The sequence below is a fragment of the Panthera pardus genome, unplaced genomic scaffold (genome assembly GCF_024362965.1).
Source record: "Panthera pardus isolate Hobbes unplaced genomic scaffold, ASM2436296v1 HiC_scaffold_12, whole genome shotgun sequence".
NCBI classification, from domain to species: Eukaryota; Metazoa; Chordata; class Mammalia; order Carnivora; family Felidae; genus Panthera; species Panthera pardus.
The window spans coordinates 18,057,462-18,198,556 of record NW_026526677.1 but is presented as its reverse complement, the minus strand read 5'-3'; the positions used below and the strand labels follow the sequence as shown (position 1 = coordinate 18,198,556).

The following is a 141,095-nucleotide window of genomic DNA, read 5'->3' as shown; positions in this document are numbered from 1 at the left end:
GGCCTTCCTCATCCCCTGCTTGCAAGCCCCAGAAGCGTGGGAGCCCAGACTCCTCCCCGGTGGGCAGCCTCCGGGGGCGCGGCGCCCAGGGGAAGGGAGTTGACACACAGCTTCAACGGCCCCATTTTGAATTTAGAAACTGCGGGGACGTGTGAGCAAGTAGGCAGCTGGGGAGAAGAGAAGGCTCAGGCTCGGGCTTGCTCATCCAAACAAACCGACTCCGGGGCGCCGAATGAGGCGCAGACAATAACTGGGACTCCCGATACTGAGGGCCCCCCGTCCTGTGTCGCCCCTGGAGCACGGGCTTCTCCAACTTGAGTGTGCTGAACCCACCTGGGGGGCTTGCCACCGCGTGGGGTCCCGGGCCCCCAACCCCGCCCCCAGACTCGAAAGCAATAGGGCTCGTGCAACCCCACCCCCAAGTGATTCTGCTGCCGGTGGTCTCTGAACCATAGTTTGGGACCACTTCCTTGGGTCTCCTCCCACCAGCGTGGATCTGGAAGTTCTAATTTCCCTGTCTTTCCCAAGGCCCCTCAGACCCAGGTCATCTGGCTCCAGAGGATCTCTGAAGGCTGCTGGAATGTTCCCACCCAGAGCCCGGAGTGGGTCCCCCCGAGGGGTCACGAGATCTTCCCTGAGAAGCCCCAGACCCCAGGCTGGGGCTCGAGCTCCTGGGAAGGGCTGAAAGTAAAGGCCCAGGACAGCCTGGGGAGGAGCTCTGCAGCAGATTCCAGACGCATGTGTCCCAGGAGAAGGGAGACCGTGCTGGAGACGAGGGGGTATTGGCTGTTCCCCGTCCCCAGGGCTGACTCCCCTGGGCCAGCCCCAGGGGTGACGGTCACAGCCAGCAGAGCCAGGAGGGCCTGGAGATCAGCCAGCACTTTCACAGACGGGACCTAGGAGTTTCCATCTTGCTGCAAAGCAGCGAGCTCTGGGCTCCCACTCAGGGACCCGTGAACCCCAGCTCTGCTAAGTCACTGAGACCTTGAGAAGCACTTCCTGTCTCCTGCACTCACTTTCCCCATCTACAGCGAAGAGGGTGGGTTAAACCAGGTAAAGCAACCACCGATGGACAGTGGCTGCCTCGAGCACCATATGGAAAGACACTGGGGTGGGGGTGCAGGCTAGTGGGGGGTCGTGCCTGGTCCTAGCTCGCTTAACCCCACAACAACACCAGGATAGGTATTCGTATTATCTCCACTGTGGAGAAAGGTGAGCGGCCTCGTGCCAGGATTCACAGCGTCCGCTCCGGGCCCAGCACGGCAGGGACAGAAGAGCCTCACACATCTCAGTCCTTGCTGCCATGTTTCCGGTCTACGGTTCTGTCACCTGTAAAACAAACTCACACGGAGGGGAAGGGAACAGAACAAGGGCACAGAACATGTCAGGGAAGTTTGGAGCCCAGGCCTGGCACCAGGTGCTCCCATCCTGGTTCCCCGCACCGCTTCGTGCCTCCCCGGACTGGCCTGTGTTTGGGTCCAAAGCTGCTTACCCTTCTTTGAAAAATACTTCGCCTGTTCCCACCTCCGGGCCTTGGCACATGCTGATCTCTTCCTCGGCAACGTCGTTCCTTTTGCAGAGTGCATCTCGGTTTTCACCTTCTTCGAGAAGCTTTTTCAGTTTCTCCTCCAAGCAGCCCGAGCCTGCCCTTCCTCTGCAGCCCCAAGCCGGGGCCTGAATCCCATCCTGACTCTGGTATCCCACCGCGGGCCCCAATTTCCTGCCCGCCCGGTGCCGCCCAGATCCTGGTACACAACAGGTGCTCGATAAGAGACAGAGGCACGAAGTGAAATTCAAAGCCTTTGGAATTCTGGCTCATTTGGCATCTCATTTATTCTATCAAGTTTTTTTTTTTTTTTCCTGAAATCAAAAAAGCGAATTCTAGGCCTGTCTCTGAATACGGATTTAAAGTCATATTAGTCGCAGGAGCCTGATCTTTTCTCTCCCAGAGCCTGGCCTGCTGACCGGCTGCCTTTGCCAACCACGTCGGGTTTTTGGTCCACACTGGCTGAAGAATCTAAATTTCTTTTTTTTAATGTTTATTTATTATTGAGAGACTGAGAGAGACAGAGCATGAGCAGGGGAGGGGCATAGAGAGAGAGGGAGACACAGAATCGGAAACAGGCTCCAGGCTCCAAGCTGTCAGCACAGAGCCCGACGCGGGGCTCGAACTCACAAACTGCGAGATCACGACCTGAGCTGAAGTCGGACGCTCAACGGACTGAGCCACCCAGGCGCCCCCACACTGGCTGAAGAATTTGCAAGTCAGTGCAGCCTGACTGACCTTCCTGAACCTTCTGTGACCCCACACCTGCTGGGGAGTAGAGGCAGGTGGCGATCACGACAAACACTCCTTTGCCTTCCAGGAACTGCCAGGCTAACAACCAGGCTGGCCATGCACAAACAAGTCGACACCCGTGCGCCCACCGCTCCAGAGGCAGAGGGGACCCCGGGCTTAAGGGAGAAAGCTTCAGGAGCCTTCTCCATTTTCTTGTCCCTGGCGCCTTCTCACTTCTCCTTGGATAGAACAGTCCTCTTCTCTGCAGGGCCCTGCTGGGGAGAGTGGACAGAGGGAATGAGGCAAAGGTGGGGGTTTCAGCACAGGGAGGAGAGGCAGGGAGCCCTGCGTGGAGGCTCACGGCAGCCTCAGCCCGTCTGGCTGTGCAGGAAAGCCATCCCAGGCCAGATGATTGTCCTGGGGCTTGGCTGGGATGGCCCCTCCTCCGGGAAACTGCTCTGACCCCCAACCGCATTAGGGGTCCCTCCTTTGTGCTCCCGCACCCCCTGTCATAATGCTGATTGTGCACTTCTGTGACTGTAGATCGCGTGTCTCCCCCCAGGAGAATGGGTGCTCCGGGAGGGAGGAGACTTGTCAGATGCTGAGCAACCTGCACGGGCCCCGCGGAGTTAGCATGGGCACATCAGTGAGCGAGGAATGAATGAATGAATGGAGTTGACCCTGGGGATGGGCTCTGGAGAGCGCGTGGGGCTCTGTTGGGAATACCTGGGCATCCTCGCTCTTTGCACGTGGCATTTGACAACCACAACTGCTGTATTTTCTCCTCCCTCCTACTTCATCTTCTAAGCCCTGATGCAACACCACACCTACACACGCTCACACATCTAGGCACACACCTCCGCACAAACCACAGACACACAGACGCACGCAGACTTACCCGCAGACTCTAGACAAACAACCCGCACAATAATACGATGATCCCCATACACTCCACACCGCGATGTACCCATGCGCTCCCAAGTGGACCCGCACACACAGTCCCGCAAGTGACCCGCAGGTACACACATGCGGACGTAAGTTCACGGACAAGCAGACAGACCCACCCACCGCCTTAAGGACAGACGCTGAGTGATGTGTTCATCTTCTTTCCCATCTAGGGATTCGCTTCTTTGCCTTTCCTTTCCCTTAGATCTTGCTTTACAAACAGCAACGCACTCTCCTGTGTTCACCTACCTGCCAACCCCTGTTGAAGACCTCCTCTCTGCTAAGTCATCCGTACGAAGATGCACGGAACTCCGACCTGCCCTCGGGAGGCCCCCAGTCTAGTGGAGGAAACAGACGCAGAAAATGGCGACCGTAAGGCCGGTGTGACCATTGGATTCCAGAACTATTTCTTGAGTACTTCCTGGGGGTTGGACTGTGCCGGGCTTTGAGATTAGAGAGATAAGTAAGGTCTAGTCTCCCCGGCCTCAAGGAGGCTCCAGACTGGAGGAGCGGGGGAGGGGGCGGGGGGTGGGGGAGACACAGGCGAAGACATAAGTATAATATCTTGTTATAATATAATGGAACTGCGGCAGCCCAGAAAAGGGAGTGAGTGATTAATTCTGTCGGGAGTTAATCAGGGAGGGCTTCACAGAGAAGGTAGTATGGGGTTTTGTAGGACAAAGAGCCGCTCTCTCTGAAGACTTGCACCTGGAGAAGGTTGGCATTTAATGCAGAACGTAGGCAGAGACCTCAGAGAGGTCGGCCACCAGTGCTGAGGGTCTGGATGGAGTATCTGCGGTGGGGGTGGGGTGAGGGCAGGGGAGAGGTCCCAGATAGAAGGTGAGTCTTGAGCAGGCACACGGGGGGCAGAGAGCGACCTCTCCGTTTTATCGCTCAGGGAGGCGAACGTGGCTGGCTCCGACCTCTGTTGGGCTCTCCTGTTAGGGCCAGCCGCAAACCCCGTGGCCCATTCTCTCCAAATGAAACAAGGCTGCTTGCTCAGAGCTGAACACATGAAAAGCTCAGAGCGGGTGGGAGGCATTATTATTGGTCATGCTGATTATTCTCCAAAGTCCAGCTTGTCAGATGATCAGCATCTCAGTAGGCCCCAGTCTGGGGCGATCTGGGCCTTTGAGGCTGAGCGGCTCCCAGGCCCCCTGCCCAGCAGCTGGTTGGGGGCTATGGGTCAGCTGAATCCCTGAGCCTGAGCACGTCCCCCCCCCCCCCGCCCCCCCAGGGCCGCCTCATTGTCCCCCTGCTGGTTCTTAACAGGATGTGTCTATCCCACAATAGCCAGCGCTCGTCCAGCCCACCGCCCGCCCACCACCAATTAGTTTTCATCAGGCAATTAGCGGTTCCCTGCTCCTCCTGGGCTTCTCCTTCCCTCAGTCTGGGTGCTGGAAGGGGCTGAGTCATTTTCCTGAAGGGAATGCTGCCTGAGGAAGCGGCCTGCTCCCCTCCCCCCCACCGCTGTGTGGTCTCAGGCCAGCTACTTCACCTCTCTGAGACTCACTTTCGTCGCCTATGAAAGAAACGAGGGTGTTAACCCAAATGGATTATAACCCCAAGGGGCTCACGTGTGGACAAGTCCTTGGGCCCCAGTTTCCCCCTTGTGAAATGTGGGGGACGGGTGGAGTCAGAGGTCAGAACCTAGCGGTGACGGAAGGACCAATTTGGCCAGCCATTGCTTTTGACCAACATCTTACTTTCAACATAATTGCAATTCGGCAGACAATCTCTCCTTTGCTGTCCTGCCCTGTGGCTCCCTCACAGGGTATTCAGTAAACAAGAAAGAAAGAAAGAAGAAGAAAGAAAGAAAGAAAGAAAGAAAGAAAGAAAGAAAGAAAGAAAGAAAGAAAGAAAGAAGAAGAAAGAGAGGGGGGGAGGGAGGAAGGAAGGAAGGAAGGAAGGAAGGAAGGAAGGAAGAAATTGCAACTCGAGGGTGCACCCCAGTTTTTCCGGGTCCAACCATTTCCTACTGTCTCACCCCAGCTACCTCCCATGGCTCCTGAGGGCCCCTGAGTTTGAGACCCCTGGATGAGCAAGTCTCGGAGTTTCCGCAGAGTTCTTCTCTAAGTTTCTGTGCTCATGGGTTACGGGACGGGCCAGCAACAGGCAGCTGGTCTGGCACAAGAGGCCACATGGCCCAGGATGCCAGCCCAGCACAGGACGGCTCACCCATAGGCCTCCCTTCCCTGATCCAGAGCCCCCTTCTCTCCCTCGGACCTTTGTCACAGCCTCCTCCTGCCCTCCAGCCCCGGCCACCCCAGAAAGGAGGCTGGGCACGGTTAGCAAGTGGTCAGCAAAGGTTTGCTTCGGAAACCAACAACAAAGATGTGCGCGATGCATTGCCTGCTCCCACCGCGACTCATTTAAAGTGGAAGAGGGGAGACGTGGACGCCATGAAGTCCCCTGCCTCGGAATAATGATCCCTCCCTCCCCCCGCTTCGTAAGACTTTACCATTGACAAAGCCCTCGGACATCCTTGTCACCAATCTCCTGCAGAGAGGAGAATCTGTGATGTGTCATCTCCGCCCTGCACTTCGGCCCAGAAAAGCACGATGCTCGCTAGCGACCTCGATGCCCGGAGCCCCCACCTCCCTGGAGACACTGCTCCTGTCGCCTGCCCCGCCCCGCTGCCCCCCCCTCTGCTGGGGTGGCTGCCTGTCTCTTTCCCTTGTCGCTCAAATAGGAATAAAATCCATCTGTTTGCCTCTCTGCGTCTTTGTCTTTCTGTGCTTCCCTCACTCTTACCTCATTTATTTATTTCTGTCTTTCTTTCTGCAGGCCCCCACTCTTTTGTGTCGCTGATCCCTGCCTCTCTAGGTCTCTGGCCCTCTCTGCCTCTCTCTCTGTTTCCTTCCCCTTTTCCTTCTCCTGAGCTGTCTCTGTCCGTCTTTCTCTCCATAATTAGCCTCACTTCTAGCTTTTACTCTTAGGTCCCACGGGTGGTGGGGGTGGGCAGCAGGACAAGGAGGGAAACATCTTTCCAGCCTGCAGAAAATGGGCCAATTAAAGCCACAAGGCTGCTCAGGCAGCCGAACAAGGAGGAAGCAGAAATAGCCCCAGGCGGGTTTAGCTGGAAAGATAAATAGAGAAACAGGGAGAAAGGGCAAAATGAACGCACAGTCCAAAGTCACGGTCCTTCTTGGCCAATGACGTGAGGAGGTGGCTCCTTCCCGCCCAGGCCTGAGGGTTGGATTCTGGCTGCTGCTTGGAGGGGTGTCCTAGCCTCACCCTCTACCCCTGCTGGACCGGAGGCAGCCGCGAAGCCTGCCAGACCTCCCAGGGCCTCCACCCAAGTGCACCTGTCCCTCCTCACACCTTCCGGCTGGACCGTGATGCTGGCTGTCCCTCCTCACCACATGGCCTCCCCCAGACTGTGGGGACACAGGGAGCTGGGAGTCGGAGGGGGAGGCACCCCGCCCACCCCCATCTAAGGCCATCTATCTCCTGCCCCTAGAGCCCCAGGAATCTGGGGACTGCTCCACATTGGGCACCCCAGGGCTAGGGATGGGATGACCACAGAACAGCGAGCCCCGAAAACGGTCTCTCCTCCTGGGAGCTCACGGTCCAGTGGGGGAGTCAGCTAAATAACATGTGTGGTCATGTGGAAGGGGCCCTTAACACAGCCTGGGACGTGGGGAAAGGGTCCCTAAGGAATCGATATCTGTCCCTAACCTGCTGAGTCTGCAGAGGACCCGCACAGATTAGGACAGTGGGGGCCGAAGGCTGTTGCAAGCCGAGGAAAATGTAGGAGCCATTCAAGGAAATGAAAGCAGCCTCATGAAGCCTAGGAAGAGTGGAAGGAGTAAAGATGTGTGTGTGTGTGTGTGTGTGTGTGTGTGTGTGTGCGCACGCGCGGGGAGCTTGTAGTCCAAGACAAGGAGCTTGGAACTTATGCTCAGGACCGAGGGAGCCATGGAGAGCTATAGGCAAGGGAGGGGGCCATGATATGCTCCTTTATGGAGATTCTGCTGCCTACGGGGGAGGGGCCAGACAAAGCTGCAGGTGAAGCGAGCCCCGAAGACCATCAGGAAAAAGGCAATAGGCCCTAAAGAGGCCGTGTAAGTGGTAAAAAAACAAAACAGAACAAAAAAAACCTTGCAAGGTGAATCAGTTACCCAATCTGTTGTTTCTCAGCTGGCCTCCAAGGCAGGGGCTGTGATCTGGCCCAAGCCCCTTCCTTAACCTCCCCACCCACTCCCCCTCCTCTTCCCACTGCCTTCCCCCCAGACTGCTGGATTCCCTGGACCTGCCTGGGTTTATCCCACCCCTGGGCCCTTGCTCTTTTGATTTCTTCCTTCTAGAATACTCTCCCCTCTTACTCACGCATCTAAATCCTGCCCGTCCATCAAATGTCCCCTCCTCCATGCAGCCTCTCTCTTTCTCTCCTCCCTCCAGGTGCTCAGGAAACGTTATCTGGGCCTCTTTTATGGCACAGGCCACTTAGTGCCTTCTGTATCTTTTTGGTGTGTGTGTGTGTGTGTGTGTGTGTGTGTGTGTGTGTGCCTGTCCTAGTACTCCCTATCAGTTCAGAGCATCTTCAGGGCTAAAATCTGGGTCTGATTCAACAGTCCTCAGAATAGGGCATGACTCAGAAAGAGGTCTCCACGAAGGTTTGGGGAAGGAAGGAAGGAAGGAAGGAAGGAAGGAAGGAGGGAAGGAGGGAGGGAGGGAGGGAGGGAGGGAGGGAGGGAAGGAAGGAAGGAAGGAAGGAAGGAAGGAAGGAAGGAAGGAAGGGTAGATAATTGAGTGGGCAGATGGAATGAATGACCAAATTAAAAACTAAGGAAGAGGAAGAGAGAGAGAGGGAGAGCGAGAGGGAGAGCGAGAATGATAAGTTGTAAGGGCTGTGATACCAGCATTCAAATTCTGCCCATGTATTCATTCACTTACTTGGCACTCACTGAGCACCTGCCATGTGCCAAACATCGCGGAAGGCCCTAGGGATCCAGCTGTGAGCAAAAGACACGGCGCCTGTCCTCACAGAGCTTATAGTCTAGTGAAGGAGACAGACAAACTGAGCCATGCCAAGATACTATGGCAGGACAAGCATTATGATAGAGAACACGTGGGACTCTGTGGGAAGCTATCTGAGCAAAGAGGGGCAGCGTGCATCATTGACTCATTCGGGAGTGTCAGGGAGGGCTTCCTGGAAGAAGTGACCTTTAAGCTACAAAAGGGAAAGACTGGGTAGGGAGGGTGAGCAAGCCAGGCAGAGGGAACAGCATGTGCAAAGTGCTAGGCGGGAGAGGGCACAGGGCAGGTTTTGTTTGGGTAACCAGAGAAGTTGAAACAATAGGAACACCGTGCTGGGGTCAGCATGTGAGTAAAGAAGGATGATGGAAACCAGGCCTGTCAGGGTTTGTGGGCTCAGGTTTTATTCTAAGAGCACGGGGTCGGGGTGGAATCCCTTGAAAAGTTCAAGCAGGGAGAAATCTGACCAGGAATACAAGACTATTCACTGCGTGACGTCTTTCAAAATTCCTTCTGTTAATGCAGAAAGATGATTTTCCTCTGATGTTTTCCCATAAATAGTGTTGTTGCCAAATCTATAAATCATCTGGGAAATTAAAAAGCAAGAGACCTTGCACTGCTTTTCTTGGCGATGAAAACCCGAGGAAATGAAAAGAGAACTAACCTCATACTCCCAAATTTAAGTTTCTTACTGACCACGTTGACATTGTTCTATTTCTGTCTTACTGCTTCAAATGGGTAAAAAGGTTAAAAGTTTAAAGTTTAAAAGTCCCAAAGTTTAAAAGTTCAGACATCAAAACGAATGCCTGGTAAAATAATTCTAAGCTTTCCTGAAGAAGAAGAACCAGAAAGCCAAGGCTTAATTCTTTTGGTTAAACGGTACATCTTCTGGCTTGGTTACATTTCAGAAATCGTTCTCAAGTGTTCACGACGGCTAGGATTAAGCTATCTGAGTTCACATGCTAACCAAAGTGACTGCCTCAAATAGCTTGGGTAAATGCAATTTTAAAAGTACTATTGGATTTTCTGATGTCGCTGCAAAAGTAAACAGAAAACAGAAATTGCTATTTGAAGATACTAAATGCCTGTCAGGATGAAAGCTGTGCTGATCCACTCTGCAATCGGCATACCTCGTGGATTCGCCTGGACAGTGTGGGAAATAATAACCAGGGGCGTGGAGAGGGGGTGCCTCCTTTCGGCGGCCGTGAGTAAGGAAGGCTGTGTTCAGAAGGTGGTGTTCAGACCTGAAGAACGAATGAGGTCCAACATTAGAAGAACCAAAATAACCAAAAGGGTGGTCCTACGCAGGAGGCATATCAGAGGCAGGAAAATACTCAAGGGAGATAAAAACAGACAAGCAGGTTGGAATCCCCACAATGTCACGTGGATGCCACTGGGGTGCTCCCCACTGCTCCCTGTGTGCTCTGTGCCTCCTGCCTGTGTCTCGCCTCTTCCTTCTTGAAGTCGGGGCAGAGGTGGTCCCAAGGCTGTTCCAGACCTGCCTCCTTGGTCTTCTGGCCCAGCTGTTCTCCCCCACCTCCTGTCCAGACTGCCCTCTGGCTGCTGATGCCCAGGCCTTTGGAGACATGAAGTCAGCTTCAGGCACATACATTTTTTAATAAATCCAGCCATGTAAGGACATGATGTCTCTAAATAAACACTCAAAGCCCCCCTTCTTCTCCCCAAAGGATATGGAGCCAGGGCCTGGGTCAAAGATTCTGGGTGAGTGGGGTGGGTCCTGAATTGGGGGGAAGGGCAGTTTGCTGGACTGGGTCCCCTCCCTCCAGGGTCACGCCCCCAGGCCCCAGGAACCTGCCCCCAGGCCCTGAGAACCAGCCGCAGCTGTTCAAGACCTACGTTGCTCTGCTGGTCTCAGCCCAACTGCCACCCGCGAATAGGTCCAGGGTCAATCCCTGGGCATTAAGGAATTGGCTTCTGTTTTCTTTTTTGACTCTCCAATTTGTACTTTTTATTGTGAGACATATGATACGCATATAAAATAATGCATATAACATATGCACAGTTTAAAGAATAAAATGTTTACTTATTTAAAAATAAACTGGGGCGACTGGGTGGCTCAGTCAGTTAAGCGTTCGACTTCGGCTCCAGTCAGGTCGTGATCTCGTGGTTCATGAGTTCGAGCCCCGCATCGGGCTCTGCGCTGACAGCTCGGAGCCTGGAGCCTGCTTCGGATTCTGTGTCTCCCTCTCTCTCGGCCCCTCCCCTGCTCATGCTCTGTCTCTCTGTCTCTCTCAAAAATAAACATTAAAAAATAATAATCAATAAAAATAAAAATAAGCAAGTTAAGTCCTGATATTCAGTTTCAGTCCCAAGAAGCCACCTTTTGCCAGAGGCTTCCAAGCCCCCGCCCCGTGTGCCCTGCCCTGTGCACCCAATGGTCCTCCCCACCCTCCCACCCAAGTTAACCACTGGGCCGAATGCTGTGCTGAAGCCGACCCACCCAAGACCAGGAAGATGCTCGCGGTAGGAAAACGTTAGGTTTCTTAAGCTCGTAGCCACACGGGAGCACACGGCTGGGGAAACTCAGGGGCGCCTCTGTAAGGGGGATCTGAAAAAGCCCCCCCAGGGTCTGGGCTTGTGCTGGATGAACGCAAGGAGGATTAGAGAAGCGAGCCCAGGTCTCAACAGAGTGCTGCCCGAAGACTGGGCACCTAATCGCTCCGACCTAGGCGACCAGAGGGTGACATCAGGGACGGCATTGTCACCGCAGAAAGGCAGTGAGGAGGGAGTCGTATCGTACGAGGGTCCAGTGCAGCCTGGCGCCGGTCTCATCTGAGCACGTTTTAGAAACACCGTCTATTTGTCGGCAACCCACCGTCATCGTTCAGTGCTGTCTCTCAGCCTCTATGACAACTGAGGGGCTGGGACCCACAGAGGCTCAACAACGAGGCTCCGACCCACCTTGCTCTGGCTCTCGGCATTTACTGTGTGACTTCTAACAACCCTGCTCCTGTGAGCCTCGGTTTCCCCACCTGTAAAGTGGGACTAATCGTCACCAGCCTCAGCGATCTGTGGTGACGTGAGCAGGTTGAAGTGGCGAGCGGGGAGGTGGAGCTCAGTGAACAGAGGCCCTTGTTCCCGTCTGGGGGAGGGGGCTGGAGTCACAGGTCAGCCGGTGGCCACACAGTCCCTGGATGCAGGAGCCGGAGGGGGCCGGAGGCTTCTGGGAAGGCCCTGGGCCAATGTCACCTTCCATCCAGGCCGCTCCTGAATGCGCTAGGTCCCAGCCCCGCCCCAGCGGCAAGGGGGGCCCCCATAGAGTGGGGCACCCGGCAGGGGGTGGGCAGCCTAGAGGGAGGTAAAAGGCTGGAAGGAAGAAATGCTGGAAGAAGAAAGTAATGAAGGGGAGGAGGGGGGAAGGGAGAGGACAGAAAGACTCTGGTGAAAAGGAGCAAATGACAGAGCAAGGGAGAGGGGAAGGGAGGCCTGGAGGAGAAGTAGAGGCAGGGAGGCCGAGAGGGAGGCCAACGGAGGAAAATGTTCAGTGTGGGACAGAAGGAGGGAATCCCCCAGTGAGGACCACAGGCTAGTCCTGCCCCTGTCCAGACCTGGGGCGGGGGAGGGGGGGCACTACGTGGGGGTGAGGGTGGGGCAGGCTGCCCCTGTCCAGGACTGGCGCAGGGGTGGGGTGGACAGGCTGGCCTTGCCAGCTGCTTTTAACCACCTCCCTCCACCCCCCACCGGCTGCCACAGTGGGATCCCACCAACCCGTCACTCTGTCCACTGGGAACAATGGGGAGCTGTTGGGAGCTGTGTCACCAGCTGCCTCCCCAAAAGGAAGTGACAGCAAGGTCTCCCTGCCCTGGGCCTCAGGGCCCACTTCCAGCCCGGTGGAAAGCAACGGGGGAGGGACCCATCCCTCTGTGATGGCTCCTCCCCTGTGTCTCTCCTCCTCCCTCTACTTCCTCCAGGCCACTCTTCACAGAGGTTCCCCTACATCTGGCTGTGATTTGCTCCTCATGGTCCGGGGCAGGCTGGGGGAAAGGGCAGGGTACAGAACACGAGGGCGTCAGGACATGTGGGTGTTGGTCTCCCCTTAGTCACCGTGACAGAGATGGCCAGCTGTCTGTTCTCCCCTTCTTCCTGATGAATGGCAGCCCAAACTCCGGGCTGGGTACATAGCTGCCCCGAGTAAAGACTACAGGTGCAGCCTTCTCTGCTGTACGAGGTGTGGCCACAAGACTAAGTTCTGGCAGATGCAATATAATTGCAACACCCGGGGCACGTCCTTTCTGGGAAGGGCAGGTTCTTGTTCAACCCTTCTATTTTTCTGCTCTGGAATGTAGACAGGATGGCTGCACCTGGGGCAGCCATCTTGGGTCACAAGGTGAAGTCACATGTTGGGGATGGGAGAGCAAATTAGGAGCAGCCTGGTCCCTGGTGGTCATGGAGCTGCTATGCCAGCCTGGAATGCTTCCCTCTCCTTGTTTACTGGAGAGAGAAATGAAATTTTTGAAGCTACTGATTGGGGGGTTTTCTTGTTGGTTATAGAGGAATATAATCATAATTGGTAGAGTCTGTAACTTATGGTAAGACCTCAAGCAAGCCATTTTCTGCCATTGGGCCTCAGTTGATCCACTGGGACAAAAAGTTTTGAACTTGTAGAGTATCTCCAAGGACCTTTCTTATTCTTTTTTAAAAAAATGTTTAAAAAATGTTATTTATGTTTGAGAGACAGAGAGAGAGAGAGACAGAAGAGAACGTGAGCAGGGGAGGGGCAGAGAGAGAGGGAGACAAAGAACTTGAAGCAGGTTCCAGGCTCTGAGCCATCAGCACAGAACCCGATGCAGGGCTCGAACCCATGAACCGTGAGATCATGACCTGGGCAGAAGTCGGATGCCCAACCTACTGAGCCACCCAGGTGCCCCACTTGCTCTGTCTTTTAAGGTCAGAATCTAGGGCAGAGGTTCAATGCTAAGGTTAAAGTCCCTCTTAGTGAACTGACTTTATAGCCTAACAACAGACTGAAAAGTAGAAACGTTTCCAAGAGCTGAAGGGCCATCAAGACTGGGAGAAGCTTATAAGTCAGTGTCTCACCAGGGCCCACAAGGTCCTACCTGATCAGGACCCTGCCTGTCTTTCCTACCTCATTTTCTGTGACCCTCTGTCTTGCTGCCTACACTCCAGTCACACTGGCTTCCTTTTCAGGGCACCAAGCTTCTGCCCACCTCAGGACCTTTGCCCTGGCTGTTCTCTCTGCCTAGAATGCTCTCCCCTTCAGATCTTTATTCGGGCCTCAGCTCATTGCTATCTCCTCAGAAGGGCCCACCCCAACTCTCCTATCTAACATCACCACCTTCCACTCCCTATCAAAATAAAGCTCGATGTTCTTTACAGCACTTACCGAGAGCTAACGTCTCTTCCTTATCATTTGCTTCTTTTTTTTTTCTGACTTCTCTAGTGAAACATAAATTCCATGAGAACAGGCACCTAGCACATTAACTGCCAGGTCATCAGGATTCAGAATAGCACCTGGCGCATAGTAAGTGCTCAATAATAAACACTTGACGAATAAATACAGAATTGACAAGCCCATTGACATTTATTGAGCACCTGCTCTGTGCCAGGCACTGTGCTGCATGCTTTATGTGGGTCATCTCATTCACTCGTTCTCAACACGCTCACGTGTTTCAGATCTGGAACTGAGATTCTAAGATCACAGGGGACTCAAACTCCGATCCCAGAGCTCTGAGTCGTGGGGGCTGGGATTTGAGCCCAGGTGCGCTGGATCAAGTCCGGTGGGTTTTTGTTATTCTGGTCAGGCCTGGCCGCAGGCTCTCAGGAGATAAGAGGTATCCTCGGATGTCCTTAATGCCTCCCAGGCAGCCACTTCACCAGCTTTGATTTCCATCGACTTTCCCATTATCTTCCCAGGAGGATGTGCTTGGAGGCTGTGGAATCACAGAGGCGCTGGGTGGCGTGAACAGAGATGCTTCTTCCCACTCTGAAATGTGAGGGCTGTTTCCTTCAGGGGAGGAAAGAAAATGGTATGATTTCCAAGTACATCCTCTGCCAGGCCTGCTCCAGGAACTCCGCTCCTGCCTGCACGCCTCACACGATCTTCACGCCAACCCTGGCGGGGAGGCAGCTCACAGTTGGTCTCCTCGCCCCCAGGCCTCTGTTTTCTCATCTGGAAAATGGGGATAATGACAATACCATCCTTGAACAGGGTGATTGAGAGGTCAGTGGGATGACCAGGGCACTTGCTTTTAAGGCTTAAATCAAGGACATTTCCTTCAGCTAAATAGAAACACTCTGACCTCCATCCTGTGGGCGACCCCATACCTCTGACTACAGGTGTCATAACATATCAATAGCTCATGAATTTGAACATCCCCTCGATCCTGAGTTCTCTCCCTTCCTGGCCATGTGATTTTAAACAAATCCCTTCACCGGGCTGAGCCTCGGTTTCCTTGTATGTCAGCCCAAATTCTAAAACTTCTTTAGCGAAGAAAAGTCATGTTCCAGTCCCTTAAAACAGGTCTCCGGGTGATGCGCCCAAGTTTGGAGGTGCCCACAGCTGCGGGAGAGGATGGTGGGGAATATGACGGTTCTCCAAGGAATTTGGAAGGCAGGGGAAAGAGCCGCACAGGAAACATCACGTCACTGGCAAAGGTGCCAAGGAAATGTCAGAACAAAATGTGCTGGCTGAGATTTGGAGATGAAAAATCCATTCCTGGCTGCCCTGAAGCAAATCCCCTCCACTTCCCAGCATCCATCTCAGACAGAGGAATTAGTCACTTGTCAGTTCTCTTCAGCACCGTGGACAGCGCCCCCAGAGTTTCCCCCTCCAGGTTCCCACCCAGGCCCCCGTGTACCACGCACTGTGGCACCACCGCGAAAGGAAGGGACGGCCTTGCTCCCCCTTATCCCTGAGAACTTACTGTCTGGTTCAAGGGAGAAGAGTTACACGCAAGGAAAACTCCCTCACATGGTGCTGGGTGTTCACTTGGGCTGCGGAAGGACCCTCCCAGCCAACGTTGGACTCGATTTCCATTCATGCGTTTGGCTGCTATGGAGCAGCTGCTGTGTGCCTGGTTCTGCACCAGACATCGTGGAGGGAAAATACAGATGAATGAAGACCGTGCTGGCCTTGAAAAGCATGGGGTTAGAAGACGAGAAACCAACAATGATAAGACAGATCAGCAAAATGGCTCCCACTAATCGGGTGCCTACTGTGTGCCAAGCATGGCCCCAGGGGCTTCACACATGATGACGTAAACAAGCTAGCTACTGAGTGTAGTCCCGCTTGACAGGTGGCAACCAGGTCAGGTGACTTGCCCAAGGTCACATGGTGACGAAGAGCAGAGCTAGGATTTGAGCAGGTGGTCAGGCTCCAGAGTCCGTGATGTAAGCCGCTACCACAGTCTATGACGTGGTGTGTGGAGGCAAGTGGATAAACCCAGAGGGGGCAACGGAGGATTCCCAGAGGAGGTGAGACCTGGGCTGTATTTTCCCAGGTGAGGAAGCGGGGAAAGAGAAGACAGAACAACTAGCGTGAAGCCAGAGAAACACAGCACATTGGTTCCTTGTGGCTACAGCAAAGGGGGCGGGAACAGGCGAGTGGTAGAAGGAGAGGCTACGGGGTCCCCAGAGGTGGGCTCTTGAGAAAGGTACTAAGCTAGGGCGTTGGGCTTTCTCCTGAAAAGAGAAAGCAAAGGGTTTCAAGCCTTGAGAGGTGTTCACATTTGTCTTCTGGGAAGCGGCTGACAGTGCTTTGAGGGGTGGACCGGGCAGGACCTTTGGTAAGTGGGATGTCTAGCCAGGGGGCAGCTGAAGAACACCGGGTGAAGGAGGGCAAGGCTGGGAGGAGGCAATGGAGTGGAGAGTATGACCACAAGAGCCCTCGAGAAGGACATGACCTTGTGGGTAAGACCACAGGCCCTGGCTGCACGCCCCAGGGTGCATTCCAAGACCAGGAGCGAGGGAGCCACTGTCGACTTCAAAGCTCACGCACTTTGCCTCATAAGCCCCTCTTGCTCGAGACCTAGTTGCTTTTACTTCATATACAACTCAGACAGGGTGGAGGGTCTGATTCCCAAGCGCACAGCGGATTAGAGGTGGGAAGTTTTACAGGACGGGGAACTGTGAAGAGGTGGGCACACTGATAGCAATGAGGGATACTGGCTGACATGAAGAGACCAAAACTTTTTTTTAAAGCATAACAAAGTGGTCTCAGTAAATTTTAAAAGCATCACTACAACGTATCTTAAAGGATACTCTAAGAAAGGGAAATAGTTCATATTTTTTAAAAAAATATCACCATCCAAAGGCTAAAATATAATTTGAAAGCTTGAGTTTACTAAAAGAGCAAACCCTCAGGGGTGCCTGGGTGGCTCAGTCGGTTAAGCGATCGACTCTAGCTCAGGTCATGATCTCACGGTCTGTGAATTTGAGCCCCGTGTCAGGCTCTGTGCTGACTGCTCGGAGGCTGGAGCCTGCTTCGGATTCTGTGTCTCCCTCTCTCTCTGCCCCTCCCCCACCCACACTCTGTCTCTCAAAAATATGAATAAATGTTTAAAAAATTTTTTTTAAGAGAGCAAACCCTCAGCTCTATGGGTTGACCAGTTGTCCCTAGGATCCAGGGGACCAAGACTTTTTGTGCCTTGCCTTTTCGGAGCACCTTTCAGAATCCTGTCCTACCCATCAGCTCGCCTGATCCTCACACCCACTCCAGGAGGAAAATAGGTAGAGGGGACACCCTTATGTCACAGGTGAAGAAACTCATGCTCCTCTGTTCAGAACCTGTCCAAACAGTTCTTCATCCTCAGCCTCAGCCCGGAGCCCAGGTCTGCTGATCGGCAGCTGAAACGCCCAGTCCTCCCAGTCTGCCTCCCGGTTCATCCCTCCCTTCCGGGACAGGCCACACCCACCCACAGGTGCTCAAAACCTGCTGCTGCTCATTGGCTGGTGAGATGGCACAGACGTCATTTGCATACCCACCAGCCAATCAACACCCAGTCCTCCTGCAGACACTCCAGGTCTCTAGTCTCACTGGGACTGAGTTCTGACAACCGGGACAATTAACTAACTGCCTTCTAGGGGACACGTACCGTGGCCAGGTTGCTCCACGAGCTTTGCCTGAGTTCTCCCACGGAATGGGCACAGTTGGCTGAGGTGGGAACTGTTTTTATTCCCATTCCTCCGATTAAAGGACTTCCGAAGTTTAACTTCCTCGCCTTCCGTGAGGGTGATCTGGCTACGGTATCTGTCACCCTACAGATCACCAGCGTCGACCCGGCCAATCTGGCTGGCTAGGCAGTGTCCCCTTCCTCCCTCACTGCTCCACGTGCTTCCCTCCCCCCTCCCCCCACCCCAAGCTGCCCTCAGTTAAGACGACCTGACCAGAAAGAGGATCGTTTTTTTGGTCAAGGGTATACAAGTAACTGCGCTCTCTTGCTGGAACATCCAGCTCTCAAGGTCCATTTGTAGAAGAACGTAGAGTAGTCATGTTTCCAAGACTTCAGACACATCCAGATGACGCACTGCGTGTGGCAGTCTCTGGGAAGGGAAGAAGGAAGGAAGGGAGGAAGGAAGGGATGGCGGGAGGGAGGAAGGAAGGAAACTTCCAAAGTTTAAGGATTTGGCCAAGGTTACGCAGATAAGTGGTAGAGAAGAAATTTGAATCCAAGAGTGTCTGACTCCAAATACTGGGCTCTTAACAGCCCTGGTGTGTTCCAACAGGGGTACAAGGGGGCCCACAGGACTTTAGCCTGAGAAGGTAGCTTCTTCAGCCCCCTTTCCCCACTGCTCGCACATCCACTCGTACTTGCTGGCTAAGAGGAGCCCTGCTCTTCCCCCCCCCCCCAACCCCCCCCCCCCCCAGCCGTGTGTCTGCTCCATCAGGGAAGGGGACTGGCAAGGAACTTCCAGCCAGGGAGGGCAGGTGGGCAGGTCCTTAGACTTGGGAGGCCACCTGTAGAGTTTTCTGGGGAGCCCTGAGCTAAGGACCCGAGGTAGGACTGGGCCAGGGTCTTGAGCACCAAGGTGCTGGGTGACCTGGGCCACCGTGTGATTAATGAGCTCTGAAGGCTCTTCCTGACCTGTTTTCTTCGAGGAGGCTGACCTTCCAGGGGCTGGAGATGCACATGCCAGCTGGACACAGATGAGGGAAGACACAAGACCGTCCTCTCAGAGCCCCCCTCGCCTGCATAAGGTGAAGCACCCCAGCTGGGGCCCAGGCATATCCACGGCCCCCTTTAATCCAGCCGCTCCCGGGAAGACGGTTGGAAGACCACCAACAGCCTCAGGTTGAGTCCCCCTCTCGCTTAGTCATCGCACAGGGGACAGCTGAGGTCATCAATGCATCGGCTACGGGTCAGAGAAGCCTTCCTGCGGGGGAGGGGGAGAGGGTGGGGGAGGGGTGGCAATGAGCTGCTTAGCTGGCTGGCTGAATGGGCAGACAGGCTTGGAGAGTATGCCAAGAGAAGGGAGAACGAATGCAGAGGCAGAGGTGGGACCGAGCTGACCTTACAGGTGGGGGAGACCACCCACTGAGATAGGGCACACAGGTGACTCAGAGTCCGTGACAGAAATAGCACTAGAACCTGGGTTTCTTGGCTTCCAGCCCAGCGTTCACCTCAGTCTGAGCCCCAGCCTGCATTTCTATCCTTTTGTCTGCCTGGGTGTCAGTGGACTGGGGCGGGGTTGGGGTCACCTCGGCCATGTCCGCTGGCCAGGGCCAAGGACGACCACCAGCAACTTCCCTCCTGCCTCCCAACAAAAGCCCAGAAACCCTGACCACTCAGCAGGCCCAACACCTCCAGGTCCTTAGAGACCAGCCTCAATTCTGCATCTAGTCCTTTGGCTCCATCTGGTGGTAAATTTATGAAATGACCGTAGGTAGCCCTGAAGAGGAGGGAAAGTGGAAGAAAACGCGGAGGAAGACGGAGAGGACAGTGAGAGGGGGTGGAAGAGGAAGAAGAAATAACTGCCTTCTAGCTTATATGGATCACCATATGCTTTGGGAAGAGACAGACTAATCTCAGTCCTACCCATTAACAGCTGTGCGCAGCTCCTCCCTGTGCCCCCCGTTTACTCATCTGTGAAATGGGCATACGTAACCCCGACTTTACAGTTACTTTTTTTTAAAGTATTTTTTTTTTCAGCAATCTCTACATCCAACATGGGGTTCGAACTCACGACCCCGAGATCAAGAGTCGCGTGTTCTTCTGACTGAGCTGGCCAGGCGCCCCTATAGTGTTAACGTTTGGTGGGGTATTGACTGAGGGGCTTGAGGGGGCCTTCAATGGTGCTGGTTACACAGTTGTAGATAGACACTGAGCTGTATGCTTAAGGCTTGTGCACTTTGTATGTTTTATTGTATGTTCAGTAAAGAGGAAACAATAATAATACCGACCTTATAGGGCTTTTGTGAGGACCCTATAAAACCATGTAAGGAAGGGACTTAGCTCGGGGCCATTCCAGGAGCCACTGTGCCCAGCAAAGCCCCGGGTCATGGTGTTGGCCGCGGGTTCCCGGGAAACCTGGGTCTTTTGGACCACGAGGCACCAGAAGTTCCCCTGTCAGGCAGAGCGAGGGGGAAAGGGCCAGGCGGCCCACCGCAGGAGGGTGACGAGGGCCGCGTGGGAGTGTGGGGTAGGCGAGGGACCCAGGGCAGGTCTGGGTCTCCATCCAGGTTCTGCTGGGTGACCAGAGACGAATGGTTTCTCATCCATGGGCATCAGATTCCTCATCTGCAAAATGGGGGTGAGGGTATGTGTCCTTCCTGCTGCTCGGGGTTGCCATGACAACCGAGGGCCGTTGTGGGGGTGAAGATACTGAGGTCCTCCCGCTGACCTTGCTGGGCCAGAAGAGATGAGGAGACTGAGGCTTAAGTGTTGCAGACCCTACCCAGCTCCCACCGAGACCTCAGCCCCAAGGTGAGCCGTGGCTCAAACACAGCCCAGGAAAGAAACAGGAACGAAAGTCTGGAAGCCAGCCCAGAAAACTGCTACAGATTAAATGGGAGGATGGGTGTGGCCGAAGGGATGGGAGGGCAGGGCATCCTAGAACACACGACAACCCTTTGGTTAACTCAGATCAGCTCACACAGCCCGGGCCTCCAAAGCTGTGGCTGACCCCACGGCCCCTCCTCCCAGCCATAGTGACGCCAGAGCTCGCCAGGAAAATGGGGTTCCTGGTCTCAGGTCGGTCTGGGGTGGCCTGTCTGGGATCCCGTGTGGCCCCGGTCCGCCATCTAGCGGCCACCGTGAAAACTGCCAGGACAAGGCACCCGCTGGGGTCCTGCCTTCCCCTTCACTGGGGTGTGGGTGAGTGCCTGCTTGAAGAGGGGCAAGGACCTCACGGCTGAACCCGGAAACCCTCTGGTCCGGAGGTGGGGGGCAGCATCTCTGAGCCCCCTGCAAAGTGCCTGTTGCTAGGCCCCAGTGCTACAGAGTGAACCCAACAGAGGTCTCCTGGGGTCAGGGTCCCGGCATCTCTGAGACCATGAGGTCATGCGGGCTTGGGACAAAACATTCTAACGTAATTTCCTCGGGGCAACATAGAGCCCGTGGCACAGGCAGGATCATCCCCCATAAACTCAGATGTGCAGGCAATGACCCATTTCAAGCTTCCTTCCAAGTTTTCTTCTGAGTTCCGCCTCCTCCTGGTCTTCCCCTCGCCTAGGACCCCACAGAACAGAGGTTTCTGCAGCCCCAAGGATGGGACAAGGGCCTCTGGGGTCATCCACTCCAGCTTGGGGTGTCCCTTGGTATTCCGTGACGTTATACCCCCTCAGAGGCCTTGGCAATCCTTTGGGTGCCCCACAGTACAGGGACTGGCTTCCAACTACCCTCTGGTCCCGCTGCCTCTGACCCCTTAGCAGTCTGGGGCAACTTCTTCTGTGTCGCTTTGTCACTAGCTACCCGTTCCAGTTTGTACTGTTGTGTTGCTAACGAACCGCAGACTCTCTGCATGAGACGTTTCATTACGATCATGGTTCTCTGAGTTAGAAATCCGCACAAGGCACAGCCTGTCTTTGCTCCCTCGTGCCCAGGGCCTCGACTGGGAAGCCTGGAGGCTGGGGGCGACCCACAGCAGAGGTGGGGGTCATCGGAGACAGCTCCTTCACTCACGGATCCGGTGGCCGACACTGGCTACGGGCTGTGGATGCTGGAGGGTCCTCTCCACGAGGTCTCTCTGCATGTGTCAGTTTGGGCTTCTCCACAGCGTGGTGGCTGGATTCCAAGAGCGTCTGGAGAGAATGAGGCAGGGTCCCCCAAGTCACGCGGCATCTTCTCCCGCACTGCCCCGGGGGGTGAGGCGGTCACAAAGTTCCGTGCAGGTCACAGGGAGGGGCACGGGCGCCACCCCTCGACGGCGGCGGTGTCCGGGTCATGGTGCAAGAAGAACACGTGGACAGGAGGGACTGCAGCCGCCTTTGGGAAGTCTGTCTGCCCCACCCGAGCGGACGCTTGCAGAGAACAACAGGCAGGCTGCTTTCTGCAACCCTGAACTCCCAGAAGCGAGGCAGCCGGGGGGCTAGGCTGTCTGCTGGGCCTGCGGGAGGGGACACCCCACAGTCAGAGATGGAAGGTCGAGCCCCGAGTGGAAAGCTTTCCCGCAAGCAGGGAAGCCCTTCCAGAGCAGAGTCCGGGTCCTGGGAATGAGCTTCCAGGGAGGGGACGTGGAGCAGGTTGGTTAAAAGCCAAAAGACAGAACTGCTTCTGTCCCAGAGCAGGAGGGTACAGTCACTGAGTGGGGCTGGTTGGCCAGCCGTGCCTGGGCTGGTCAGTCGTGCAAGTGCGAGGCTGGCTGAAGGCAGTTCTGTGTGGGTGCCCACCTGGGGTTAGGGGACCCAGGAGCCGCAGCGGGGCGTGTGACGTACAAACGTGAACACCAGGTTGGAATTGTGGCCCTCGGTCAGCTCTGCCCCAGGGCCGCCAGGCCATCCGGGCTTTGTCGGGACACAGATGACTATCCTTGTGAATGACAGCACTCAAAGTCCAGGCGCTGCTGGGGGGGGCTCAGCACAAGGACACAGGGGCAGACACCCCTGGCCTGACCCGGGTCTGCACCATCTGAGTGACCTTGGATGACACCTCCCAGCCCCACTTTCTCACCTCCAAAATGGGGATAATTATAGCTTGTGGGGCATAGCCTATTTCCAGGCAAGGTCCCAATCGGTCAGGCAAAACCTGAGTACAGACACAACGACCCTCGAAAGCCCCTTAATTGTCCCCACCCCCCCAAAACATGTATGTATACACATGGCTTGGGATGTCCAACCATGAGGAGTGAGTCTAATGCAAACCGAGCCTGGGGAACCGATCACCTAGAACGGAGAAGGGCCGAGGGGCGGCCAGGAGCAGATGGCAGGGCTCTCGCAGCATCTGCCCTTGGGAGAATGTCCAAGCCCTAGCGGGATGGGGGATGGGGAGGGGGTGTGCATGGGATTCTACCCTCGGGTTTGCTGCCTGGCTCCTCCCTCTTCTGTTCCCATATTAGTCCTCTCTAACGTGGGGACGTCGGGTTCTCGTGCTCTCGCAGACACTAAGCTAGATGGCATGCCTGAAGGCCAGGCACAGTTCCTGGCACACATAGGTGCTCAGTAAACTTGACCTGGCTTGGAGGCTTCATCTCGCTCTCTCGGACCCATGTTACAGCTTCGTTTTCAGCCAGGACAGCTGGCCCGGTGGTTAAGATATCCAAACACGTCCACGCCAGTTGGTAAACAATTGCTGTCCTATTCCCCCCGCGTGCACCCCCACTGTCCTAGCTTCCCTGGGACCCCCCACATCTCCCCATGATCCATAACCTTGAGGGGTGACCCTGGTCCCGTGGGTCCCTCAGGCACCAGGCTGAGGTCGGTTCCAAATAGTTGGTTCCGTGAGCTTCTAGGGTTAAATATTTCAGGGAACGCCCCGCCTCCGGGCCCGCTGCTCCTCGAAAAGCCGCGAGAAGGAGAAAGCACCTGCTTCCTGCTCTTCTCACGGCATGTCCTGCGGGGTCCCGCAGATCCCTCACCTGCCTTGCCCTCGGGGCCGGGTTCGAGAACCAGTTTTGTCCTCCTGGTGGAGGTGGGCAGGACGATGAGCTGACGCCAGCGGGAGCACAGAGCTGCGCATCGCCACGGCCCTTCAGGAGCAGCGGTCTCTGAAGCGACCCGCCTCCTCCCTCGCCTGCCCTGCAGCTACGTGGAGACCCAGGCCCAGTGCCCAGACCGCGGGTCCCAGGGCCTCTCTTCCAGCACTTTCTTAACTCCACCCCCCACCCCCCCACCCTTGAAATGCCTGCTAGTGCAAGAATGAACAAGTTTACCTGGCAGGCCCGGCCACCAGCCCGGAGTAGTTGACACAAGTGTGACATTTCTTTGGCATACGATCTTGGGTTTTGACTCAAAATGATAATCAGATTCTGCACTCCGCTCCATGGTGCTTCCGGTTTTGTTTAATCTAAAAATAGTGCTTTAAATTACTTCCACTGAAGAAAATCAACTCTCCAGGAAGGTGCCAGGCTCATCCTGTGGCTTTGTAGACACCCCAGGCTCCTGGCCATGGACCTCAGGGCACCCGGGGCTAGAAATTTGAGAATGTTGGCCCCCACCCCTCAGGTGGACTGGATCTCTGAGCCTTTCACCTCCGACCGGTGCATGGACATCCTCCTTGAGCCACCTCCAATTTCAGTCGCTCTGAAACTGTAGCTAACCCTGACCAGTGCCCTAGGGCCATCAGAAGAGGTGGCCTCTTTCTGCTGCGGGCAGGATGGAGTGAAGGCAGCTTGGCCAGGGCAAAGGGATGCCCAGACATCAACGGCACCCTGATGGCACCGTTCGCTCTCCGGGAGCTAGCGGCACCCGGCCCTCCCAGGGGAGGTGCCCACAAATCCTTCTTGTTTTACCTAAGCTGGTAAGAGCTCAGCTTTAGCACTCGAAACGGAAAGAGTCCTAATTAATCAAACTTCCATAGAGAGGGGACCACTCAGGGGACCTGCTCCTTCTCCTCAAACACTTGGAGGCCATTCTGGGGAGGAGGAAGCCCTCACCAGATCCAAGACCCAGACACAGGAGACGGAATGAGGCAGATTAAGGATGGGAGAAAGAAACACTTTGAGTCGGAACCTTCTAGAAACAGCAGGGCCTGCTTCATCAGATAGTGAGCTCCCCGTCACTGTGGGCATGTAACCATAAGCCGAGGAGCTCCTGGTAGGGAAAGGGTAGAGGGATGGGGAGGGATGAGCTCTTTGTCCGTAAAGCGGCTTCCCTTCCTGAATCTCGGATTCCACGACACTCTAAGCCGTGTCCGGGGACGTCCCCTTCTTGCTCCAGTGATGAGCCCTGCCCAAAGTCACCATTCCTCTCTTGGCTGGAAGCACGATGGGGTCAGCAGGCAGGTGCATGGACCCTGTGAGACCTGTTCTCAGCAGGAAGGGGGTGGTGGTGGCTACCGTAACGGGTCAGAATTCCAGAAAATAGGAAAGCTCAGAGACCCTTGTGGGCAGCTCTCCAACTCCTGCTGAGGTTCATGCCCCTTGCGTGCAGGCATTGCTGGAGGGGCAGTGCATACGACCTTGGCAATGCTGAGTTCAGCATGAAGAATTTCTCCGTGGCTACCCCACCAGCCCACCACAGGGCTCACGGGCTGTAGGGGTGTTACTTCGGGTTGCCAGCAGAGGGCGGTAGAGCGCTCCCAGGAGAGGCGCCTGTTCCTGGTGAGCCCAGAAACCACCCAGCTCCTTAGGCTGCAGAAATCTTGGAAATTGCCACTCTCCAGGCTCAAACTTAAGAGAAAGATTCCTTTCCATATTTACATAGCTTTAACTTTAGTCAAAGCAATACATCACCTTTGTTTTCAATGTCCAGGGCTTCTTTCGGACTTGTAACAAAATCCAGCAGTCTCCCCTCCCGCTCGCCTCACCCGATGCCCCCTGCACGCAACCACGTGCAACCGCGCTCCCTGAGTTTGTTCCTTGCGTCGTTTAATCTCTGTATCTCTAAATAGCCTGCTTATAGTTCTAGTGCTTGATTTCTTCATTGCAGCCATCATCTTTGACTGACACCGATGGAAGATGAAGATTTATCTTTGCATCATCTACCCCAAGCTGCCCCTTCATACACACACACACACACATACTCTCTCTCTCTCTCTCTCTCTCCTCTCTCCCGGTGTAATTATCTCACTATTTTTTTTTTTATTATTAAACCAAGATTCTTCATATTTATAGATTTCTGTCCTCTCCGGACAGAGGGCGTGCCTTATTTGTCACCATGATTTTCCACCCAATGTTGCTCCTGACTGAGATATTCATCGCAGAGCAAAAGAGTGGCAATGGACTTCGATCCATGGAAATCAGTAGCCTTACCACATTCTCCATCATTCGGAGGCTGGGAGCCTAACTGGAAAGTGGCATGGCCTCGGAAGACTCAGTTGTGGTTGTACTCTAGAGACAACACCCTGGAAGGTTGAGGCTCCGTTTTAGGATTAAGGATATGCTCTCACGCAGCACCTGATAACACCCTGCAGGAATTCTGTTTCTGAACCCCACGACTTTGAACTCTGCTGATTTGGAGATCTCTGCTCCCAGCGGGGGGAATGCATCCACTGTGGAGCACAGCAACGGGCCCCTTAGTTAGTTGATGAGACTGGAAACTCCGGGTTCCTCCTGCCATGGAACCGACAAGCCCAAGAGGAGCGTTATTTTACCGCCTGGTGTGGTTGATCCTGGTTATCACATCAGGCCTCTGTTCTACAATGGATGGACTGTGTCTGAAACCCAGAGGCCTTTCCGGGTCCACCTCATAGCCCTTCCACATCCAATAATAAAAGCGACCGCAAGCCAAAAGGCAAGAGCACTGAAAACCCAGACTGTTGCAGGGGCGCCTGGGTGGCTCAGTCGGCTGAGCGTCCGACTTCAGCTCGGGTCATGATTTCACCGTGTGTGAATTTGAGCCCCGAGTCAGGCTCTGAGCTGTCAGCGCAGATTCTGTGTCTCCCTCTCCCTCTGCCCCTCCCCTGCTCACACTCTGTCTCTCTCTCTCTCTCTCTCTCTCCCCAAAATAAATAAACATAAGCTTCTTTTTTTTAAATCAGACTCTTGCAGAATGAAGAGCTGGACCTCCACAACCATCTGGAGAATATGGGATGTGGCATGGGCGGTAGAAGGGATTTATAAAGATCAGCTCTGCCCCCGTGACCAGTAAGGGAAGCGAGGACTATTGCAATCACGTGTCTCCTCCTCCCTTATTACCTGCGTTTGTGTGTCTATATTTGCACATATTGCTAATTTCCTTTTCACCATCCCCTCCTTTCCCCTTAGGGTTTCATTACAGGATTGCTGATGATGGTTGGTTTTACAATTCGGTCTCTAGGTCACAGGAGAGGCAGGAGAGAGTGTGATTCAGCTTGTGGAGTAATTAATATCACCCACAGATGAACACTAGGATTGTCACCCCGGGGGCTGGAAACAACGAATGGTAGGACGCCGTCTCCCCTTCTGAGACAGCTCCACGCGCACTCTTCTGTGCTCTGCTCTGTGAGGCTGGGCTCAATCTGAACATTTCTCTTCTCACTGGCCAGCTGGCTGGCTGCCATTTGAGGGCGACCAGCAGAAGGGCAGAGGCAGGAGAAGGGGAGAAGGAACTCGCACCCCTTCCTTCTTGCTCGCATCCCTTCGCATCGGTATAACCCCAGCAATGGCCGTTGACCCTCCAGCTGGCTCTGGAGGACATTGGTTCCCGTTTCCAGCCTCCTTCAGCAGTCCCAACGCTAGCCTCCCTGCATCCCCTTGGAGGTGCCAGCAACAGCTGAGAAGTGCCCCTTGCTTAAGGATCGGAGTCTCACCTACATGAGACTCTCCTCTGAGATCTTGAGGTACAACTCGAAGCCCACAGCACCCTCACCCCAGAAGTCTAAGTGACAGCCGTGCAGAACCGCTCCTAGAGACGCTGGGACGGGCCAGGCAGAGCCCTCCAGAGAGGTCAGAGTCCCAGCCCCATGAAACACCTCCTCCCAAAACACTCTTCCCCTCCTCCCCTAGCCCTGGGGCGCTAGATGCTTCCCAAAGCTACTATCTCTGTTTCCTCAGAGTCTGTGTCCCCTCCTTTTAGTGTTCCGGTACCTGATTAAACAATTCTCTCTGCATTCTTCTTTCTGCGGGAAACCGGTGTGCTTTCCGCTTTCATAACTGGGTCCCAACTGATAACAGCCACAGCAGGTAAATATGGCCCATCCGATTTCTAGTACTTGGAAAGGAAGAAGAAAGATTGTGCTCAAGTCCTTAACAAAAAAATTTTTTTGATTACCAAATAGTTTGTGACACTTGCTCAAGTGGGTAGCATCTAGATGAAGAGAACTACAAAATGTTAGTGAGGAGCATAAAACAGAACTTGAACCAATGGAGACATATACTGTTACAGGAAGAAGGTACCAATATTATAAGAATATCAAGCAATAACTGTCCATATAAATCTACAAATGTAATCGAATTCCATTCAATATCCCTCAGGGTTTGTTTGTTTTTTTGGAAGCATAACCAAATATGTCTACAGTTCATCTGGAGGAATGAATCATCAATGATCACTAAGGTTTTGAAAAGAAGGGGAATCTGCGTGACAGTTATTAAGATATATTACGGGGCACCTGGGTGGCTCAGTCGGTCAAGTGTCCGACTTGAGCTCAGGTCATGATCTTGCCGTTTGTGAGTTCAAGCCCCACAGCAGGCTCTGTGCTGACAGCTCAGAGCCTGGAGCCTGCTTCGGATTCTGTCTTTCTCTCTGCCCCTCCCCTGGCTGTGCTCAGTCTCTTTCTCCCTCTCTCTCTCTCTCTCTCTCTCAAAAATAAATAAACGTTAAAAAAAAATTTAAACACATGACAAAAACACAGCTATTAAAATAGTGTGAACTGGGTCCATGTCCAGTAATAGTGAAATAGCTTTAATTGAATTAAACCTTCCTTCAGACAGTAATTATACATGCTGAACAAAATATAAAATCACAACTGTTTTGAAGTACTAAAGAGTGAGCAAACGTCAGAAATTAGAGCTATTGAGCATCAAAAGAAGGGAAACATGTTTAAAAATCATGTTTGTCTTGGGGCACCCGGGTGGCTCAGTCAGTTGAGTGTCTGACTCCTGATTTCAGCTCAGGTCATGACCCCAGGGGTATCAGTTCGAGCCCCATGTCGAGTTCCATGTGAAGTGTAGAGCCTGCTTAGGATTCTCTCTCCCTCTCTCTCTCTCTCTCTCCCCTCCTCTGTTCATTCACTCTCTTTCAATAAATAAATAAATAAATAAATAAATATCATGTTTGTTTTTCACCGGAGAGCACTCCACGGTCTACGCAGTCTGGGTTGGCTCAAACTGAAGCAGAAAAGTCGTCTCACTGGCTGAAGGAGTCATATGAGAGAATTCAGGGCAGCAAAGGCAAATAGAATATGATGGTGAATCCCAGAAAGGACGAAACCATAAAAGGGGGAACCAACAAACTGGGTATAAACTCTACAAAATCCTGGGCTGACCCCAGAGATTCCAGGGGTACTGGTGAAAAGCAAGCATGAGCAGGAAGTCTGACAGAAGTAATGGAAGATTTCAGCTGCTGCCCTTTGGGGAGGAAACAGTTTGAGTTTCAGTTCAGCCAAGTTAACTGATTGCTGGAGCAAATATCAACGCTCTTCATGGAAAGACAATAGACTCGACACAACACATCGATCACAATGTCTGGGACACAATAAAAACATTACAAGACATGTGTGAAGAAACAGGACAATATGACCCAGGGTTCAGGGAAAAATAATGAATAGAAACCAACATGTGTATGACCAAGATGTTAGCATCAGCACAAGGAATTTGAAGCAGATATAAAAAAAAAAAATCCTGAACGACTTCAAGGAAAAATGCTCATAATGAATAAGCAGAAAACTACAGCAGAGAAATAGAGACTTCAGAGACGAATGAGTCAGAAGTCCTGAAATTGAAAAGTACAATATAGGAAATGAAAAATTCACACCACGACAGATTAGAGCTGGCAGATGGGTCAGCAAATGTGAGCCTGATAAACAGAAATTATTGCATCCGAAGGGGAAAGAGTAGAAAAATAAACAACACGGGGCTTTAGAGATCTGTGGGACATTATCGAGTGGCCTAACATGTGAGTAATTAAAGTCTCAGAAAGAAAGGAAATGGATCCCGGAGAGCAGAAAAAGTATTTGGACCAACTACTGGCTAAAAATGCCCCAAATGAGATGAAAAACATAATTTACATACCCAGTAAGCTCACTGAATCCCAAGGAAAGTAAAAACAGAAGGAAGTTATACTCAGGCCCATCAAAGAGCAAGAGGAAATCTTGAAAGCAGCTAGTGAAAACCAAGGAAGAAAAGACATATTACACACAGAGGTTTACATAGGAACAACGGATGATGTATCGTCAGAGACAATGGAAGCCAGAACACAATGGACTGACGTCTTTAACGCGCCAAGAGGAAAAAAGGAATCCAGAAAAAAAAAATACCCTTCAAAAGAGACCCTGCAAATAAGTGAAAGCCCAGAGAACGCATCGCCAGCAGACCTGCTCTATAAGAAATACTCAAAGAAGTTCTTCAGGCTGCCGGGAAATTACAGCTGAAGGCAAGTCAGATTTACAGGAAGGAAGTCTAAAAATGGTAAACATGGAAGTAGTTATTGAAAAAAATGTCATTCTCTTAATTTAACTTAAACATAATTGATTATATAATATATATATATTGGATATATATAATATATATATATTGAATATATATAATATAATTGAAGTAAAAACACCACAATACTGTATTATGGAGTTTATAACGTATGTAGTTGTAATGAATATGAAAAACGTAACACAAATAAACAAGAGATTGTTACAAAGGTCTTACCTTTGACGTGAAGTGATAAAATATCTCTGCTAAATTCTGGATACATACTGAAATCCCTAGAACAAATACCACAAGATAACACGAAAAGGTTTAGCTGAAAGGCCAATAGAGAAAAGGTTGTTTTGTAAATGTTTCGTTAATTCAAAACAACACAGGAAAAAAGGGACAGAGGAACAAAAGATTCATGGGACATACAGAAAATAAATAGCAAAACTGATCGGCCTACATTCAACAATATCAGTAATTATGTTAAATGCAAATGAATTAAACATTCCAGTTAAAAAGCAGAGCTCATCAGACTGGCTAAAAGAGCGAGAATCTCTATGATTTTCCTTTTTTAGTTTTAATGTTTATGTTTTAGACACAGAGATAGAGCACGAGCTGGGGAGGGGCAGAGACAGAGAGAGACCCAGAATCCGAAGCAGGCTCCAGGCTCTGAGCTGTCAGCACAGAGCCCGATGCGGGGGCTCAAACTCATGAGCTGTGAGATCATGACCTGAGCTAAAGTCGGATGCTCAACTGACTGAGCCACCTAGGCACCCCTCCTTACCATTTTTCTTTTGATTTTCTTTTCCCTAGCTTACTTTATTGAAAGAAGACAGTATATAATACATATAACAAAAAATATGGGGTAATCAACTTTTCTTTATCCAGTTTCTGGTGAACGGTAGGCTATTAGTGGTTACATTTTGGGGGAGTCAGAAGTTCGATGCAGACTTTCGCCTGCGTGGGAGTTAGTGCCTCTAGCCCTCCTCATTGTTCAAGGGTCAACTGTACTTCGATCTCATTTCCATTTATAGAGGACCACACCAAACAACTGCTATACTTATTCTTTGCAAGTTCATATAGAGCACTTGCCAAGACAGACCATACAGTAGCCCATAAAATAAGCCTCAAAAATTTTCAATCTTATGAAGTCTGTTCTCTGTGGCCAATGGAATTAAGCTGGATGTTAACAATAAGGTAGCTAGAAAATCCTCAAATAATTAGAAGTTGAACAACGTGTCTTTAAGCAACTCGTTGGCCAAAGAAATAATCGGAGAAGCAATTAGAAAATATTTAGGGCTGAATAATAATGAAAATACTACATCTACAAATGTGTGGAATGCAGCTACAGCAGTACTTAGAAATTTATGCCATTAACTGCTTATATTAGACAGTAACAATTCAAATTCAGTGGTGAAGAAACTAGGAAAAGATGACCAACTAAACTCTGTGCAAACCATAGGCTTCGGGTAATAATACATTATCGATATTGGCTCATTAACTGTAACTGATGTATCATAGTAATGGGACATGTGATAATAGGGAGAGTGAGTGAGGGGCATGGGAACTCTGTACTATCTTTGCAATTTTTCTATAAAGCTAAACCTTCGAAAGTAAAATCTATTAAAAGGAAAAAATTCGCAGCAGGTATAATGCAGCCACACATAAAGGTGATGATGCGTCATGACCAAGTAAGGTTCTTTCCGGGAATGTGAACTTATTTTAACGTTCCAAGATCAATCAGTATGATTCCCCTGCTTCCAGGTTATTGTGTTAACAGAACTTGACAGAATTCAATACCCATTCATGATTTGTAAACATTTCAACAAATTAGCAGTAGATGGGAACTTCTTCCACCTGATAAAGAAGAGAAAGATAGATAGATAGATAGATAGATAGATAGATAGATAGATAATAGATAGATAGATTGATAGATAGATGATAGATAGATAGATAGATAGATAGATAGATAGATAGATAGATAGATGATAGATAGATGATAGATAGATAGATGATAGATAGATAGATAGATAGATAGCCTTTAGTTAATATTATACTGATGAATGACCAGATGTTTTTCCTCCAAAATCAGCAATCAGACAATATCTACTCTTGTTATTTCTACCCAACATTGTACAGAGAGATTGAGCTAGTACAATAAGGAAAGAAGAAAAGGAATACATAAAGATTGAAAGGGAGGAAGAAAAGTGTCAGAGTTTGTATGGGATTGAAATGATCAGTTTTGAGCGTGGGATGAGAATCTGGCTTGGCCCAAGGAGAGGGACTCTGGTGAGGGAAAGAGATACTGTCACCCATTTTGGTGGTTGCCTGGGTCTGGTGTTCTATTTTATAAACTAAAGGAGTTGAAAACACAAGGCCAGTGTTCCTCCACGGGAGATTTGCTGTGCTCCAAGGAAGCACAGGAAGCTAAGGTGATGAGCTGTAGACAGAGCGAAAACTCTGGGCTTAGGTGGTTAAGAGACCAAATCATGCTAGAGGAGGGTCCTGTGAGAACCACAGACTAGTTTCTTTCTCAAGACACACGTTATATTTTGGACCTATATGGAGTGGGAGAGGAAAGAGCTAAGCACAAAACACCCAAAGAACAGGGGAAACAGGTATCTTTCAGGTTCTTAACCAAAACCCGAGACGGTCCCAGCTGAAGAATAGGGATGAACCAGATATGGGCTGAATACTATTAAAATAGCAATGCATCCAATGCATAGCTTTACACAGATGGAGATGATCGGCCTCTCCCCCTGTTTTCCAACAGAAAAAAAGAAATCTTTGCTACTGAAAGACATAATTTATATAGTCTCTACAGTCCTTTTATACCGAAATGTCTGGTGGTGACAATTTAAAAGGTGTAGACACGCAAAGAGGAAGGAGAAGGTCACCAAAAAATAGGAGACCCATTGATGACCCAGATGCTGGAGGTAGCAGCCAGTACATAAAAAGAATCATAATTAATACATGAAAATAAATGGAGAGAGGGGGCACCTGGGTGGCTCAGTCAGTTAAGCACCCGACTCTTGATTTCGGCTCAGGTCACGATCTCACAGTATCGTGGGTTCGAGCCCCGTGTCAGGCTCCAAGCTGACAGTGCAGAGCCTGTTTGGGATTCTCTCTCTCCCTCTCTCTTTGCCCTTCCCTCAAAAATAAATAAATAAACTTAAAAAAAAAATAATTGGAGAGAAAGATGCACTAAATGAATCAAAGATAGTGAATTCTAGTAAAATGTTAAATATTTTTAAAAATCTAATGACCACTGTAGAATTGAAAAAAAAAATCAGAATTGAAAACCCGGAATGGATATAATAGCAGATTGGACACAGTATGTGACTGGATCAGTGAATTCAAATGAACTCAATAGAAAATACCCACACCAAAGTATGCAGAAAAAATATACAGGGCTAGAAGGTACAGAGCAGAGCAGAAAGAAGGATAAATGTGTGAAGCACATTCAAAAGTTCTAACACACATACAACTGGAGTGCTAGAAAGAAGATAGAAGAATAAGGCACAACCAGTATCTGAGAAATAATGCTTGAGAATTTTCCAAACACTTCAGATTCAGTTATATTCAGTTATATAAAGCACAGCAAACTCCAAACAGGATAAATATAAAGTAAACCACAAGAAGGCTTATAATAAACAGCTGAAAACCAAAGACCAACCATAAAAGCAGTCAGAGGTGAAAGGAAGCATTACCTTGAAAGAAGTAACAGAGAAACTGACGAACTGATTTTTACCAGAATCTACGGAAGCTGGAGGACAATAGAATAACATCTGAACATTTAAGGAGCTGAGAGAAAAAGTTGCCAACTTAGAATTCTATACCTACCACAAATGTCCTTTAAAACTAGACGCGTGGGACTCCTGGCGGCTCAGTCGGTTGAGCCTCCGACTTCCACTCAGGTCAAGATCTCACGGTTTGTGAGTTTGAGCCCCGCATCGGGCTGGCTGCTGTCAGTGCAGAGCCCGCTTCAGATCCTCTGTCCCCCTCTCTGCCCCACCCCCACCCTCTCTCTTTCTCAAAAATAAACAAACATTAAAAAATAAAATAAAATAAAATTAGAGGTGAAATAAACATTTTCATCCAAGCAAAACCAGAACGGTGACCAGCAAACCCGTATCAAAAGAAATCCTTCAGCGTGAAAGACAATAGTCCCAGAGGGAAGGACAGAGCTGCAGGAAGGAATGAATAGTACCAAAAAAAAAAAAAAAAAAGATAAACATGTAGGTGAGTATCAATATTGATTACTTAAACCAGCACTAATGATACCGTATAATGTATCCTGAGCTTCGAGCAGATGTATGAACACAAATACACGACTACACTGGCACAAAGGACCAGAAGAGGCGAAATTGGAAGTGTTGAAAGTCCTCGTGTTGGAAGTTCTTGCCTTGTCCAAGAAGTAAAAGTATGATCTTAAGGTAGACTTAAGGGCTGTCACTGAGCTCCACTAAAAAGAAAAAAAACTAGGTCTCTAACTAACATGCAGGACAAGAAGGAAGTATGAAACCTAACCATGTTGGTAATTAGATCAATTATAAATGGATAAATAGTCCCCATTAAAATTTTAAATTGTCACTCCCAGTTTAAAAGCTTCAAATCTTTAAAACAAAAATAATAGGCTTTTTACAAAGAAATGGAAAAAATTCAAAATCAGAGTTATAGATTTTAACATACTTCTCAGTAAATGACAAGACAAGTAAGCAAACACTAAGTAGCAAAGTATGGACTATTTATTTAATTTAAACAATATGATTAACCAGCTTGACCTAGTTAGCAAATGTATAGAACATCTATTCATTAACTTCAGAGTGAATATTCTTTTTAAATGCTTGTGGAAGGGGCGCCTGGGTGGCTCAGTCGGTTGAGCGTCCGACTTCGGCTGAGGTCATGATCTCACGGTCCGTGAGTTCGAGCCCCACGTCGGGCTCTGTGCTGACAGCTCAGAGCCTGGAGCCCGTTTCAGATTCTGTGTCTCCCTCTCTCTCTGCCCCTCCCCTGTTCATGCTCTGTCTCTCTCCGTCTCAAAAATAAATAAACGTTAAAAAAAAATTTAAATGCTTGTGGAACATTTACCAAAACTGACTATATGAGGGGCCATAAGGCAAATAACAAAAATTTTTCAAAAGGCTAAAATTATACAGACTATGCTCTCTACTGGGATGAAATTCGATTAAAAAATCTATACAAAAAGATAACTAGAAAATCTCCAAGTGTTTGGAAATTAAGCAACACATTGCTAAATAGTCCATAGGTCAGAGAAGTAATCACAATAACAATTAGAAAATATTTTGAACTAAAGGCTAATGAAAGCCTCTGAGATGCATCTAAAAGTAGTAATTACAGAGATTTATAGCTTTAAATGCAATTATTAGAGAAAAAGACACATGGAAAATCAGCTTTTCTGTTTTTTTTTTTAATTGTTTATTTAATTTTGAGAGACAGAGAGAGCACAAGCAAGGGAGGGGCAAAGAGAGGGGGACAAAGGATCAGAAATGGGCTGCGTGTTGACAGCAGAGCGCCCCACGTGGGGCTCAAACTCACAAACCGTGAGTTCATGACCTGAGCTGATTGTAGGCTTCACCGACTGCCCTGAAAATCAACTTTTCTAAAGTTCTCTCTCAGCAAATGACACCTAAAGAAAGTAGAAGAAAAGAATAAAGATGAAAGAAGAAATCAAATGATAGAAAAAATAGACAATAAAGTCAACATAGATAAAACGTAGGCTTTTAAATAAGTAAATAAAAGCCAGCAACCCCTAGCGACACAGATCAGGAAAAGAGAAAGAGAGAGGGAGAGAGGGGGAGAGGGAGAGAGAGAAGAGAGAAGAGAGAAAGAAAGCATAGATTATATCACTGAGAAAAGAAATTATCACTACAGATTCTACAAATATTAAAAAAGATATGGTGACCTCAAGCACCATTTATGTATGCCGATAAATTTGACAATTTAGATCAAATGGGCAAATTCCTTGAAAACATAACTTACCATGCAAGAAAAAGGAGAAATACTACAGTCTGATATTCATTTAAAAAACTGAACCTTTAATTTGAAATCCTCCCTCCAGGAAACCTCCAGGGCCAGATGGCTTCACTGATGAATTCTTTCAAATATTTAAGGAAGAAACAATGCCAACCATATACAATTTCTTTCAGAAACAGAGACAGAGAAAACACTTCCGAACTTGTTTCATAAAGCTAACATAACTCTGATAACAAATTCTGACCTTTTTATTATTATATATTGTAAGAAAGGAAAGGAAAACTATACGCCAACGTATCTCATAAATATAAATGCAAAAATCTCAAGTAAAATATTAGTAAATAAAATCTAGTGACGTATAAAAAGGGGGAATAAATCATGACCAAGCAGTTTAGTCCAAGACTGCAAGGTTACTGCAACATTCTTTCAATGCAATTCACTGTATTAATAAAGAAGAAAAATTATATAATCGTCTCAATAGGTATGGAATTATTCTTCGACAAAATTCAATATTTGTTCATAATAAACTACCAGAAAACTGAAAATAGAAAGGAACTCCCTTAATATAATAAATAGTACCCACAAAAAAAACCACTTAGCTAACATCTTTTAGTAGTGAAATAATGACTGTTGTCCCCCTGCAATTAGAAACAGGATGAAGAAAGGTACTGTCACTGCTTCTGTTTAGCATTGTACCAAGGATCCTAGCTGGTGGAATAAGACAAGAAAAAGAAAAGGTGTAAGATTGGAAAGGGAAAAGTGAAATTGCCATTTAGCCACATATGACATAGGAAGGTATATGTCAAACAATTCAAAAGGATTTATGAGCAAACTATTGGAAGTAATAAACCAATTTAGAAAGGTTATTTTAAATAAAGTGACTTTTCACAGATCAATTGTATTTCTAGATAATACTAAGATAAATTGGAAATAGAACTTTAAAATCCACCAGTTAGAAGTGGATTTTATTTATTTATTTTTTTTTAATTTTTTTAACGTTTTTTTATTTATTTTTGAGACAGAGAGAGACAGAGCATGAACGGGGGAGGGGCAGAGAGAGAGGGAGACACAGAATCGGAAGCAGGCTCCAGGCTCTGAGCCATCAGCCCAGAGCCCGACGCGGGGCTCGAACTCATGGACCGTGAGATCGTGACCTGAGCTGAAGTCGGACGCTCAACTGACTGAGCCACCCAGGCACCCCAGAAGTGGATTTTAAAAATCAAATGCCCCAGGGGTGCCTGGGTGGCTCAGCCAGTTGAGCGTCCGACTTCAGCTCAGGTCATGATCTCATGGTTCATGGGTTCGAGGCCTGCATTGGGCTCTGTGCTGACAGCTCAGAGCCTAGAGTCTGCTTCAAATTCTGAGTCTCCCTCTCTCTCTGCTCCTCCCCCACTCATGCTCTGTCTCTGTGTCTCTCTCAAAAATAAGCAAACATTAAAAAAAATTAAGGGGCGCCTGGGGGGCTCATTCGGTTAAGCCTCCGACTTCGGCTCAAGTCATGATCTCATGGTTCGTGAGTTCGAGCCCTGTGTCGGGCTCTGTGCTGACAGCTCAGAGCCTGGAGCCTGCTTCGGATTCTGTGTCTCCCTCTCTCTCTGCCCCTCCCCCGCTCTCTCTCAAAAATAAATAAACCTTAAAAAACATTTTTTAAAAATAAAAAAATAGAATGCTAGCAAGGAAAGCTGATGACAATGTGGGGGGATGAACGTCCACGTACTTTGCTGGAATAGTGATAAATCAATACAAAGTTTTGGAGGGAAAATTAAAGAAAAACCTTTTAAAAATACAATTTACCCAGTAATTTCATTCCTAGAAACTTATCCCTGGGACCAGACACACAGGTAGAGATGTGCACGAGGGCCGTATCACACCCTTGTTCACAATGTCAAGAAAATTGGACGACACCTGATGTCTCATGACATGTTGAATACCGTGCAGCTATTAAAAATCCTGTTACAGGGGCTCCTGGGTGGCTTAGTCAGTTGAGCCTTTGACTCTTGACTTCAGCTCGGGTCATGATCCCAGGGTCGTGGGATCGAGCCCCCGCGTGGGGCTCTGCACTGAGCATGAAGCCTGCTTGAGATTCTCTCTCCCCCTCTGCCCCTCCCCCCCGCTCACGCTTTCTCTCTGTCTCTCTCCCCCCCCAAAAGTAAAAATAAAATATTGAAAAATCCTGTCACAGACCAGAAGTTACACGGACTTGTGAAGATGTTCCTGCTAAATGAAATGGTCGTTTGACTCTTGGCTTCTCAGCGAAGGTATCCTTTCCTCCAGCTGCCTTCCATCTGCTACATTGTGATCACAGATTTGCGACACTTTCTCGTTTCACCGGAGGCGGGTTTTGCGTGTTTTGTTTTTTCTACTTGTTTGAGGCTGATCTTCAAGGAAATCTCTTCAGCTCGCCTGAACGTGGCAGGCACCCATGAATCTTGGGAGGGACTGTCCTATTATCACCCAGTTATCATTTCAGGTAATATTTAGAATAAAGTCAAAAGTTTCCCCTTCTGTCTTCTGCCTCTCTCAAAAATGTCCCATTGAGATTTTTTTTTTTAATGGGCTTTATTATTTTGAAAATCCTTTTATTTATTTATTTTTATTTTTTATTTTGGGGGGAAGGGGCAGAGAGAGAGGGCAAGAGAGAGACTAAGCAGGCTCCACACTGAGATCCTGACGGGGGGGCTAGATCTCACAATCCTGAGATCACAAGCTGAAATCAAGAGTCAGACAGTCAAACCCCACTGAGCCCCCCAGGCACCCCATATTTTTTAAAAAATACCTTTGGGGCGCCTGGGTGGCTCAGTCAGTTAAGCGTCCGACTTCGGCTCAGGTCATGATCTCGCAGTCCGTGAGTTCGAGCCCCGCGTCGGGCTCTGTGCTGACAGCTCAGAGCCTGGAGCCTGCTTCCGATTCTGTGTCTCCCTCTCTCTCTGCCCCTTCCCCATTCATGCTCTGTCTCTCTCTGTCTCAAAAATAAGTAAGTGTTAAAAAAAAATTTAAAAAAATAAAAATACTTTAAATTTGCAGAAAAATTGCAAAGGTATTACAGAGAGTTCCCGTATACCCCTCACCAAGTTTCCCACGTTATCAACATTAGTATGATACATTGGTTACAGTTAATGGACCAATGTTGATACACTGTTATTAACTGAAGTCAGTTTATTCAGATTCCCTTAGTTTTCACCTAAAGATGTTTCCACTGTGGGATCCCGTCCAGGATGTGACCGGGATGTTCAGTCATCATGCCTCCTTGGCTCCTCTTGGCTTTGCCAGTGTCTCTGACTTTCCTTCTTTTTGATGACCTCAACTTTGAGGAGTATTGGTCAGGTATTTTGCACAATGCCCTCCTATGGTGGTTTACCTGATGTTTCTCTCGTGGCTGGGTGGGGGTCATGGGTCTGGGGGAGAAAGCCACTGGGAGTTTGATGGGATGCCATTACATTTACAGGACGATTCGAGGAGAATTGACATTTCCACACACCGAGGGTTCCTTCAGGGATGGGATCCATTTCTCCATCATGCTCAAGTCTTCTTTTACGATCCTCAGTGAAGTTTTATAGTTTGTGTCTTGTGGACCTAACATATTTCTTGTTAGGTTTATTTCAAGGTATTTTATAGCTTTTGTGGCTATTGTGAGTAGGAGATTTTCAATTACATTTGTTTCTCAATTGTCCTTGCTGGTTTATTGGAAAGCCATTGGTTTTTGTAAATTTATATTCTGACTAGCTACCCTCTTAAATTCACACATAGTTTATGATCGTTCTGATTGAGTCTCATCATTTTTTGATAGATAAGAATATCGTATGCAAATAATTATGTTGCCTCTTTCTTTTAAACATGTACGCCTCTTAGTTAATTTTCTTATCACATTCGTCAGAAGCTTCAAAGCAATGGCGATTAGGATTGGAGACAGCAGGCATCTTTGGGATTTTACTGACGCCAGCCTTTCACTTGGTTTTATGAGGTTTCCTGTGGGTTTCTGATAATCTCTTAACATTTCGGAAATGTCCTGTTCCTATTTTAGTAGGAGTTAATATTAGGAATGAAAAGTGCACTTTATCAATGCCTTTCTTTTGGTGTGTGAGAATTAGCACCTTTTTTTTTTTTTTTAAACATTATCTTCTTAGTACAATAATTATTGCTCTGTTTTGTTTCCCTTCATGGTGCCAATTTGCAATTTGCTTCCTGGTCCGGACACCCTCAAGGGAACTTCTCTGCCAGCCTCCGCCCTCTGCGGCTGGGATGAATCTCACCTAAGACTCCTAACCCCTCTGGCCACCTCAGAACAGTGGCAATCAAACAGTGACCCACCTACACAATTGCTAACAAAACCCACATCTACTGCTGATGGTGAGGGCCCAATGGGGGCGGGGGGGGGGGGGAGATGCATGAGAAAGAAGAAAGCCAGTCTGCCCACCCAGAACCTCAGGAAAGGCACAGGGATAGGAGGGACCAGGTCTCTCAGAAGGTTGAGGTAAAGCCTGTGGCTGAGAATACAGGAATCTTTTTTTAAAACCCATGCGAGAAGCAGTGAGACTTCCAGACAGCCCATCCCAACCCCACCCCTGGCCATCAAGGAGTTGTCCCTATCTTGTACCTGCAGACCACTAGAGATATCTTTTCTAGAGAACACAGAGAATCTTCTGACTTGATTTCACCAGGTGTTGAAGAGGGTGGGAAAGGGTTGAATTAAAACTAGATGCTGGGGCACCTGGGTGGCTCGGTTAAGCATCCAACTCTTGATTTTGGCTCAGGTCACGATCTCACGAGCCCCAAGTTGGGCTCTGTGCTGACAGTCCAGAGGCTGCTTGGGAGTCTCTCCCTTTCTTTCTCTCTGCCCCTCCCTTGTTTGTGAGTGTGTACTCTCTCTCTCTCTCTCTCTCTCTCTCTCTCTCTCTCTCTCTCTCTCTCTTTTTCTCTCTCTCTCTCTCAAAATAAACAAGCAAAAAAACAGATGCTTAAGCAGAAGTCGGAAATCTGCAGTTTCCTCCCCACTGAAGTCCAAAATTAGAGGTCCTTCTGACCTGGCATCAGTTTGAAGTCACTGAGGACTAGACTTAGTACCCCGACCCCCTCACCACCCCCCACATACACAGAGGATAGAGTGGAGGATCACTGATTGTCAAAGAAGGAAAACCCTGCACCACACAGAGGAATCAGCCCACTGTAGCCTCCAGTAAGCCCTGTCTACAAATCCCACCCACTCGGGCGCACAGAGCCCATTTAGTGCCCCACTCTCAAAAAGGAAAAGGCAGCCAAGGATCACTGGACATTGGAAGAAAACCCCAACATGAAAAAGGACCCAATACATAGTGGGGGAAAGAACTTGAAGGGAGCAAATAAAACAGAGGATGGTGGGGGTGGGGAGCAATATTCCTAGAGAAGACAAAACATTGCATCCGTTAAAAATAAAGGAAGTTCTAAGAAACAGAGAGCAAGAAGGCTTGTTTCTTGATAACGATTTAAAATACGGGAATTGAAAAAAAATTTTAAGAGTCTCTATGTTGAAAGATAAGGCCACGGAAATCTCCCAGAAAGTACAATAAAAAGGCAGAAATCTTGGGATATTGATGAAATGTTACTCAACACTAAAAATTAACAAACTGCTTCTGGTTCAAGCAACAACATGAATGAGTATTGTAAAAAAAAATACAACAAGGGGCGCCTGAGTGGCTCAGTCAGTGAAGCCTCTCACTTCGGCTCAGGTCATGATCTCAGGGTTCGTGAGTTCGAGCCCCACATCGTGCTCTTTGCTGACAGCTCAGAGCCTGGAGCCTGCTTCAGATTCTGTTTCCCTCTCTTTCTGCCCCTCCCCCACTTGTGCTCTGTCTCTCTCAAAAATAAAGAAACATTAAAAAAAAAAGTTTAATAAAAAAATACAACAAAATGGAAACCAAAAGCCAAAATAACAAGACTATGTGACAGAAGCCATAGGCATCCCACAGAGCCTATAGTATTCACTGTCTGAGTTTTCAGAATGTTTGCTGAGCACCGCTAGTGGGAAAAAATGTCTCCAGGGAAAAAACAAACGCTCTCGTGTATAATCTAACAGGTTTGAGGATATTGAAAATTATAATGAAAGCCATTCTACTATGTTGGAGGGTATATAAAATCTCAGCTGTAAAAAAAATAAGTAAGTGAAAAAAGATGAGTCTATTATGAACTCTAGGAAAAACAAAAAGCTGTAAAATAAAGGAAATTTAATTATAGTGTGTCTTTGGCTCAGCAGTTCACAATATTCGTGTGGTCATTATAATGAAAACACTGAGGAAGAACACAATCCAACATTGAGATCTGACCACATTGAGCCTATGGTGGTGGTAAATTGGGGAGGGGGACGGACATCAGGGAAAAGAAAGTGTAAATGAATTTAAGAGTCTCATCTACCGTGTCAGAAAAATCAACAGATAACATCTAAAACTGATTAATCAAAAGCTAGCAATATAAGCATACAATTTTAGGAATGTAGAGGCAAATGCTAGCTGTACCAAAATAAATTCCAGATGGATCAAATATTTAAACAAAATATTAAAAGTAAATTAGAAGAAAATTGAGGACAATGTTTTTACAATTTCCTGAAGGAGGTCTTTCTAACCATGCCCACGAAGCCATAAATAAAGGGAAAACAGAAAACATTTGAATTTCCATATAGTAAAAGACATCATAAATAAGCTTACGAAAACCTTCTGAAGTGAGGAAATAAATTGCATTGTATATTTCAAAGGCTCTCGCTATCCTTAATACGTAAACTACATTTATAAATCAATAAAAAGACGCAAGGTTCCCAATTTAAAAGGCACAAAGGATACGATCAAGCACTTCACAAAAGAAGTACAAAAGATTCATAAGCACGGGAAAATATGCTCATCTTGCTCACAAAATCGTGTCACTTACAACAGCAATGAGCTATGTCACTTGCACATCAGACTATTGAAGATGAAGCACATCGGTGATGTTCAGTTTGCAAACACCTAGTCTAGTGATTCCCATGTTTCTTAACTTCATGGACTAGTAGACATTCCAGAAACTTGAGGCAACCAATTACCAACTGTTTGATAACTTTTTGTTTTGCCAAGTAAGGTCACTGGGGGGGGGGAATAAACCCCCCCCCCAAAACTGCCTGCATCGTTTACACGTGCTGTTACCAACAGTTGGTAAGGGAAAGAACATTTAAACACCAGAATAATAGAGAACCCATAATCTCAAATAGAAGATTCTTTAAGATGCATAGGTCTGGCTGTATGAAATAATCCTCACTGCTTCATGGTTTGTATCTTCTCCACAACCAGGGAGAAGTTCCTCTCTGACAGAGGTATCTCCGTGCATGGGCATGTGAAAACTGGTCCTTCATTTTACAGATTGTGAGACTGAGGCTCTGAACAGATGTAGGACCCGACTCTAGTCCCCCCAGATGCCGAACCGCAGGAGGAGGACCAGAACCCACATCTCCTGGCTCCCCGCCCAGAGCTGTCTTCACGACAGGACCTGTGACCTGGCAACGTGGTTGCACTTTCCTAGAATCAAGCATATTCCCCTATGGTGGACACTTTGGAACTCATCAAACCTGAGATCTGACCTGGGGATAAATTATCTCCGCAAGAGGCCCTAGCTCACAGGGAGCTCTCTGTGTGCAATGGCAGCCCCTTTGTTGTGGGAGTGGCTCCATTTCTTCCCTCCCCACTTCCCCTCCCCACCCTCCCCACCAGCCGAAATCTGTCTCTATGTGGTTCCACCCAGCAGTCCTGAATCTGCTCCCGCATCTGCATGGGGTCCTGCTCGCTTAGGAATGTGTAGCATTCAGGAACCTTATCCCAGAGTTTGCAGGGACTGGAAAACAGCCTCTGTGATACCTCAGTCTCCATCCCGCCCCCCCCCCCCCGCCTTTCTTATCCCTAATGAACAAAAAGAAAAAGACAACACTAGGAACATATTTCAACATTTCAATGATGATTGCTGCCAACACTCCCAACCCAATTTAGACATGAGGAGACAGAGACTCAGAGACTGAGAGAGAGACCTCTGTAGAAGCCACCTGTGCCAACACAGCACACAGTGAAGTCCCCCCGAGATGCAGGGGGTCACCCGGGTCCTCAGATCAATGTTTTCACCTTCTCTGCCTTCACCAGTCTGCCAAGGCCCTGCGCGTTATACACAACAGAAAACTGTTTCTTACAGCTCTTGAGGCTGGAAGTCCAAGATCAAGGCCCGGCAGACTCAGGGTCTGGTGGGAACCCACTTCCTGGCTCAAAGAGGGCTGTCTTCTTTCTGTCTCGTCACAGGGCAGAAGGCCCAAGGGATCTCTCTGGAGCCTCGTGTGTAAGGGCGCTGATCCCATTCATGAGGGCCCCACCCTCAGGATCTAAGCTCCTCCCAAAGGCCCCACCTCCTGATGTCATCACATTGGGGATCAGGTTTCAACATATGAATTCGGGAGGGGCGCACAGACATCTGGTCTACCGCACTGGAGAGGGAGTTTTGGTGTTTTCAGCTTCTCCGGCGGGTGCCGCGGGGGTCAGGCCCTGCCTCTCCCCAAGGTCAGAAGGTGGGAAGTTCCCCGGTCACCGGAAGGGAGGTCAGACGCTGGGCAGCCAGAAAAAAAAAGACAAGTGTGCACGTCACTCTCATCTCTAATGTGGGGATAATTAAACAAGATGGTTTCTGAACGTGCCGACCTACTCACCCGGCACTCAAGGTGATTGGTGAAACATGAATCAATTCCCCCCGTCTCCCAAGCTTGCAGCTTGCCAGTGATTTCTGCTACATTTCAAATAAGTCCAAACTGGGGGAAAGTGTGGCCCAGATCCCTGCACATCTGCCCCTCATCGCCTTCCCTTGCCCACCCCCCCCCCACCGCCCCGGCAAAGGCCCACTCTGGGCACATTGACCTTCTGCCACCTCAGCCAGGTCCTGTTTCGGGGCCCCTGCACCGGCAACTCTTGGTGGGTCTGTTTCCTGCCGTGCCTCAACGGGAGGAACTAACGGGGGCTACTCCGAGGGGGTTAGGTAGGGGCTGGTGGTCTGTGCTTCCTGGGGAGCTGGCAGGAGAGAGGCAAGCTGTATGTCAGTTGAGCAAAAAATAGCAATGATGATCTGACCCAGGGCATTAGGCCTTAGCCACCATCGGCAGCTGGGCGAGGAATCCCTCGGTCTTAAGCCATCCCTCCTTCCTTCCAAGAGAGGGATCCCTCAGCTGTTGGGCAAGTGAACAAGACAAGACCAGAAGGGGACCGTGCCTGGCTTAACACAAGGCCCAGAGAATCCGGGTTCCTTCAGAAAGTCTTCCAAATGTGGACTCATTTTAAATATTTATTTCTTGCAGTTAACAAGGGGGGGGGGGGACGGTCATCTTTAATAAAAGACAGATGAAACAAAGCTGAGTCCATAGGATTAGAAGTGAGAAAGAGGGAATGAGGAGGAAGCAACTGCCAAAGCTGTTGGGAACGGGGGCGGGATTTGGCTCTGAGCTTCCTGGCAGCCTATGCAAAAAGGGAAACCTGATCAGTTATGGAGCTCTTCTTATTAGCAAGGGACATGCTTGCCAGTTCCCTGGGTGCAATGCTGTTGATTTTCTGTTCTTGTTTTTTCCAGGCACTAAATCTTGAATGAAATTTCTCACTTGAGGGTTTAGAAGGGATCATCAGTTGATGGCGTGAACAACATCCTTGTTTTATAGCAAATGTGGAAGTGAATGACTAGTGAGCCAGGAGGCATTTAGCTTGTATCATTGGATGTATATTTTGCTGTATCATTATTATTAGTGGGTAAGAAAGGCCTCAGATTAGCTTTTCTTTCCAGAGAGCTGAGCTTGCGTCACTTAGAGCCCTTATTGTCCTCACAGGGACCTGGAAGGGGCTCAGATCATTAGTACATTTTTTGCGGGCTCAGATCATTAGTACATTTTTTGCGGGGGGAGGTCTTAAAGTCCCCGACCTCACATTACAAAATTCTAGTCTCCTCGTTTTGTGTGATATGCCCAAGAGAGAAACTAGGGAAATATTTTACCTTAGGTTGAAAAGCTGCATTATGGGGACGCCTGGGTGGCTCAGTCGGTTAAGCGGCCGACTTCGGCTCAGGTCATGATCTCGCGGTCCGTGAGTTCGAGCCCCGCGTCGGGCTCTGTGCTGACAGCTCAGAGCCTGGAGCCTGTTTCAGATTCTGTGTCTCCCTCTCTCTGCCCCTCCCCCATTCATGCTCTGTCTTTCTCTGTCTCAAAACTAAATAAACGTTAAAAAAAAAAAAAAAAGAAAGAAAGAAAAGCTGCATTATGGAGAAGGACTATGAACCAGAAGTGTCCAAGAGCGGAAGATATTGAGCAAGGGAGTCAGGCAGACCTGGGTTGGAATCTTGTGCCACCTCTAACTAGCTGTGTGGCCTCAGGCAAATTTCTTAACCTCTCTGAGCAGGGTTTCTTCTCTGTAAAAATGGTGATGATGATTTCTGCCTCGGATTGAGTCAAAATGGTAATGTCCCCAAAAGTGTGTGCAGCGTGTTGTGTTCATTTCCATCCCCTTTCCCCCCTCCCCTGCTAGTTTCAGGGAATTCAAGTGGAGTGCCCCCCCCCACCCCACCCCCCCCCACCTCCACTCACAGAGCTGAAGTGAGCTTATCTTCTGTGGCGATTACCTTCAGGCCCTCAAGTCACTTGCTGCCCACACTAACCCGGACCACCTGTGCCGGCCCCTGGTGGCCACAGGCTCCCTTTGGACATGGTTCCAGCCACTCTCCCAGCTTGGTTTCAGATTCCTCCCTGTGCCGTGGTCTTGATTATCGGCTATGCGGCCGCTTCCGAGGGCAGAACGTGAGACCCCCGCCCCGAACTCTTCACATCACGCAGGAGGACACTGGAGCCCGCACAGTCCCCCGCTCCAAGCCACACAGCGTGAGCTATGCCTCAGACCCGGGTCTCTGTCCCGTGGAGCATCTCTCTGCTCTCCGAGGGTGACAGCTGAGGTGCCAGCTCCCCAGCCCGCGGTGGGTGCCTGAGGACCCGGCCCCGCTCTGCAGGTGCAGCCCCCAGGCCCCCGGCATTCCTCGCCAAGGGAAGCCGGACTGGGCCAAATGGGTGGGGAGATTCAAACAGAAAACCAGCACCGCAAGGAAAAATTCCCCCTTTGCCTCGCTTACCAGCTCATTCATTCTCTTAAAAGACCGCTCTTTTGCTCTTCGGAGGCTGTGACCACACTCTCTCTTTATCCGCTTCGCCCACCCGCTCTCTCCTCCAGGCAAAGCTGACCACACGTCAGACACCCTGGGCACTTCAACACCTCTAGATCTCTGCTCGAGCTGTTGGCCTTCCTGAAATGCCATCTTACCACTGCTGAAAATTCCAGCCTCCGCAAGGCCCCCCCTCTGACATCATTTCCTCGGTGTGCCTTGCTCCTTGAAGGCAGCGAATGTTCCTTCCTCAGTGCCCTTCCCCTGCCTGGCCGCTTGGCCCCCAGCATAAAGCTTAGGGAAGCTGGGCGTGCATTCATTACTGAATTATTTCGAGTTAGCTGTGAGTGCCTCCGTGGAGGCCAGATGGAGACGTCCTTGAAGGATCCCGTTTGACTAATCTTGATACTTCCCTGTACCCCACACTCTGCCTGGTGTGGACCAGATAGACACTCTGGAAACTTTTATCGTTGTATTGGATGCCATATAATTATGGCATTAGCTACTGTTACTGTGACCAGCCTGGCGATGGGCCCCTTTATTTTTTTTTTAACGTTTATTTATTTTTGAGACAGAGAGAGACAGAGCATGAACGGGAGAGGGCCAGAGAGAGAGGGAGACACAGAATCGGAAGCAGGCTCCAGGCTCTGAGCCATCAGCCCAGAGCCGACGCGGGGCTCGAACTCACGGACCGTGAGATCATGACCTGAGCTGAAGTCGGACGCTTAACCGACTGAGCCACCCAGGTGCCCCGCGGCGATGGGCCCCTTTAAATACAACTCTCATGGCCCCTCACGCAGAGCTGGCAGGACACGTGGGTTATTTAGTGTGCCTCACTTTGCAGATGAGGAAACTGAGGCTCAGAGAGGGAAAGTCACTTACTCAAGATCACACAGCTAGAAACAGACATTGGCTCCGAAGAAGCTGCGTTTTTGATGTCAAAGGGGAAAAGATGATGTGGTACATGAAGTTTTTTTGCCCTTCACCTCCCCCCCCCCCCCCAACATCCAGACTCCAAGAGCCATCAGCACGTCCTGGGACCTGACCATGGACGCCCATCTCCCAGCCAGGCTCCCCGCCAGCAGCGAGGTCGACAAGGAACTTCATGCCCTTGGGAGGACGAATCCCTAGGGTAGTACCCACCAGAGGCTGCCTGTGCCAGCTCTTAACGGCTCAGATGGACTTTTGGGGGGGGGAGGGATGAGGCGCCCCTCAGTGGGCAGCGCCCCACCTTAGGCACCTTGGTGGGATCGAATCCCTCCAGGCAACTTCTGAGTGAGGGTTATGGCTCGCGTTTAGAGCCAGCGCAGCACAGCCTCCCCTGGCAGGAGACCTTGCAGTTCAGCCTCAAGCCTCGCAGACAATGCCAAGAGAAAGGGGTTATTTTGGGAATGGTTGCCCTGGTTACGCCATCCCGCGGTGTCCTCTGCCCCATCACAACCCCTCCAGGTCTTCTGGGCGCTGAAGGAAGCCTTTCAGACTTTTACACACTTTGTCTTTACGAAAATTCCGCCCCATCTTTTCTTGGCTACTTTGTGACATTGAATCCCATTCACAGACGGAGAAACTGAGGAACCGAGCAAGTGAGCGAGGCGTAAACGTCCTTTCCAGGTCGGCCAGGGACCAGCCTGTCCGATTCTCTGAATCTCGAACCCTGTGACAAATTTCGATTTGAACAACACGTGCGATTCCCGACCTAAAACCGCAGCCCAACATAAACAGTTAACATTTCAAGCGAACCCCCAAATCCCTTACCCTCAGCTTGTAGCTGGTCTCCTGTGTTTTTACGACTTTAGTTTGTATCTCCAAACTGCTGGGCATTCAAAGGGTTAAAAGGGACCAGGAGGGGGCCTGCTGCGCGCGGCTGGCGGGGCCTCGAATGGGTTAAAAATATAAACGCATTAATTCCCCCTGACTATTTGGATCAAAACGGGCAGCCAGGGGGCCAGGAGAGCTAGGGAGCACACCCCCCCCCCCCACCCCCGCCACTGAATGCCTTTTTAAAATTCTAGAACTTTTAATTCCGACCAAAAAAAAAAAAAAAAAGTGTCCCAGTTCGAAAGTTCTCTTCACCTTTTCTTTTTCATTTCATTTCTTTTTTTTTTTTTTTTTTTTTCTCGATTTCTCCGCGGGCTGGGTTATAAAACTCGCCCTCTCCTTTTGGGTTCGAGGAGCTGGGTTCCCCCCTCCGAGCAGCGCGCGGGGCGGGGGCCGAAGGGGCCCCGGGAGTTTTCTCCGGGGCCGGGTTGGGACGCGGCTGGTGAGTCCCGGCTCCGGCCCCTGAATTGGGGGGTCCGCGTCTGCCCCAAACGCCGCTTTCTTCCGTTTTCCATGTCATTTCCTGTACTAATAAGATGGTGGTCAAAGCAGGGGAGGAGAGCAGCAGCGAGTCGCCGCCGCCGCCGCGCCGAGGCTGGCGCTGAAACTTTGCCTCGCCGGGGACCAGCGCGCCCGCAGCGCGGCCGCTCCCGCCGCGGGGGCCGCCAGCCGGGGCCGCGCCGCCTCCGCCGAGCCGCCCGCCGGGCCGCCCGCGCCGCCCGGGCCCCGCGGCTGCCGCAGCATTCCCGGGAAGGTGAGTCAGCCCCGGTAGCCAATGTGGCCATTGAAAATGGCTTCGGAAAGCGCTCGGCAGTTTGCCAGCGAGCGCGGGGGCCGCCGGTGCAGGGGCTGCGAGCGGCTGCGGGGGGCGCGGGCGGCCGGGGGCCCGCGCGGGAGGAGCGGGGGGCCCGGGCGGCGCGGGCGCGGGCCGGAGGGGGGGGCGGCTCGTCCCGGCCCCGAGGTGGGTTAACCCTCGGCAGGTAGCTGCCGCCGCCGCCGCCGCCGCCGCCGCCGCCGCCGCTGCTGCGGGATTCGGGGGCCGCCCCTCCGCCTCCTTCCTCCCCGCTCGCTCCTCGCTCGCTCGCCTTGTTACAATGTAGCCTTTTCTCTGCGCCGACGTTCCGCCCGCTGACGGACGTGGCCGCCGACCAATGGGAGCGGCCGCCCGGGCCGAGCGTTCGGAATGAGAACGCGGTGACACGGGCGGGGCGGGGCGCGGAATGCTGGAGGGCTCGGTGCGGCCGCTGGCCTAGTTCTCGGGGGCACTTTCGGCTCGGCGCCTGGGGCAGATGTTGGGGGGCTCGGGCCCGTCGGGAGGCGGTGGGGCCTCTTCCCAAGCAGCCCGCGACTTCCCGCTAAATGTGGCCGAGCCGGAGGCCGTTTCTTTAATACGTTTGAAATCTTGGTTGTGGTGTAGACTCTTCGGGAAATCTCTCTGGAGTGTAGCCTCCTCCATCCCCCCACTCGCAGTCCCCAAGGTGCTCGCACACGCGGAAACTGCAGAAACTTAGCGGGCCGATGACCTTTCTCCGGTCAAGGCCAGCACGCCCTAGGCAAGTCGCTGCAAGGAGAATGCACATTTCTTGAACGCTGGGCGATGCCGGTTGAAAAGTTGCTTCTGTCTCGAACTGGGTTGGGCAATAGAGGCTTGACCCCCGGGATGGGCCGGGACTTAGGAGAGAAAAATGTTAAATCTCTCTTCTTAGACGTTTGCTTCATGTGGAGAAAGGCCGTGGTATATAATTTAGGGTGGCTGAAAGGAAGCACACCCAGCCCTTTGTGCGCGGGGACAGGAGGCAATAATGAGAGATTGCTCTTGATGGCTGGAAACCCTATAAACTTAGGGGTTTTTGTCTGGGCTGGGGCAAACGAATTTTCCGTGGAGCTTGATGCCTGTGGCACTCAAGGTTCCTTTGTCCACAGTACCCTTTGAGAGGCATTGGGAGTGTGGGGTGCGTGGCCAGGAAGCTGGCCAAGCGGGGGCATGGTCTTCACCCACCAGCTCTCCGGGAGGTGCATGCAGGGTGCTGTGTGGGCACAAGTCTGAACACCTTCTGGGAAGAGCCCGAGGTGGCTGCTTGAGTTTAATGAAAAGGGGTTTCTCTGTTGGAGTCCTTCCCCCTCCGCCGCATAACTCGCGTGACTTTGGATTTGGCACAGTTACCTTTGGCCTCTCTGAACCCTGCTTGTCCATCCCTAAAATGGGGCCAACAGAGCCTGTCTGGCAAGGCAGTTGTGAGATTAAAGCCGATAGAGATAAGATGCCTCGTCTACGCCCCGCTCCTGATTTCAGAAGCGTTGTTCTCTCTTGGGGATTACTGCTAAACGAACGTGCTATCCCGGGGAATATCAGCATGACCTGGCAGGCCCCACCCAGAACCACGCAGTTCCAAACTGACAGGGCCTCCAAGGAGCCGCTGGGGCAGGGTCTCGTTCTCTCCTCTAATGACATTCTCAAGGATGAGGGGCTCCCCTCTCTTGTCCCAGGAGCCCTTGATCCACCATCACAACCATCCCTTATATGCTCTACTGGCACGAGTTACGGTTCTGTCTTCTAGGTCCCTTATATTGATGCGTTTCATGAATTTATTCTCCTTGGGGTCAAGTAAGACTTCTATCACCTGAATCTTTCCTCGCCCGGATGGGGATGGGGAGGCAAGGTTTTCGCGGTTCTAGGTCACTGGCAAGTATGAAGGAGGTAAAGACCCCTGGACTACGAGTCAGGAGTCGTACTTGTTTATTCAGCTGCCCCCTTGGCCTGTCTTCTTGGCTATGTCACAGTCATGACCAACACATGGTATCCAAGGCTGTCCCTTAATCTGCTCCCTAAGCCTCCCCGAGGGCTCTGATCTTGGCCAAAGCTGCCACCTTCTTGCCAGTCCTTAAGGCAGAAACGCTGGTGTCTCTGTTCCCTCATCCCAGTCCACATCCTTCCCCAGGTCTAGAGAGCTTGAGCCTGTAGAGTGTATCCATCCACCTCTCTCCATCTCTCCTCCTCTCCAGCATCCTAGTCTCTCCCCAGGACAACGTTCAGAGCCTCCTAACTGTCCACCTGCAACCTTCCTCCCATGCCAGACTCCACGGTGCAGTCAGTCAGATCTGTTCCAAAAAAGATCGCATCAGGCCTCCCATTTCTCGCTTAACACAGTGAAAAGCCTTGTCGGTGCTTCTGGGGTAAAGAACCAAATTGTCACCACGACCTGAAAGCCCTGGAGTGATCTGGCCTCTGCCCTCTCCTTGGCCCCATCTCCTACCCTCTCCTGGATCTCGCCGCGCTCCGTGTGTTGTTTTCTCCTGCGCGTGCTTGGCCCTCCTCCGGAATCCGAACGGTTGAGATCCGACGAATGAGTTAAGGCTGGCAAAGGGCAAGATGGAGAGGGAGGGTGTCTGGTGGTCCTCATTACAGTCCCCTACAGCTCCCAGTTCACCCGGGCACACGGTAGGACGGAGTCTAGGCCCCCTCGTGTTTGGGTGGGGCCGTGTGGCTGGCCAGTGAGTGGTGAACTAAAGTGACACAGGTCGCATTGGGCCAAAGCATTGAGTGGCTGGCACAAGCCCGTCCAGAGTGCCCTTTTCCTGTGGCAACTAGCAGTAGGTGGGATGGTGGCTGCTTTTGCTTTTGCTTGTGTCACTATGTGGGATGAAGCCCCAAGACCTTTGTTGTCTTAAACCACTGAGATTTGGGGGGGGGGGTGTTTGTTCCTACAGCATAACCTGGCCTGACCTGACCGATACAGGGACTAGAGGAGCACTCCAGGCAGAGATGGGTAGACACACGCAGACTCGGGGAGGCTCATCCTTAGCAGCCGGGGCGACCCTGTTGACAAACAAATCTGAGGCCATCAATCCCTGCCTGAAAAACCCTTCGGGGACTCCCACTGCTGTTAGGAGAAAGATAGAAATCCTTTAGCTGCCCTCCAGACCCTATGGGGACACCATTTTGCATCCCTCCATCTGCCGTGTTCCACCTGACGTGACACTTGCCTCATATTGTCCCCTCTGCCCTGTCCCCTCCGTCCCCTCATATTGTGCATTGCACTCCCCCTGCTTAGGCTTCCTCATCCTTCAGCTTCCGCATCACCTCTTCAGGGAAGCCCTCCCTGATTAGGTCGAATCCCCCATTACAACCTCTCATGGCCCCATGTACCTCCCCTTTGCTGCATTGCCGGGTAGCAATTTTTACATTTGTGGGTGTGGTTATTGATTGTGGTCTCCCCCTTTCGTCAGACCACCGGGAGCTCTGTGGGGGGCGGTGCCTGGGTTGGCTTGTGTGTCTGTGCGTGTGTGTGTGTGTGTGTGTGTGTGTGTGTGCACGCGCTTCTGTATTTCCAGTGTCTGCCCGCAAGAGCTGCTCGATAGATACCTTCTGAAGGATCCCCGAGCACTGACGGCAGGCTCACTATATGCTGGAGGTGAAGGACAGGATGAGTGAACGCTGCCTCCCGGGCGTAAGGGCAGGTGGGTGCAGCCGGAAAGAGGTGTCAGCCATGACCGGGCTGTAGAATACAGAAACTAAGCTCCCCGTTCTTACAGGAATAAATGCCGCAGAAGGGCTGTGTTTCTGGGATGTTTGAGAGGCGATTCCAGGAGGGCAAGAGGGTGAGATGTTTGCAAACCCTTGCTGATCTGCTGAGCGAGAGAGTATATGATTCAGCGAAGGGGCCACAGGGTAGGAGAACCAGGGATGATGGAGATAATGACGAAGGCAGCAAATGGTTTTTGAGGGCTCATGGCGTGCCAGGTATGGTCCTAAGCACGTCGCCATGCGGAAAACAACTCCACAGGGTGCGTGCTGTTATTTCCATTTCACAGATGGGTAAATTGAGGCCCCAGAAGGTGAAGTAAAGGATCCAGGGTTACACGGTAGCATGGCCTGGATTGGGACCCTGGCATTCTGATGCCCTCTTAGAATGAAGGCAGAGAACCCCAGACCCCCCCAAGGAGAAGCCCCTTTAGAAACGTCACACAGGGTTAGAAAACCCTTATTGGGGGGTAAGTTTCCAGGAGGAAACACCCACCTAATATTGGGGTTTGTGCAAGCGGGTTTCTGGCTCAGAGCCGCTTGGTGGCCTTGGTACCCAAGGCTGGTCTAGAACCATCTGGTGCATCTCCACCCCGGCTGGGGCCTAAGAGTCTTTGGAGGCCCCAGAGCCCCATGTTCTCAGAGTGGGGCCTGCAGCTGGCCCAGGGGCTGCGCCGGAAAAATAAGCCGTGCAGAAAGAAAAAAAAACAATGAAGAAAAAAAGAAAAATGTGCTGTTATTTTTAAAAAGCCTGTTTCCTATTGCAGATTTGTATCTGCGCTGGAAAGTCCAATGTTCACACAGTGCAGCCACCCTCGTGCTGATGTCTCTGGCTGAGGCTCTGGAAGAGGGGAGGCCCGGGGCATCCCTCAGTCCTTCCTTCATTCATCAGGCGGTCGGGACACTTGTGCCGTCCCTGTGCCAGGCACCGTGCTGGGCTGGGGGGTGAGGTGTGGGAGCCCAGTCTTGGCCCCTGCAGACCTCACAGACCAGTGCGAGAGGTGAGCGATTCACCAAGCAGTTACAGGTTCTAGCAGAAGGGTGCGAGGCACGGACTCTAAGTCAAGGAAAGCTTCCCTGAGGAGGAGGCAGGCTTTGAGCTGCGTTTTGAAGGACGAGGAGGATTTGGGCAGCAAAGAGGCATTCTAGTATGGGGTGTGGCTTCTGCAAAGGCATGGGCCCACAGAAGGGCTCCGGTAGTGGTAGTTCGCTTGGCTGGAAACTATGTATAAGGGAGGAGGTGGAGAGAGATGAGGCTGGAAAGGGAATAATAGTAATAATAATATGAGTAACACACCAGCCCCGATCCTGCCTCAGGGCCTTTGCATTGGTTGTTCCTGCTCCCTAGAGCACTCCTATCTGTTATCTCCAGGGCCAGCCCCTTCACCTCCGGCAGGATTTGCTCAGATAGCACCTTCTCATGGGCACCTTCCTGTCTTAAATTCCCTACCCCCTGGTCCCTCCACGTCCCGGCCTTTTTTCTTAGTGTGGAGCATATGGAACGAGCCCTGTGTGGGCCTTACTTATCTTGGTTTTGGCCATCTTTTAGCTCTAATGCCAGTTCCCAGAGAGCTGGGATTCTCGTCAGCTTTGCTCTTTGCTGTATGAACAGTGCATAGCACGTAGTAGGGCCTCAGATGTCTGTAAAATGAGGGAATGAGTTGAGCACTTACTCTGTGCAAAGTGCTTTACGTGCATTTTCTCACGTAATCTTCCCAGCAGCACCCTGATATTGGTACGATTATCTTCCCATTCTTTAGGGGAAATGGAAAACCCAGGCTCCGAGAGGTGGAGTAGCTTGCCCAAGGCCTCCTGGCCGGGATTCCCATTGAGGCCATCAGGCTCCCGAGCCCTCCCGCCCTAACCCCCCGATGCTTTGCCCCAGCCAGGCTGTAAAAGGTCGACGCTGCTGAGCTGAGGCGTTTACCTTCTGTCTGTGGGGCCCCAGGGAGGAGGCAGCCGACCCGGAGATCAGATCCAGGTCCCAGATTGCTGCAGCAGGTTGGGTGTGAGGTTGGAGGCGGGGAGGCCAATTAGGAGGCTGTGGCAGTCATCGCGGCAAGCGGGGATAAGGACGAGGGCCTGGGGGTGGCCATCCCAAGGTGGAAGGTGGGCTGGCGGGGACTTGACCCTCCACACTGGGGCTCGGAGTGGGTGGGTTGGGGCACAGTTCTGTTTCTGGGTAGCTAGGACACCCCTAGTTAGGACCTGGCAAGTTGGGCTGGCCTCCTGGCAGGGAGGGGGGCACCGAGAGGGAGCCAGGGGAGCTGGTCGGGGGCACAGTGCTGGGCCACGGGAAGGGACATGAGCCTCGGGTTCAGTCCTGCTTCTGCCCCAGGGAGACCTGGGTGAGGGGCTGCTGCTGTTGTGGTTGTGTTTCCTCATCAGCAAAGTGGGATGATGATAGTGCCGGGCTCATGGAGGCTCTAGAAAAAGAAGCACGGGGCACCTGTGCGTGGCATAAGGCCAGCTTGGGGTCGCCACCTCGGGTGTGAGGTCATGACCGCAGGGAGGCATGCCTGGGGTGCAGAAATAATCGTGTGCCCCTTGCTGGGGACAGCAGGGCCTGGGTATGAGAGGCTAAGCGTGGCATGGGGGCCTCCTGCTTAAAATTGACCTGACTGCGTTTTCAGACACCCATCCCACCCCATCCCGCCCACGGGCTTGTGTTCAAGGCCTGCCATGTCTTGGCCTCAGTTTCCCTTTCTGTTAATGGAGACGTTAGTGGGGCGCCTGGGTGGCTCCGTCGGTTGAGCGTCCGACTTCGGCTCAGGTCGTGATCTCACAGTTCGTGAGTTCGAGCCCCCCGTCGGGCTCTGGGCTGACGGCTCGGAGCCTGGAGCCTGCTTCGGATTCTGTGTCTCCCTCTCCCTCTGCCCCTCCCCCGCTCATGCTCTGTCTCTCTCTGTCTCAAAAATAAATAAACTTAAAAAAAAAAAATTAAATGGAGACATTGGTATCAGTCCCATGCTACGTTCTCTGGAAGAAAACTTTTTCCTCTGTTTTCTCATGACCAAATTTAAGAGGAACACATATGATGCCCCACGAGGTAGCTTCTACATCCATTTATGGATGGGGGAAGCTCAGTCAAGTTCAGGGGGGTTAAGTGACTCGCTCCTGGTCACACAGCTATAATCTAATCTTTCCAATTACCTCAGGAAACCCACATTTATAAAGGAAGCCTCAGGGGTCACCTGCCTGTGTTACATAATAATTCCCTGCAGGTCTCCTGGGTGCTTTAAATGTGGGGTTTATTTATAAGCTCTTGGTTTACACAGCTGGTTTCAGGACCCTCTCCCCACCTGGGAACCTCATGAGTGAGAACTCGCAGGCATATCTGGACAGGCCAAGAACCTTCACGAAGAAATGACGCTGGGCGAGGGGAGAAGGGAGGAGGACAGGAGGGCTGCTGGCTGTCCTGCTCCCCGGTATCGGCCTCAGATCCCGGCTGGGTGCCGAGGGGTAGGGACCCTGTGTGCAAAGGCACACCTGGGCCTCTGGAGCCTTCAGTGGCTTCTAGGGCTTTCTCCTCCACCCTTCTCTCTGACCTACCCAACCCGACCCGTAAGGCCAGCGGGGACGCTTCCCAACTTCGCCTTCTTCCAGATCCCTTGTGAATACCCCAGCTCTCGTGACCCCCATTTGGGAGCTGAGAAAATAGAGCCTCGTAGCGGGAGAGCGGTGTGCTGGGGCTCACACTGTTTAGGGTGCGACCAAGCTCAACCCCAAATCCTGCCATCATCAGAGCAGGGTGGGCCTTTGGCCCAGTCTCTGTGCCCTGCTCTCCCAAAGGAGAGGCTGTCAGGTCCTGCTTGACTACCTGCTGTGGCAGCGGCTCACCCCTTCCTGAGGGGACACGGTGGGGGGGGGGGGCAGCGGCCCCTGGGAATGTGCGTCCGCGAAGGAGCTGGGGTGGGGAGGGCCAACGGGGCTTCTCCTGGGCTAATGGCGGGGTTGGGGGCCCAAGTGGGACCAGGAGAGGAGACGAGCAGCTTGACCTGGGCACTGAGCTGGGCTGCTATGGACGTCACCAAGCAAGTAAATATGGAACCACCCCCACAGTGTCAGCTTTCCCAGAGTGGCTTCTCCCACTATCTGTCACTTTCCCCAAGGGAAAGGGGTGAAGACTGGGAAGGGATCCTGCTGTCCGACGCTCGGGGGATAGAGATGGACGGCCTGGGAGGCTCTGGGACTGCTGAGGGCCATGGGGAGTGGCCCACTGGACCCTCCCCCCGAGCAGGGAGTGAGCCTCTCGTGAGGGCAGCTGACTGGGACCCGGCCCAGGTGGACTCAGCATTGTCATGGCCCAAGGTACGGGGAAGTTGGGCTCTGGTGGGCGGAGGTAGGGGGAGGTGGGAGGAGGCAGGGGGAGGTGCGGGGAGGCATTTGCAAGCTGGGGCCCCGTCCCTGACCTCTCCGCAGCCGGGCCATTCATTGCCCAACCCAACAGGGCAGCATTTTCCCAGGGTGGTGCAAGGCACCTCTCCAGACAGCTGCACCCTAGAGAAAAGGCCAGAGCAGCCAGAGTGGCTCGTGTTTAGAGAGGAGGTGAAGAGGCCAGAGGCTCAAGGTGTCCCAGGGACGGGAGGGGGAGCAGTGTCCTTAGACTGCGGGAGGGGAGGCCAGAGGGGTGAAATCTTCAAAGGAAATCCGCCAACTTAGCATCCAGGGGAAGAATTTACCCCCCAGAAAGGGCCTGGGGTCTTGGGTGGAGGAAACGCAGAAAGGGAGGAGCCAGGGCCAAGTTTCAGGCTGGGTGATCCCGGGGCCTCTGTAAACACCAGCAATAGCCAAACTTGAACGAAGCCTGTTAAGTGTGGCCGGGCCCTTCCTGAAGCAGTGTGCCGCCTGATCATGCCGGTGTTATTAGCCGCCACTAACAGAGAAGAAAGTGAGGCCCCGAGACGTGAAGCGACTTACCCAAGGCCCCACAGCTGTGAGAGGCAGAGCTAGGACTTGAACCCAGGTCTGTCTGATTCCGGAGGCTGAGCTCTTCTCTACTGCGTGGGGCTGCGTCGCTGTTACTCCACGGGAACTGCTCTTGGCGGCTGTGCTGGGAAGGAGGGTCGGCTGGAAAACTTGCCGGGCCCAAGCACCTGCCCCTGTGATGCTGGGTCGTCCTGAGAAAGAACAGCGTCGGCCAGGCCGCTCATCCTCTCTGTGCCTCTGTGTGCTCGTCTGAGAAATGGGGCCGCATAGCACGGGTGCTGCCCATGTTACAGGGTTGTTGGGCCCTTCCCAGCCAATATTTGGGACAGCAGATCGGAGAGTGCCCCTTGGGCTCTGGAGGACCAAACATAAACACATGATTCGATGGGCCCCGAACCCAAAGAGAGGGTGGTCTGCTAGACCTCTCCCCATCTCTGGGCTGTGTGTTACTGGTGTGCAGCGAGGTAGGTACAACATTGAGAGTAAGTGATGAAAAACTCCTACTGCAACTTGACATTGCTGTGTCATTCTTTATTGTAACTTACAAAAGCATCAGTTGGCAACAGATTGGAAAACTTAAAAAAAAAAAAAATCTCTTTCACAAATAGCGTGAGGAGCTCTGGCCCAGATCATCACTGTGATTGAAGGTGGGAAATGCCCTACTTGCTCAGGGATGTGGCGGGGAGGGGAGGGGTGGGAGAGGGAGAGCCCGTTAGGCTTCCTGGAAGAAGCAACATAAAGCTGGACCTCGAAGGGAGAGTAGAAGTTTGCCAGGTGGAGGAAGAAGGCAGGAAAGTTCGGGCCCTGGGAACAGTATGTGCAAAGGCAGATGACCTGAGGGCCGGGTGGTTCAGGGACGTGGTCTTGGGTGTTTGCGAAAAGGTACAGGAGATAGTTCTGGGAGCCCGACCGGGAGGGCCTTGAATGCCAGGCTGAGTCAGGACTTGAAGACTATTCTGGAGGCGGAGGTCCTGAGGTGGGAGATAAAGTCACAGCTTAGGAGGTGCTTTAAACGACCAGAGGGGCCATCCAAGTGGTGTTTCCTTTTGGTCTTCAGCCTCCAGGAAGGCAGTTTCTTGGTGCCCAGTGGGGTAAGTTGTTGGTGAGCCGGCCTATCCTTGTCCCAGTTGAGGCAGCCAGCCCCATGATTCTGCTGGTGCCTGGTGGCCCCTGGGTCCCTTGCCTGGCTGGACGGGCAGGCAATCAATCCTCAGGTGTGAGCAGCAGGCCTTCCCAGGCTGTTCTGGTTAGTGGGTTGGCACCTGTCGTGGTTGGCTGGCCATGGTGGAGCCTTCGTGTCCCCGCTGCCTGATGCTACCCGTGCTATGAACTGTCAAAGGGGGTGTCCCGGCCGCCCCCGAGGAGTCCAGAGCCATGCCAGGGAATGTGGGCAGGAGGAGGGAAGGCCGAGGTCTGAGGCTGAGGTGGGGGGTTGACCAGGCACTGGGCGCGATGGCGTGGGGTCCGAACAGGAGGTGAACAGTGGACAGCCGCCTGAAGTGGCTTCCCGCACCCACCCTCTGCTGGGTCAGGGCTGAGGCCTGCGGGTGTGGCTTGAGGAGCGAACTCTTGGTTGAGGCGATGACGGACGGTGGGTGTCCCATCCGGGGCTAGCCAGGTGAGTGTCGCTGCGGTGGTCTCAGCCTGGGGAGGAGAGGAGCCAGCCCGCCCTGTCTGGGGGCTGCTGGGAACAGCCCGTGGTGTGCCCGGGCCTGCGTGTGGCCACAGGTCCAGGGAGAAGGCTGGCCTGCGGGGAGGAGAGAGCGCTGTGGGAGGCGGCTCTCCTGCCCGCCCCACCTACACCCTCTTCTGGGGCCCCCCGTTCAGAGAGGCCCAGCCTCCTGCTCCCTCCCTGCAGCTCCCTGTAGGCTGGGCCCCCAAGCCAGCGGCAGGCAGGACTGTCTGGCTGCCATTTAGCGGGGAGTCCAGCTGCCCCGGATCCTGCGGGATGGGGCCGGGGAAGGGGGGGTGCGGGGATTTGCAGCCTGTCTAGGTGCTGGCTGCAGGACCAGGAGTCCCTGAGGGGCTCTGGTTTTGACAGTGGCCTTGGTTGTATCTGGAGGCTTCAGGCCTGAGTCCTTGGACCTCTGTGGCTCTCTCTGCCTTGGGCTGGTCCCACACTGGACTCAATACTTGCCACAGCCCTAGGGTCTCCCTGGGGTGGCAGAGGTTGGCTCTGGGGCAGCCCTCCCTCAGGCTTCATGCTGCTGCCAGCCTTCTCCAGAGCTGGCGCTTTTCACTGTGAGCACCAGGTGGGACCTCCTTGCTTCTCAGTGGCCCCTCTCCCGGATCAGATCCTCCAAGGCTATGCCCCGGGCCCAAGGGCAAGTCCGGCCCTTTGGCCCACTGCAGCCGGTCATGGCTGCTCTGTGACTGAGTTTTGCTCTTCCTCCTTTGGTTTCTTTTTGCGGATCTGTCACCTGCCTCTGCCCCAGTTCCCTGGCTACCGGTGAGGCAAGGACTCACTGGCCTGGCTCCTGGAGTCCCCTCCCCCAGTTTCAGGTAGAAACCGCACTCTTCCTTGGCACCTGCCAGTGGCTCCCTGCCCTCTCTGAGCACCCTGGCCCTTGGCCCAGGACAGTGGCCAAGAAAGGCTCCTCTGCTCTTTCAGACTTACTCCTGTCTCCTCGCGCGTCCTTGTCTCTGTCCGCCTGGAGAATCCTTCTGTGTGTTCCTTCCTGGTCCCTGCCTGGGGCCACAAACGGGCCCCTTTCTGGCTGCCTCTGGGCTTCAGATTTGCAGCAAGTCTAGCTGCTTTTGGAGCTCGGTCGTGGCCACCTCCGTTCCTCAGTGCCCTGTATCCGTGGCCTGGATGGGGCCCTACGTTTTGTGGGAGTCCACAAAGAGACTATGTGGACGATGTCTCATTTCAGCTACGCAGCCGGCTTGGGAGTTAGCCACCCTCCGCCCATTGTGCAGGGGAGAGGGTTGAGGGGGCGTGGGGCTCAGTGACTTTGTCAGGGTCTCTTAGGAGAAGTCAAGGGCAGGTGCTGGGACTCAGACCCATGTCTCTTGGCTCTTGTCTCGATCTCATTGCTGTCTTGCCAGGTGAGGTAAGAGCTTCACTGACCTTTGCTTTTTATATTGTCAGGGGTCAGAGGCTGTCTGGGGCTGGGGCTCAGCCTGTTGTGGATTAGGGCTCACCATGCGGCCGCGGCCATGGCCATGGCTTGGGCTCGGTGTCACAGGGGCGGTCAGCTTTATGAGCATCTCTTCTCCTCCTTCTGTCCTGAATTCTTGTCCCCAGCGTGAGGTCCTCCCAGAGACACAGCCCCTATGCTGGGAGTCTGAGGCTAACACCGGGCATGCTGGCCAGTGGCTGGGGGCTGCTGGGACGGAGAGCCTAGAGCTAGGAGTCCCTTGGGGGGAAGAGGGGTGGAGAGACTGGCCTGTGCGTCTCTGCCCAAGTCACAGTGAGGGTCCACGACCTCTCCCTCCTCTAGCGTCCGATGCTCTGTGCTTCCTTAAAGCCACTCTTGGTGCAGGAAGAATAAGGGCTTTGCTCCTACTGCCCTGATAAGGCTCTGAGGTTCCGAAGGGCCAGCTAACCCACCTACCCTTGTTTTCTTCACGTTTTTTTGAATCCCTCCACCCCAGTGTGGATGCTTTCATACTTCCAGGGACAGGGAGTTCACTGGTTCCCCAGGCAGCCCCCCGTATCTTTTCTTATATTGTTTTACTAAGTTTTAATCGTGTATGGAATATAGAAATGTACCTTTTCGTTGCAAAAACGTCAAATATTATTTAAACAGCCAAGTATTCTCTTCCTGGATAACCACAACATTCCAGCCTCCTCTGCAGGGTTAATCATCACTGTTATTACTTTGGCATATAGCCTTCTGGATATTTTTCTATGCATCGACACACAGAACCTGTAGGAATATGTGCCATTGTAGTGGGCACGTGTGTGTGTGTGTGTGTGTGTGTGTTCAAACAAATGGTTACGGATCATTCGGTCAATGCTTTTCTCACTTAACATTGGATCTAGGAAATCTAGTCATGGTTTTGCATAGTAAGCTACTGTAATTGTTTTTTCCTCCCTCCCTCCCTCCCTTCCTTCCTACCTGCCTTCCTTCCTTCCTTCCTTCCTCTCTTCCTTCTCTCTTCCTACATTCTCTTAATGAAAGGCATTTAGGTTAATTCTGATTTTATTCTTCTGCCTTCCTGGGCTTACCTAGAGTAGCTATACTGCTGGGCACGGGAGCCTGTTGCATTTTTAAATTTTTTTTTTTTAACGTTTTATTTATTTTTGAGACAGGGAGAGACAGAGCATGAACAGGGGAGGGGCAGAGAGAGGGAGACACAGAATCGGAAGCAGGCTCCAGGCTCCGAGCCGTCAGCCCAGAGCCCGGCGCGGGGCTCGAACTCACGGACGCGAGATCGTGACCTGAGCCGAAGTCGGCCGCTTAACCGACTGAGCCACCCAGGCGCCCCCTAACGTTTATTTATTTTTGAGACAGAGAGTGACAGAGCATGAACGGGGGAGGGGCAGAGAGAGGGAGACACAGAGTTGGAAACAGGCTCCAGGCTCTGAGCCGTCAGCACAGAGCCTGGCGCGGGGCTCGAACTCACGGACGCGAGATCATGACCTGAGCCGAAGTCGGACGCTCGACCAACCGAGCCACCCAGGCGCCCCGCCTGTTGCATTTTTTAAATGCTTATTGCACAATATTTAAAGTCCGTCCACTGAGACTTTGCACAGAACCAAATGTCACCCTGTAGTTCCCAAACTATTCCCGTGTCTCTTCTTTAGAGCCGGGGGAAAGGGCTGCTCTCCTGTCCCCTGCCAAGTCCCCAGAGAGCTGCCGACGGTAGCCACGGGCCCTGGACACTTTTCTCCTTCACACTTGGGTTTTTCTACCCTTGCTCAAAGGACGCGTTTTTGAGTGACCCGTCTCTTGGGTGGCTGTTGTGGCAAGTGGGCTCGTGGTGGCCTTCAAATCTCGGTGGTTCTGGGAAATCTCCTTCACCTCTCTGTGCCTCAGTTCCAGCCTCTGTAAAATAGAGGTGACAATTGCATCTGCGTCACGGAGCTTCTGTGAGGACAAAGAGGCGAACACAGGTAAAACGCAAAGTGTTGTGCCAGGCACCCAGCAGAATCCCAACAGTGCTCTATCCCGAGGTCCCGCCTGTATAGCTGCGCTCCTCACCCCTGCGGACAGGGGCCTGTGCTCCCGGTGGGCAGCCTGGGATGACTCCAGCCTTTGCAAAGGTCTCATCCCCCTGTCCACTCGCTGATTTCCCAGAGGAGGCTGCTGCCTGGGAATGCAGCGGGTAATTGGATTTCTTCCCGGCTTGGCCCTGCAGGTCCTGGACCGGGGCCTACGGGGAGGGAAGGAGGTCAGCCTGACCCTTCGCTCAGTGGTGGTGGCCGGGAGCCTGGTAACGTAACCCCACACCTCGGGCAGATTTACCGGCTCTCAATGGGGCCCGTTGTGGCCGGGGATTTGATCTCCCTTAGCCTGCAGGGTGGGCAGGAGAAGAAAGCAGCTTGGGGCCAGCCTCTCCCCGGAGAGCCCTGGGGCCCCTCTGGGCCACACTGGCTGGTCCAGGCATGGGTCTGCCTTTCAGCTCCCAGGGCAAATCTCTGCAGGTTGTATACTTAGCGCTGGAAATAGGCTCCTTTGCTTTTTCCTCTCCTCCTCCCCAGCCTTCAAGGTCTAAACCACCTCCGATGCCATCATCTAATCGGCTCGTCACAGCTACCCGTGAAACGGGTGGCCCGGCCAAGGCCATTTCACGGATGCAGACACCGAGGCTCAGAGAGGTTAAGTGACTTTCCCAAAGCCGCACAGGTAGCCGCCGCTGGAGTTGAGAATATACCCAGGCTGTCTGGCTTCTTGTTCAGTTCTTTTTCGTGAGGCCACCCAATGTGACAGTCTTGGCAGAAGGTGCCTAGCTGGGCAGGCCTGCTTGACCTCTTCCCCTTCGGTCAGTGGCATGTGCGGTCAGTGAGCACAGAGGGTTGGGATTATTTCCTAAGAAGCGAGACGCACCGTAGCTGGCCCGGGGCCCGGCCCTTCCCCAGCACCAGGCACAAACCCTCTCCGTCGCTAGAGGTGCAGGGGGACAGAGTGTGGCTGCGTCAGCTGTGGCCATCTGTCCCGCTGGGGCGGGGGCTTGCTCTCTGAGCCTGTCCTGTGTGGTGTGGGCAGGGGGCCACAGCAACCCTCGGGACGTTGGGTGCTCCTGCCAGAGAGGCAGGAGAACAGCCATCATCGGGCCCATTTTAAGACCGGAGAAAGCAAGGCTCGGAGAGGCCCGGGGGCTGCTCTGAGCTGGCAGCTGGCAGAGGGGAAACTCGAACCCCACCTCCTGATTCTAGCTGTAGAACCCTTACCAGTCACGCTTTTGGGTCACACCAAAGGCACTGAGCTGGCCTAGCTCTGAATTACAAGCGTGGCTGATGTGAGTCCTGGGTCATGAATGACTTCGTATTTATTGAGCACTTACTATGTGCCTGGTGCTATTCCACGTGTTGACCTGTCACATTTCACTCAATCTTCAGACCAACCCCGTGGGGTAGATACCATTATTATCGTCCACTGACAGCTGAGGAAACTGAGGCCCAGAGAGGCTGCGTGACTCCCCAGAGTCATATGGGGGGTGAGCCTGGGATTTGAATCCCAGCGGTGTGGCTCCAGAGGTTGTGTGCGAACCACCACAATGCTTCTTGTGGCCAGGAGGACCCCCAGGGCAAAATACACCTGCCTGGCTCTTGGTGGTGCCGATGCACAGCACGGCAGGTGCTTGGTAAAAATGTATCAAATGAATGATTCCATGAATGACTGAGGCTTTAGACAAGCAACTCAGTCTTCCTGGATGTCAGTGAAGTGAATACCAAGCCGCCGTTCTTCCAGCATCGAGGGGAAGGGCCCACTTAGCATGTTGATATTTGAAAGTGCTGACGAGCTCAGGGCTTGGGCCGTGGCAGCTCTGGTCACTCTGAGGGGGGACAGTGCCACTGAGCTGCTCTGAACCGTGTCCTGGGAGTGAGCGGTACTGCCCTGAGGTGTCCCACTGGCCTTCAGCTGCCTGCCCCGGGGGGCTCAGCTGCATGGGTGGTGGGGTGTCACCCGTGACGGGCCTTGGGTTTCCTCTGGGCCAAGCCAGGGGCCAGAGGGGCTGAGGGTGAGCACTGTGACTGCATCCGTGTGGGACCCTTGCATTCCTAACAAACACAGCCTGCTGGGTGATTCGTGTGCACGCGCGCGCGCGCGCGCACACACACACACACACACACACACACACACACACACACACACGTCTTCTTGTCAATTTCCTGGGCCTGTTTTTTTCCCCAGGCTCCCGAGGCGAGGTGACCCCTCCCAGGTTCTCACAGGTCTGGAGCAGGATTCTGCCTTCTGAGGAGCCTCTCCAGGTGCTCACATGTTCCCTGTAGGTTCCAGAAGTGTGGGCGGATATCAAACATAACCAGATCGGGGGCCCCAGGAGGTCTCCGGGATGACTTCCGCCTCAGCTGCCCCTGTAGCTAGGGAATCCCCCTCCCACTCAGATTTGCTGTCTTTGTAAATAGTTGTTTGTTTTTTTTTTTATTTTTTTTTTTTAACGTTTATTTATTTTTGAGACAGAGAGAGACAGAGCATGAACAGGGGAGGGGCAGAGAGAGAGGGAGACACAGAATCCGAAACGGGCTCCAGGCTCTGAGCTGTCAGCACAGAGCCCGACGCGGGGCTCGAACTCACGGACCGCGAGATCGTGACCTGAGCCGAAGTCGGCCGCTCAACCGACTGAGCCACCCAGGCGCCCCTGTAAATAGTTTTGACAGTAGGTTCCCTGCAGTGGGACTCGGGAGATGCAGTTTCATCCTAAGCTCTCCCACAGGTTTGCTGTGTGGCCTTGAGTAAGTCCCTTCCCCTCTCTGGGCCTTGGCGCACAGCCCTGTAAAGGGAGACCATGGGGCTTACTTTTGTCTGCTGTTCAGTTCCTCCATTACGGGGTACGATTTTATGCCGCATTTTCTCAACCCCTTTTTAAGACACTAGGATATTGGGGACCCTCCACCTTGCCACGCGGGGACAGCGGGGCTTGGTTCTGGTATTGACTAGTCGTGAGACGGTGAAGAGCATGTGGTAGGACTTGCCAGGGAATCCCCGCTGGGTCCACTGCCTTCGGGCCACCCTGAGAACTCCAAGTTGGGCGGGCAACACCCAGCTTGGGGGGAAAGTGCAGCTTTTGGAGTTCATGAGATCGGGGTTGGAATTCTGGCTTCGCCCCGGACCTTTGGCCACCTACGTGAGCTCTCAGCACATTCATTCCTCACCTGGGAAGGCTTGGGGTTGACAGGATGAAATGCTTGAGCTTCTCCCCAGCAGGCCCCCGGCACTTAGCAGGTCCCCAGCGGCAGCCATGGGGGTCTGTGGAGTGTGGTGGGGCGGGGGTCAGCGATGGTTCCGGAAGGCCTGCCAACGGCCCTGGAGGCTGAGTCCAGAAATAGAAGACCCCAGAGACAGAGGCTCCTGATGGCCAGGCTGGCCTCTGCCAGCCCCTGGGAGGCCACACTGAGCTGGCAGCGTGGGCCTTCCCTCCCTCCTGGCCCTGTTGGCTGCATAAATTACTCGGCAGCCTTTGGGCTAATTTTACCTTCTTGGTTTTCATGAATCATTTCCCATCCGGGGGCGTGTGAGAGAAATGGAAACAGCTCTGCCAGCTGGATGCCCCAGCGCCAGCCGCAGTGCAGCGCCTGTGGTGAGAGCTCTGCTTGCGTGCTTGCAGGGGTGAGGACGGGACCCCCGGGGACCCCACCAGGGGCCCCCGGGGGCTCGCTCCTTCCAGCCGTGTCCCTGTACCTTCGGGGTATCATGACTTGGAGTAAAGGAGCCCCAGCTGGTCCTGGAGCTGGAGCTGGGGCTGAATGGAAAGGAATTTGGCGTTGAGTGACCTTGCCATGACGGCCATCGAAGGTCTGTTTGGACCTCAGCAGAGAGGTGGTTAACAGAGAGCCCCCGGTGGCCCCGGGGGCCTGTTCGTGATGAGCTCCAGGAGTTCGCCCGAATGCTGACTTTTCCTAGTGACAGAATACCAGAGCTGACAGGTCCTGGCAAAGTCAAACCTAACCACCTTGGATGAACCGGGGCCCGGACCGGGGGAAGGAATTTGTCTCAAGTCTGTCCACCGGTGGAAGAGGTCAAGCTAATGGTTATTTGCGGACAGCTTACCCCTTCGCTCACGCAACCCTGTTTGACCATTATTATTCCCATCTTCCGGAGGGGTAGCTGAAGGCACAGAAGGGAACGTAACTCCCCACCCCCCACAATGATACACTTGTGAGCGGTGGGTAACAGTCCATGGCGAGCCGTCTCACCCCAGAGCTCACGCCCCGACTTCCAGACCACGCTGCCTCTGGGAGTGGAGTTACCGGGTGGCTCACACGCGCTCGTTTGCTTCTTCCACTCCTGCGCAAGTGTGTGTTGAGCCCCCGCCGGGTACCAGGAACGGGGGACTTGGGAGCAGCCAGAGTGGACAGAGGCTGGGCGGCTGGTGAGGGCCCACCCCAGCACCCCATCTCACCGGAGTCTGGGTTCTCAGAGGACGGCGTCCGCCCAGCACTGTGGTCCCAGCCACGTGGCCGTGAACTCGGATGCCGGGCTGGGCAGGGAACACGGCCGGCTGGGGCCGTGGAGAGTAGGCATTGGAGCCCATCGGAGCAGGGCCCCCACCACCCAGCTCCGGCAAATTCTTGCCATGTGGAACCACCTGCCTGCTGTTGCCAGTCCTTCTGACTTCCCAGCAAAGCTGAACATCGTGTTTTTACAGGAGATCTTCCGTTTCTTCAGAGTTGGCAACTGGAACAAAAATACAAATTAAGAAAAAAAAAAAACCTCAGAAAACAAGAACGAGCCACCGGTTTGTAACCTGCGGATCCTTTCTTCCGCTGCCTTTCTACAGGCCGGTTTCCGGTTGGATCAGGTTCTGATTATCCCGCCAGGGCCACCTCTCCCAGGAAGCGCCTTCACTACCTGCCATGGAAGACCATACCCCACCCCCTGACTGTAGGGTGTCACCCCCATGCTGGACTGCCACCTGGGAGTACTGGAAATCGCATGGGCTTTGACTTGGATAGATTCCAGACAGCTGCTGTGCGGCCCTGATCAAGGCACTGGCCCTGTCGGAGCCTCTGTTTCCCGTCTGGAAAACAAGTAAAGTAAAACTGTACTCACTAGGTTTTTGAAAGGACTAAATACAGTAAGACAGAAGCTCAAGTCAATCAGGACTAGGCCAAAATGGAATTTACGGGCCTAGCAAAGTGCAGAGTCCAGGATCGTGCACGGCTTCAGGAACGGTTGGATCCAGGGCTCGCACGGTGTCCTCGCCGCTTGGTCTTTTCATCTTAACTCTGCACTCCTTTGCCCTGGCTCCTTTCAGAGGCAGGCTGGTGTATGTGGTGCCACAGTGGCTGGCTGCCAGCAGATCCGTAGTAACTCAGTTCTTTCAGCACTCGCCCTCTTCCCCGCAGGTTCTTCCAATGCCCCAAAACCGCCACTCCTGACTGGCTGGCCCTTTACCCTTCCCTGCACCATTCACTATGGCTGGCAGATACACATTCTCCGAAATCGTCTCGTCCTTTGCTTCTTTATTGCCTGTGCCCGGATAACTGATGTCTGTCACTGTTTCGAGACTGAGCTACGTGCCTTAGTAAATGGCCACAGGGGACACACACGGAGACCCCCAAGACGTGCCTACGCATGCACACACGTAGGTCGGCAAGAACCCCACGCTTCTGGCCAAGACTCTATGAATCAGCAGGACAGGTGACTGCAGCCCAGCGAACGGCAGGGTCATTACATGGTGGCATTGGTCACTGCACCCCCCAGTCCCATGGGGTGACACAATGGGCCCAGACGGTGACCGTGCAGGCGGTGGGGCAGTTCAGACGGGTGCTCTCCAAACTTACACGCGTGTGCCCGTCACCTGGGGCTGTCTCTGATGCAGGAGGTCTGGGGTGGAGCGTGGGACTCTGCCTTTCTTCTTCTTCTTCTTCTTCTTTTAATGTTTACTTATTTATTTTGGGGAGTGGGAGGGGCAGAGAGAGGGGAGGCAGAATCCCAGGCAGGCCCCGCGCTGTCAGAGCAGAGCCGGACTCAGGGCTCAAACTCATGAACCGCGAGATCACGACCTGAGCTGAAATCAAGAGCCGGACGCTGAACCGACTGAGCCGCCCCGGGCGCCCTGGGACTCTGCATTTGTAATAAGCGCCGGGTGATGCCCTTACCGTTGGTCTGAGGACCACACATTGAGAAGTAAGGATTTAGGTGACTTTTGAGGTTTCTTTTAATTTTGAGATTCGGGGCAAGACCGGGAGAATAGAATAAAGAGCCAGTGAGAGGGGCAGGGACAGGAAGGAGCAGCGAGAGGGGAGGAGGAGAAGACTGCTGAGGAAATAAAGGCAGGGTGCCAGGCTTACAGGGCCCTCCCACCCATATTCCCCCAGTGACTCCCTCCACAGACCTTCCCCTCCGGTCTCACCGTGCACTGGGACCCCTTTCCTTGGAGCCAGAACACCGCGTGTTGTTTCCTCGGGGTCCTACCTCCCTAAATGGAGCCTCCAGCCCCGCAGGCGGGAGAAGTGTGGGTTTGAGAATACACAGGACACCCCGGACAGGGGCCGGAGAAGGGAGGGCTGGGTGAGGGGCTGCCCGGCATAGACCCGTGGCAGTGGGCTCTTATCTCCCACCACCGTCCTCCTGGAGGCTTTGAGCAGGTCAGTCCCACCTGGGCCTGACTTTTCGAGCCAGGAAAGGAGGGCCCTGGACCCAGTGGTCTGGGTGCAGGCTTTCAGCTCCCACGGCCTGCTGGAGGCAGTGGGATGGGAGAGCTCACTTTCTCCAGCCCTACTCCTTAAAAGCCACAGGGGCCCTGGGTGCAGATGGCTTAAACTCCCCGCCTTCCTCATTAGCATCACGGGGGGGGGGGGCGCAAGTCCCCTACCAGGGGACAGCAGGTGGTGGAGGGGAGCCCTCTCTGCCCACCCCCCTCCATCAGCAGAGGCCTCCCCTTCTGCACCGTTTTTTGCTGGTTGCTCACTGCCCAGGAGGTGGCAGGACAGCCTGCAGGTTATTTTTTAAACCATCAATACCAACACACCTTTTAAAACTTTTTGTTAGATAGAAGAGTGTAAGAAACTTCCGTGTACCTGTCATGCAGCCTCAACAATCAATAACTCATAGGCGTTACTAGTCTATTTTTTTTAATGTTTAGTTTTTTATTTAGAGAGAGAGAGAGCAAGGAGGAGCACAGAGAGCGGGAGAGAGAGAATCCCAAGTAGGCTCCACGCTGTCAGCGCAGGGCCCGACGCGGGGCTCAAACTCATGAACTGCGAGATTATGACCTGAGCCAAAATCAAGAGTTGGATGCTTAACAGACTGAGCCATCCAGGTGCCTCTGCTAATCTATTTTTTAAATCCAAAGTGCACAAATCCGATGTAAAACTCTGTTGGAAGTAAGACCCTTTCCTCCTCTCACCCTCTGGCCCGGGAGCAGAGGCAACCACAGATTAAGAATATTCTCCGCATCCGTGGGCCCATGTATATGTGTGTGTCCTTTTTATTTATTAAAACAGGGCCTGTTTATTTTATATAAAACTTACACAGCTTACTCGCTTCGTGTCAGTTGCCATTCTAAGTATATTACAAATATGAACTCATTTAATCCTGACAGCCTTACCAGGTAGGTGCCCCCAAGCACAGAGAGGTTAAGGAACCGCCCCAACATCACACAGTGCTAAGTGAAGCAGCTGGGAGTCGAATCTAGGCAGCCGAGGACCAGAATCTGTGCTCTTATCCACCATTTTCTGCGGCCTCTCAACTTAGGCTGTCTTGCCCTGGGTTTTGTTTTCACCACCGATTCTGTAACCCATTCAACAAACGTTTGTCGTGTGCTCACTTTGCACCAGGCACGGTTCCCCTTGCGGGGGATACAGCACTAAACGGAAGGTCAACATCTCTCTGCCCTCCTGGAGTTTACATTCTGGCTGGGGGGACAGAGAGCAAATAATATAAATGGGCACCACGTCGATTTGGTGGTGAGTCATGCTCAGGGCGAAAATCCAACAGGGGAGGAGGGGTAGGACTGGTCAGGAGCCGGCAACTTTACGTAGGTGGCAGAGAATGGGACACTGAGTAGAGAAAGGCCCCGATGGGAGTGAGGGAGCCCCGCGGGTCTCTGGAGGGGGAGCATTCCAGGCAGAGGGAACAGCCGGTGCAAAAGGCAAGACAGGAGCATGGGGTGCTGCAGGCCGAGCGAGGCAGCCCTCTGGCTGGGGTGGGAGGGAGGGGGCACCCCGTAGGCGCGGAGGGCACAGAGGGCAACGGCGTCTTGTCTGGAGAGCTTTGCTGTTTGCCGCGTGTGACACGGGGCTCCGCCGAGGGTTTGATCTGACAGGTTGTAACAGGCTCACCCGGCTGGCCGCGGGCTGGAGGATGGACAGCAGGTCAGAGTGGAAGGCGGGAGGCAGTCGGGCTGCCCCTGCAGCCCTTCAGGCCGGAGGGAGACGTGGCCCCGACCACGGTGGTGGCCACGGTGGGAGCCGGACGGTTGTCCCATCACCTCCTGCCCTGAAACAGCCGCCCGTGGACCCTGTCATTTATTCAACCAGCCTCCAGACAACTCGTTGGTTATTTCCAGTCTTTTGCTGTTCTAGACTGCGCTACAGTGAATACTCTCACACGTGTATCTCAGGGAAATTCCTAGAAGTGAAATCGCAGGACAGAAGGTCATGTGCATGTTTTTTAAAGGTTCCCGGCATATACTGCCCTTCACAGATACACCAGCAGTGCGTGGGAGAGAGTGCTCAGGTGATAGCTGCCGGCCGTGGGCTTGGGGGACTGGGGTGCCAGCGGGGAGATGTCGTGGGCGCTCCTCATCTGCCCCTTGGGAGGCCAAGGCGCCAAGGCAGAGTCTTTTTCTTTTTAAGTTTATTTATTTATTTTGAGAGAGAGAGAGAGAGAGAGAGAGAGGGCATGGGGTGGGACAGAGAGAGAGGGAGACAGAGAATCCCAAGCAGGCTCTGGCTGTCAGCGCCGAGCACGACGCCGGGGGCTCCCAACTGTGAGATGGTGACCTGAGCCGAAATCAAGGGCTTACCTGAGCGAGCCACCCAGGCACCCCGAAGCAACGTCTTTACAGAGGCACAGCCAGAATAGGGAGGCAGGTGCCTCGTTGGACAAGTACCAGGGGGGATGGTGACAGCTGCACAGAATAGAGACCCGCCCTAGGGGGCTCGGGTAACAAAGAGGCATAACAGGGGGTGCAGAAGTAGGCCGATTGCAGGAGCAGTTGATTCCCTTGTCCGCTGATGTCTCCGTCCCTGAGATGTTTTCCAACACCAGCCCGTTCTTTGGTTCTCTAACACCAGCTAGCTGTCCAACGGCTCAATTCAGTTCTAAAGCCACCCAGAGTTAGCCCTGGTCCCCACAGATTGAAGACTCAGTCCCACGAGACCGTCCCCACTTCAGGGGGGCCTGGGGGGGCTCCGTCAGTGAAGCGTCTGATTCTTCATTTCAGCTCAGGTCCCTGAGTTCGAGCCCCGCATCTGGCTCCGTGCTGACAGCACGGAGCCTGCTTGGGATTCTCTGTCTCCCTCTCTCTCTGCTGGAGACCAGTTGCAGGTCCTGGGGCACCCGTGTTCCTTCTCCTCAGCTTCTATAATTTGGTAGAATGACTCACAGGGTTGAGGAAAGTGCTTTGCTTACAGTCACCGGTTTATTATAAAGGATACAACTCAGGAATAGCCAGATGGAAGAGACCTCGCACAGGGTTAAGTACGTGGGAAGGAGCGTGGAGCCTCTGTGACGTCTCCGGGTACGCTGGCCTCCCGGCATCTCACGTGCTCGCCGACCAGGAAGCCCTCTGAATCTCGTTCGAGAATTGTTGAGGCCACTTCCTGAGTGAGAGAACATATTTGCAGATCGTGTATCTGGTAAGGGATTAATATCCGAAAGATGCAAAGAACTCATGCCATTCAATAGCAAAAACCCAAACAATCCTATTAAAAGGTGGGCAGAGGATGTGAACAGACATTCCTCCCGCAGCGACACACAGGTGAACGTGGATGCAAAAATTCTCAGCGAGACACTAGCCAACCGGATCCAACGAGACATTAAAAGGATTATTCACCACGATCGAGTGGGATTTATATCTGGGATGCAAGGCTGGTTCAATATCCACAAGTCAATCCGTGTGATACATCACGTTAATAGAACGGCTATCATCAGAAGGGCAACAGGTAGCGAGTGATGGCCAGGATGCGGAGAAAAGGGAACCCGTGCACTGCTCTGGGGCTGTAAGTTGGTGCTGCCACTGTGGAAGATGATATGAAGGTTCCTCAAAAAACGAAAAGTAGAAACACCATATATGATCCCACATTTCCACTTCTGGGCATTTATCCAAAGAACGAAAACGCAGTTGTGAAAAGATCCCTGCACTCCCATGTTTATGACAGCCAGGGCATGGAAACCACGGAAGTGTCCACGGACAGGTGATTGGGGAAAGAAGATGTGATATAGATACACGATGGAATACCATGTATCCGTATAAAAGAATGAACTCTTGCCGTTTGTGACAGCATAGGTGGACCTCGAGGGCATCGTGCTAAGTCACGTAAGTCAGACGCAGACAAATACTGTACGGTCTCCCTTCTCCATGGAGTCGAAACCAAAGCAGACCAAGCTCAGAGACACGGAGAACAGATCGGTGGTTGCCAGCGGGGTGGGGGAGGGGGGAGGCGAAAAGGATGAAGGGAGACAGAAGAGACAAACTCGTAGGGGTAAAAGAGACAAGTGCTGGGGGTGAAATGCCCAGCAAGGTGACCACAGTTACCAATACTGTATTGCATATTTGAAAGGTGCCAAGGAGGTAGATCTTAAGTGTTTCCATCACAAGAAAAAGGCATTCTGTAACTACGATGAATGCTACCTGCACCTGCTGTGGAGATCATTTCACAGTGTAGACAAATATCAAGTCATTACCTTGCAGACCCAACACTAATGTAATGTTGTGAGTCAACTGTGCCTCAATTTAAAAACCTAAGAATCTTTGTAGATCTCAATCTCCAGCCCCCCTGCCCTCCCAGGAGGTCAGTGGGTGGGGGCTGGAGGTTCTGACTTTCTAAACACTGGGTCTCCGGGACCCTCCCCATTTTGAGGCTATGTAGGGACCCCACCGGAAGTGACTTATGAGCAAAAACTCAGGTATGCTAGAAAGGGGCTCCTTATGAATAACAAAAGACGCTTCTATTACTTGGGAAGTTCCAAGGGTTTCAGGTGTTCTTTGCCAGGAACTGGGGACAAAGAACAGATATATTACTTATTATACCACACCTTCCCTCTGCTCTGCCTACCAGCTTCGTTCTAAAGGGTGCTTCTGGAGGAAGGTGGCTGCTTTCTGCAGCAATGGCTGCATCCTTTCTTATTCAAGTCCTGAGATCAAAGTCCTTTTCTTCCTTTGATGGGCCTGAGTTGGGCAGGTGTCTGACCTTGACCTCCTCGGGAGGGGAATGTCAGGTGCTGATGAAAGGCCAGGTCCATGATCCAGTAATTGGGGAGGGGGGTGGTATTGCCATAATCGGCTTAGATTCATCTGAGCCCATACCTGGAGCTGACGGTAGGCTCAGCTTCTGAATCTTATAGGTCCTGGGAGGGAGGTGTCGCACCTGAACGTTGTTCGGTTCTATTAGTGGGGAGGAAAGGGGGAAGGGGATCCAGGTACCATCAGTGTCCCCTGTCAGAAGCAAACACATAAAAAAGGTGTCACTCTTGGGAACGCCTGGGTGGCCCCGTCGGTTTAGTGTCTGACTTTGGCTCAAGTCACGATCTCACGGCTCGTGAGTTCAAGCCCTGCGTCGGGCTCTGTGCTGACAGCTCGGAGCCTGGAGTCTGCTTCGGATTCTGTGTCTCCCTTTCTGTCCCTCCCCCGCTCATGCTCTGTCTCTCTCTGTCTCTCTCTTTCTCAAAAAATAAACATAAAACATTTTTTTTCAAAAAAAGGTGCCACTCTTGACCGCCTTCCCCACTTGACTCAAGAAACTTTACAGTGCTTCTCCCAACCTACTTCTTTTTACGTGTTATTTTGAGAGAGAGCACACACGTGCAAGCTAATGAGTGGGGGAGGGGCAGAGAGAGAGAGAGAGAGAGGGAGAGAGAGAATCCCAAGCAAGCTCTCGCCTCTTTGCTGTCTGTGCTGAGCCCAGCTGGGGGCTTGACCCCAGGATCCGAGAGACCGTGACCTGAGCAGAAACCAAGAGTCAGATGCCTAACCAACTGAGCCACCCAGGCGCCCCTCTCCCAACCTCATTTTATCAAAATCTTATCAATGGTGGAGTCAACCTGTTACCTTTAAAAGGTTCAGCAGGGGGCGCCTGGGTGGCTCGGTCGGTTAAGCGGCCGACTTCGGCTCAGGTCATGATCTCGCGGTCAGTGAGTTTGAGCCCCGCGTCGGGCTCTGTGCCGACAGCTCAGAGCCTGGAGCCTATTTCAGATTCTGTGTCTCCTGCTCTCTCTGCTCCTCCCCTGTTCATGCTCTGTCTCTCTCTGTCTCAAAAATAAATAAATGTTAAAAAAAAAAAAAAAGGTTCAGCAGGAGGGACCTCCTGGGGAGAATGTGTTCACCTGCCCCCCAGCCAGCTGTACCGCTGATGCTCCCCCAGCAACCGCTCTGCAGACAAAGCCTGGAACTCAATCGGGAGCCTCACTGGCTGGACCCCAGGTCCTCCAGCTGCAAAATCACGGGCTGGACTGGGTTAGTTTCCCCCATGGAAGTTCTTTGCTCTTCCTCTTCAGCGCCAACTTAAAAAATAGAGCGTTACCAACATCGTCTAAGCCCCTTCCTTATCCCTTTCCAGTTATGCCCAAAGATTATCCCTGATGCTTCTTCTTTTTTTAATGTTTATTTTTGAGTGAGAGCAGGGGAGGGGCAGGGAGAGAGGGAGACAGAATCCGCACCAGGCTCCAGGCTCGGAGCTGTCAGCACAGAGCCCCACACAGGGCTTGAACTCATGAACCCTGAGATAATGACCTGAGCCGAAGTCGAACGCTTAACCGACTGAGCCACCCAGGCGCCCGTGCCACTAACGGGCTTCTAACACTGTAGTTTTGCCTGCTTTTTAAACTTTATATAAATGAAATTATACAGTATGTACCCTTTGGGGCTCGTTTCTTTCCTCGGCCTTGTGACTACATACTATACCGTGTAGTTGTGGTTTGTTTATTCTCATTTCTACATAGTAATCTACCCGCTGAGCTATTTTGTAAACATAAAAAGTTTAATGAATGTTGTACGGTTCTCTGTAATCAGCAGGACAAATGAATGAGCACGCCAGATTTCTCTGCTTTTGCTTGGGATGATAGCAGCTAACCAGTTTACCCTGGTTAATCCTGGTTATCGCACACTGGTGTATATGGGAAAAACTAGGAAAATGAACGAGTCATTACACAGCGCGTGCAGGCTTTTCGGCAGATAAAATCTTCCAAAATGGGACTCGTAGAGAAAAAGAAAAATAGAAGTCTTCACGATCGAAATATCAGGGCCCTTACTGGCCAGTCAGTCGATTTGCATTCATTCATGAAATATACAGCCAGTGCCACTTATATGCCTCGTATTCAGTCTCTAATTTTGAATCCTCCTTCCTCCCGACCAATTGGTTGGGTCTCAGCATCCGGTGACGAAGTCGATGAGAATGGCAGAACCTTAGACATTATTATCTTTGCTAGCAGTTCTTAAATTTAATGAGTATAAAGAGTATAAATGAGCTTTAAAGAGTTAGGTGACTTTTTTTTTTAAGTTTTTAAATTTATTTGGAGAGAGGGAGACAGAGAGTGCAAATACCTGTGAGCAAGAGTGGGGGAGGGGCAGGGAGAGAGGGAGAGAGAGTCCCAGCCTGCTCAGTGTAGAGCCCGACTCCGGGTTTCATCTCACGAATCATGAGACCGTGACCTGAGCTGAAATCCAGAGTTAGAAGCTTAACACCCTGACCCACCCAGGTGCTCTGAGACTTTCTTTTTTCTCATAAGCGAAAGGAAGAAAAGAGAAACACTTTCCCTTTAACACTGCTTCAACTAACCACGTGGGATCCGCCAGAATATATTCTCCTAGACCTGTGTGTGCAAATCCATGTTTCTTTTTTTTATATATGTATTTTAATGTTTATTTATTTTTGAGAGAGAGAGAGAGAATGAGCCGGGGAGGGGCAGAGAGAGAGGGGGACAGAGGATCCAAAGCAGGCTCTGCGCTGACAGCAGAGAGCCCGATGTGGGGCTCAAATTCATGAACTGTGAGATCATGACCTGAGCCAAAGTCGGACGCTTAACCGAGTCACCCAGGTGTCCCAATCCATATATATTTCTAAAATGGAATTATTTTATATCTAACTTTCCACAACTTTCTTTTTTTTTAATTTTTTACTGTTTATATATTTAAAAAAAATTTTTTTTTAACGTTTATTTACCCTTGAGATACAGAGAGAGACAGAGCATGAACGGGGGAGGGCCAGAGAGAGGGAGACACAGAATCCGAAACAGGCTCCAGGCTCCGAGCTGTCAGCACAGAGCCCGACGCGGGGCTCAAACTCACGGACCGCGAGATCACGACCCGAGCTGAAGTCGGCCGCCCAACCGACCGAGCCACCCAGGCGCCCCCCGTTTATATATTTTTGAGAGACAGAGTGTGGGGGTGGGGAGGGGCAGAGAGAGGGAGACAGAATCCAAAGCAGACTTCCAGGCTCTGAGCTGTCAGCACAGAGCCCGATGCGGGACTCGAACCCATGAACTGGGAGATCACAACCTGAGTTGAAGTTGGACGCCTAACCGACTAAGCCACCCAGGCGTCCCAACAACCTTCATCTTTAAAAATAGATTTTATTTTCTGGAGAAGTTCTAGATTCACAATAAAACTGAGGGGAATGTGCGGAGAGCTTTCATATTCTCCCTGTCTCCGCACACCCGCCGTCTCCCGGACTCCGGGAGTGCTACATTTGTTGCAACCGATGAACTTGCCCTGACACGTCATCATCACCCGAAGTCCGTGGTTTACATTCAGGCTTCCTGTTGGTGTTGTACGTTCTAGGGGTTTGGACAGAGGTACAATGACATGTATCCACCATTATAGTTGTCCCACAGAGTAGTTTCACTGCCCTACAAATCCTCTGTGCTCTGCCTGTTCATCCGTCCCTCCTGCTAACTCCTGGAAACCACTGACCTTCTTACTGCCTACATAGTTTTGCCTTTTCCAGAATGTCATATAGTGGGAATCATACAGCAGGGGGCCTTTCCAATTATCTTCTTTCACTTAGTAGCTTTCATTTTTCACTAACAGTATGTTGAGCATGTGTTTCCATGTCAATAAATATTCTTCGGAAGCGTTGTTAGTTGCTGTCTAATATTTCACCGTGTGCTACATATTAACTTCTCTCCTGTTTTCAAGGTTTACTTTTATTCTTCGGTGGTTTTTGTTTGTTTTGTTTTTGTGTGGTTCTTTTTTTTTTTTTTTTTTTTTTTTTTTTGCTACTAAAAATAGTGTTGCAGAGGACAACCTTATGGGTAAATCTCTGAACACAACTTAATGATGCCCTTAGGAGAAATTCCTAGGTTTGGGGTTGCTCCTACAAAGGTTTTCTCATTTCAGGTCTTTTGATATGTGTTGCCAAGTTGCCCTCCAAAAAGGTCATACCAATTTATATTCCAGCCAGGAGGGTGTGTAGGGTATATCCCCCACGCTCTCGCCAACCTGGAATAGGATAGAGATTTTTAATGTTCGCCAACCTAACAGAGGAAAAATGGTGTTTGTTTTAATTTATATTTATTTGGGTATGAAAGTGTTGTGGCTTTTTCATAAAGCATATCGGCCATTTATCTTTCTTCTTTTGCAAATTGCTTTTTTAATGCTATTTCCCATTTTTCTACTGGGATGAGCATCTTTATAGTATAGACTTATTAAACGTGTTTCTCTCCTGGGGCGCCTGGGTGGCTCAGTCGGTTAAGCGGCCGACTTCGGCTCAGGTCACGATATCGCGGTCTGTGAGTTCGAGCCCCGCGTCGGGCTCTGTGCTGACAGCTCAGAGCCTGGAGCCTGTTTCAGATTCTGTGTCTCCCTCTCTCTCTGCCCCTCCCCTGTTCATGCTCTGTCTCTCTCTGTCTCAAAAATAAATAAACGTTAAAAAAAAATTAAAAAAAAAAATAAACGTGTTTCTCTCTTAAGGGTCGTAACTGCTTGTAAAGCCCCCTTTTTTAACGTCAAAAAATTTTTTCATCGACGTGCCCCCCTGATGTCTGCTATACTTTTAAAATACTAAATAAATGAATGATAATAAGAACTAATTATTTATAGAGTGCTTATTGTATGCCAGATACTATGCTATGTAAAACGGCCCTAAGAGATGGGTTCTGACATCAGTCCCATTGGACAGGGAAAGGAAGGTAGGAGTGGTTAATTTCTCCAAGGTTACATAGCTTGTAAGTGGCTGTGCTGGAATCAGTTGGTGAACAAAACACATGGTGACATTTGGCTTCTCCGAATTCAGTAACATTTTAATATAAACTTATCATTTGTTCATCGTAAAAGTATGTATATACATTTACAAATCTGTCTCACGTGCAAGTTCAAGGCGTATCATTTATTCTCTCTATAGGCAGTGCTTGCTGGGCATTTAATTCAACAACTCCCTTAAGAATTCCATGTTCTGCCCCCATTGCCCCCGTGATTTGCTGTTAAGAACCATGTTGGACCTTTTATTTCTCGAGAAAGGGAAGCTGAGTCTCGGGGCAAGGCAGGAACTTGCTCAAGGTCACCTAAAAAGTTTATGGCACAGCCAGGACTGAAGCTCAGAGCCGGGGGGACCCGGCCCAGGTCACCGCATGACTGGGGCCAGCCCTCTAATGGCCTGTCCCTTTGTTATGGGACGGAACAACACAGGATGCTGTGGTGGAACCAGAGCAGACCTGTCAGATGCTCGTGGTGCCAGCCTCTAGGGAAACCAAGTGGGCACAGATTCCCAGTCCTCAGGCCACGCTGGCTGCCGGGCATTCCAGGACCCTGGCACGCTGCCAAGGGTGAAAACAGAGCTGCTGCCTCCTGAGTTGCATTCTGCCCCCTCCTCTTGGGTTTGCATCTCATTGCTGGGTTCGCAACATGCCTAATCTCTGCGTGTGCAGACTCAGAGGAGCCAGCTGAGAGGGACCACTGCCAGCAGCGTGGAGTCCTCCGTGAGGCCTGCTGACCACCCCTCCCCCAAGCCCCTCCCTGGGCAAACGGGTCCACAGCAGACCGCGGAAACAGTTGCTGGACCTTCAACCGGTTGCAGGCTTTACAGCGCCCGCTGAGATGGGCCCAGTGAAGGACACCAACCTGTGGTGATCTCTCTCTCTTCCCAAATGGACGGCCTGCCGCGCGCCATCCTCTCCCTCCCCCACCCCACCCCCACGGCCTCCGCTCCAGACACAGAAGGGACTTGTAATGCACCTCAGTCATGCAAGTGAGGCTCGGTTCTGGTCCCCCAGGCGGCTGGACTCCTCTAAGAATGGAAAGAACGTAATCGTGCACTGAATAAATCAGTGTCAAATAACGAGAGCTCTGTAACCCATCACGTTTCCCTTTTTGCCGTAGCTGCCAGGAGGCTCAGAACCGAATGCGCAGCTGGATCGCTGGCCATCTTATGATAGATTCTTGGTAGAACTGGCATCAGTCGTTCTCCATGAAATCTCTGTCCTGTTTGAGTATGTGTTTGTGTGATAAATCATCACGATTCTTTTCCCTGATGAAGGTGGGATGTAAATGAAAAGTAAGACATCCCAGGAAAGGGCTAGAAGACCTCTCTACTTGGAGAGACAAATGAATGTTTTCCTCAGAGGGGATCGTTTTCCATTCAAGATGCAGAAAAATGTCTGCATGTCTCTTCCTCCCCACCCCCATGCCTGCTTTCCTCTCTTCTCTCCCTCTTCCCCTCCATCCTTGATTCTCTTACTGTTGCCTTTTCCCTCCTTCCCCTCCCCCTTTCTGGCCTGTCTTCCCCCCATCCCCCCTCTCTCTTCTTCCTGCTCACTCTTTGCCTCTGGGTGGCCAGTTAAATACTAATACCCTTTACAAACCAGTAGCACTTGGCCCCTCCCAAGGTCTTGCCCCAGCCTTTCTCTCATTCATTCCTTATGGGGATAACCTGGCAATTATGATGATTTCCATTTTACCAAGGAAGACGCCAAGGCCTGGTGCGTTTAAGCGATGTTCCCATGCTCACCGCATACACCTATGACTTCCTATCAGGTTCGGGTCCAGGACTCAGGGGTCCAATTCCATTCCTACTCTCCACTGTACCTACCTCACTGCCTCTCAACGCCAGCCTCACCCATCGGACCACCCACCTTGCCTAGCAGAGATCACTGAGGGAGCACCCCAAAGAGACGAGGATTCAAGACAATAACCCACCCGCCCTGTCTTCGCTTCTCAGATCTCTTTCAGAGTTGAGATTCTCCAGGGGGCCAGCAGGACATATGAGAGGGGGCCGGTGAATCGCGACATGGGTCGCTGGTCGTTAATTCCTTTGGCAAATACTGAGAATACGCTATGTGCTGGGCAAGGCTGAGGCCAGGATAAGGCAAGCCAGGCACCGAGGGTGCCAGATTCAAGGACACGCTCATTTTCAGGTGCCGTGCCTGCAAGTGCATGATCCTGAGGGTGGGTGCCTCCTTAAAGTTTATGCCTTAGCACGTTGCTGGTCTTTCCTTAGCTCTTCCCTGGTGCCAGACACGGTGACGAGTGCTGGCAATTCAGTGGAGAGCAAAAGTGCCTGCCCGTGTGGAACTTACCATCTGTTAGTGGGAATGAGGTATTAATCAAATAATGCTGCTGGCAAAAGACTGTTCTAAGGGTGACAAGTGCCCTAAGGAAAAGAACATGAAGCTGGAGAGGGTATTAAGCTGGCCCCCTCCAAACTCATCTTGGTCCATTTCATACAGCAATGTCTGGGACGGAATCTAACACGGGCCACATTTTCGAGGGGAACAAATGGGCACACAGGGGAGTTGGATAACCTGCTGTCTCAGTCTGTTCAGGCTGCCATAACACAATGCCATAGACGGGGTGGCCTAAAGCACCAGACATTTATTTCTCGGGTTCGGAGGCTGAGAAGTCCAAAAAATCAAGGTGCAAGCCGATCAGGTTCCTAGGGAGAATTCTCTTCCTGGTTTGCACACTGGTGCCTTCTCGCTGTCGTCACCTGGTGGAGAGAGAGAGAGAGAGAGAGAGAGAGAGAGAGAGAGAGAGAGAGTGCACTCTGGTGTCTCTCCCTCTTCTTATAAGGGTACCAGCCCTATTAGATTCGGGCTCCACCCTTAGGACCTCATTTAACCTTTATCATCTTGCAGGCCCAGTCTCCAAATATAGTCACGTGAAAGGCCACGGCATCAACCCATGAATGGGGGTAGGGGAGCATACAAACTTTCAGTCCCTTACACCTGCCCAGGGTCACATAGCCAGTCAGCGGGGCTTGAACACAGGCAGTGCCCCTTTGGAGACCCAGGCGTCTAACCACCGGACTTCACTACCGCGCGGTGTGTTGTGTGTGAATATTGCCCATCCGAGTGAGAAGTGCTCCTCAGGGCAGAAGTGCTCAGTGAACCTTTACGAATCCATAGGACCTTGCCCCTACCTGGCAGCTGGACTTGTGGGCTGCCTTAACCCATCCCAGGGTGATCCCGGTGATCCTTCTGGAAGAGGCTGGGCAGAGGCCTGAAACATAACGCTTGGATCTGGGGGTTCTCCTGTTTCCCGGTTACTCAGCAGGCCCCAGGCTCCAGTCTAGATTCCATCAGGAATGGACCGGGCGACCTTGGGCAAGTCCCTTGGCATCTTCCCGCCCTAGGTTCCTGCCTCAGCGACCCTCAACCCCTGCCCCCTGACGGGTGGCTGAGGGCCAGCCACCAGGCATGGAGCCCCCCCCCCGCGCCCCCCCCCCCCCGCAGGCGCCGGGTCCCCACCCTAGGCCGCGCAGGTGGGGAAGGGGCGGCGTGGCGTGCAGGGATCTGTGTCGCTCGGTTCGCCGCAGGCCGCGCCGCAGCCGCGCGGAGTCCGCGGCGGCCGCAGGGAAGGCGCGCGGGGGGCCGCCCGCGCCGGTCGCCCACCCGCTTCGCTCGCCCGCCACCTCCGCTCCCGGCCACCCCGGACGCCCGCCCGGCGTCCCCCAGCCCGCCGGGCGCTGCACCCCCTGCCGGGCGGGCCCCCGGCCGCCGCCCCTCCCGGGCGCCCGCTGCCTCCCGCTCCCCGCGCGCCCCCCTCCCGGCCGCCAGCCAACTGCGTGCCCCCGGGGCCGGCAAGAAGCCACATGCCCCCGCAAGGAATGCCGGGCCTGGCGGGCGGGGGGCGGCGCTGGGCAGGGCCGGGCCGGGCAGGGCAGGGAGCTCCCCGCCGGGAAGGTTGGTGAGAGGGAGAGAGCGGCCCGCGCCCTCCCCGGCCCCCCGCGCCGCCCCTGCGCCCGGCCGCGGGACCTCACACTTTCCCCGCCGGACACGCGGGCGGGACGCCGCGCGGGGCCGCGGCGGCGGGCGGGGGTGGGGGGGGGCGGCCTGGGGGCCGGGACGGGGCGGCTCGGCCCGCCCGGGCAGCCCCCGCCCCCTCGGCGCGCCCCCCCGGCCCCGCCGGCTCTGGAGGAGGGGGCAGGCCGTCGTGTTTCCCCGCACCCCTCCCAGCAGCCGCCGGCTTTGGGGCCCCGGTGGGGAGCAGGGGGCTGATTAGCGGAGGAGCAGGGGTGTGGCCAGCGGGGCCCCGGGTAGTGAGTCACACACGCCGCTTGCCCAGTCCCGGGCCGCGAGCGCGGTCCCAGCCTGAGCTGCGCACCGCCCTGGCCCGAAGAGTGTCCCCGGGCTTGGCATGAGGACCCAGGGGTGCCGAGGGAGGGGCTGAAGCCCGGCGCGGTGGTGGAGGAGGGCGGTAAGCGGCGGGCTGGGGCGACTTCCCTGGAGAGAGCGGGTGGGGCTCGGAGTCAGGGCTGGCTCGCCGGCCCACACCGGGACCCCCAGGCCCCGCCTGTACCTGCTCTGAGCTGGCAAAGCGGGCCTGGCTGCATTCCCTGGCAGCCTCTGGGTGAGGGGCTGCACAGCCAGGCGCTGGGGGCCCGTTTCATCCTCCAGCCCCGCTTGGCCCCAGCTGGACTTGAGTCGATCCCTCCCCTGCCCCCCAGTGCAGACTTTTGTGCGAGGCTCCTTCCTGTGGATTCCCCACACCCTCTGCCCCTTGGCCTTGGGGTCCGGGCTGCGCTCTCCAGTCCTGCCCCCTGGCCTGAGCTGCCCCTCGTCCTCTGACCCCATGGGGCTGGTGGCTCCAGTCTTCCCCAGGACCAGCCCGGGATAGAAATGGCATTTCCTCTTGGCCGAGCTACAGCTGTTTTTGTTGTCTGTGTTCTCCAGCGCTTCCTCTGGGGATGGCAGGGAGGGTAACCAGACTCCACGGGACCCCCCGCTTGCCCTCTGTGACACTCACCCTTCTTCCCCTGTCTCTTTGATCTTCTTCCTGTGCTGGTCCCGCCTTCGCGTCCCCAGGACAGAATGACTGAGAACATGAAGGAGTGCCTGGCGCAGACCAAGGCGGCCGTGGGGGATATGGTGACCGTGGTGAAGACAGAGGTCTGCTCCCCACTCCGCGACCAGGAGTATGGCCAGCCCTGGTGAGGCCCTGGTGTGGGGACAGGAGAGGGAGAAGTGGGGAGTCGTCGGGCTGGGTTGGTTGGAGGCCCTGGGGAAGAGTTCCCACTCCTGGCCCACCTTCCTTAACCTGCTCTGGGCAGCTCCTTGGAGCAGAGGGGAGAGCGCAGGCTCTAGAAGGCACGCAAGCAGGGACCCTAGAAGGCCTGGCTGGGTCCAGGTCTCAGATCCTACCTTTTCGCTGTCCCTGCACTGAATGGGCAGCCTGGCTGGGGCTCCTCGGCCCATGCCGCATCCCCGTGGCCTCCTGGCCAGGTCCACGGCTTCTCTGCCCACCAGCCTCCCGCTCTCTGATGGCTTCTTTGCTTTCTCCACTGGCCCCTGGTCTGGCCAGCTCTAGGAGACCAGACCCCTCGTCCATGGAAGTGGAGCCCAAGAAACTGAAGGGGAAGCGTGAGCTCATCATGCCCAAAAGCTTCCAGCAAGTGGACTTCTGGTGTAAGTGGAGCTCGAGGCTGTTCCTGGGTTGCTCCTCCCTCCCCCCCCCCCCCCCCGACTCCCACCCTCCACCCCAGCTCTGCTTAGGGAGTTTGCAGCCGTAACTGACCATAGGCGTTCGCCTGTCATGTATCAGACACGGGTCCCGGATTCAGTTTAGCCTCACCATTAACCACTGAGGTGGCTGTTATGGGTCCCATTTTCCAGGTGAGGACACCAGGGCTTGGTGAGGGTTAAGCACCCTGCCTCGGGTCCCACAGGCCACAGAGGCATGGTTGCAGTTCAAACCCAGACCCATCTGACTCCAAAGCTGTGCTTGAAACTTGATACAAAGGTTGCTAGTGGCTTCCTTCGCACTGGCAGGCGTGTCCTTTGAGCCCCCGGGGAGGGGAATGGGTTATTACCACTGAAGACTCTGGGGCCTGTGGCTGGCTGGGGCGGAGCCAGGGCCGGGACTCCCGAGTCCCCTGCGGTGGGCTTTTCACGGCCCTGTGCCGTCCTCAGGGTGGGCTTCCCGTCAGCCCCTCAGCCTCTGCCATGGAGGTCCTGCCTCCCTGCAGCAACTGAGGCTCTCTTCGCTCTTTCCGTCCCTTCAGTCTGCGAGTCCTGCCAGGAGTACTTTGTGGATGAGTGTCCGAACCACGGTCCCCCAGTGTTTGTGTCCGACACGCCGGTGCCCGTGGGCATCCCAGACAGGGCTGCCCTCACCATCCCACAGGGCATGGAGGTGGTCAAGGAAGCCAGTGGGGAGAATGACGTGCGATGCATAAATGAGGTCATCCCCAAGGGTCACATCTTCGGCCCCTATGAGGGGCAGATCTCCACCCAGGACAAATCGGCTGGCTTCTTCTCGTGGCTGGTGAGTGTCCCCTGGGCTGTGCAGTGGGAGAGGGTGCTAATGAACATGGAAGGAAGCCAGCAGGGGGAGCCATACGCTGGCCCAGCCAGGCCCAAGAGCTTTTTTTCTGCCATCACTCCGGGATGCGTGCATGATGGCTCTTGCTACCCCCCTGGCCCTGGCTGAGTGGTTGTGATCCTTGGTGGCCGAGGGCCATGCTAAGGAGCCCGTCAGGCGGTAGTCCGCAGAATCAGGGGTAGGGCTCTAGGGAGCCCGTGGGACCAGCCAGCCGGAGAGAATTCAGGGTGATTTTCTCATGATGCTTCATGTGTGGGTCTGGTAGACCGTTCTGTGAAATGGACCAAGGGTTTACCTCAAGCCCTCCTCCGGAGTGGGTGACTTGGGTCTGGGGGCTGTGGGAATGCAGAGCACGACATTCAGCTAAAAAAGCAGTGATGCCAGCGGCTGGACCGGGTGCCCGAGGAAACGTGGCCCCTGCCCTCGGGGAGTGGACAGTCCGGTGGGGGAGGGACAGGGATTGAACAGGTACGGGCACATGTGATCATTGCTACTGATGGAGGGAAGACGAGACATTCTAGTTGCAGAGGGAGACGGTGGAGTTCATGGTGCTGATGGATTTGGGGCCTGGAGCCCAAGTTCATTACGCCAGCCAGCTTTGCTATTTCCTATCTGGTGTGACCTTGGATGAATCATTTCACTTCTCTGTGCCTGTCCTGTAACAGAATAATCCTAGTTGACGGTGCGACACGATGGGTCAATACTACAGAGTTCTTAGGACCGCGCCTGCCTTTAGGAAGCATGCGGTGAATATCAGCTATTATTATTGTTGTTGTTGGCCTACTCGAGGGGCTTGGGCGGGATTTCCTCTAGCTTGAGACTTGAAGCATGAGTAGTAGTTAGTGGAAGGGGGGTGGGGGGATGCTGTATTCACACAGGTCGGCTGAGCGAGAGACGCATCTGGCAGGTCCGTGTGGCGACAGCAATGAGCCTGACAGGCAGAGTGGCAGGAAATCAGCAGGAGAGGGAGTCAGGGGCCAGATCACCCTACATTTCATAAGCCAGGGTAAGCGCATGCTCCTTCTGCGGGCCATGGGAACCTCTGAAGATTGTCGGGCAGAGGCGTTACAGAATGGTTAGGTCAGGGTTAGGTCAGGTTGCAGAACGCAGAATCAGGATGGGTAGGGGCCTTGCTGGGGAGGGGGGGGGGTTTCAGGTCAGAAAAGATGCTAGTTTCAACTTAGGTGCTACAGGCAGGCACATTTGAGAGAGACTTAGGAGGGAGAATCTCCAGGATTTATTGATGGATGGGACGTGGAGGTAAGGAGGAGGGTATGTAAAGATCTGAAGTGGAAGGGATTATTAGGGACGCCTCTCGAGCATCCAGCTTGAGCAGAGTTGGAGGAAGGTGGGACCGGTAGACAAGAGCAGGCTATGGAGTAGGAAGATCATTTATCAGTCATGAAATAAACCTTTCTTGTGGGTCTCCTTTGTGATAAGCCCTGAACTGGCCTCAGGGATACAGTGATGGGCCAGATCAGACATCAGTTCTGCCCTCATAGAGCTTATTGTGGGGAAGCCGGAATGAATCAAATAATAAGGTAAATAAATGTAAAATTATGGCTCAGGTGATGAAGAGGCAGTGAGGCTAGGAGAGAAGGGAGCAACCAGAGGAAGTGATGTGGCCAGAGGTCAAGGAAGGCTTCCTGATAGTTGAGCTGTGATTGAAGAAAGAGAATGCCCACCAGATGAACAGGACAGCATGTGCAAAGGCCCTGTGGCGGGCGAGAGTATGGCATGTTTGCGCAACTAGGTCATTGTGCCCGGAGTGGAGCGAACACAGGGGCCTGGAGGGGGAGACAGTCTTGGATGTATAGGGCCCGCTGAGCCAAATTGGGACTTTTGTTCTTTATTTTAAGAACAATGAGAAGTTTATTTATGTTTTGAAAGGGTGACTTTGGCTGCAGGCTGGAGAACAGATTGGGAGCAGGGGGCATGGGTCAAGAATGGATCATTGTCTGAGTAGGGGATGGTGGAGGCTTGGGTTAGGGTGGGGCAGCAACATGAAGAAAGGGTGAACTCGTTTGTGAACTATTTCGGAGATGAGTGGGGTTGACTTGGAAATTGATTGATTGGCCTAAGTAAGGGAGAGGGAATTGGTGAAAACGAGCCCTTCAGTGTCCTGCTCTCAGCAGGTCGGGCAGGTATCTGTCTCTGAGAAATGGAATATAGGCGGGGCCCGGGTGGAGGGCAAGAGGCAGTTTTAGACTCGGTGACTTTGGAGTGACATCAAGGCACCCAGTGGCCATGGCGACTAGGCAGTCAGTGATACGGGTTCGGAGCTTGGAAAGGAGATTCGGAGATGTCACTTCACGAACCACCTGCACACAGGTATCAGCGGGGCTGGGAGTGCGGAGGGCCGCCCCCAAGGAGAATCGATGGACGAGAGGCGGAGAGGGCCTAGAATGAGCTTTGAGGAACTTCGGTGGTTTAGCCGTCCAGAAGGGGAGCACGATCCTGCAAGGGACACTGAGGAAGTGCACCCTGAGAGGCGGGAAGGCCAGAACGGTCAACAGGGTCAAGTGTTTCTGAGAAGCCAGGCAAGAGAAGGACTTGAAATGGTCCACTGGGCTTATTGCCAGGGAAGTCACCAGCCACTCTAGCAAGAACTGGTACTCCAAGACCGAGGTTCCCGACCCGGGGCAGTTTGCTCCCTTCCTCCCTGCCCTCCCCCCGCCCCCCACCCGGGGGACATTTGGCAATGTCTGGACACATTTTGGGCCGTCACAGCTTGGGATGGGGGCTATGCTCCTGGCATCTAGAAGGTAGGGGTCAGGGGTGCTGCTAAACTTTTCGTAATGCAGAAGACAGCCTCCTACAACAAAGAGCGATCTGGTCTCGGGGGTCCAGAGTGCTGTGGTGGAGAAGCCCCGTCAGAGCACCACTCGAAGGGAACCTTGTGAGAAGCCGGGTGACCAGCATAGGCACTTCTTAGAAGCTTGATTAGAGATAAGACAAGTGGAAGAGAGACAGGAGATACGAGGGTTGGCTGCCGGCAGGCACGGGGGGCGGGGGACTTTGTTAAGAGAGAGACGTGAACGTCTTTGAAAATCCTGGTGGGAGGGTCCCACTGAAGAGACGGTTGAATATCGAGCAGAGGTGAGGCGTGATGGACAAGCTCTCCTATCGTCCGAGAACGTTCAGATGGAGACGTTGCATATGGAGGGGCGATGGGTCAACATGTCTTCTGTCACTGGAGGGGTACCCTAGAGGCTTGGAGCAGACGGAGGGAAATGAGTACAGTAGGCCAAATAATGGCCCCCTCAAGATGGCCACATCCTCATCCCCGGATCCTGTATGGATGTCATCTTAGAGGCCAAAAGGGACTTTCAGGCATAATTCAATTAAGGCGCTTGAGGTGGGGAGATTATCTTGGTTTATCGGGGTGGGCCTCGTGGAATTACAAGCATTTTTATGGGAGGGAGGCAGGAGAGTCAGAGTCAGACAAGATTGGAAGATGTTATCCTGCTGGCCTTGAAGATAGAAGAAGGAGCCGGGAGCCAAGGGACTGCAGACAGCTTCTAGAAGCTACAAAAGGCAAGGAAGTAGATTCTTCCCTCAAGCCTCCAGAAGGAACTCAGCCCGCTGCCGACGCCTCGATCTTAGGACTTGTGACCTCTGGAACCGTGACATAATAAACGTGTGGTGTTCGAAAGCCACCGTGTCGTGGCAGTTTGTTAAGCAGCGCTAGGAACTCAGTGCGGTGTCTGGGGGTCGTCTGCTAACACGTGCGGAGCTGTGGAGAGAGCTGGCCTGAGACGGGAGAGCGGCGAAGGTGAGTTCGGGGTGGGGGGGTGAGTCGAGCCGGAGATGCCCGTGAGGTGCTCAGGTGAGCCATCCTGGGGCGCACCGACGCACATGGGTCAGCCGAGGACAGAGGCCTGGGTGTAGGGGACACCAAGCGTGGAAACGGACGCAGCTGAGGCCCCGGGAAGGGACAGGCGGTGGGGACAGGGCTGCAGGGAAGCGTGAGGCCTGAGAGCCGCTGTGTTCGGGCAGCACGGGGGTCTTCGTGTCCTGGGCACAGGCAGTTTCACGGCAGAAGCCACGCTGCTGGGGCCCAAGGCGTGAGCGGGAAGTGAGGAGAGGGAGCCAGCAAGGGGGGCTGGCTTGTTTTCAGAAGTCTGGCCGCCTGTGAGCAACGATTGTATGCCAGCTGTGTGCCACATTCGTCCTCACGGCAGGTTGCTGCCCTTCCGGCGCAGAGGAGGGAACCCGGGACCCAAGAGGTCATTAAGTAGGCAACCCCAGCTCCCACAGCCCACGCGTGGTACGCGGCGGGTTCCTTCAAAGGTAGCGCCTTTCTGCAATGCCAGGCTTTAAGTAACTCCTCCGTGGGGACACGTGGCTGAGAAGGGAGCACTCAGGGAGCCCTGGGGGCATCAGAAACACATGAGGTTTGCCGCCTGTTCTCATGGAGCCTGGGGTCCGGCTACAAGAAGCAGGGACTGAGGTGGATGGGAGGGGAGGAGGCCTATGTCCAGCCGAGTAATACCGAGGCAGAGCATTGTTGGTGATGGTGCTACCACGGAAAGCTATAGGGCCAGGGAGAAGGGGAGCTGGTTTTGACTGGGCGGATCGGAGAGGGGTCTTGAAGGATGGGTAGAAGTTCAGCAGAGGAGAAAATCTAGGGCCATGCCCAGGGAAGGGCTGTCAGGGCCCCCACCTCCCACCATGAGAAGCTGCACTTTGGGACAGCCCGGCTGGGCAAGCTTAGAGTCTCTGAAGGAGGCAGCTTCCCCGGGTTTGTGGCCTGGCCTGGGTCTAGGGTGTGGAGAAAAGGGGGAAGAGGAGGCAGCCCTGGAGTTTGCAGCCTCGTCTTAGACCAGCTCTAGCAGTCAGGAGTGGGCGTGGCCTGCAGCTCAGGGACCAGGGGCCAGCAGTGTTGCTCCCTTGGATGTTCCTAAGGCCTGGGAGCCGCGAGCTGTGGCGTATGGATGGGTGCGGGGAGGGAGTGGTTGGAGGCCGCGGGGCCATGCGGAGGCTTTGTGATCCGGTGAGGTGAGAGGTGTCGAAGGCTTGGAGAGAACAGATGTGCAAAATGGCTCAAGAAAGCAGGACCTGTGTGTGTGTGTGTGTGTGTGTGTGTGTGTGCGCGTGCGTCCTCAGTCGGGGCCTCAGTCAGGGAAAAGCCGGAGTGAGGAACAACTGCCAGCTCAGTTGATGGGTTGGTTGAACGGAGGGAGGGCGGAAAAGTGGGGTGAACCACAGCACTGATTTTGGACCAGGATCTGGAAGCCCCCACATCCTAAATAAACCGCATGCATTTGTCAAATCCTGTCTCAAAGCCGTACTTGCTGTCCTTTCTTGACCTCCTGCCCGCCTTCAGAAGCTCTGGCCCTCGTCCAACACAACGCATTTCCGTCCACGACTCCTCAGTGTGTGCAGTGTATTCTGGTAGAAGTAACGATGGGGCTCGTGATGAGCGTGGCTGTTTGCGTTTCTTGAGCACCTATGATGTTTCTGGGCCTGTGCTCAGCACTTTACAACAGACCTCATTTGATGCTAACGTTACCCCTTGTGAAATGGGTATTCTACCCATTGTACCAACTGAGAAAACTGAGGCCTGGCGAGGAGAAGTTCTCCTGCACAAAACTAAACAGCTGGTGAGCAGCTGAGCTGGGCTTCCAACCCAGTAGTCTGGGCTCCGGAACCCACCCTCTTGTTCTTCCGCCCGGCCCTTCTCCGCCTTCCTTATCTCACCTGTTCCTACCTGCTGGCCTTGGTTGACTTTCTTCTTCTCATCCTTTCTGCCCAGCACTGGTTCCCTCTCCTTCTCCCCTCAACACAGAGGAAAGCTGGTCCCACCGTGCCCCGTGTGGGGACAGGGCCTGCATTCAGATGGACCCAACGTTCATTTCCACTTTGCATCTCTCCACGGCCCGGCCTCTTCTTGCAGGAGTCTTGCCATCACTTCTGGCCGTTTGGGAAAGAACTGCCCTCGTCCTCTGCTTTCTCATCTCACTGGAGATGATAAACTCCATAAATCATTGCCAAGGTTTCCAAGCTGCCCTCAGACACCGAAGGCCGGAGACGATGCTGCACGCGTGAGGTGTTTGGGAGTGCCGTGCAGCCGTGTGGTTTGGTAAAAGGCCGAAGAAAGAGGAAGCCAGCACAGCGTTTTTATTTACATTTTTCACTTACAGCCAGTCTTGTTCCAGAAGGGATTTAAGGTAGCCTAGCAGGATACATAAAATATACCATTATAGCATGTTAAAACTGGGAGAGACAGAAGAAAGAAAAACAAGGGTGGAGACCCTCGGCGGAGCCAGGAAGGAGGCTAAAAATGCATACCACAATGACCCGTATATGCACTTTTAGCTATATGGGGTCTGAATCTGGCAGCCGCTGGGAAAAGGCAAGCCTGGTCTGCTACCAGGTCATTCTTTCCATGTCGTGAACAGTCCCCCAGATAGTTCCTGGGGAGGTCCCCCTTCTGGGTACTGATACCGGACGGAAGGTTTCCCGGCGGTCCTTAAAGAGAGGACACTGGTGACATTGCTCACCTGCTGTCATGCAGCCTTCCCACCTGCCAGACCCCTACGGTACTGGCTGGGTGGGGGGGAGCAGAGGTGAAATGGTATTTCAAGTGTTTTCCGCTTCAAGTGCCATCATAAAATGGAGATTTATTTTGAAACTTGAAATTGGATGTGCAAAAGCTCGTGACACAGCCTCCAAAACAGAATCCGAAAAGCCCTGAGTGATTGGGACAGATGGAAGCGTTAGCAGACGGTTGCAGTGCCTCGAGATGTCAGCGGGAGCAGGCAGGTGTTACCAAGTTTGGGGGAGCTCAGAGAAGGAAAGAATAATGGGCTTGTCCAGGAAGACAAGAAGGGACATTTGAGACAGGTTGCCTTGCGCGCACGTGTGTGTATGAGCAGATGCTTTTCATGCTTGTTTGTTAATTTCTATTAACTCTTTATTTTGAAATGTTCAAGCTCTGTAGAAAAGCTGTAAGAGGGGCGCCTGGGTGGCTCAGTCGGTTGAGCGTCCGACTTCGGCTCAGGTCATGATCTCACGGTCTGTGGGTTCGAGCCCCGCGTTGGGCTCTGTGCTGACAGCTCGGAGCCTGGAGCCTGTTTCAGATTCTGTGTGTCTCCCTCTTTCTCTGACCCTCCCCTGTTCATGCTCTCTCTCTGTCTCAAAAATAAATAAATGTTAAAAAAATAAAAATTTTAAAAAAAGCTGTAAGAATAGTATAATAAACACCCACACACCCAGCATCTAATTCATCCATTGCTAACATTTTATAACAATTGCTTGAATCTCTCTCTCTGTATACCTACAGGCACACGCACACACATACACACACATTCTGTGTTGTTTTGTTTTGTTTTTCTGACCTGTTTGAGATACGGCTATAGACCTCAGGCTTTTGGGCCATGCATTCCCCATCTCTGCCACTCAACTCTGCCACTGCAGGGCGAGAGCTGCCGTAGACGGTGCATAAATGAATGTGTCTGTGCACCAATAAAACTTTATTGATAAACACTGAATGTGCATGTTGTACAATTTCCCTGAAATTGGAATTTCATATAAATTTCGTATAAATGAAATGACATGAAAGAACTTTTTTTCAATCATTAAAAAATGCGAAAACCATGCTTAGCTCACAACTGTCTAGAAATGGGGCCGGGGGGGGCGCCTGGGTGGCTCACTCGGTTAAGCACCTGATTCTTGATCCCAACTCAGATCTTGATCTCAGCTCAGGTCTCGGTCTTGGGGTCGTGAGTTCAAGCGCAGCATGGAGCCTACTTAAACAAAACAAAACAAAACAAAACAAAACAAAACAAAACAAAACAAAACCAACAGGTAGGGGGCTGCATTTGAACTACAATCAGCGGTTTGCCAACAGACCCCTGCCCTACATAACCACAATATAATTGTTATATTCAGGAAATTTAACCATGGATACGATACAACACTCTGTCGACTGCAATCCTTATTCAGATTTCCCCACTTGCCCTGGAGAAATGGCCTTTACAGTTTGTCCCCCATCTAGGACCCACTCATGCATTTAATTGTCATGTCTCATTAGTCTCCTTTATTCTGTAACAGTTCCCCTGCGTTGTTTTTTTCTTTCAGGATATTGACACTTTTGAGAAGTTCTGGACAGTTGTTAGCAGAATGTTGCACAGTTTAGATTTGTCTGATTGTTTCCTCATGATAGGTTCAGATTATAGATTTTTGGCATGAAGGATGTTGTGTCTTTCTCCCTGTAGATAGCAGGAAGCTTGTGAGGTCAGTTTGTCTTATCTTTTACCCAGTGGTTTTAGCAACTGTTGATGATTCTTGCCTTTATCAATTATTATTATTTTTTTATTTTTTTCATCTTTATTTATTTTGAGAGAGAGACAGAGTGTGAGCAGGGGAGGAGCTGAGGGGAGGGAGACACAGAATCCGAAGCAGGCTCTAGGCCCCGAGCCGTCAGCACAGAGCCCGATGCGGGGCTCGAACTCACGGACCGTGAGATCGTGACCTGAGCCGAAGTCGGATGCTTAACCGACTGAGCCACCCAGGCGCCCCGCCTTTATCAATTATTCTCCATGGTTTAAAATGATTTGCATCCTACATTCTTTATTTACTATGTGACACCCTTCTGCAAAAAGAAAAAAAAAAAAAGTATTCAACTCTCTCCTCCTCCCCATCGCTTGTTTTAGTTATTTTTAGTATTGGGATGGACTCATGAATCCTTTTTTTTTTTTCCTTCAGTGTGTTCCAGTCCATTCCTGTCATTCATTTTGATGTTTCAATTGCCCTAGATTTGGCCAGCGGGAGCCCGTGCAGACGGGCTCCTTTTTCCTATTTTAGTATTTCCCTTACTTTCCAGTGCAAAAAGATGTTCTGGCCATCTCTCCTAAGAGCCCTGATTTGTTTTAGTGGAAATCGTGTTCAGAAATCAAGATCCCTGGGCACTAAGCGTGTGTGGTTGCTACTGGGGTCTCCTTGCTTCTAGGCCTGAGCTAGGATTAGAGGAATGAGTTGCAGGGAGTCAGGGACTGAGGCAACAAGGAATCGCCAGCCGCGGGCACAACGTGTACCGAGGTCCAGGGGCACGGGTCATGTGGAGGGGGAAAGGTAACAGGTTAGAGCCGAAGTACAGAGCGTGCTTAGAAGGAAAAGTGGAAGATGATGCCAGAGAGAAGTTGCTTTGCTCATGTTCTGAGATGCTATGCATCTTAAAACACTACCCATTCAATATCAGCTTTTCCAGGAATAAAAGTGTGCACCTCAGTCTTAAGATTCCTCTTACTATCAGAAGCATTAAATGGGCTTGCCTTGTATAACTTTTATAGATGCTGGGCGTTTGGTTATCGAACCACAAAGCAAACCAAAGATTCCCGCCCCCCCCCCCCAATATGTGATCTGCCGGTGAACCCACTTTGGCTGAAACTGTCTGTAATTCTCAAGATCTATTATTTTGGAATACAAGTAGAGCATGGAACACTGCTCTGAATAATGCACTGAAGGGCCGCCCGTGTTACTCCAAGTGGCAAGATCTCATTTCTTCTTATGGATGAGTAATATCCCATCGTATATCCACACCACATCGTGTTGAGCCCCTTATCTGTCGATGGCCGCTTGGGCTCCTTCCACGTCTTGGCTCTCGTAAATCATGCTGCAACTATCTCTTCACATCAGGCGTTTTCATTGCCTTCTGATAAATGCCCAGGAGTGGGATTGCTGGACCACGGGGTCTCTTTTTAAGTTTTTGGCGACCCTCCATGCTGTTTTTCCATGTTGGCTGCACCTGTGTCCATTCCCAAAGCAATGCACGGGTTCCCTTTTCTCGACTTCCTGGCCAGTCCTTGTCACCTCTCGTCTTTTTGAGCACAGTCCTTCCAACAGGCATGAGGGGATATCACATTGTGGTTTTGATTTGCATGTCCCCGATGGCTGGTGAAGCCGAGTACCTTTTCCTGTACCTGTCGGTCAGGTGACATTTAAGGTTCGTGGGGTCCCAATGTGACGTTAATTTCACTCTGATGTTGTTTAAAAAGGTTTAAGCAGAGAGCTAGGGGAAACATTTCTTACAGCTTTGAAACAGCTGTAAATCCAACACAGACTTGCAAATATCAAATGAACAGACCTATGCAAACACGCGTAACTCAAATGAGTGAAATCATTGTTATATGTGCGACGATGTTGTTTATTGAACCGAAATCGCTGTTTCCAGGGTGACCGTGGTAATGACTACAAACACCCAGGTTCTTTGGCATTTGGTATGTCTGTGCTTTCGTGTGCTTTCGTGCGTTTCGTGTGTCAGTGCAGTGGCCTTGATGTTTCTTACTCTTTTCTTTACCAGAATGCATCCTGTGCTCATCAAGTGGGTGCCTGTTCTTTTCTCACTAGCTCATGGCTAATAGTAATGATCGATGTTACCTGCTCGCCTGTTACAGTGTAGCAGGCTACCTCCACATTCCGTGGCAGAGAACTGCGGTTGCACCCTTTTTGTGTCAGGCGCCAGACCGTAAATATTTTAGGCTTTGTGGACCTCACGGTGTTGGCCACAGCCACTCGGTTCTGTCATTGTAGCCGGAGAACAGTCAGAGGTGGGGCGTATGCTAGCAGAACTTGTCACGGACACCAAAATTTGAATTCCGGACAACTTTCGCGTGATGAAATCTTCTTCTGATTTATTTTCAACCACTGAGAAACGGACCATTCTTAGCTGGTGGGCCATCCAAAACAGGACTTAGCCTGCAGGGCCAAAGTCTGCCGACCTGTGGCGTAGAACAGCCATCATTTATCCTTGCTCAGGTATCTGCTGGCTGAACTATGGGGTCTCATTTATTCTGGCGTGTCTGCCGGTGGACCACGGGCGGGCTGATTTAGTTGGGTGCGGCTGGTCCTCTCTGCCGCAAGCCACTGGGCCAGATCGTCTCCTCAAGGGGAGCCTGGTCTGCTCCATGCGTGTTCGTTCTGGGCCCAGACTGAAGGAGCAGGTGCTCTCTGGAGAAGCTCTCCTCCTGGTGAAGGCAGGGGTGGTCCCAGAGGCAAGCCCCACCCCCCACCCCCACCCCCCCCTTTCGCAAGCACATTCCCGGTCTTTGCTTGGTGTGCGGTAACATCCCACCGGCCAGATAAGTCACACAGCTGAAGCCAGGGTCAAGGAGCGAAGAAGGACAGGCCACCTGTAAGAGAGAGCCTAGTGCGGAATCACATGGCCAAGGCCGATCGAGAAGGGCGGAACCGGGGCCAAGAATTCAGTCTACCACAGGTGCCCACCCGGTTACATGCACAGCAGTCTTTGGGATGGAAATCTCATGGCGATTCCCATATGTTGATTTTTTGAATGAAAACATTGAATTAAACATTCTTAGAACTTTTAGATCCTGAGAGCGTATCCAAAGACCCTTGTTTGAGAGGGACTAATTTCTAGTAAACCCCCTGATTTTAATAATAGGGAACATAGGGTTTTTTGGTGTTTGAAAATTCCTTTAGGAGCGGTCTTGTCGGAGCCTGATTCAGCACCCTTAAGCCCCAGTGGGTCCTCAGCAAAAGTTGTGAGGGAGGGTTGGGTGGATAGCAATACCTCTGACAGGTGCTGTTCTTCAGGCACTAAAGGATTTGTGTGACCTCATTCTGTGCCCTCACAACCTTGCTGTCAGATAAGTACGCTTCAGCCCCCTTTCTACACATTGGGAAACTGGGGCTTCAAGGGCTAAATTCCTGGTCCAAGGCCATACAGCTAATCATGGGGCCAGGACTTCAAAACTGGATCTTCTTCTTTTTTTTTTTTTTTTTTTTTTTTACATTTTATTTATTTTTGAGAGAGAGAGAGACGGAGAGAGACAGAGCACTAGTGTGGGAGGGGCAGAGAGAGAGGGAGACACAGGATCGGAAGCAGGCTCCAGGCTCCGAGCCGTCGGCACAGAGCCCGGCGCGGGGCCCGAACCCACAAACCACGAGATCATGACCTGAGCCAGAGTAGGACGTTCAACCCACTGGGCCACCCAGGCGCCCCCAGGGAGTACTTTTCAAGCAGATGGTATAAGGTGGTTTTCTTTATCTTGTCTGATGGCTGCCCGTGAGCATTTGGCGGACTTCTTACAACCGCGTCATTGAGATACCAGCACAGACCATGCAGCTCGCCCACCCAAAGTGTGTAATTTAATGGTCTTTAGTAATTAACCACTGATTGCCTCCACTACCGCCAACAGTTGTGCAACACTCTCATCGCCTCGTAGAAGAAACTCTATCTTTAATGGTTACCCCATCTCCTCCTCTCCCCCCACCCCTTCCAGCCCTCACTAGTTTACTCTGTCTCTATGGATGTCCCTCTGTCTCTACAGATGTCCCTATTGTGGACCTTCGTATGAACGTGGTCTTTTGTGACTGGCTTCTTGCGCATAGCGTCATGTTTTCAGGGTACCTCCGGGTTGGGGCAGATTATCACTGCATAGCATGATCCTTCCTTTCACTGGCCTTTTCCCCCCCATTGCGTGGATAGGCCACATTTTGTTCATCCGCTCACCTGTCGATGGACAGTTGGGTCGTTTCCATCGTTGGGCTATTATGAATGATGCTACCCTAAACATGTGTGCACAAGTCTCTGTGTAGACCTACGTTTTCATGTCCCTTGGGTAATACGTAGGAATGGGACTGCTGGGTCACACGGTAACCCTATGTTTCACCATTTGAGGATCTGCCGGACCACTTTCCAGAGCAGCGGGACCATTTTACATTCCCACCGGCAGGGTGCGAGGGCTGATTTCTCCACATCCTTGCCCACACTTGCTGTTCGCTGACTTTTTGACTCCAGCCATCCTCATGGGGGTGAAGTGCTCTCTCATGGCAGAGCTTTGGTTTGTTCTCTGCTTTTTTTCTTCCTACCTCTCGTTCATGTCTCTGGTTATTGGGGGGCGAGCCGCCCATGACGGCCGTGCTGGTTGTGCTGTGGACGACCCTGTGGGTGCTTTTCACATCAGCTTCCCTCTGCCACGTTCACCTGGAAGATCCTTGACATCTGTAGCGTATTTAAAGTTTGTTTCTATTGAATCTCTCCGGAGCAGACCCATTCCAATGTGCATTTTTGCTGCCTTCAGGTTGAGCAGATTCTGGGGGGGGGGGGGGGGGGGAGGGGCTCTCTCCCACTCTTGCCCCAGAGCCCCTCAAGTTAAGGCATAGCTAACAGGATTCAGGCCAGCTTCCCGAGGCTGTCAGTCCTTGCCCGAGGGCTCAACCCACTGGTTTTGCCCATAGCCAGGTATATTACCAAGAAGAGTGAGGCCAAGTGTGTTCAGGGGGTAGTTGGTCCTGAGGCTGGTAACAGGGCCGGGGGGGACTTTTACAGGCCGAGCAGAAGGACTTGGGTGGGGATGAGCTTTCTGGGTTGGTTACGGGGGGCTCCGGACTCAGACATTTTTCCTTGAGGGTCGTTCATCTTGGGGCTGGAGGCTCGTTGCCTCCGAGCGCTGGTTTTCTTGTGCATAAAATGGGGATGCACGGTCGGAACATGACCTTATGAGTTGTGAGCCTTGATGCCTGTTGCGTGCAGGTGCACAGCAGGCGAAGGGCCGTTCACAGCTGTCTTTATTATCTCCAGTAGCGCCTCGGGGTTCTTGGGGGCGGTGAGTGGAACGGTAGTATGTAAAACCTGGATGTGGAATTCGAGATTGTATGTAAACATGCCCCATTTACCACATCTCGGGGGCCTTTTCTGAAATTTGATAAAAGAGAGTTTTAGAACAAGAAAAGGAAGCACGAATTCTATCAGTTAAAAGGGGATGGGGGCAGGTTAGATCCTGGTTCCTGACCAGCCAGACTTAGGGAGTTGTACTCATATGTATACCAATATTCACGGAATGCTGTGCACATTTTAAGGAATCTCCCCTTCCCCTTGCCAAAGTCCATCCGTAGGCACCAGGTTTGGAAGCCGGGGCCTGAATAATCTCAGAGGCCTCCTTGCAGCCGAAGTATTCAGGTCAAGTTCGGGTTCAGTCTGGCCTCTTTTTCACTCTGCCATTTCAGTTTGCTAGACTGGGAAGTAGCTGGAGAAGAGAGCCGACGCTGTCTGCCTCCTGGGGTTCGGGGAGGAGCATCTGAGATGGGCAGAGTGCCTTGTCAACTGCGAATCGCTTCATAAATCATTTTTGTAACCACTTTGCTCTAAGGAGGTGCGGGGCTGAAAATCAGAATGTTTTATGGATTCCATGGGTTCCTGGAAAGTTGCAAGCAAATCAGGTTTTTGAAAATCTAATCTGGGCAGCAGCCGGTGATGGCACCACTCAGAGGAGCCCAGCAGTGAACCCTTGACTGCGGCCGACCTTCTGCCACCAAGCAGAATGCTCCCCTCTAGTAAAATGCAGATCTTCACTGGGCAAATCTGCTCAAACCAGCAGCAACACTGGAAATTCAGAGGGAGCCCCCAGGACATTCCTGGCGGATTCTGATGAGGTCATTAGAGGGCATGAGGTCCATCTCGGTGCGTAAGAGGCGGGCTGTTGTTTGTTTGAATGAACTCCGGCTTCCCCACACATTTCCTTTGTGGCCACAGGCAAATTGCCTGTGAAACGGAACCTCGGTTCCCCAGTCTCCAAAATAGGGGTGATGATCGTAGTCGCTACTTCACAGAGTTGTGAGAACCCATGAAAAGGTGGGGCAAGGGTCCTTTGCACAGTGAAATTGCTTTCTGAATGACAGCCCCTGGCGTGGCGTTGCTGATGTCTTTGTTAATCGTTACCATAGTCAGAAATAGCACTCTGATCCAAATAGACCATGCTTGCCCCAGGGGGCCCAAACTCTGGTTTTGTATTATTTTCTGAGGATCTGTCCACATAGAATCATACAGGCTGAGTTTTAGATGTAATTTTATCTATCTATCTATCTATCTATCTATCTATTTTATTTATTTTTGAGAGAGAGAGAGAGAGAGAGAGAGAGAGAGAGAGAGAGCATGAGCGGGGGAAGGGCAGAGAGAGAGGGAGACACAGAATCCGAAGCAGGCTCCAGGCTCTGAGCTGTCAGCACAGAGACCGACGCGGGGCTCGAACTCACGGTCCATGAGATCATGACCTGAGCTGAAGTTGGACGCTTAACCAAGGCACCCCTAGGCAGAATTTTAGAAGCTGTTTAGGCCAGACTTCCACTCTGGGGAAAGTCCTCTCTTTAGTCTTCCTAGTGGTGGGTCATCCATCTTCTTAAATACTTCTGGTAACAAGAGGTTCACCACCTCACGAGGGCGCTCGTTCTGTTGCACGACTGTCCTGCCTGCATATTCCTTGTGCCCCGTTCAGGCTTGTGCCCCTCTAAGTTGTCCTGGCCCTGCTCCCTCCAAGTGGTGGTCTTTCCCACGTTTGATGATCGCTCTTTCTCTGGCTTCTTCTTTTCCAGGCTAAGGAACCCTCTCACCATGCTGGTCACCCTTCTCTGGTCAGGTCTAGGCTACCAAGGTCCTTCTCATATCACAGTGTTCAGAGCCCGGGTGGTTCCAGGAAGTGCTGGGTTCAGAAGGGCCAAGGAGTTGACCTTGTGGGATAAGGCGAGGGAGGACATGGGGGGACCAGCCTCCTCGGGGGTTGGTCCTGAGCATCTGGCCCTGGCTGGCCATTCCTGGACCATCCCAGTGTCGGCCTGCTCTCTGCTGAGGGTGGCCCGGGCTGCTCAGTGACATGTGACACGGTCCACAAATGCTGTGCGATCCTGCCCGCTCCTGCTCCTTCCGCCTGGGACACCCTCACCTTCCTCTTCTCCAAGACCTCAGCTTAGATTCACCATTTCCCAAGAAGGTCCTCAACTGACTCCCAGATCCCGACTCCAGCTCTGAGTTCTCTTTCCACAGATTTCCCCGCCACAGTGCCAACCACCAGGCATCACAGTGGCCTCCTTTCTGTATCTCCCTGGACTGTGAGTTTTGTGAGAGCAAAGACATTGTCTCCCGGGATCACCATTTTATCCCCCAGAACCTGACACTGTAGTAGCTACTCTCTCAGTGATATTTGTTAAATGAATGAATGAATGCTCGGTTGGAGAAAACCCTGACTGGTGGCAGAGAGAATGCCAGAAACATCCCTCAGCAAACCTCCAGATCTGAAGCCAGCCTGAGGGGGCCTCCGGCAGTCTCCTCATCCCTCAAAGCTCCCTCCGGGGGCCTCTCTGCCCAATTGAAGGCAGATCACAACAACTCCACGTTAACCCGGAGACCTCTGCCGGCCGAGAAGTAAGGGTAACTAAACAGTTGGGCTCTTCATTCGGAGACCAGAGACTGTGATGACAGTCACGACCGAAATGCTAATAGCGACCCTTTACTGAGTTCCTCCCACATCAGTCATTACAGCAGTGCTGCAGGGTTGGGTTGTACCCCATTTTACAGATGTGGAAACTGAGGCAAAGCCCGTAGAGTTGCCTGCCCAAGACCACTCACTTGTAAATGATGAAGCTGAGATTCTAGCTGATCCCTCTGGCTCCAGGGCTCTCACAGCCCACTGGTGCCCCTGTTACTGGCTGCAAGGGCCTTGAGATGCTTTTCTTTTTCCCCCAGGAAGGAGAGGAGAGTCAGAAAATGATAACGTAGGGGGATGAGTACTATGATCACGGGCAGGGTTCTAAGAGATGCCAGGGGGAGGTCCCTGAGGACCGGGGCACCATCTGGGGAGACTCTGGGGGGCGGGGCAGGGAGGGGGAAGCCTGATCTGCGCCTTTTCTCTTTTCGTCTATCTGAGGATTTGAAACCACAAAGACAGTCCAGTCTCATAGAGAAATAAAGTAAAAGCCTCATCCTGCTTTCCTCTTTCGCTTCCTCTAGAGGTAACCAGAGCTGAGAGCTTGAAATGTATTTCCCAGACTTTCCGTGCACACGCAAACACACGCGCGTGGTGTGCGCTAGGTAACGTGGGGGCAGTTGTGGTAAGGTGGGGGGAGGGGGGACGTGTGCCGATCTCCATGGTGCAAATGCTCCCACCGTGGCCGCTTTCGAGGTACCAACATGAAGTCGCTGAACCAGGAGGTGGAAAGAGACGCAGTAGATGTCCATTTCCCTCAAGAACCCAAGTTATGGTGAAACATAAAAATGATTAGGAAGTGGGGTGCCTGGGTGGCTCAGTCGGTTGAACGTCCGACTTCGGCTCAGGTCATGATCTCGCGGTCCGTGAGTTCGAGCCCCACGTCGGGCTCTGTGCTGACAGCTCAGAGCCTGGAGCCCGTTTCGGATTCTGTGTCTCCCTCTTTCTCTCTGACCCTCCCCCGTTCATGCTCTGTCTCTCTCTGTCTCAAAAATAAATAAACGTTAAAAAAAAAATAAAAAAAAAATGATTAGGAAGTGATAAGCCTTGAATATTTATTACCTTCAAAATAATATTTATTGAATTGTACATTTCTATCGCTTAATTTCTAATAATGGCTGTGGTTCACGACTGGTTCGTGAAATTCTGGAAAGTATAACTGTCAGCTCCCGTCAGTCGGTACAAGCAAGTTCCGACACAGCACTCATTTCCTTTTTACTAAAATACTGACATTATATACTTTTTTTTTCTTTAATTCACTTTTTACTTAAAAGGCCCTTCATCCAGGGGCGCCTGGGTGGCGTAGTCAGTTAAGCGTCTGACTTCGGCCCATGTCATGATCTCACAGTTCGTGGGTTTGAGCCCCACACTGGACTCTGTGCTGACAGCTCAGAGCCTGGACCCTGCTTCGGATTCTGTGTCTCCCTCTCTCTCTGCCCCCACCCCTGCTCGTGCTCTATCTCTCTCTCTCTCAAAAATAAATAAACATAAAATTTTTTTTTTTTTTAAAAAGGCTTTTCATCCAATCATTCATTCATTCAACGAATATTCTGCTACGTGCCATGTGCTATGTTAGCATTGGGGCCAGGCCACCATTAGGAACGAGATAGCCATGGGCTTTGTCTTCATTAGCTTGTGGTCTAGCGAGGGACAGAGTTCATAGCCATGCTGACAAATAAACACCGTCGATAACAAAACCGCACCCTGCAATCAGGTCTTGAAAAGGAAGTGACAGGTGAGGTCATAGAATTAGTGCTGTGAGGGACAGGCCTGTGGAGGGTCAGGAAGTGGCAGGGGAGAACCTACCTTAGGTTCAGGTCAGGAAAAGCTTCTTCTGAGGTGACAGAAACTGAGACCCAAAGGATAAGAAGGGGCCAATCGTGCAAAAATCAGTGGGAAAAAGGTACGAAAGAGTATGTTCCTTGGGTGCCATATCTGTAAACTTCACAAACATGCCAAACGGCTCGGTGCGTTGTTTCTAGAAAACTCCTTGTGTAGTGAAAATGGCAAGGCTCCCTACGCGCTTCGGGACGGCGGTTAACCTTGGAGGGTGCGTGAGTTGGAGGCAGAGACGGTCTTCGGCTACATCGGGTGCTTTCTTGAAGTGAACCAAGTGGGGACAGATGCGGCTGGGGGGGTCACTTATGTTGTCTCCAGCCGACGGGCACGCGGTTTTCAGCTGCGTTCCTCATTATAATTTCTGAATGCTTGAACAATTTCATGGGTAGTAATTTTTTAAGAGTAGGCGGTGAACCCTACCAGTGTCAAGGCTCACTGTGGCCGTAGCTCGTGAAGGGAAGAGGGAGGCCCGTGCTGGGGAGGTAGGCGGGGACCAGGTTATACGGGTCTCGAAGACCGTGGCCACGAGTGCACATCTTAACGTAAGGGTTAACCTGTGATACCCGCTGAGTGACGTGATGGGATTTACATCCACAGGGATCGCAGTGGCTGCTCTGAGAAGTGGTGGCGAGTCGAGTCAAGGACGGCTTCGGGGAGGTTAGTTAGGATCTCCTGGAGCTGTCTGGAAGAGAGCTTATGTCTCCCACCAGCACGGCCATGGGACGCCATGGAGTCGGAGGGGCGGTCTTGACATCTGCTGCCAGGATTTGCTGAGGGACTGGATGGGGGGGCATTGAGAGAGCAAGAGGTGAAAGGTGACTTTCTTTGTCCTTTTTTTTTTTTTTTAAACACCCTTTTCAAGGTGTAATTCACACACCATGCAGGGTACCATTCACTGCTTTTTGGTGGGTATCGCTTTCTTTTTGAAACCCGCGTGGATGGTGGTTTCAAACACAGCAAAACCTCGGATGGCAAGTAACTTGTTCTGCGAGTGTTCCTCAAGATCGGCAAATGTTCCTAATTTCGTTTTAACTTGATAAACAGATGATGTCTGGCGATACGAGTCCTATGTGACACGGAACGTCCCATGATCACAACTGAGCCGGTGTTCCTGAAATTCGCTTTGATGTACGAGTGCTTTGGCTTACGAGCATGTTGCTGGAACGAATTATGCTTGTGAACCAGGATTTAGTTGCTGTAGATGAGGAAAATAGGGGAGGAACGGGTTTGGGGGTGGGGCCTGGGGGGAGGGTACCTTGGGGGAGGTAAATTTGAGGTGCCTAGGAGATAGGAGACATCCAAGGAAGGGAAGTCACATGGGAAGTCCGGTATTCACACCTGGGTCTTGAGATAAAAATTGTGTGTAGTGATCAAATGAGAGTCTAGAGATAGATGTGAGTATCCAGAGTGAGAGTGTAGGTGAAGAAGGTGTGTGCGGAAGGGGCCGGGGGACTTCTAGTCAGATGCGCCGAGAATTCACACTTTGACCAGCCCGACCCTTTTTTCCCCAAACGCTACAATGAGAGTCTAAGAAAAACAAAAAAAAAGATGAACCCCTCCCCAAGACTAAAGCTCCAAAACGAATGAAGCAATGTTAAAAAGACCGCCTCTGAATAACAAATGAATTCACACTAAAATAAAAATTATGGAGTATTCTGAAAATGAATTTAAAATAACCGTTCAGGGACGCCTGGGTGGCTCAGTCGGTGGAGCGTCCAACTTCAGCTCAGGTCATGATCTCACGGTTCGTGAGTTTGAACCCCACATCGGGCTCTGTACTGACAGCTCAGAGCCCGGATCCAGTGTCAGATTCTGTGTCTCCCTCGCTCTCTGCCCCCTCTCCCACTCACGCTCTCTCTCTCTCAATCTCTCAAAAATAAATAAACATTAAAAAAGATTAAAAAAGAAAGAAAGAAAGAATAACCATTTAGGATTTGTATCAGGAATAGGCTTGACTCTGAGTAACTGAGATTCAAAATAACAGCAGCTCAAGCAAAATAGGAGTTACATTTTTCTACTCTGAATACATTGAATACATTTTAGGGCCGATGCGGTGGCTCTGCCTCAGTAAGTCCCCAGGGAACCAAGCTTGATCCCAGCTCACCACTATCTCAGTGTTTGGATTATCCTCATAGTCTGGTGAGTTGGTAGCTAGAACTCCAGCCATTACGTCTGCATTCCAGGCAGTAGGATGGTGGAAAGGCACGTATCAGCTGTTTTTTGAAGAAGTTTTCAAGAAGCTGACACATGACACTTCCAACTACATCCTATTGGCCAGAACTTAATTAATGGAGAAGCCAAGAAACGTATTCTGTCATTACACGTAGCCAAGTGCCCAGTTAGAATCCAGGGGTTCTGTTACTGCGGACGAAGGAGGCAACAGATAATGAGGGATAACGAGCAGTCTCAGCCTTCGGATCCTTGAGGAAATGAAGGATAACACCCACTAAAAAGAACAAAACAGTGGATTTTTGTTTGTGTGTTTGAATTTCAAACCTCTGCTCTTCGAAAGATATCATTAAGAGGATGAATAAACAAGCCTTCGATTAGGAGAAAACATTTGTAGGTCATATGTCTGATGATGGACTTGATCCAAAGTATATTTTCAAAAAACCCTCAAAACTCAATAATAAGGAAAAAACAACCAATTTCAAAAATGGGCAAAGATTCAAATAGACCCTTCACCGGAGAAGATATGCAGCTGACAAGTAAGTGCACAAAAAGATGTTCAACCTCATTAGTCATCAGAGAAATAAAATTAAAACCACAAGGAGATACTGCTTCATCCCTATTAGAATGGCTGAGATGAAAAAGACTGTTCATGCCAGGTATTGGCAAGCATTGGACCAGCTGGTGGGTCCATAGGCTGGTGTATGGAAATATAAAATGTTGCAGCCACTTTGGAAAACAGGTCCGCAATTTCTTAAAAGTTAAACGTATACTTTCCACGTGACCCAGCCATTCCACTGCTAGGTATTTGCCCACAAGAAATGTGCGTGTCTACAGAGAGATTTGTAACTGGATTCCCATAGCAGACTTATTTGTAATAGCTGAAAACTAGACACAACCCAAATGTCCATCAGTAAGTAGATACAAAGGCAAATTGTGGCACATCCAAACAATGAAATACTACTTACCAGCACAAAGGCATGAACTCGGATGCGCGCATCAATATGGACAAATCTCAGAATTGTGCTGAGCGAAAGAAGCTAGACATGGCTTCTATTTGATTTCATTTGTGTAAAATCCTAGAGAACACAGAGTAATTTTTAGCGACAAGAAGGAGCTTGCTGGTTGCCAGTGGACTGGGGATGGGAGGTATGGAAGGGGGCAGGAGGGGAGGTTCTGGAGCACAGAGACACTTAGGGGTGATGGATATGTTTGTTTTCTTGATTGTGGCAGTGGGTGTATACATTTGTCAAAATGTATCAAATGGGTACATTATATGTCAATTATACTTCAATAAAACTGTTAGGAAAGGAGAAAAGGAATGTGATATTATGAAACAGAGGTGGAATGAACAAAAGGTGGCTATGAAGATGCTGGGAATGAAAAATACTCATTGCATTAAAAGTTCTCATTTAGAAAGGAAGACAAAAAAAGAAAGGAAGAAGCTTAATAGGTGGATAAATTCTCAACTAGACACAGTCAAAGAGAGAATTAGTGAATTGGAAGAGAGTTCTGAGGAATAGTCCCAGAGCACTGCCAAAAAGAGAGAGAGAGAAAAACGGAGAAAGGTAGTTAAAAGACATGAGCGATACTCCTAAATATGTTTCCTAGAAATCCTACACGAAGAAACTGGAGACAGTGACTCAGAAGCTGTCTTCGTGAACGTAAGAGTTTTTCAAAATTTTCGAGAATTGAAGAAGTAGGTTTTCATCAAGGAATTAGCTCCTCAAGTAATGAGAATTCTAAGAAAATAAACCTCCACTTCAAAACCACAGAGGGAAACTGCAGAAAATCAAAAATGAAGGGCAAGTCTCACATTTTACCAGAGATGGCCTATCCACAAAGGAACAACAATACGTTGCTGAACAGCCTAGGGGCAGCCTTTTGGGCGATCTTCCAGGTGCTGAAAGAAAATAAAACAACCTGCTTAGAATTCCATACCCAGCTGAACTCTGATTCAAACGTGATGAGGAAATAGGACATTTTCCAGGAGAAAAGAGCCCGGCCCAACCCTGAGGCTGTTGAGGATTTAGAGGCTGGCCAGAGGAGGAGCCCTCTCACATCACAGGTGCTCAGTCATCCGGTGCTGGCCTCTGTGCCTCACAGAAGCTAGAAGAGAGAAGGGGGGCTGGATGCAACTTTCATGGTGGCCGTGTGTGGCTACTGGAAATGCTGCTCATTGGCCCTGTTGCCGGGTCTGTTATCAGCACAGGAGAGGAAGATGGGATTCCTGGCCCTACCTAGGGTTTCATCCTACAGCAGTGGGGGCATTGTAGCAGGAGGGCAAGAGGAGGGGAGGGGAGGTAGCAGACGGGCCAGGCCCCTGACCCTGGCGTGGGGAGGAGCCCAGGGACACGAGAGCCTCTGCAGGGTGGCCCCTTCTAGACTCTCTCTCTGTCTTCCAGATTGTGGACAAGAATAACCACTACAAGTCCATAGATGGGTCAGACGAGACTAAAGCCAACTGGATGAGGTGAGTCCTGCTCTCTGCTGCTGATTTCCCGGGAGCCTTGCCCAAACTTTGGAGAGGAAGCCAAAGGAGTGTGCTGGGCCTCTGCGGTCCCCAGCGGTGGAGGCCCCCGAAGGCCCTGGGACTGCCGTTTGCAGGGTTTGGGATGTGTCTAGTTCTGGGGGACCCTCTTGCTTCCCCCGGCCTTCCATCAGGGGGCTCTGGAAGAGGCCGGTGGGTTATAAGGACCCCTAGAGGCTTCACATTTGTCCCTGTGTCTGGAGTACCCAGGGCCCCCAGCTCCGGGCAGCATTCCCACCAAGGAGGGGCCCCCCTCCACCCAGGATCCCTCTCAGAGGGCAGACTCCTGATGTAGGGGTGCAGGGCTCATCCCACTACAGCTGCCAGCAGTTGTTTAAATGGCCTCCATGGAAAAGGAGGCTCCCAGCACAGTCTCTAGCTCAGTTTTGGATGGCCCTTGCTGCCCAGGCGTGAGTACTTTCAAGAGTGGTTTTACAGCGGTCTGGTGTTGGGGACAGAAGTTTGTGCCAGAAGGATCCTTAATGGCCAGAGAGAGCAGGAGACTGGCCCAGGGTCACCCAGGGGTGGCTGCGCTGAGCCTCTGGAACCGAGGACCCAGCTCACGGCTCTCCTTTTGGTTCCGTGCCGTTGGCCTGTGCGGTGTGCCGGGGCCCGGCCCAGAGGGGTCTGCGGGCCGTGTGAGGGGTCAGACTGGTGTTGGTGCCTTGCCCAGGAATGGTGACAGGATCTGGGTTGGGAGGGAAGGGAGGTCTCGGATGGCCACACGTGGGGACACCGTGGATCGGGCCTCTGTCGGCGTTTGCGCAGTTGTGTGACCCGTGGCGGCTGGGGGGTGCAGGAGAGGTTGTGTTTGGAGGGAGGGCAGTCAGAGACCTCCTGAGAGGGAGTTTGCCATATTTAAACTCTGACACCTTCGAAGCAAACAGGGAGAGAAGGTGGTTTGCAATGGAGAGTCTATGGTGAGGTCTGCTGTCCCCTTCCCTGGAGCCTACCGCCCCGCCCACCTGTGCTCCCCACCCAGGAGCCATCGATGGCAGATGCAGGGAGGATGGCGAGAGGGGCTGCGGTTTACCGTCTTCAGAGCACAGTAGGATTTATTCTCTTATTGTCAGAGGAGCTGTTCTCATTGCCACTTAACAGGTGCAGAAGCAGAGGTGCCCCGGGGACAGGTGACCCCTGTGTCACAGTATAGGGATGCACGCTCCCTCCCTCCAGCCCCCTTTCACGTAATCGGGTCAGCCACTGCCCTGAAGGTGCTCCAAGAAGACCCTGGACACCCTCCTAACTCCTTCTCCCCGACCACTGGGCACCGGTCAGCTCGGCACTTGCATAGCAGACCCCGTAACTGGGCGCCCTCAGTGGATTTGCCCTCCCAGTCCTCCCAGGACTCACACCTTCCACCGTGGAGACTGGTTTTTCCTAATAAAGTTGTTGAATGAAGAAGGCACAGACAATATGGTGCGAGGGCCCAGATCAAAGAGGAGGGGGCCTTGGAGATGGGCCTTCAAAGGGGCCACGTTTTCACTTGAGGGCACTGTGACCAGAGACACGGAAGTGGGGACCAGACCCCTGGCCTGGGCTCCTATTCCCTATTGCTGCGTCTGGCTCTAGACAAGCAAAGGAGAGGGTGTCTGGGCGCAGTCTAGTGTCAGGCCTTTCTGCACCGCTGCTTTCGAGACTCTAGAAGCTTTGCCGACGAGCTGGTTCTGTTCCACACCCCCCCCCCACCCCCATCTCTGATCTTTCAGCCTGGGGGCAAGGCTTTCCCACAAGCCCCAAAGAAAGACACCATCTGAACTAACTGAGCGATCATCTGATGCCCCTGAGATTCTGACTTAATTGGGCTGGGGAGGAGCCCATGGTATCGGTCTTTTTTAAAGCTCTCGATGGGGATTCTGATGTGCCGCTAGGGTGGAGAACCGCTACCCTGTACTGATCTTCATGCTACAGTGGTAAACTGAGGCCCGGGGCAGGGCGAGATCTTACTCAAGACCACGAGGACGCTGGCAGAACCAGGACTTGAATCCGCCCCTGGACTTCTGGGCCGGTGTTCTTTCTGCTCGCGCACAGGGCCCAGCCAAAGCATGGCCTCCTGGACTCCGTGTGGGGTGGGTTCAGCTACTGCTCCCTTGCCGGCATGGGGTCTGTCCGGTTCCCATTCTGTCCCAGCTGCCGGCCCTGTTCCAGTGCAAGATGGTGCCAGGGTAGCCACAGGTGGTGCCCCCCCGCCGCCCATCTCATCTAAGACTCAAGGTGTAGGTTGAGGTTGGGTACGTGGTTTGTTGCCGTGGAGATGTCCCTCTGGTGGTGGTTGGAGGGGAAAGCCGGTTCATCCTGGGAACCTGCCTTCCCCCTTAGGGTATAGCTTCCTTCTGTATAGCTCCTTCCGCTTTGCAGACGCCTTCACTTGTACTGTTACAACCTGGGGGCTCGTGGATGATTGAATGGAGTTGGTTAGTGTTTTGAAACACTTAAGTGGTGGGCCGGGAAGGGAACGGGCGTCAATGTAATGAGGGTTGACTTGGTGGCCTCCCTACCCAGGTGCTCTACATCCGTGTCATCGGTGGTCTGAAACCGGGGGCTGTTTTGCTTGGGGGCACTTTGGCGGTTGTCACATCAAGCCGGGGAGGCTGATAAACATCCTAATTACCCAGGATGTCGTCCCACCCACCCACAAAGAATTTTCTAGCCCCAACTGCCAATAGTGGTGAGACTGAAAAACCCCCATGACTTCCTCCTGGCTGCCCTGGGAGGTGGCGCTAGAATCACGAGCCTCATTGTCTAGACGGGGAAGAGGGTGGGCACCAGAGGCTCAGCCCCTAGTTCCAGGTCTGTCTGAGTGCAAGGCGCGGACCACGGTCCCTGTCTTGGCCGGGTCACAAAGCCCCGACCTTCCTTTCGCCTGAGCTGTGGCGTTCTGGGTAGGTGACGTGGAGAGGTAAAGGCTGAGGGATCTCTGTGCCCCTAGCCTCCTGCTGTGGTTTTGGGGGCAGCTGGAGGAGTGAACGGGGCTCCAGGTTCCCCTCCATGTGTTGGGTTCCTCTCTTGGGTTGCTCTTGCTCAAGCAGCCCCTGGCTCCTCTGTGCACGTGGAAGCCAAGGTCACTCCTAGTCTCCATCAAAGGGGAACTTGTCTCCCGGTGGCTGCTCACGGACCGCTCGCGTCCTACCCACGAGCTGCCCAAAGGTCACCGCAGCTCACCCTGAAACGAGCTGACCCCAGCTGGAGGGGAGCCTACACCCACATCCGGCGGAAGGCGGGGACGGGGCCTGGGGAGGACTTGGAGGCCGGGGAAGGAGACAAAGAGAGCCGCAGGGCAGAAAACGCTTTCTGTGACCACACCCTAATCGCTGGCATCGCTGGCGAGGAGATTGAAACACCCCCTGTTTCAGTAGTCTTCCTGTGAGCCATCTGTAGTGACCGTGGCCCGGTCCGAACCCCAGTAAGGACCCTTTCTCCCTCTTCGGGGCTTTAACGCTCTTCGTCACTCTGCTTTCCCCTCTCTGGTGACAGCCCCGAAGGTGGGGTGGTTGTCCCTCCTGACCCGGCTGGGGAGAGAGGCCGGGAGGGGCTGAGCCAAGCGCCCCGGCTGCCGGGGCCAGCCAGGGCCACCCAGGGCCACGGCAGGGCCCGACACCGGGCCGTCCGGCGCGGGCCGCGTTTCCACCCACTCCGCCGCACCTCTGCTGCCCGCCTGCCCTCTGAGGAGTAGTGGAAGGGGCCTCTCGCTAGGAGGAGGGTGTGGTGGTGGTGAGCAGGCCAGGGTGCCCGGGTGCCTCCTGGCTCCCCAGCTGGGGGCCGGCAATTAGGAAGGAGGAGGACCGCCCGCGCTGACGGTCATTTACCCAATTGTGCTTTGTGGGATATTCAACCCAAGGAATGTGGCGCCCCTGGCTGAGCGCAAGAGGAAGCCCAAGTTCTCCAAGGAGGAGCTGGACATTCTGGTCACGGAGGTGACCCACCACGAAGCGGTTCTCTTTGGGAGGGAGACCATGCGGCTGTCCCATGCCGACAGGGACAAGATTTGGGAAGGCATAGCTCGGAAAATCACCTCCGTCAGCCAGGTGCCCCGCTCCGTCAAGGACATTAAGCACAGATGGGATGACATGAAACGGAGGACCAAGGACAAGCTGGCCTTCATGCAGCAGTCTCTGTCGGGCCCCGGGGCCGGGGGCCGGGCCCCCGCCATCGTGCTCACTGCCCACGAGAGGGCCATCGAGTCAGCGCTGCTCACGGCCCGTTCTGGGCACAGCTTCCCCAGGGCGGAACTGGACGGCACCGACAGCCCCTCGACCAGCTGTGAGTACCACCTGCCTCCCTCCCCGGGCTCCCGCTGCCCAGCCTCCTCCTCCCCTGCCGTCCCCCCCCTTCCCTGGCCTTCTCCTGTCTCTGTCCCTCTCCGTCTCATCCAGTCTCCCCATGCACCCTTCCCTCCTTCCCCCGCTCTGTCTTCTCCACCCCTTTCCGTTCATTCATTCGAGAATATTTCCTGAACTCTGTGCCAGGAGCTGTGCTAGGAGCTGGGAAGACAGTGTTGTATATAAATCCTACACGGGCCCCGCTCTGGGGTTGTCCCTAGACTCATGGGAATAAACAAGCTTTAAGTCATTGTACAAGGACAGTTGTAATGAAGGGATGAAGGGCGAACGCCGGAAGTCCTGAGAGCGGGGCTGACGACCCCGGCCACCTGCGCAGTGTCCCTGGGGCCCTGCACGTGCAAGGGCACCGTGCGGGGGGTTCGTGCTCTGCTGTTGGCCTCCTGAAATTCACACTGGGTTTTGAACAAGGTGCCCTGTATTCAAGTGTTGCATTTGGCCGTGCCAGTTACGTACTAGCCGTGCCTGAGAGCAAGGGGGCCGGGGAGCTGGCTGTCCTCGGGGGCCGGGGAGGGCCTCCCAGGAGTGACAGTTGCACTGACTTGCGAAGGGTGAGTAAGAGTTAACCAGGCCTCGGCATGGGGCGCCGGGAGGGGAGCAGGGAGCCTCCAGGCTGAGAACTGCATGTACGAGGCCCCCGCATCAGGAAGGCGCTTGGCACGTTCCAGGACAGAGAGGAACCAGGGAAGCCCAGTGTAGCAGGCGTGGGGGAGGGGGTGCGGGAGGAAGCCAGCCAAGTCTTCAGGGCCCAGGCCACGGAGGGGGTGGGGGGGAAGATGAGTTCCTGCTCTCTCTCTTCCTAACCTCTTCATTTCTGTGTTCTTTTCTGTGCTTCTGCGCCCACTCCTCTCTGCCCTCTGCCTCTTTCTCCCCCCTCTAAGGCTCTCTCTCAGATCTCTCCATCTCACCAGGTTCCCTCCCTGTCCTTACCGCCCCCGTGCCCTTCTCCACCCCTCTTCTGCTTTATTCACCTCTGCTTCCCGTGACCCAGGATGGACTTGGATGCAGGGGCCTGACTGTGGAATCTCCTGGCCCCGCAGGCTGTAGTTGGGGCTGTGGTTCCATCTGGGACTCCCCTGAATGGGGAGCGGTCGAGACCCTTCTGTGGTGGGACTGCACCCCCTTCTCCCCACACATCCCCCCACCTTCGGCCCACGGTCCCAACGGGAGTCTGGCCTACGATAGACGGAGCAGGGCAGGAGGACTGCAAGTCAGCGGCTGGCCAGCCCGGGGAAGGTGGTTCACAAGGACCCCGTCTTCCCTCCCACGGCCCTCTGCTGTTGGGATGGGAATCGCACTAATTTCCTGTTTGGCTGGGGCTCCTGACAGGTGGCCCCTCAGAGTCCGTTCTTCAGGACTGGGAAAGGAACGGAGGCCGTCTACTCTGACTCCCTTGCTATGTAGACGAGGCAGATAAGTTCCAGAAACAGAGGTGGCCCCCCAGCTAGATTCAGAACCAGGACTCGGGCCCAGGTCTGCCAGCTCCCTACGAATTGGCATTTTGCTAAGCTTCAGGGTGATTCCACCCAGTTAGGAGAAAAAGACGGGCGCCTAGCAGCCGGGGCCGTCCGTTCCCTAAATCCTGCCCTGCTGTCTCTTCCATCTCCCCAAGAAGGTAATGAGGTTGCCAAATGTGACCTGGGCTGGGCAGGGGGCCCGGGACCCCTCCACCGCAGACTTGGCCAGGCCCCCCTTTCCCGGCCGGTCAACCAGCTGTTACAGCACGAGGCCAGGGGCTCTGTGGAAGGAGGCCCTGAAAGGGGGGTGGGGGGGGAAGCACCATCGCCTCGGCCCCGCTCACTCCTTCCAGCCCTGCCACGCCAGAACGGGTGTCCTGGGATCCCTGGGGGGCTGGCAGCTATCCCACCAAGCGCGGTTATGAATCACTGGGCTCTTCTCGTGCCAGCCCAAAGGGAGGCCCTGGGACCCTGGGGAGGCATGCATGTGTGCGGCTGGGGACAAGATGAGTCAGTCTTCTCGGTCACCTCCCCTGGGGGGTGGTTCTGAATTTAGCCCCTCTGGTGCAGGCAGGGAACCTGCATGCTTTTTATTCCTGCCGTGGGAATCAGCTCATAACCTTGCTCACAAGAGAGCCAAGGTCTGGGTGTTGCAGGGGCCCAGCCCCTCCCTGTGACTGGCCGTCTGTGTGGTGGTGCCTTGCAAGCCTTCAGACGCTCCTGGGTGAGAGCGATGCTTCTTCCCTGGGCGGCCCGCCTTGGGGGTCTCGGGGGAACATCAGGACCGGCTGCAGAGGTGGCTCTCCTGCTCTGTGCCCTCCAGCCGCGTCACTCCTTTCCTATCCCTTGCCAGACTCCAGACTGCCCCGGGGCCTGTCCACCCCCCCCCCCCCCCCCGACTTAAAACTGCAGATTCTAGCAAGGCCACGAGGTGGCCCAAGCGAGTCAGACAGAACTCCGAGTGCCTTTTGGCGGGTGTCACTCTTCCGGCTTTGCAAAGCTCCTTCGTGTCCGTTCTCTTGTTTCATTTTCTTGACAACCCTGTTAGGCGGGCAAGCGGCTGGGTAGATCAAGACAGAGCGGTTGTGATCTTTGCAGAAACTGAGTCACAGAGGGACGAAGTGAGCGAGCCAGTTGACTTGCTGTCACTGGGACTGGTGTCTCCAAGTCCCCCGACCTGGGCCCTCCCGCAAGCGTGTTGCTGTTCCCGTGAAAGGAAGGGGGCCCGGGCAGCGCTCACCCTTGTCCCCCGGGGTGCCGGGCCCACACACCTTCAGGGATTTGGGGAGCAGGTGTTTGTGGGCCGGTGCAGGGGAGCAGGCAGGTGCTGAATTACACTCGGGGGCGGCCGGGCAGGGGGATTATAGAGCGACTTGGGGGGGGTGGTGGGCCAAAGCCCAGAGCCGCCCCCTTTCTCTCTGTTGTAATCATTTGCCCTTCTTTGTTTCTATCCCGCAAGATGATGAAGATGAGGAGGCCCCGGGGCCCTCGAGGCAGCCTCTGCGGGTGCCCCGGCAGCGGTCACCAGAGGAAGAGGCCCACCTGGCCAGGCCTACCCTGCTCCGCTCATCGTCCTCCTCAGACCAGTCCGAGATGGTGGGCCCCAAGCCAGAGGCCCTATCCCGGCCCTCACCGCAGGCCCAGGCTGCCTGCAGGACCCCTCGGCCGCACCCCAGCCCGCCCGGCACAGGCCTTGACTGGCAGCTCCTCCATGCCTACGTCCGGCAGACCGAGGTCCTCCAGCAGTTCTGCCAGGAGCTGGTGACCGTGCACCGGGACATGGCGAACAGCATGCGTTCCATCGGCCAGACCGTGGCGGAGCTGACCGGCCGCGTCGGTCAGGTGTGCCAGACGCTGACGGAGATCCGAGACGGGGTCCAGGCATCTCAGCGGGGGCCAGACGGGGTAGCCCCCGCGGGCTCTACCCCTCAGGTCGAGGCCCCCCCGGCAGAGCCCCCGCAGGCTCCCCCGGCGCCAGCCCCCGCACGGACTACCAGGTCTCGGAAGAGAAAGCACACCTTCTGACCCGGCCAGTCTCCAGTAGGAGGAAGAGAGACGGGGGTGGGGGGACGGGTGCCTGGCCTTGCGACGGGAGCCAGTCTCCCGTGTCCGGGACCAATGACCCTTGTAGGATGCTGGGGAGGCGGCCACCTCCTCCCCGAGTGCAGGCCAGCTGCCCTGGGCTCCAACAGAGTGTGTACTGAGCCCCGCTCCCTCGTCTTCGGCAGATGCTGAAGATGCAGGGAAAGCGACCTGCCCGATGCTTGCTTGCCCTGGGGCGTCAGCCTCCTCTTGGTCCGCACCCACGGCGGCGAGCCTTGCGGGGAAGAGGGGAGCAAGAGGGGGGAGCGCCTGAATGGACTCCTGCTTGCCGACCGCAGGGCTGCCACGGCTGCCTCCCACGCCCTGATTCCACTGCTTCCGAAGGGGGCGAAGCTTGAGGACGGGCAGGGGGAGCTCAGCCCTTCCGGGAGGGGTGCGTCCTCCCCTTCCCCAGGGCTCTGAGTGCGGCGGGTGGTGCCCCTGCCTTGGCCTTCCGCTTGCCCTTGCGGTGCGTGTGCTCAGCTGCTGTGCTTGCCTTTTGTGGAAGGGGATGGCGTCGGAGGAAGGCGAAGACTCCCCGGAGTTCTTAGAGAGAGCACCTTATGCTTTCCCTGCATTTGCAGGTGTGTGGTCTCAGTGGGTTCTCAGGACAGCCGGAGAGGCAGCCAAGCCGGGTATCGTTGTCACGTTATTACTGCCATCACCTGCATTTCCTAGATGATCAGTGACACGACAGTTAGTTGGCGGGGCGGGGTGGGGGTGGGGGGGCGCCAGGACTGGAAGCCAGGTCTGCGGATTTGTCCAGCTCCCCTGTCAGAGGCCAGATCGGGAGTCGGGAGAGGTACTGCGCCTCGCCCGCCCACGCCTCGGCTCTCCTGGGTGCCGGTGGGAGGCAACGGCAGCCTCCGGGCGGTGAATCCACCCACCCGGCTCTGGCACTAAGGCTAACAGCCGGGAGGGGGGTGGGGGCCTGGGGAGAGGCAGGGCCCAAGCCTCAGCACCCACAAGGTGACTCCTCTTCTGGCGTCTATAAGAACCCAGCAAGGCTCCCGTGCCACCCAAGTTCCAGCATGCCTCGCCTCCGCTTGCTTGGGCTGCAAATGCATTAGCTACACACATCTCTAGCTTCATGTTTCATTTCGGAGTGTGGGGGGAGAGCCGGGTTCCTCGAGTCCCGGAGGGAGGTGGGGGAGGCAGTCACAAGCTTAGCTCTGACCCAGGTTGTAGCTCGGCTCTGTGTCCTCTTTGCTCCCTGGCCTGAGGCTGACCCTAGCAGAAGCTCCCCTCCCCCGGCCGGCCCTCCATCTATCTCCCCCACGCCTGCCCCCTAGAGCCCTAGTGGGGGCTGGGAGGACTGCCGTACCCAGTGCCTGCTGTGGCTGTTCCTGGAGTGCTGCTTCTGAACCCAGACCAAGCTTGGTCCCAGGGAGAGAGCTCGGAGGGCAAACCGCTAGGTCCCCGTGTCCTCGGCCTCCATCGCCCCACTCTGTGGTCCTCTGGGGGTTCCTGCCACCCCCAAACTGAACAGTCCCCAGTCCGACAGCCCAGTGGCTTGATTATTGCCTGGCATTCCCCTGCCCTCCCAATGCTGGAATCAAAGATTGCCTTCCCAAGTATTTTTGTTAAGACGGCAATAAAAAGAAATTGATCTCACACTTGGAACACACCCAGTCTCCAGGATCTTTCTTTGGTGTATATTCTCTTTCTTCGCTTCCTGTGAAAACCTCAAGGCCCCCAGAGCAGGGGTTAGATGATGGAGGGAAAGCATGCTGGCCACAGGGGCTCGAGTGCCCCTGCCATTTCCGGGATTCCGGAAGCACTCAGATGCCCCGTACTCGGCACCAGGCTAGCCCTGTAAGGAAAAGAAAGGAACCCGTGAGCTGAGCGAGATGAACAGCCACGTCTGAAACCACTGAGCTGTATTTTATTAAAGTCTTTGCACAGTGAGAGTGAGATGTTGCTAAGTGAATTTTTACCTTTTGTTCCCTAGAAGAAGTTAGGGGTCCTGGGGTGGGGGGGAGTCACTATTTCCGGCAGGAGGCTCCAGATGGTCAGGGGCTATCCATTCGCCAGTGTACTTCAGGGACCACTCTGAGGCGTGACCTTTTTTTTTTTTTTTTTGGACACCTCCCCACAGATCCTAGTATCCGTCTGTCACAGGCAAGACCCTGCCCACAGAGATCTGAGGCTTTCAAAGTAACCAGAGTGGCTCCTCTGGGTCCTTTTGGGAGTCTCCTTAGAAGACAAGGGCCTCCTAACCTGTGAGTTGCCCTGGCTTACTGCCAGTCACACAGAGAGCTTCTCCCAAGCAGGAAACCCCCACGTCCTGACCAGGGATCTGTCCCCTCTCTGGAAAGTTCCAGCCTGCCTTTGACCTCTTGGAATCCAGGTCCTCCCCTTCTGCTCTCGGCCGAAAAGGATGACCATGGAAATCAAAATTACTCGATTTCCACAAGAGGCAAAGATCCTGTGAAACCAGGCCCAGGATCTTCTCCAGCAAGGTGTAGGTGCTGACTGGCCTTTCCCTCTGGTCCGGGGGAGGGAAGAGATCAAGTTGGAAGCAAAGGGGACAGAGAGACGAAGAGCCTATGAACTTCTGATGGAATTTCATTAGAGTCTTTTTCTAGGCTTCAGTGGGGGACTATGGGTCTAGCACATCAAAACAGGAAGGGGAAACTGAGGCCAGTGGACGGAAGGCAACGGGCAGCCAATTTCAGCTTGAGATGGGGAGGTCCCGCCTAAGAGTCCGAGGCCTCCAGCCGCACTCAAGGCTGGCTGCGTGACGTTCTGTCAGCGTTTGGGTGACCATCTGGTGGGTGGGTGCATGACCCAAAGACCCGCCCAGCTCAGAGACCTAAATGCACGGGAGAAAACAGAGCCCTGCCTCTTCTCGGTCAGTCTTTCCCATTCCTGCCTCCGTGAGTGGCACATCTTCCTCTCCGTCAGAGACCTACCCCCTGAGCAGGAATGTCTGAGCCTGGCCTTTGTCTGCCCCCACTCCAACAAAATGGATGCCCCGTGGGTTATTTTCTCTCTTCCGTTGAAACCCATAGTCATTTCCTGTCCCAGCTAGAAAATCTGGTGCATTTGATAAGGCACAGTGGGTGAGGTCTAAGAAGTGGTGTCTTAGTGCCTGTCTATCCAATTCCCAAAGCCAGCAAGGAGCTCAGAATAAAAATAATCCATTATCATCATGAAAACTTCAGTCCAGAGAGCAGCTCCCGCTCCCACCCACCCCCTCGATTGCTTCAAAGGTTGTCACCTCTGTGGGTCTGATTTGAAAAGCTATCAGATGAGCTCTTGCGTTCGTAGAGTGCCCTGTGCTAGCCATTTTCCACCCTCCTTCCGACATACTCTGTGCCTTCTCTCCAACGAGGTAGTGACCTGGAGACTCAACAGATACAGGGACCTTCGCTCCCTAGAAGCTTTGTCTTCCAGGGAGGGCTCTTGCTTGTCTGCAGCCATGAGATGGGACAGGCGTGGTTCTGCATGAAGGGATTGTTGTACGGGAACGGGATTCTGGGAGTGGATTAAACCCCTGGGTGTCACTGCAAAATACTTAAAAGAGGGAGAGTGAATTCCAGGTAATTGGTGTTGAGACTTAGCTGCCTCCATTGAACACCTCGGGGGAGTGGGTTGTTACCATTCGCTGAGAGGTGCCATAGATATTATATCTCAAAACGACCAAATACAACCAGGTGCTGAACAAATTTTGATCTGTTTTGGGAGACTGTGATTGATGCCAGAGAAAGTAATTCTAGCTTTTAGAGCTTGATGATTGTTTGCACAGCCAAACCAGAGAAGAGCGTGTCTTTCCTTGTGCTCTGTGATTCAGGTGATTCTTGTGAGGAGACAGGTGAATGAGCAGTTTGCCTTCTGAATCCAGGAGTAGGAAAGTTTGGGTCTACCCCAGTTCTGTTCGATGCTAGCCACAAGTCTGATTAATTTTGGATGTTGAACCCCGGGCTCTCACTAAACTGGGGACTGGAAAATATTTTGCACATTCAGAAGGAATATCAGATCCAGAGAAGAGCAGACCCCTGCAGCTGGAGAGCTGCAACTCAGAAGTGTCCGTGTGGAAAGACCGCCCTGGGCCAGGGGTCCTCTTCTCCTTCCCCCCAAGTTCTTGGTTTGCGGCACGCCTGGGCGTCGCGGATATCACGGTATTGTCTTCACGGCTCAGGGAGACCGATGCTCGTGTCCGATGCCGACAAGCACACAGATGCGTTGATTTAGTCTCTGGACACAAGCAGGTTCTGGGGATCTAAGCGCCATGCATCCTGCCCGTGTGACCCTGGCAGGGTGGAGCTCACGACTGCTTCTCTCAGAGCGGGTGAAGCAGCCGGCGCTCATGTTTGCACTGCTGCCTCCCTTGGCCTTAGCCCTGCAACCCCGGGGTCTGTGCTGCCGCCTGTTGTCAGGTGGATTGGTCCCTGGACTCTAGTGGTTCCCCTTATAAGGTCACGGCCTCCTCCAGGGCTGAGTAGAACGGAGGCTACAGGGGACTATCCTTGCGAGTAGAAAGAACGGAGGCTACAGGGGACTATCTGTGACAACGGGCACGATATGCTCCAGGGTGCTCTGCCCGAGGGGCCAGGAACATAGACTCACAATGCAGGCGGCCACCGCGACCGCCACCAGTACTGAAAGTGGAGTTCGTGTGTCTTTTCTTGGGGGGGGAGGGGTAACTGTAATAATTGCTTAATAAGGAAAACTTGGAAATTACAGAGAAACTTACAAAGTAGATCCACCTGTAATGGCCAGTCACTGTTAAAGCATTGGTATATTTCCTTCAAGTAGTTTACCAAGGCTTGTGTTTAGAGCGTGGTTGGAACTATTGAATAGATAGCTTTCAGCCCTCCTGTTCTCACGTTGCATCCTATCAGGGCCCTTTTTCCGAGTCATGAAAGATCCCTTGAAAACGCTTTTCTATAGATGAGGGATTCCATCGTACGAATATGCCGCGGTTCGCTAAGCTGTTGCTCTGGTATCGGACGTTTCGGTGTTTTCTGCTTTTGCGTTATTGTAAACGATGCTACAGCCAGGGCGGTGGTATGCCGAGTCGTCTACTCGGTCTGCATCTTATGGTCCTTTTTAAAGTTTTTCAAAAATTGCGACAGAATGCACATGCCATAAAATTTACCATTGTAACCATTTTTTGAAGTATGCAATTCAGCGGCATCAATTTCACTCGCGTTGCGGGGTCGTGACCACCATCCATCTCAAGACTCTTTTCGTCTTCCCCCACTGAAACTATATACCCATTACACGCGAACTCCCCGTCCCCCCACTCCCCACCCTGGCCCCTGGCAACCCCCGTTCTCCTTTCCGTCTCTGAATGTGACTGTTCCTGCAAGGACCTCATATAAATGGGATCCTACCGTATTTGTCCTTTTGTGATCGGCTCCCTTCGCTTGGTATGTGTCTTCAGGGCTCATTCGCGGTACAGCATATATCGGAATTTCCTTCCTTTTTAAAGCCAAGTAATAGCCATCGTATATGTATTCCACATTCCTTTTATCCACGTATCCATCAGCGGGCATGGGTCGCTCCCACCTGCAGACGGTTGTGAATAATGCTGCCGTGAACATGGGTGTACGAGGCCATATTGCCAATTTGATTCCCCAAGGCTTGTGCCCACTTATTCTCCACCAGTAGTCTGGGAGACACTTTTCTAGCCAATGTGGATGTTATCATTAAAAAGAGAGAGAGGGAGAGAGGGAGAGAAATCTGTGCCAAAGAGACAACGTGCTACTTGCCGTTTCTTTCCTTTGGAGTGATGCTGAGTGCTTTTCGTTTGCTCGTGACCCATTGGGTTTTTTCCCCATGAATGACTGCGTACCCTGGACTGCTCCAAATACCGTTCTCTGGGCGATGCCGGTCAGTCCGACTTTGATTCCTATCCTGGCTTTTGAGACAAACCATAGCATGAGCAAAAGAAGTTTATTTTTTATGACGCATTTCCTGGATGCTCGCGTGGTGTGGATCCTTAAGACTCCAGTTTCCTCTTGTCCTTTTGATCTCTCCGCCTCTGCTTCTCTGTAGGTGTTACATCATCTCAGCTTTGGAAGGCGGCAGGTTGGATGTTGGAAATGTCATTTCAGGGAGCGGGGGTAAGGGAGAGATTCTGAGGGTTTGGCAGAACTTTAAAGGTTATCTGGGCATTGCTGGTGCTTTACATGCCCACAGGGGAGCCGCGAGATCTAGTGGGAAAGACACAGACCTCAAAGCTCCATCTCCCATTTGTTCGCTGTGTGACCTCAGGCGAGTCACTTAGCGTCTCTGAGTCTTAGTTTCTAGTCGTTGCTAACCTTCTCTCGGGTCTTATTTCCCTTCGTCTCCTGTCAGCATCGGGCACCCACTTTTTAAAGACGTTGATCTTCAGCATTTGTTAATTGGCCTTCAGGGCGCCGTTGTCACATGGGTTGTTTCTTCTAGGCTTCGTGAAATCCTGGAAACAGTCCAGGAATCCCACACTTAGCGCCATCGGAGGCCTGCAGGTGTCTGGGGGTCCCTGTGGCTAAAATTTAGCGAAGAGCGAACGACATGGCCTTTCGGTTTGGTAATCGTTTTTATATCTGGTGTTGAATTTTGTGGTTACCAGTACGTGGGAGGTAGGCAGGGCGGCTGTCATCCCTAGTCTCAGAAAACAGAGACCCTCAGAGGGTCCGAGGCTTGCTCGAGGTCGCACAAAACTGTGACGTCGGGACGAGGGACCGGCTCTAGCTGGGGTCCCGATCCCGGACAGGCAGCCGTCCTTCGACTTTTGCGCACGCCCCTTGCCTGTGGACCTCTGACCTCCACCGAGTGGCCCGTGCGTTCTTACCTGTCCCCCTCGCCCCCAGGTACGTGGTCATCTCCCGGGAAGAGAGGGAGCAGAACCTGCTGGCGTTCCAGCACAGCGAGCGCATCTACTTCCGAGCCTGCCGGGACATCCGGCCCGGGGAGCGGCTCCGGGTCTGGTACAGCAAGGAATACATGAAGCGTCTGCACAGCATGTCCCAGGAGACCATCCACCGCAATCTGGCCAGAGGTGAGTCCCCACCCGAGGTGAGGGCCACGCCCGCAAACCAAACACAGGGGAGGCCAGGAGTGCTTCTCTGGGAGCTTCCTGAGAAGACCGTTGGGGAATGCAGTCCAGCGGCGACGGGGAGACCCAGAGGGACGCGGGGCTGGGGACGGACGGTCTGCGTGTGAGCCGCGGCTCTGGGCGGGGCCGCAGACCCTCCAGGGTGCCGTCCTCCCTCAGAAACCCTGGCGCAGGCATCAGAGAGTATCCGGGAGAGAGACAGGGCCCCAAAGCCAAGCGCATAAGTGTAATCAAAGTTGGTCCTCTTTCTCCGACTCAAACTGATGGGAAGGTGCTACAACCCGTCCCTGTCGCAGTGATACTAACATTTGCTAAGTGCTTACCGCGTGCCCAGCGGTGGTTCTGCGGTGTTCACCTACCTCGTAAGGGTGCGGTGGGAATTAGCTGGGTAATGCGCCCATTTAGAGCAATGCCCACCTTGACCACTGTGAGCCCTCGGTTGGAAACTTTTAAGGCTGACCATCCCGTGTGGCTGATTATCCCCCAGCTCACCAATGTAGAAACTGAGCATCGGTTGAATACAGCGACTCACCCGGGGTCACGGGGCTAGGAAGGGCACTGCTGGCTTTCTCATCCACATCTGTCCAGGGTCCTAGTCCAGGGTCTCAGCTCTAACCTACGATGGCATACGGCCTCCCAGACCAAACTCGGTTCTTCCCAGCTTCCTCCTGGCCTCATTCCTGAAAGTCCCGATCACACGCTGTGAATGAACCACCTCTATTAGAAGAAGGCAGTTCTTCTCAGGGAGGGAGGTGGGAAGGTGACCTTAGGTGTGGGTGGTGGCCTGGTGGGGGAGATGTCCATCCAGCTCCATTTAAATGCGTCATTTGCAAGTGGCTTAAAATACCCCCCAGCCCCTAGCCCTTTGCCTCTCTATTCTAGCCTCAGCCTGGCCCAGGCAAACTGGTGAATCCAGCTCCTCTCAGGGGGATATTTCTTGTATTAAGGGAAAGCATTCAAAGACCCAGAGTCCATCTGGTCTCGGGAACCAGGACTATACCCAAGCCCCACCATGCCACGCTCCTGACCAACCTACTTATTGGAGATAAATCTTCACATGGAGTATGAGTGGAGAAGAGAGAAAGGGGGCAGGGTGGCCCATGGCAATTAAGCTATGTTAATTTTTTTTAAGTTTATTTATTTTGAGGGAGAGTGAGAGAGAGAGAGCGAGCAGTAGCAGAGAGGGGCAGAGAGAGGGAGAGAATCCCAAGCAGGCTCCGTGCTGAGCCCAGCACGGGGCTTGATCTCATGACCACGAGACATGACCGAGCCGAAATCAAGAGTCAGACGCTCCACCAGCTGAGCCACCCAGGCGCCCCAAGGCTGTTTTTAAAAACAAAACAGAACAAAGCGGGTTGTGGACCTTGAATGCACAGCTGCTGCCTGACTTGGTAAAAGGTATCTGTGATTGGGGGGGCGGTGAGGAGACCCAGCCGACATACTCACCTCTTGTCTTCTTCGGAACCGGGGGTTGGCCACATGCCGATCTCACTCGGGAAGGCAGGTTTCTATGACGAGATTCCCTTGGTTTCCGTTTGACCTCTGAAGAGACCTTGTGTAACCGTGTCTGATGCGCAATACATCTTTGTTGAATGGATAAGGGAAGACAGGAATGAAGACGGCCAAGAAGTCTCCAAAAGAATCGTCCTATCACCAGAAGAAAAGAAAACCAAGAGAAGTCCTATCTGAGGACACAGGTTCTGTCCCTTGGCCATAATCTTCTTAAATTCTCCTGGATTCGTGATATCCTCCCCCATCCCCACCCCCACCCCCAACCCAGTGTCTTCTCCAAAGCACATCAAGCTGCGATCATCCTCAGAGAGCCCCGAGATCCGAGGGGAACGCTCGGAGGAGGGAGCGACCTCTCGGGAGTGGTTCAAAGGAGGCGTAGCAGAGAGGCTTGAGATGAGATACGTGAAGATTTGTGAAGATACAGGAGGAAGGAGTGGCTGTTCCTGGCCAGGCTGAGCAGTAGAAAACAGGAAGGAGACTGAAAGGCACCGTGGGGCCGGGCCAGAGCTGCGGGTGGGCTTGATCCTAAAGCCCTTGGGAGCAGTCATGAGCTCAGTGGCCTTTAGCTGTGTAGACGTCTCTGTAGCCTACAGCTTTGGCAGGCTCTGAATACAGTTTAGTGGCATCTTAGATTGGTGGGCCAGCCCCGCTCCGGGAAGGGGATCCCGACACTCAGTCACCGAGGGTCTTGCGTGGGAGGAAGTTCCTTTGTAATTGGGGGCTGGAGCCCTGAGAAAGGCCAGATCATGAATTACTGGTCCTTCTTAAGTAGGGACGTTACCTGAAGCCCAGAAACTTCTTCCTGCAGACCGTTTAAAGTATGCCTTTGTGGAGATCTTTTAAGAGCGGGATGCATCGGATAGGTGTATTCAAAAAAACCTTGTGTCATTTGATCCACTTTGAGCCACCGATTCACTCTGTGGTGTTTCCCCCCATATTTAATGGAGGCTTTGAAATCAATTCCACGATGCTGAAAGGTCCTTCTCGGCCTTTAGATTTTTCCGAGCGCCTTGAGTCCGAAGAAGTCCCCCACGCATCCTGGGAGATTTGAATGACCTTGTCTTTAAGCAGAGACGCATGAGGACTCCCTGCTGATGTATAGCCTTGAGCTCCCGACATAAGCTGTTTGCCGCCTGACTGGTCTGTGAGAAGTGAAAGCGTGGCCCTTGACGTTTGGAGATTCCAAATGGGCAAGTGTCATAGCTGATCTGTACCGCGAACGTGTCGCATTTGTTAGTGTTCACGTCCACCCTTTCTGCTCCTTGGTCGTTATAAAAATATAGGCTGTGAGAGCCACCTGACTTTCAGGGGCCCTGAACATAATGTTATTCGTGCGAGGACAGAAGAGGGGTATCCTGATTAGGTTACCCCCTTTTGTGCTGTTACCCGTCGGAAGCCTGGATTCATACACGGGCCGGGGCACGGCACCCCTTGCCGGCTGCGGGGAGCCAGGGCTCGGGCATAGCATGGATCTTCTGGATTGTTCCCAGAGATCCTTTGGCCTCCGCTCCACTCAGAGGTTTTTAGCAAACACGGCTTTTGGAAATCCATCCGCAACATACATTCAGGTCAAGTCACTGCTCGGAGTCAGCTCCCAGGGCCCCGCCTCTATCTAGGAAGCCCTTTGAGATTCCCCGGCCCCACAGGCCGCCGTCAGGAGACCTTCTGAGGGTCCCCTGTAGCGTCTGCAACCCCCGGGGAGCATACGCCCTTCTATAGCAATTTATGAGACTGTGGCGGCCGTTTCAAAGAATCAGGCTAAAATTCTTGTTGGGAGCTCAGCAACGTCTCTGAAGCCAGTCACGTGATGGAAAGAGCTAGAAAAGGGAGCGTTCTTTGTATCATCAGGTAAGGAGACACGGCTATATTTCAAGAATGCTTTGGGTCAGTGGGGCCACGCCCCTCTTTGTCTTGCTGGAGGCTGCCCGCCCGGGAGCCATCAGCCACTGTGGGGGGCCCCGTCTTCCCGTTCCCCGCCCCCCCCCCCCCGCCTCGGTTGTGGGAGAACCACAGACGTTCAGGTCACGCTCCCTTCCGTGCACCTCGTCCTCTGATCACTGGGAGAGTTAAGAAAGGATGGTTGGCTGTGGGTCGGTCTCTGCCCCGAGGGGCCGTCTCGGGGCAGCCAGGGAGCCGGAAGGAGCAGACTCCGTGTTTCGTGTGTACCTTTTACCAAGTCGAAGCAGCCGTCTTCCAGTTGCCAGGACTGGACGAGAAGCCTGGAGGGCGGGGAGCCACACGCACTGAGCTCTGAGGTGCGCGCCCACCCGCCCGGTTTGATCGGTGGGGGTGTCATCTTCTACGGTTACCGAACTTCCCACTGCCCTCCCCTACAGCCTTCCCTCCATTTGTAAATGTGCCGCGTGTATACGTAAGGCTCCCGTGCAACGCGTGGTCTTTTTAGAGAGTTCGGCCCACGTTTCGGGATCCCACTCTAGACCCCGTGATCCGCTGAGTGACCCGCCTCTCTCTCCCTGTCGTGTCACACCTGCCCCACAAGGCCAGATTCCAGAGGGATGTGTCAAGTGACTTTCCCGATAGGAGGCGTGCCTTGTTTTCTGTTGGTTTCTCCACGTCGGGGCTTTTCCCCCCTTCCTCACGCCCTGGTTTTCCTTCCTAGGAGAGAAGAGGTTGCAGAGGGAGAAGTCTGAACAGGCTCTGGATAACCCAGAAGACCTGAGGGGTCCCCTTCCGCTCCCCGTGTTGAGACAGGGCAAAAGTCCCTACAAGCGTGGCTTTGACGAGGGGGATGTGCACCCCCAGGCCAAGAAGAAGAAGATTGACCTCATTTTCAAGGACGTGCTGGAGGCTTCCCTGGAGTCCGCGAAGGCGGAAGCTCACCAGCTGGCACTGAGCACCTCGCTGGTCATCAGGAAAGTCCCCAAGTACCAGGACGAGGCCTACAGTCGGTGCGCCATGACCGTGTCACATGGCGTGCAGAATGTCGGCCGGACCCAGGGGGAAGGGGACTGGAAGATCCCCCAGGGGGTTTCCAAGGAACCAGGCCCGTTGGAGGATGAAGAAGAAGAACCTTCGTCCTTCAAGGCCGACAGCCCCGCCGAGGCCTCCCTTGCGTCCGACCCTCACGAGCTCCCCACCACGTCCTTTTGCCCTAACTGTATTCGCCTAAAGAAGAAAGTCCGGGAGCTCCAGGCCGAACTAGATATGCTTAAGTCTGGGAAGCTTCCTGAACCCCCCGTGCTGCCCGCACAGGCCCTGGAGCTCCCGGAGCTCTCGGACCCCGCAGGTAAGTTGGCGTGGATGAGACTGTGGCCGGAGGGACGGGCGCCCGGTGGGCAGGGTGAGGGTGGCCTGGCGCTCTCTGCTGGAGCCACCTTCCCCGGGGGGACCTGAGGCGTGTCACGAGGGGGGCGGACTCCGGTCGCGGCCCTTGCCCGCAGGTGCCTGCCCCCGACAGGCTGCTTCTCAGCTCCAGCGGGACGCCTCGCGTCATGCCCTTGTATCCTCCCCGTCAATAAAGGAAGTTCCACTGCTGGAGGGGTGTGTGCTGTGTTCTTGACCCGCTGCCTCTCTCTAGTGGGCCTACCGGTGTCTCAGCCCCACGCTCAACTTCTAAACCCCATCTTTCTCTCTCCCCAGTCCCAAGCAGGGCACCCCGTGGGGGAGAGCTCCCGGCCTTGTTGACCTCAGTCCCGGAACACAGCCTCGTTCTTCTCTTCCCGAATCGCTCTTCTGCCGCACGCGGTCCTATCTCCCCTGCCCGGAGTGTTCTAGAAGGACCGGGATGCGGGGGCGTGTGGCTGCACGCCTCGGTGCTTTTCTGTCGGCCGCTGGGATCTTTAGACTCGGTCGACAACCGGCAAGGTTTTCTCGGAACACAGCTGCAGCTGAGTCCAGCATTTACGTAGCGTTTCCTATTTTAACCTCATCCCGTAGCGCAGAGTGAGGCGTTTCAGATACTCGAAGCATGCGTCTTGACCAAGCTGCATTCTGATCCTGAAATAGCCCCGGGGGCCGTGGCAAGCCGCCTTCCCGCGAGGGCGGCACGCCGGCCCCCGACCACGCTGGCCGCTGGGATAAGCGAGCCCCCGCGTCCTCGCCCCGGGGGGCTCGGGGACCCTCGACGTGCTTCGTTCTCTCCGCCAGGTCGGCTCTCGTGGTCGTGCCGCTCAGTCGATGGGGAAGATGAGGTTCCGTGAGCACCCGCTGGTGGAGGGTGAGGGCCGGCGGCCCGGTGCGGGGTGGCCACTGGGGGGTGACCCCCCCACCCACCGCCAGAGAGGAGAAGCCACACGCGGATAGCGAGAGTGCCTGTAAAACAAATCCTAGGCCGGGGTTCGGTCCGTCGTAGCACGTGGCTCGCGGGTCACGCAGCGTGGCGCCTTTGTTTGGGGCCGCGTGCCCGGTCGCTTTGGAGAAGTCGCTGTGTTCGCCCCCGGGGCCTTCAAATGTCTCCTTCCCGTTTGTCTTGCAGCCTCCGAGAGCATGGTGTCCGGCCCCGCCATCCTGGAGGACGACGACCCGGAGGTCGACTCGGCCGACGAATCCGTCTCCAACGACATGATGACCGCCGCCGACGAGCCCTCCAAGATGTCGTCCGCCGCCGGGCGCCGGATCCGGCGCTTTAAGCAGGAGTGGCTGAAGAAGTTCTGGTTCCTGCGGTACTCCCCCACCCTCAACGAGATGTGGTGCCACGTCTGCCGCCAGTACACGGTGCAGTCGTCCCGCACGTCGGCCTTCATCATCGGCTCCAAGCAGTTCAAGATCCACACCATCAAGCTGCACAGCCAGAGCAACCTGCACAAGAAGTGCCTGCAGCTGTACAAGCTGCGTATGCACCCCGAGAAGACGGAGGAGATGTGCCGCAACATGACCCTGCTCTTCAACACCGCCTACCACCTGGCCCTCGAGGGCAGGCCCTACCTGGACTTCCGGCCCCTGGCCGAGCTCCTGCGGAAGTGCGAGCTCAAGGTGGTGGACCAGTACATGAACGAGGGCGACTGCCAGGTCCTCATTCACCACATCGCCCGCGCGCTGCGCGAGGACCTGGTGGAGCGCATCCGCCAGTCGCCCTGCCTCAGCGTCATCCTGGACGGGCAGAGCGACGACCTGCTGGCCGACACGGTGGCCGTCTACGTCCAGTACACCAGCAGCGACGGGCCCCCGGCCACGGAGTTCCTGTCCCTGCAGGAGCTGGGCTTCTCCAGCACGGACAGCTACCTGCAGGCCCTCGACCGGGCCTTTTCTGCCCTGGGCATCCGGCTGCAGGACGAGAAGCCCACCGTCGGCCTGGGCATAGACGGGGCCCACGTCACGGCCAGCCTGCGCGCCAGCATGTTCATGACCATCCGCAAGACGCTGCCCTGGCTGTTGTGCCTGCCCTTCATGGTGCACCGGCCCCACCTGGAGATCCTGGACGCCATCAGCGGGAAGGAGCTCCCCTGCCTGGAGGAGCTCGAGAACAACCTGAAGCAGCTGCTCAGCTTCTACCGCTACTCGCCGCGCCTCATGTGCGAGTTGCGGTCCACGGCGGCCACCCTGTGCGAGGAGACGGAGTTCCTGGGGGACATCCGCGCCGTGAGGTGGATCATCGGGGAGCAGAACGTCCTCAACGCCCTCATCAAAGACTACCTGGAGGTGGTGGCCCACCTCAAGGACGTCAGCAGCCAGACCCAGCGGGCGGACGCGTCCGCCATCGCGCTGGCCCTGCTGCAGTTCCTCATGGACTACCAGTCGGTCAAGCTCATCTACTTCCTCCTGGACGTGATCGCCGTGCTCTCACGCCTGGCCTACGTCTTCCAGGGCGAGTACCTGCTGGTGTCCCAGGTGGACGACAAGATCGAGGAGGCCATCCAGGAGATCAGCCGGCTGGCCGACTCCCCGGGGGAGTACCTGCAGGAGTTCGAGGAGAACTTCCGGGAGAGCTTCAACGGGATCGCGATGAAGAACCTCAGGGTGGCCGAGGCCAAGTTCCAGTCCGTCAGGGAGAAGATCTGCCAGAAGACCCAGGTGATCCTGGCCCAGAGGTTTGATTCCCGCAGCCGGATCTTCGTGAAAGCCTGCCAGGTGTTCGACCTGGCCGCCTGGCCCAGGAACAGCGAGGAGCTCGTGAGCTACGGCAAGGAGGATATGGTGCAGATATTCGAGCACCTGGAGGCCATCCCCACCTTTTCCCGGGACGTCTGCAGGGAGGGGCTGGACCCCCGGGGCAGCCTGTTGATGGAGTGGCGGGAGCTCAAGGCCGACTACTACACCAAAAACGGCTTCAAAGACCTGATCGGCCACATCTGCAAGTACAAGCAGAGGTTCCCGCTCTTGAACAAGGTCATCCAGGTCCTCAAGGTCCTCCCCACTTCCACCGCCTGCTGCGAGAAAGGCCGCAACGCCCTGCAGCGAGTTCGCAAAAACCACCGCTCCCGCCTGACGCTGGAGCAGCTCAGCGACCTGTTGACGATCGCCGTGAACGGGCCGCCCATCGCCAGCTTCGACGCCAAGCGAGCCCTGGACAGCTGGTTTGAGGAGAAGTCTGGCAACAGTTACGCGCTGTCGGCCGAGGTCCTCAGCAGGATGTCCGCGCTGGAACAGAAGCCGGTGCTGCAGACCGTGGACCACGGGTCAGAGTTCTACCCGGACATCTAGGGGGCCGGCGTCACAGAGTTCACTAAGCTGTTGAATATTTTTTTAATCTATACTCATAAGCTTTGATATATAAATATATATTATATTATATATATATATATACATGCATATATATATATATATATATATATATATAAACCCACACTGAAAATTTTTAAGAACCGAGGTGATGCATCCACCAGAAGCCACTGGGAGCTTTCACAAAGCAACGATGTTGGAAACCGACTCTGGTCTACAAGATCCGGCAGCCGTTTTCACTCACGGAAGCATGTGCTGGGGCCACACGCGTTCCCACCTAACAGCCAACCAACAGCCTAAGCTAAAACGACGGGTCTCTGTCATCACCTTTAGGTGGTTTGTTTCGTTTTATGTTTTCGTTTGGGGGTTGAGGGGTTGGGGTTTGGGTTTCTGTCTTGCCTTTTCTTTTCCCGTCTGGTTTACGACGGGGGTTCTTGGCCTCTTCGCTAACGTGCTGGTGTAGCTGAGTCCCATCTCTGATTTTGGAGCGGGGCAGGTGGTGTATCCGGATTGGGGGGTGTGTGTGTGTGACTTTCTCCCTTGTCCCCCCTGATCTCAGCTTGAGAGGTTTGTACTCGTTTCCTGTTGAGCGTTCCTTCACTGTCTTAGAAACAAACGTGTCGGTCAAACTGTGACACCCACCACTCCCCACCTCTGTCGCCTCTCCCGTCTCTGGGTTCTGGATTCCCTCCTTCCAGCCCCCTGGATCCTGAAGATATTACCTGTTGTACTGAAGGCAAAACTGCCTTACAACCGAGCTTGAAATCGTGGGGAAGGGACAAGGTGTGTGTTGGGGGGCGGGAGGGGTGGGGTGGGAATTTTTTTTTTGCATTCCTGTTCTCCCGTGGTGTGGGGTAAAATAATATAATTCCATTCAGATCCAGGACTTTGGGGGAAATGAAGAGCCAGGAAGTCCAGACCCTCATAGGGCAGCGATTTTTGGCTAAAAGCAAGTCCGATGGAGAGTGTGTATTCAATTTACATGAATTATTTATGCTCTGTCTTTATAATCATATGATGTGTTGGGGGTATTTTTTTTGTGCATTTAGTAATCAAATGCCTGCTATAGTTCAGTGGCAGGAGATGTCAATGCAAGTTGTGCCCTGGGTTGTGCTTAACTCCGAGGAGGGTCTCTAGGCATGGAGGCCTTCTTTGGTGACAAGGCTGATAATAAACCCTTCAGCCTGGCAGGAGGCAGTGGGGAACCAGGCCTTGCATCCATGCCTGTGAATGCCTCCTTTTTTGAACAGGGTAGAGATGTCCTAAAGAAAAGGAATAAACAAGAGGTCAGACGGGACTCTCAAGGCAGCAGCCTACACACACACACACACACACACACACACACACACACACACCAGATGCACACACACACACGCACGTACACACACACACACACACACACACAACCACAATATAAGCTTTAGAAATAGCCACTTGCCTATTCCCTGGGGCAAGTAATGGTTTTAAGCTAGAGGAGTCTGATCGATGCTCTTTTGTTCATTTAACTACCAGTATACCTCGCAAGGGAGTTTTTTTAAACAAAATGTGCGTGAGCTGTTACAAACTTCTGTTCATGTTTCCACATCTGATTTATGCGTATCTGATATGCAGAGATCCTACATTGTGGGTGCAGGTCGTGTTTGGGGGAGGAAGGAAGATCTGCGTTGTCCGTGGTCAGGTCCTCTCACTCGGCAGAGGGTGGGCAGAGGACGGTGTGATCGGGCCACAGGCCAGGCCCCCGTGTCTCCAACCTGCTCGGCTCAGACGTAGAACTGTGGTGGCTTCCTTCCTTCTTGGTTTAGCTTGTCTCCGAGGCCTCGTGCCGCTGTTGAGAACCGTAGTGGAAATGTCATCAACACTGAACATGTCATTCCCCTTTCCTTGTCCTGCCCGTACCTTCACTCCCCACACGTCCCCTCCCCCCACCCCTATGGTCTTGGTGCTAAGATAACTTTAGAATCATTGCTGCTAGTTGATAGCTTTTCATTATATAAATATATTATATATATATATATATTATATATTATTTTTGAAACTTTTTCGTTTGTTTTCAACAGTGATGTAGCATGTTAAAAAAAAAAAACAAAAAAACAAGAAACAAAAAAAAAAACCACCCGGTTTTCTCCAACTGTCCCACTGCCAGGCCTCATATGCTGCCTTGTTCAACAAATCAATGCACCCCTGCCTGGTGACATTCACCACCCACCCCCTCTCCTGGCCCCCTTCCCAGTCCCTCGTACTTCCCCACCCTCCTCTGAACAAGGAGAGAGCAGAAACTAGCAAGGAAACACCCAAAGCTCTTTCTGAGGCTTCGGAATTCCCAGCCTCAAACCATGTCCGTGCTTCAAGCTGATGTGTTCCCCCCACCCCCGCCCCCCGCCCGCCCTCCGCCGCTCCTCCCATCCGGGTCAGTATTCGTGGTCAAGTGGGATGCCCTTGCAAAGCACAAGGTTCCACCCTACCCTCCCGGACATTCTGTCCGCCACACACAAAAACTATCATGCCTGTGGGAGCTTTCTTGGAACATCACACGGACTAAGTGAGGTGGGTTGGGGGCAGAGAAGGCTGGCAAGGGGAACCTTGGTGGGGGCCGGCAAAAGTAGGTTGGGATCCTTTCTTCGAGCCACCAGTTGCCTTAGACCTTCTCCTTTCCCCTTCTGCTCCTCTCCTCCCACTACACTGGGAGCCATCCCCTGGACCACTCATTTGAAAACCGGGAAGAGAGAATCACTGATGACTGCCTGAGGACTGGTCAGGGCTGTGACTGTTTCAAGAGGCCATGGCCCGAATTAGCTCCGATTTTTATCCAGACGGGGAAAAAGATCCTTCGGGCCTACGCCAGCATCTGCCGTGAGCTGGTGACGTACCTCTGGGCTAGGAGCACGAGCGCGTGCCAGCAGCACGGGGACTGCGGGTGGCCTCCTGCCGGGCCAGGCTCCACGCCCGGGGCAGGTTGAGCTCTCTCGGGGGCCGGGGGTGCTCGAAGTCTGGCAAGGCGCTCTAAAACTCCGGGTGCTCATGGCTTCTGTTGAATGCAGCCAGGCCTGGGTGGTGTGAGGCACTCTGAAGGCCACTTTACCTTGGGACCGGAAGTAACCAGGGCACAATTTGGGTGACACGCCCACTGCAATTTACACAGGGTCTTTTTTCAACCTGGATGCTCCCGGGAGGCTCCGTGCTCCCAGCCTGTGAATGTCGCGCGTGATTTCTAACATGGGAGTTGCCACTCTCCCGCCTCCTCGTGAAAGACTTTCGGGAGAACGGGCCCCCACAGGGTCTCGCCCAGGGAACCACAGGCTCAGCTAGCCTGATCTCCCTTTGATGGGTATAAAAAGCTGTGGCCGGGCAGTCCTTGTATCCCAAATATGGTCACTTCAGATGAGACAGAGCCCTTTAGCTCAGCCACTGGCTTAGAATGACATGTTTGTCTCCGGGGTTGAGACTTGTCCTAATTGGGCTGACCGATGAGTGATTTCCTTTGGCTCATAGAGGAGGGTGGGAAGTGAGTTCAGGTTCATGGCCGTGTGTGCCCAGGAGATACACTGCACAGCCTGGGCGCCACAAGCCCTTGTGATTAACACGGTTCGCTTCCTCTATTGGAGGACAAAGACACCCCCTGCCATCCAGTATCTGTGGAAGCTGAGGGTAGCCCAGCCCCGGCTACAGCTCTCGCCACATCAGAATCCCCACGTTTTGCCCACCCGGTCGAACAGGAGAGTCCAGGCATCCAAAACACCAGGTTTTTATTTTTATTTTTACTTTGTCCACGGCCGCCTACGACATTCTTGTCTCCTCATCCTCACTTGAGAATGAGAGCGGGCTTGGGCTGCAGGGCGTCTGCTTGGCCGGCCGCGGTGCTGGGCCCTGAACCCAGGGCAGGTGGGGGTCTCGCCCCAGCCCCGCTACCTGTTTCCATGTTGAGTTGTCTTGCTCAGCCCCCTGTCCTTGACTTGCTTATGTCAACCCTGTCATTTGGAGGAAGGACCTTGTAATTATTTAAGGTAACGTTTAAGTAGCTGCCATTTGTTTGGACGTGATCCCGAGAAGGAGGAAACAGGGAAGGACGTGTAGAATGCCGAACGTGGTCGCAGCGAGACAGAAATGGCTTATGGGACTGGCCCAGCTGGGCCGTGGGGCCACTGTTCTCCTGAGCCCCGTGGGGTCCAGGAGGCGGCCTGGGGTTGAAGTAGAACTTCTTTTCTAGATTCCTCCCCGTGTGTTTTCCCTCCCATCCCCTCTAGGGATAGGAATTCTGGATCTGGATCTGGTGATGGCATGTGGTCTGGGTTGATTTCCAACTAGAATTTGTGTTTTTCTAGGTCCTACGCCCAGTTGGTGCAGAGGGTTCCGGGGACACTGGACCTCACGCCCCCCTCACCCCTTCAAGGGGCCACCCTAGCCAGGTCAGCCTGGGACAGCCAAAGCAGGGAGGCCAGGCCTCCTTAGGTGAGAAAGGCGTGTTTGGACAGCAGGGGACCCTGGGACGGTCCCATTGCAGACACCAGCCTCCTGGGGGTGGTCATGGGTTCTGTGCTGGGTCGTGGGTTCTGGCCTTGTTTCCTCCTCATATCTTGAGGAAGGAAGATTTCCTCCAGAGACACGTGGGGCCCTTCTGCTTGGAGGGAGACCTCTCTCCTGGTCTCTGCTCACAGGGTCCTTTCGCTGAGTGGATGGAGCTGTGATATTTTAAGAAGCCTTTGAGGTGATCCTTGTGTGTTAGCCAGAGGGAGAAAAAAAAGTGCCCTTTTGGGAGGAAAATGGTACAGCCCTCCTCTTCCATCTGGCTTTCCCCCCTCCGCCCTGTCCCCACCCCCCCCCATCCCTTCAAGTGGTGTTGCCCTGGAAATACCTATGCAATCCAGTCTCCCTAGGAGAGCGCATGGAAGCAGGGGGTATGTGCAGTGTATCATACAAATGCTACAGCATATATATTGTATATATGGACATATGCCGTACGTATACACACAGAGTAAGAGATTAAATCACGTCTATATATCTATAAATAATATCCTATATATTTATACATTTCTATGTTTTAAATAGATATAAAAATAGAGTCTATAGAGAGCTGGGAGAGCAACGGGAAAGCCTGTCGCTGTGTTGTGCAAAGAGGGAGGAGGCAGGGCCTCTGCAGGGGGAGATGTGGAAGCCAGGAGGGCACTGTCTGCCGGGAATGGGGTCTCCTGCCCACAGTGCAGGACAGGAGAGTCCCCGGGCCTCTGCCCTCTCCGCGCACTTTCTCTCCTTTACCGCAGGCTTGGGCTGAGGTGGAAGGAGATACTCGCCCTCTGAGCTCCAGCCGAAGTGCCCCCCACGCCCCCCCTCACCCCCTGCACTCCGACGCTTAGGTGGTCACTGCTGCTTGGCCCTGGGACGTGGTCTCTGGGCCCTGGTGGAGGGACCACTGCACAGTTTCCCCTAATGCCCTCCCCCTACAGGAATGAGCAGCGCTGGTGGCAACCGGAAAGGTGCACATTGGACCCAGAGGGGCCCAGGGAGGATGCCCTCCTTGCCCCCTTAGGTGCTTCTGCTGACCCCTAGAGGCCAAGCCTCTGAAGTGCGGCTGCCCCCCGCCTCCTTCACCCCTTCCACCGCTGTCTGCCAGGGCGCTGCAGGGGTGAAGCAGGCGGCGTGAACATCACCAGCCAGTGCTGCCCGCTACGTGGAGGCTTTCCGGCCAGGGCGGGGGGCGCCGGAGAAGGGCGGGAGCGGCAGACCCCCCCCGCACCCAGAGCTTCAGTGAAAACTCAAGTTCACAAGCAGGGCTTCGGCTCAGCCCGGTTTGCACAGCTGCTGTTGCTGGCTGTACTCAGGACAACGCTCTCCCCTCCCCCGCGTGGAGGCCCGTGACCCCTCCGCCCACCGCCACCGTAACAGGCAGGTTTAGTTCACGTACACTGTTCCGATTCTGTGACTCGAGGCAGCGGCTGAGCCGGATGCCCCGAGCTTATCCGCTTCCACTGGGGAGGACGCCTTCCCTGGCTTTTATCCCTGCTCCCGCCCCAGGCTGGGAAGGTGTGTCTGGGGCGTCTGGGGAGGCCGCTGGTGCAGCCGGCAGTGCCACCGAGGGCTTGTGTGGCCCCGACCAAATCAGGAGCCCGTTAGCGTCCGGGTTTCTCTCCACCGTTTCGTTTCCCTGGAGGTAGGAGAGGAGGGGCCGACAGGGCTGCAGGTGATAGGAGACAGCCAGCGGCTGCCCCCTCTCCTCCAGACCAGCCTAGGCCTTTCGGCTCTCCAAAGGCACTTACCTCTGTCCCCGAGCCTCCTCTGACCCCACGTCCTCCTCTTCCCTGCCATCTACCAACGTACCTCAGTCTCCAGCAGACCCAACCTCTACACCTATGGTCTGGGGCAGGTCTGTTTCGCCAATGCCCACCTCTTCGCCCCTCCACGTCTGCCTGGGTCTCCTTGAGCCACAGCTGGCTGCCCACTGGGTCTCGGAATCCCTTCCAGTGCCTCCAGAAAGACCAGGGCGGCCCGAGCCTTCCTGCCACGGTGGTGGGTCAGACCCATGGCCAGGGGTGGGCATCCCCGGGTAGCAATCCACGATGCACTGTACCTCAGAGAGAGAGCATACCATGGGCCTCACGGGCACCGTGCCTCCGTCCAGGCGAGGACAGCCGGTTACAGTAAATACTGCTTGCAAGGAGACAAGGGCCAGGCTGCCCTCGGGCGCCCCTGCGTCTCCACTTTGGTCTCTCGGGAAGAGCCAGCAGGTCTGATTTGCTCTTTTTCAGCCCTGTCTCTCTCCTTCTCTCCACCCCCACGCTGCTGAACCGATTCATTTCAATCACAAAGGAAAACTAAGGTGGGGGGGGGAATACTTAGGAGTCTATTATCACACACATATTAATATGTTAATACTTTCTTTCTTAAAAAAAAAAAAACCTCTTGACGTTATTATTTTGCAGACTACGCTTTATAGTACCTGTGTGACGGGACCTAGAACACTGGATACAAATAGAGCTATGTTGGTTTATCATAATATGTACGCAGAAACTTTCCTTTTGTCATATTATCCTTGTAATGTAAGAAGATTGTTAATAAAAGCATTTAAATTTACTCACCAAGGTCGAATCTCTGCCTCCTTGCCTCCATCCCGGGGCCTGGGCCCTGGGCCATCCAGAACGGGTCCTATTTCAAAGGCTCCAGGGTCAGGATACGAGCCTGCCTGCTGCTGCCAGGTTGGAAGGTACTAGAAGAGACCTCTAAGCCCCTTCCTGCCTCTCTCGCTTTTCCCCCAGTCAAGTCCATTTCCAGCAGGTAACCTACATGCCTCACCCACCTATCTGGCCAAAAGGAGGTGTAAAACCGAAACCATTTAAAATAAACCGGCCTGCCCCCGCATGCATTTATCCCACAGAGACTCTGGGAGGAAGCACACCCAGAGCGGTTGCAGACAGACTGTTGCTCTGATGCTCTCTCCAACTGCCTTGCACAGTTCTCCACCTGCACACCTGGTCCCTGGGGAGGGTCTTCCCCCGCTGGTTCACTAACGGCACTGGCATGGGGACGGGTGTAAGCGATGCTTTGCCCAAATTGTTCTAGAGAAAAGATGGGCATAAATTCAGTAAAGACATAGATAAAGTGTTTGTATTTCTTCTAAAGAGGATCTAAGCTCTCCTACTCTCAGCTTCGGCTCCCCGCTAATCTGGCTTCCTTTCAGGGGCCGTCCTTCTCCCCTTTCCTTAATCTCTGCCATCTTCCTCCCAGGCTGTGACCCTCAGGTCACTCAGGTCCCCTCAGTTGGTCACTCAGAGGCTTCCTGTTGTGAACGCCACCCCACAGTGCCCATGGAATGTTCTGGTTCTCTTCTTTTCCCAGAAGATGGGGGATAGGAGAGGAAGGAGCAAAGGGCCATAAGCTGTCCATGCCTATCCAGCCCAGGGGAACCAGCATCAGCCCACACTCCATTGCTGGCCATCTGGATTTGACTTTCATTGGCGGTCTTATCTGGAACCTATTAATGATTTCATCACTGGAGAGCAAGGAATGGAAAGATCCTCTACCTGCACTTGGCCGTGAGATCGGTCTCCCCCGAGCCGGGCTTGGAGGATGTGGTAAGACAATGAAGTCTAGCCCACTCCCTTCCTTCCCCCTTCTCTCCAGTTGCTCCCTAGCTTCCCTCTCCAAGAATCAAAGGACAAGTTGCATTCACCTCAGAGAGATGACGCAGGACACTGACTAGTGGCCCAAAGACCCGAGGGGCTGCTATGTGACAATGTCTACAGTGATCTTTTGAAAACACAAGTCTAGTCATGGCGTCTTCTCTGCTTAAAACTCTCCGGTGGTTTCCCATTGCCCTTGAAGTTCAATCCAAGGGCCTGAGCATGACCATGGCCCTGCACAGTCTAGCCCCTGCCTACCTCCTGGCCTCAGCCTGTGACCTCCTCTGCCCGGGGCTCCAGGCACACCTCCCTTCTCTGTTCCTCAGGCTCACCAAGCTTTTTTCTGCCTCAGGACCTCCCATTCCCCCAGGGCACTCTGCCTGGGATGGTTTCCCCCAGGGTGGTTGTATGGCTGAGCTCTTCTCCTCTTTTAGAATCAGCTAAAATGCCACCTGCTCAGAGAGGTCTTCTGTCTCTAAATAGCCACCCTCGAGGCACCGCCCATTGTCCCTCCCGTAATTATTTTCTTTCAAGACCCTTATCTCTGTTTGCCTCTGTGTCTGGGGGTGGGGGTGGCTGTGTGTGCCTGTGTGTGATTTTTCTATGTCTGGTTTTCCCCCTCTAGGTTGTAAAGCCCACAAGAAAAAGTGGAGAGTTTCTAATATCACATAGTAGGCATTTAATCAATGTTTATTGAAATGACTTCACGCAGCACCTGATAAAAGTATAATCCCATTAATGCTGTATTGGTCACAGGGGAAGTCCTGGATGCTTCCACTTCATCTGTCCCTGTATGAGTTTCTCCATTTGCTCAGGATGACTCTGCACCTGACCCCCGGCTATCTCCGGCCTTGACTCAGCCTCTTCTTTATACAAAGCTG

The 141,095-nt window shown here is 53.2% G+C and overlaps 1 protein-coding gene and 2 long non-coding RNA genes across 9 annotated transcripts; 1 reads left to right on the top strand and 2 right to left on the bottom strand.

Annotated features, from left to right (window-relative positions):
- Positions 1–49,158: 49,158 nt before the first annotated feature.
- Positions 49,159–139,168, top strand: PRDM11 (PR/SET domain 11). Of its 7 annotated transcripts, none has more exons than XM_053899804.1 (8): positions 49,159–49,229; positions 84,773–84,897; positions 85,269–85,372; positions 85,969–86,231; positions 108,925–108,992; positions 123,732–123,919; positions 128,109–128,735; positions 129,924–139,168. In XM_053899804.1, exons 2-8 carry the CDS (start codon positions 84,779–84,781, stop codon positions 132,086–132,088), a joined length of 3,534 nt encoding a protein of 1,177 aa, XP_053755779.1. In that variant the 5' UTR covers positions 49,159–49,229; positions 84,773–84,778; the 3' UTR covers positions 132,089–139,168. The 7 variants fall into 7 exon arrangements, with proteins under 7 accessions (XP_053755779.1, XP_053755780.1, XP_053755778.1 ...); XM_053899805.1 differs by lacking the exon at positions 49,159–49,229 and adding an exon at positions 49,335–49,541; XM_053899803.1 differs by lacking the exon at positions 49,159–49,229 and adding an exon at positions 83,970–84,164.
- Positions 62,915–66,802, bottom strand: LOC109279232 (uncharacterized). The gene is made up of 2 exons (XR_008421150.1): positions 66,523–66,802; positions 62,915–63,274 (listed from the first exon to the last, which is right to left on the bottom strand). It is a non-coding gene; the product is annotated as an uncharacterized LOC109279232 (long non-coding RNA).
- LOC109279233 (uncharacterized) lies at positions 82,321–83,118 on the bottom strand. Its single transcript, XR_008421151.1, has 2 exons — positions 82,888–83,118; positions 82,321–82,455 (listed from the first exon to the last, which is right to left on the bottom strand). It is a non-coding gene; the product is annotated as an uncharacterized LOC109279233 (long non-coding RNA).
- Positions 139,169–141,095: the final 1,927 nt, after the last annotated feature.

Coding starts and splice junctions, on each gene's coding strand:
- PRDM11 (XM_053899804.1), top strand. CDS start 84,779: ATGACTGAGAACATGAAGGAGTGCCTGGCGCAGACCAAGGCGGCCGTG. Junction 108,993..123,731: donor ACTAAAGCCAACTGGATGAG/GTGAGTCCTGCT, acceptor CCTCGCCCCCAG/GTACGTGGTCATCTCCCGGG. Junction 128,736..129,923: donor GGAGCTCTCGGACCCCGCAG/GTAAGTTGGCGT, acceptor TTTGTCTTGCAG/CCTCCGAGAGCATGGTGTCC.